The following is a 140,938-nucleotide window of genomic DNA, read 5'->3' as shown; positions in this document are numbered from 1 at the left end:
TATCATGTTTTGTTTGGTCACTGCCATGGAAGGAAAATGCCATGATGTTTGCGCCAGTACCATGTCATTTTCCTGCGATGGTAGTGACCAAAAAAACTAAATAGTTTAAAAAAATGTACCATTGTAGCACAATTAAAAAAATATCATGGTACATTTTTTTAAGCGTTTCCCCAGTGTCAATGCTCATCAACTTATCATTTTTGGGAATGCTCATTGTACTCTACGTAGTGTTGTGGTGCGTAATTCATATATCACCTGTCCCACTCGGAGTGTATGAAACCTGTCTTTCTGTCTGTATTCTTCTTTTTTTCTTCTCCTGAATTTCTCAAAATTGTGTTTGGTGGTGGACAGTGATAAACAACTTCCGTGGCTCTCTTTTCTCAAAAGAGACCCCGGACCTAGCAGTATCTTTTGGAACAGCAATAAATCTCATCCCAGGCTTCTTGGCCTACACATTAATCTCCACCGTGGCCCACTTTCCCTGGATAACACTCCTTTAGAATGGTGTCGCAAGCGTTTCATTACATGATTAATCAGAGCACACAGTCTTATCTGACGGAAGCTCTCTCGGGGAAGGGAGAGGACTGGAGAGACACATTCCTTGAGTCAGGCACTAATGGAACTCAGTACTTGGGTCAATCCACCCGTTAAGTACGTTTTGAGAAGTGTAACTTTGTTAAGAAAATATATATACAGTACCAGTCAAAAGTTTGGACACACCTACTCATTCCAGGGTTTTTCGTTATTTTTTTATCTTTTCTACATTGTATAATAATAGTGAAGACATCAAAACTATTAAATAACACATATGGAATCATGTTGTAACCAAAAGAGTGTTAAACAAATCAAAATAGATTTTATATTTGACATTCTTCAAAGTAGCCACCCTTTGCCTTGATGGCACTCTTGGCATTCTCTCAACCAGCTTCATGATGTAGTCACCTGTAATGCATTTCAATTAACAGGTGTGCCTTGTTAAAAAGTTAATTTGTGGAATTTCGTTCCTTCTTAATGCGTTTGTGCTAATCAGTTGTGTTGTGACAAGGCAGGGGTGGTATACAGAAGATAGCCCTATTTGGTAAAAGACCAAATCCATATTATGACAAGAACAGCTAAAATAAGCAGAGAGAAACGACAGCCCATCATTACTTTAAGACATGAAGGTCAGTCAATACGGAGAATGTCAAAAACTTTAAAAGTTTCTTCAAGTTCAGTCGCTAAAACCATCAAGGGCTTTGATGAAAGTGGCACTCATGAGGACTGCCACTGGAAAGGAAGACCCAGAGTAACCTCTGCTGCAGTGGATAAGTTCATTAGAGTTACAAGTCTCAGAAATTGGCATTCAACTGCAGATTGCAGCACAAATAAATGCTTCACAGAGTAACAGCCACATCTCAACATCAACTGTTCAGAGGAGACTGTGTGATTTTTAAAATGTATTTAACCAGGTAGGCTAGTTGTGAACAAGTTCTCATTTACACTGCGATCTGGCTAAGATAAAGCAAAGCAGTTTGACACATACAACAACACAGAGTTACACATGGAATAAACAAACATACAGTCAATAATACAGTAGAAAAAGTCTATATACAGTGTGTGCAAATGAGGTAAGATAAGGGAGGTAAGGCAATAAATAGGCCATGGTGGCGAAGTAATTACAATATAGCAATAAAACACTGGAATGGTAGATGTGCAAAATATGAATGTGCAAGTAGAGATACTGGGGTGCAAAGGAGCAAGATACATAAATAAATACAGTATGGGGATGAGGTTGAATGCGCTACTTACAGATGGGCTATGTTCAGGTGCAGTGATCTGTGAGATGCTCTGACAGCTGGTGCTTAAAGCTAGTGAGGGAGGTAAGAGTCTCCAGCTTTAGTGATTTTGGCAGTTCATTCCAGTCATTGGCATCAGAGAACTGGAAGGAAAGGCGGCCAAAGGAGGAATTGGCTTTGGGGTGACCAGTGAGATATACCTGCTAGAGCGCATGCTATGGGTGGGTGCTGCTATGGTGACCAGTGAGCTGAGATTAGGCGGGGCTTTACCTAGCAAAGACTTGTAGATGACCTGGAGCCAGTGCGTTTGGTGACAAGTGTGAAGCAAGGGCCAGCCAAAGAGAGCTTACAGGTCGCAGTGATGTATATGGAGCTTTGGTGACAAAACGGATGGCACTGTGATAGACTCCATCCAATTTGTTGAGTAGAGTGTTGTAGGCTATTTTGTAAGTGACATCGCTGAGGTCAAGGATCGGTAGGATGGTCAGTTTTACAAGGATATGTTTGGCAGCATGATTGAAGGATGCTTTGTTGCGGAATAGGGAGCCGATTCTAGATTTAATTTTGGATTGGAGATGTTTAATATGAGTCTGTAAGGACAGTTTACAGTCTAACCAGACACCTAGGTATTTGTAGTTGTCCACATATTCTAAGTCAGAACCGTCCAGAGTAGTGATGCTGTATGGGTGGGCAGGTGCGGGCAGCGATCAGTTGAAGAGTTTAGTTTTACTTGCATTTAAGAGCAGTTGGAGGCCACGGAAGGAGAGTTGTATGGCATTGAAGCTCGTCTGGAGGTTAGTTAACAGGTATACAGAATGTCGTCTGCGTAGAGCTGGATCAGAGAATCACCTGTAGCAAGAGCGACATCATTGACGTATACAGAGAAGAGAGACGGCCAGAGAATTGAACCCTGTGGCAGCTCTCCAATCTTTGGGAATCTCAGACGATACGATAGAGAGGTTGAACAGGCTAGTAATAGGGGTTGCAACAATTTCAGCAGATCATTTTAGAAAGAGAAGGTCCAGATTGTCTAGCGCCGGCTGATTTGTAGGGGTCCAGATTTAGCAGCTCTTTCAGAACATCAGCTATCTGGATTTGGGTGAAGGAGAAATGGGAGAGGCTTGGGCGAGTTGCTGTGGGGGGTGCAGGCCTGTTCGCCGGGGTAGGGGCAGCCAGGTGGAAAGCATGGCCAGCCGTAAAAAATTCTTATTGAAAATCTCAATTATAGTGGATTTATCGGTGGTGACAGTTTCCTAGCCTAGCTCTTATTCTCCATGGCTTTTACAGTGTCCCAGAACATTTTTGAGTTTGTGCTACAGGATGCAAATTTCTGCTTGAAAAAGCTAGCCTAAGCTAGCCTTAGCTTTCCTAACTGCCTGTTCCTAACTTCCTGTTCCTAACTTCCCTGAAAGTTGCATATCACGGGGGCTATTCGATACTAATACAGAACGCCACAGGATGTTTTTGTGCTGGTCAAGGGCAGTCAGGTCTGGAGTGAACCAAGGGCTATATAATTTCCTGGTTCTACATTTGAATGGGGCATGCTTATTTAAGATGGTAAGGAAGGCACTTTTAAAGAATAACCAGGCATCCTCTACTGACGGGATGAGGTCAATATCCCTCCAGGATACCCGTGCCAGGTAGATTAGAAAGGCCTGCTCGTTGAAGAGTTTTAGGGAGCATTTGACAGTGATGAGGGGTGGTCGTTTGACCGCAGACCCATTACGGATGCAGGTAATGAGGCAGTGATCACTGAGATCTTGGTTGAAAACAGCAGAGGTGTATTTGGAGGGCAAGTTGGTTAGGATGATATCTATGAGGGTGCCCGTGTTTACGGATTTGGGGTTGTACCTGGTGGGTTCATTGATGATTTGTATGAGATTGAGGGCATCAAGGTTGATTGTAGGATAGCCGGGGTGTTAAGCATGTCCCGGTTTAGGTCACCTAGCAGCACAAGCTCTGAAGATAGATGGGGGCAATCAATTCACATATGGTGTCCAGGGCACAGCTCGGGATAGAGGGTGGTCTATAGCAAGCGGCACCTGTGAGAGACTTGTTTCTGGAAAAGAGGATTTTTAAAAGTAGAAACTCAAATTGTTTGGGTACAGAACTGGACACTAAAGACAGAACTCAGCAGGCTATCTCTACAGTAGATTGCAACACCGCCCTCTTTAACAGTTCTGTCTTGTCGGAAAATGTTATAGTTAGGGATGGAAATTTCAGGGTTTTTGGTTGTCTTCATAAGCCAGGATTCAGACACTGCTAGGACATCTGGGTTGGCAGAGTGTGTGAATAAAACAAACTTAGGGAGGAGGCTTCTAATGTTTACATGCATGAAACCTTTTATGGTTAAAGAAGTCAACAAATGAGAGCACCTGTGGAATAGGAGTCGAGCTAGGCACTGCAGGGCCTGGATTAACCTCTACATCACCAGAGGAACAGAGGAGGAGTAGGATAAGAGTACGGCTAAAGGCTATAAGACCAGAGAGTAAAAGGAGCATGTTTCTGGGCGCGATAGAGTAGATTCAAGGCATAATTTACAGACAAAGGTACAGTATGGTAGGATGTGAATACAGTGGAGGTAGACCTAGGCATTTAGTGATGATGAGAGAGATATTGTCTCTATAAATATCATTTAAACCAGGTGATGTCACCACGTGTGTGGGAGATGGAACTGAAGGGTTGTCTAAGGCATATTGCACAGGGCTAGAGGTTCTACAGTGAAATAAGACAATAATCACTAACCAGAACCGTAATGGACAAGGCATATTGACATTAGGGAGAGGCATGCGTTGCCGTGTGATCATAGGGGTCCAGTGAGTAGTGAGGTTGGCGACACGGCGATTCAGACAGCTAGCGAGCCGGGGCTAGTAAGCAAGCAGAAAGGCCTTAGAGGGGCGTCGCGATGGAGGAAGTCTGTTATAGCGTCCTCGTGCGGAGCCTCCTCGTCAGTTGTGGATTAGTAGGGTTCCGTGTGGTAAAGGGGTCCAGTCCAATTGGCAAAATAGGTATAGTGGCCCAAGAAATTCAGTTCACAGTCCGATATGCTACAGACAGCTAGCAGGCCGCGGTTAGCAGGCTAGCAGATGGGCATTCAAGGGACGTCGCGACAGAGGGCCAGTTGAATAACCCCCTTGGGCAGATTACGTCGGTAGTCCAGTCGTGAAGGATCGGCGGGGGTTCGTACTGGCAGTAAGAGGGGTCCAGGTATAGGTATTGTAGCCCAGGAGTGGCTGATGGACCTCTTCAACTAGCCGGGAGATGGGCCTAGCATGGGATAGCTCCAGGCTAATTGGTGCTTGTTTCGGGACAGATACGTTAGCCAGGAGTAGCCACTCGGATTGCAGCTAGCTAGCTGCGATGATCCAGGTGAAAAGGTTCAGAGCTTGCGGTGGGAATCCGGGGATGTGGAGAGAAAATAGGTCCGGTATGCTCTGGTTTGAATCGCGTTGTGCAAACTGGCAAGAGTTTTCCGAGCTATAGGTTAGCTGATGACCGCTAGTAGCTAGTTAGCTGGCTTGCTTCTGTTGGGGGTTCCGATTTATAAGTAAAGAAAAATGCTTTAGAAAAAAGCAGATCCACACCACATTGGGTGAGGCGGGTTGCAAGTTGAGGTTTAGAAAAATATTTTAAAAAGATTTGCGAAGAAAAATATATAAAAGATATTTACATGGGACACGACAAAGAAGTCTGACTGCTACGCCATCTTGGGTTCTATAAATCAAATCAAATAAAATTTTATTTGTCACATACACATGGTTAGCAGATGTTAATGCGAGTGTAGCGAAATGCTTGTGCTTCTAGTTCCGACAATGCAGTAATAACAAGTAATCTAACTAACAATTCCAAAACTACTGTATTGTACACAGTGTAAGGGGATAAAGAATATGTACATAAGGATATATGAATGAGTGATGGTACAGAGCAGCATAGGCAAGATACAGTAGATGGTATCGAGTACAGTATGTACAAATGAGATGAGTATGTAAACAAAGTGGCATAGTTTAAAGTGGCTAGTGATACATGTATTACATAAGGATACAGTCGATGATATAGAGTACAGTATATACGTATGCATATGAGATGAATAATGTAGGGTAAGTAACATTATATAAGGTAGCATTGTTTAAAGTGGCTAGTGATATATTTACATCATTTCCCATCAATTCCCATTATTAAAGTGGCTGGAGTTGAGTCAGTGTCAGTGTGTTGGCAGCAGCCACTCAGTGTTAGTGGTGGCTGTTTAACAGTCTGATGGCCTTGAGATAGAAGCTGTTTTTCAGTCTCTCGGTCCCAGCTTTGATGCACCTGTACTGACCTCGCCTTCTGGATGATAGCGGGGTGAACAGGCAGTGGCTCGGGTGGTTGATGTCCTTGATGATCTTTATGGCCTTCCTGTGACATCGGGTGGTGTAGGTGTCCTGGAGGGCAGGTAGTTTGCCCCCGGTGATGCGTTGTGCAGACCTCACTTCCCTCTGGAGAGCCTTACGGTTGAGGGCGGTGCAGTTGCCATACCAGGCGGTGATACAGCCCGCCAGGATGCTCTCGATTGTGCATCTGTAGAAGTTTGTGAGTGCTTTTGGTGACAAGCCGAATTTCTTCAGCCTCCTGAGGTTGAAGAGGCGCTGCTGCGCCTTCTTCACGATGCTGTCTGTGTGAGTGGACCAATTCAGTTTGTCTGTGATGTGTATGCCGAGGAACTTAAAACTTGCTACCCTCTCCACTACTGTTCCATCGATGTGGATAGAGGGGTGTTCCCTCTGCTGTTTCCTGAAGTCCACAATCATCTCCTTAGTTTTGTTGACGTTGAGTGTGAGGTTATTTTCCTGACACCACACTCCGAGGGCCCTCACCTCCTCCCTGTAGGCCGTCTCGTCGTTGTTGGTAATCAAGCCTACCACTGTTGTGTCGTCCGCAAACTTGATGATTGAGTTGGAGGCGTGCGTGGCCACGCAGTCGTGGGTGAACAGGGAGTACAGGAGAGGGCTCAGAACGCACCCTTGTGGGGCCCCAGTGTTGAGGATCAGCGGGGAGGAGATGTTGTTGCCTACCCTCACCACCTGGGGGCGGCCCGTCAGGAAGTCCAGTACCCAGTTGCACAGGGCGGGGTCGAGACCCAGGGTCTCGAGCTTGATGACGAGCTTGGAGGGTACTATGGTGTTGAATGCCGAGCTGTAGTCGATGAACAGCATTCTCACATAGGTATTCCTCTTGTCCAGATGGGTTAGGGCAGTGTGCAGTGTGGTTGAGATTGCATCGTCTGTGGACCTATTTGGGCGGTAAGCAAATTGGAGTGGGTCTAGGGTGTCAGGTAGGGTGGAGGTGATATGGTCCTTGACTAGTCTCTCAAAGCACTTCATGATGACGGATGTGAGTGCTACGGGGCGGTAGTCGTTTAGCTCAGTTACCTTAGCTTTCTTGGGAACAGGAACAATGGTGGCCCTCTTGAAGCATGTGGGAACAGCAGACTGGTATAGGGACTGATTGAATATGTCCGTAAACACACCGGCCAGCTGGTCTGCGCATGCTCTGAGGGCGCGGCTGGGGATGTTGTCTGGGCCTGCAGCCTTGCGAGGGTTAACACGTTTAAATGTCTTACTCACCTCGGCTGCAGTGAAGGAGAGACAGTTGTAAGGCCGGCGCCGACAGAGATGGCCGCCTCGCTTCGCGTTCCTAGGAAACTATGCAGTTTTTTGTTTTTTTACGTGTTATTTCTTACATTAGTACCCCAGGTCATCTTAGGTTTCATTACATACAGTCGAGAAGAACTACTGAATATAAGATCAGCGTCAACTCACCATCAGTACGACCAAGAATATGTTTTTCGCGACGCGGATCCTGTGTTCTGCCTTACAAACAGGACAACGGAGTGGATCCTATGCAGCGACCCAAAAAAACGACTCCGAAAGAGAGGGAAACGAGGCGGTCTTCTGGTCAGACTCCGGAGACGGGCACACCGTGCACCACTCCCTAGCATTCTTCTTGCCAATGTCCAGTCTCTTGACAACAAGGTTGATGAAATCCGAGCAAGGGTAGCATTCCAGAGGGACATCAGAGACTGTAACGTCCTTTGCTTCACTGAAACATGGCTCACTGGAGAGACTCTATCCGAAGCGGTGCAGCCAACGGGTTTCTCCACGCATCGCGCTGACAGAAACAAACATCTTTCTGGTAAGAAGAGGGGCGGGGGCGTATGCCTCATGGCCAACGTGACATGGTGTGATGAAAGAAACATACAGGAACTCAAATCCTTCTGTTCACCTGATTTAGAATTCCTCACAATCAAATGTAGACCGCATTATCTACCAAGAGAATTCTCTTCGATTATAATCACAGCCGTATATATCCCCCCCCAAGCAGACACATCGATGGCTCTGAACGAACTTTATTTAACTCTCTGCAAACTGGAAACGATTTATCCGGAGGCTGCATTCATTGTAGTTGGGGATTTTAACAAGGCTAATCTGAAAACAAGACTCCCTAAATTTTATCAGCATATCGATTGCGCAACCAGGGGTGGAAAGACCTTGGATCATTGTTACTCTAACTTCCGCGACGCATATAAGGCCCTGCCCCGCCCCCCTTTCGGAAAAGCTGACCACGACTCCATTTTGTTGATCCCTGCCTACAGACAGAAACTAAAACAAGAGGCTCCCACGCTGAGGTCTGTCCAACGCTGGTCTGACCAAGCTGACTCCACACTCCAAGACTGCTTCCATCACGTGGACTGGGAGATGTTTCGTATTGCGTCAGATAACAACATTGACGAATACGCTGATTCGGTGTGCGAGTTCATTAGAACGTGTGTTGAAGATGTCGTTCCCATAGCAACGATTAAAACATTCCCTAACCAGAAACCGTGGATTGATGGCAGCATTCGTGTGAAACTGAAAGCGCGAACCACTGCTTTTAATCAGGGCAAGGTGTCTGGTAACATGACCGAATACAAACAGTGCAGCTATTCCCTCCGCAAGGCTATCAAACAAGCTAAGCGCCAGTACAGAGACAAAGTAGAATCTCAATTCAACGGCTCAGACACAAGAGGCATGTGGCAGGGTCTACAGTCAATCACGGACTACAGGAAGAAATCCAGCCCAGTCACGGACCAGGATGTCTTGCTCCCAGGCAGACTAAATAACTTTTTTGCCCGCTTTGAGGACAATACAGTGCCACTATACAAGACACTTCAAGAAATCTGGCCTTCAGGGTCGAATTGCTAAAAAGAAACCACTACTACCAATAATAAGAAGAGACTTGCTTGGGCCAAGAAACTTAAGCAATGGACATTAGACCGGTGGAAATCTGTCCAAATGAGTCCAAATTTGAGATTTTTGGTTCCAACCGCCGTGTCTTTGTGAGTCGCAGAGTAGGTGAACGGATGATCTCTGCATGTGTGGTTCCCACCATGAAGCATGGAGGATGAGGTTTGATGGTGTGGGGGTGATTTGCTGGTGACACGGTCAGTGATATATTTAGAATTCAAGGTACACTTAACCAGCATGGCTACCACAGCATTCTGCAGCAATACACCATCCCATCTGTTTTGCGCTTAGTGGGACTGTCATTTGTTTTTCAACAGTACAATGACCCAACACATCTCCAGGGTGTGGGAGGGCTATTTGACCAATAAGGAGAATGATGGAGTGCTGCATCAGATGACCTGGCCTCCACAATCACCTGACCTCAACCCAATTAATATGGTTTAGGATGAGTTGGACCACAGAGATGATGGAAAAGCACTCAACAAGTGCTCAGCATATGTGGGAACTCCTTCAAGACTTGGGAAAGCATTCCAGTTGACTACCTCATGAAGCTGGTTGAGAGAATGCCAAGAGTGTGCAAAGCTGTCATCAAGGTAAAGGGTGGCTACTTTGAAGAATCTCAAATATAAAATATATTTTGATTTGTTTAACACTTTTTTGGTTACTACATGATTCCATATGTGTTATTTCATCGTTTTTATGTCTTAAAATAAAGAAAAACCCTTGAATGAGTAGGTGTGTCCAAACCTTTGACTGGTACTGTATACGGTTCTAGTTTTACCTAATTTTAACATTCTGATATGAAAAGCATGTTCAACTTCATAAAAAACATGTTTTTCCCATCTCAAGAGTTAAATAATAAAAATGAAATGACTATAGTAAGAGCCTATGAAGTGCCAAATAAAGTAAGAGGGTTGACCGTAACAGGGTTGATGATTTCATCTTTAAACCAGCCATAAATCCCCTAGGGGGAGCGGAACCTTGCTGTGTGCAACAAGGAGTGGCAATTGAAAGCAAGCTTCACCCCCAAAATGTAATTGCTAATACATTTCTAGCCTGTATATCTATGAATCACAGGGTTTACATGATGTGCTTGTACAATAAATGGTTGGCTTTTACAATGAAACAAATGCAAACAAACCCTTTAAGGCAAGGGTTTGAAGAGTGATGCAGTTCTGCTGGGTTTTGATTTTCTCTTGCATCTCATTCATCAATTAGAGGCACTCAGTATTTGAGATGGAGGAAATACACCTGGACCATGCAGAGTATGGAGGATGAGGGGAGGATGGATGGATAGATATGGATGAGGAGGAAGTAGGAGAGGATTTTACCATAAAGGATCTCCTGCAGTGCTTATTTGGTCGACACCGTGTGCAGTGGTCCAGACAACGTGCTTCTAGGCAAATCACCTCTGTCTTCTGCTGATTTCATTGAAAAGTACCATTACTTTTCTCTGATCACTCCCTCAGTCTGACCCAGGTGTGTGTGTGTGTGTGTGTGTGTGTGTGTGTGTGTGTGTGTGTGTGTGTGTGTGTGCGTCGTGCGTGCGTGTAAACTAATATGTGCTCCCACACACGTACACTATCTCCATTACATTTCTAAGTCACCCACCTATATTTACCCACGATTCCCTGGCATTACCTGATCCTGAAAGAGAACCTTACAGAGTCATGACAGAGAGAGAGAGAGAGAGAGACAGTTGGAGAGGAAGGTGCTGAAAGAGATAAAAGGGTGGTGAAGGATGACATAAATGAAGGTCCTGTTCGGCCTGTCTGTAGCAGCTTAGATCCCCTCTCAAGTTTGGTCTCTTGACCAGTTTGATGAGTTAGAGGTTTTAGGTGACCTGGTTGCGTCCACTTACAATAAGGCCAGCTTATTCTCATTACCACTGCATTACCACTGTGTGTGTGTGTGTGTGTGTGTGTGTGTGCGTGCGTGCGTGCATGTGCCTGACCACCATCCAGAGCATTGATCTCCCAAACACCTTTTCTGAGGTCTGTGCTGCCATCAGGTCACTGAAGAACAACAAAAGTCCTGGTGCCTCTTTTATCAATATTGCGTAGAAACTATTCTAAAATGCTACTTAAAAACTGAATTTATAATGTTCGTAAGCATAGAAAAAGTGTGATTTATCAAACAATCCTACGAGCACCATACGCACACCGGTAGCGGATAACCATTTGTTCTTGGCCTCAGGGCTTGTGCATACCTGAAGTTGATTCATCTGGACAGTCAACAAATGTAGGATCTTGGCTACAGCACGAAAATAATCCTGCAGCAACAGGAAATGTGAAACATTATGTGAGTAATAATGTTTGATACTTTTTTTGTTATGGCAAATTAAGTCTGACCTTTTAAAGTAACATATGGAATTGTTTAAAGATGGTCATAACATGGATCATTTAGCTATTTGATTTTTAATTTTAGGACACCTTTCATGTTAAATATGATTTTGGCCTTTATTACTATAGCCCACAGAAATGCACTGAATAACACATTCATAAATGGCAAAACAATCATCATACAGAATAATGTTTTGAAGTGTCTGTCCTATACCTAGGAGAATATATATATATATATTGACAAATATTTAACTCCTTATTTTTGTTGGCACGAAACTACCTCCAAATTTCCATTCATTTGTATGGGCTACTCTTTAGAAGAGTCCCGTGACATTTTTTGGATTCATAGACCAAAACGGGGAACACCATTGTGTTCATGAGAGTCTCCCTTATTAGTTTGTAGCCCAAACGGTTCAGACGCTACTGACAGAAGTAGGCACATCAGCATTACCGATGTGGGGCTTGTGGGGGTCGTAGAGCAAAACGGAAAACACCATCGTGCTCATGGGAGTCTGATCTTTCCATAGTCGTCATATTTGTAGGCCAAACCGTTCTGGATGTCTCATGGTCTGAGAAACACTGCTATAGCTCAGCCACCTTCCACCGCAGATGCGGAAAGCCGACATAGGCGGAAGCAGCATATTGAGACGCAGCCCATGCAAAAACGGATTTTGATTATTATTTTTTTATTATGTTACTTACATTGACGCACAATAGACTATTAAGGACTTTTAAACCTCAAATACACTACAAATGTGCATTTCCTGCTTTCCAGAAACATTCTCAGCAACAAAAGAGTGATCGAATTAAGATCCTACATCATGGATGTATAATGTCATGGAAAGGTGTTCCTAATGTTTTGTACACTCAGTTTTGTACTATTTTACACTTGCCAAGCAGCTCCCTTATTCCACCACTTGGCACTGTGTACCCATGGCTGTGGCTCTGTGTAAAATTACGCACATTCTCAAGCAAACTTTCATTTTTATAAATCTCACACTGCGTGGAAATGATCCCATGCGTGGTTTACTCACAGATTTGTGGCTACGCATTATTGATAAATGTCGCCCCTCGACCTGACTCCATCCCTGCTGAGATCTTAAAACAGGGGTGCTATCTCTATACCAGAGCAGTTCACCTGTTCATCTCTGAGATATGAAGACAAGAGAGCATCCCCAATCAATGGAGGGTGGCAAACATTGTCACCGTATACAAAACAAGGGGGTACTTATCAATTTGGGGCAACAGCAGGGTCATATCCCTCCTTGTAGTTGTTGGGAAAGTCCTGGCGAAAGTCAAACTCCGCAGACTTATCGACACCATGACTGAAGACCTGCTACCTGAGTCCCGGTGCAGCTTTAGAAAGAAAAGAAGAACGGTGGATATGATCTTCAGTGCACGCCAACTGCAGGAAAAGTGCCGTGAACAGAAACGAGACCTGTTCGTGGCCTGTGTGAACCTCTCCAAAGTCTTCAACACAGTACACAGTGAACTCCTTTGGAAGGTCCTCTTCCAGTATGGCTGCCCTGGGAAATATATAAACATCCTGCATCAGTTCCATGAGTGGATGGTGGCCAGAGTAACAGCTGGCGATCAGGAGTCTGAACCCTTTGCAGTTAGCACTGGTGTGAGGCAAGGGTGTGTGATTGTGCCAGTCCTATTCAATGTTTTCCTCCTGTGTGTCACAACACTCCTGCACAATGACATGGAAACAGAGAGTGGGGTGACCCTGGACTTCAGATTGGGCGGGAACCTCTTCAATATTAGGAGGCTCCAAGCTGCCACAAAACACAAATCTGAACTCGTGCATGAGCTCCAGGACACAGATGATTGTGTTCTTATGGCACATAACCCAGAAGCTCTACAAGTCACCCCCACAGCAGCTGTGAATGCAAACAGCAGAAAAGGGCTGTCTGTTACCATCCCAAAAACAAAGGTCGTACAGTATGTCAGTGGTCATCTGATTCTCCGCCTGATACACCAGCATTCTCCATCTCAGACTCCTCACTTGCCATTGAACCACACTTTAAATATCTTGGAAGCATCCTGTCGGAAGACTGTAACATCAACCAGGATATCCAGAATCGGGTCAAACAGGCCTCGTCCTCCTTTGGACGACTAAGGAAGAGGGTTTTTAACAACAGCAACCTGCACCTCCACACCAAAGTTGCAGTCTACCAGGCAGTGTGTAGACTCCTTTATGTAGGCAGTGTGTAGACTCCTTTATGGATGTGAAACATTGACAGTCTACAGCCGACACTTAAAACAAATGGATTCCTTTCACGTAAAATGCCCCCAACACATTTCAAAAGTGACCTAGCAGGACCATGTTCCGCACTCAAAGATCCTACAGAGAACCAACTGCAGGAGCATTGTGGCGTCCATCACACACCATTAGCTTAGATGGCTCGGCCATTCCATCTGGGTGCCAGAGCATCGCCTGCCACGAAAAATGCTGTACGGACAGCAACAACTGGGCAGTTGCTCTGCAGGTGGGCAGAAAGAACCAACTGAAGTCATCACTATAGAAGTGTGGGAAAAATCCTGCCTCCTTCGAGACAGTTTCTGCTGTTGGCTGAAGAAAAAAGGACTGAACATAGCCTGGCAAAACGACAGAGAAGATATATGACCATGCCTGCACCGGCCTCAACGGGATAGGCCTCTGTGTGCTCTGTCTGTGGCAGACAGTGTGCATCCTGCATTGGATTATACAGTCATCAGCAAACCCACAAGCAGTAGTGGTAGTCATCATCGGATACGATGGACTACCTTAAGCTGTGTGTGTGTGTGTGTGTGTGTGTGTGTGTGTGTGTGTGTGTGTGTGTGTGTGTGTGTGTGTGTGTGTGTGTGTGTGTGTGTGTGTGTGTGTGTGTGTGTGTGTGTGTGTGTGTGTGTTCGTATTTAGTCTCACTGTTTAGGAATGAGTATTACCATATCACTGATTGGGTCACCACAACAAAGGAACATTTTAATATTAACTATCTGCTATACCTCACTCTTTCATTCTCTCATACCAACCACCAGCACTACAAAATTTGAGGCAGTGCCATTGGTAGTGTATACAGTAGAAGCAGAGAATAGGAGAGAGTGGAAGACGGGAAAAGGGAGGGAGAGAGCAAGTGGAGAGGAGAAAGGAGAAGAGGAGAGAAAAGAGGAGGGGAAAGGGGAGATAAGGGTGGTGGGACTATGTTGTGTTTCGGGGTATGAAGCAGACAAGCCATATTAGGATCACTGTTAAGTCAAGCTTTACAGTGGAAATCTAACCGCAAATCAGCCACAAATAGTTCTGAAAACTAGCAAGAAAATGTGGTTGGCCGCACATCAAAGATGGACAAAAATATTGGATTAGTGTATATAATATACAGTAGAGCATGATTTGAAAGCAGATTTGCACATGAAACAGAAACAGAAAAGGCTATTGAGGACCATTTGGATAATATTGGGTAATGTTGAACTTCCCCTGATGGAGGATAGAAGATTACTCTCATAACGGAAACCTGACCCTCATAATCCTAAAGTCCAAAAGAGAACTGCTACCAACTCTCTGTCTGTGTGTGTGTGTGTGTGTGTGTGTGTGTGTGTGTGTGTGTGTGTGTGTGTGTGTGTGTGTGTGTGTGCATGCGTGTGCATGCGTGTGCATGCGTTTGTGTGTGTGTGTGTGTGTGTATATGTGTGCATGTGCATGAGAGAGAGAGAGAGAGAGAGAGAGAGAGAGAGAGCAGACCAATTCCTGGCAGTAACATTAGCCTGAACATTCTCAACGACGCTAGCAATGTACGGCGTCTGTGTTCGATGTCACTTCTGGCACTTCTGCTCTCTATTCATTCTCCGGCTTATAGGTCACAGTGACATCATGAACTCTCCATTATCATTCAACATCTTTAGTCATTGAGGTTCATAAAGAGTATCAACTATAAACTGACTGATGTTGTGTCATGGTAATTGATTGCATTGTGTTGTGTCGTGTTATGTCGCTATGGCAGGACTGATAATGATGTATCAGAACAGACAATACTGTGTACAATTTTTTTTCACTGGTGAGCAATCAAGCCAGGCCAAAGATGATGCCTTCCTTCCTCCCATGCCTTCGTCAAAACATAAAAACAAGACTCTCTCTCTCTTTCTCTCTCTTTCTCCCTAACACTTCTTGAATTTCTAACAATATTTCTCTTTGACTCAGTCCTCTGATCTCACTTTACAGTTCTCCAAGGTAAGAGATCAAATCAAAATGACTACAACAATCTTTGATCAGAACATTTGGCAGTGTCATTTTTTACTTTTCCCTCAGAGCCCCCCTGAGCTCCTCACATGGCACTGACAGTACAACACTTCACTCAAATACATCTATACCAGAGGGTGTTGTGGTCTTAGCTGTGTTTACATCTATTTGAGATGACCTACAATGTTAGCTACATTGGGCTAATGGGTTGGGCTAACAACTATGCTAATCAGCCAGCTAACAAGGGAAATTACTGGTGGAGAGATGGAAATGTACTGAAGGCTACGACTAAGCTAATTACAATGTGTAATTGTAATGTTGTTTTAGCTCTCTGTGTTGTTCTAACGGGTACCCTAATTGTTTTAAGTTTAGTTCATTAATTCGACCCCTTTAAAACAAGCACACATAAAACTAGAAAAAGACACATTCGCATGAGAAAAATCATTGAGGAAAACACACAATAAAGTTGTGGTCCTCTTGTGACAAGATGTCAAGGCAAGATCGGCAACACGGTTGTACACAGTATGGCAGTGAGATATAAAAAAAACATAAAAACATCTATTTCATTCCTGCAGTTACATCGTAAGGGACATTCAAATGAGCACAGAAAACATTGACCTTTTTTTTTTAAAGCTGCCCGGGAGTTGTTTTTTTCATCAGAGACAGCTGTGTACATGTACATTATATATATAAAAGTATGTTGACAGCCTTTCAAATTAGTGGATTTGGCTATTTCAGCCACACACTTTGCTGAAAGGTGTATAAAATCAAGCACACAGCCATACAATCTCCATAGACATACACTACCGTTCAAAAGCTTGGGGTCACTTAGAAATGTCCTTGTTTTTGAAAGAAAAGCAATTTTTTTGCCCATTAAAATAACATAAAATTGATCAGAAATACAATGTAGATTTTTTATGGAATATTGTAACGATGTGCGCTGAGAGTCGAGAAGCAAGTTCAGGGAGTGAGTGTTTTAATAAATAAATTAAACATTAAACGAAAACAAGAAACACGAACAACGCACATACAGGAAACTGAATCAATAATGCCTGGGGAAGGAACCAAAGGGAGTGACATATAGGGAAGGTAATCGGGGAGGTGATGGAGTCCAGGTGAGTCTGATGACACGCAGGTGCGCGTAACGATGGTGACAGGTGTGCACCATAACGAGCAGCCTGGTGACCTGGAGGCCGGAGAGGGAGCACTCGTGACAGTACCCCCTCCCAGACGCGCGGCATTAGCTGCAGGACTCCGACCAAAATGATGATCCCGGGGATCAGGAGCGGACCGGTCACCTCTGCTGAGGCGCGGGAAACCTGGCAATCCGGTTGAGATGAAGGAGCATGGCAACCTAGAGCGCCGGAGAGAGACCATACGTGACAGTACCCCCTCCCTGGCACGTTCGGGTCCAGCCGTAGGACGCCAACCAAAGGGATGATCCGAGGGATCAGGAGCGGACCGGCCACCCCTGCTGATGCGTGGGAACCTGTTGCCGGCTGAGGCATGAGAGCCTAACGAGCCGGCGGAAGCAGGGGAGCCTGGCGATCCAGCGAAGGCATGAAACCCCAACAAGCTGGCTGAGGCATGAGAGCCTGTAGCAGATCCCAGACCCGACGTCATTCCCACTGACACAAAAAATAAACTGTGAGAGGGCCTCCCGGGTGGCGCAGTGTACTGCAGCGCCATCTGTGCCACCAGAGACTCTGGGTTCGTGCCCAGGCTCTGTCGTAACCGGCCGTGACCGGGAGGTCTGTGGGGCGATGCACAATTGAACTAGCGTCGTCCGGGTTAGGGAGGGTTTGGCCGGTAGGGATATCCTTGTCTCATCGCGCACCAGCGACTCCTGTGGCGGGCTGGGCGCAGTGCACGATAACCAAGGTTGCCAGGTGCACGGTGTTTCCTCTGACACATTGATGCGGCGCTGTGTTAAGAAGCAGTGCGGCTCGGTTGGGTTGTGTATCGGAGGACGCATGACTTTCAACCTTCGTCTCTCCCGAACCCGTACGGGAGTTGTAGCGATGAGACAAGATAGTAGCTACTAACAATTGGATACCACGAAATTGGGGAGAAAAAGGGGTAAAAAAAAACAAACTGTGAGGCGTAATTCTGTAATGATGTGCGCTGAGAGTCGGGAAGCAAGTACAGGGAGAGAATGTTTTAATAAATCAATTAAACATAATACAAAAACAAGAAACCCGAACAATGCAAAGACAGGAAACTGAAACGCCTGGGGAAGGAATCAAAGGGAGTGACTTAATCAGGGAAGGTAATCAGGGAGGTGATGGAGTCCAGGTAAGTCTAATGACGCGCAGGTGCGCGTAACGATGGTGACAGGTGTGCACCATAACGAGCAGCCTGGTGACCTAGAGGCCGGAGAGGGAGCACATGTAACAAATATCTACATAGGTGTACAGAGGCCCATTATCAGCAACCATCACTCCTGTGTTCCAATGGCACATTGTGTTAGCTAATCCAAGTTTATCATTTTAAAGGCTACTTGATCATTAGAAAACCCTTTTGCAATTATGTTAGCACAGCTGAAAACTGTTGTCCTGATTAAAGAAGCAATAAAACTGGCCTTCTTTAGATTAGTTGAGTATCTGGAGCATCAGGGTTTGTGGGTTCAATTACAGGCTCAAAATTGTCAGAAACAAATCTCATCAGTCTATTCCTGTTCTGAGAAATGAAGGCTATTCCATGTGAGATATTGCCAAGAAACGGAAGATGTCATACAATGCTGTGTACTACTCCCTTGACAGAACAGTGAAAACTTGCTCTAACCAGAATAGAAAGAGGAGTGGGAGGCCCCAGTGCACAACTGAGCAAGAGAAACAGACACCTCACAAGTCCTCAACTGGCAGCTTCATTAAATAGTACCTGCAAAACACTAGTCTCAACATCAACATTGAAGAGGCAACTCTGGAGTGCTCCCTCTTCGGCCTCTAGTTCACCAGGCTGCTCGTTATGGTGCACACCTGTCACCATCATTACGTGCACCTGCGCGTCGTCAGACTCACCTGGACTCAATCACCTCCCTGGTTACCTTCCCTGATTACCTCCCCCAATTCTCCTTCACCCAAAATCCAGATAGCTGATGTTCTGAAAGAGCTGCAAAATCTTGACCCCTACAAATCAGCCGGGCTAGACAATCTGGACCCTCTCTTTCTAAAATTATCTGCCGAAATTGTTGCAACCCCTATTACTAGCCTGTTCAACCTCTCTTTCGTATCGTCTGAGATTCCCATAGATTGGAAAGCTGCTGCGGTCATCCCCCTCTTCAAAGGGGGAGACAGTCTAGACCCAAATTTCTACAGACCTACAGTATATATATTCTACCCTGCCTTTCTAAGGTCTTCGAAAGCCAAGATAATAAACAGATTACTAACCATTTCAAATCTCACGCACCTTCTCCGCTATGCAATCTGGATTCAGAGCTGGTCATGGGTGCACCTCAGTCACGCTCAAGGTCCTAAACAATATCATAACCGCCATTGATAAGAGACATTACTGTGCAGCCGTATTCATCGACCTGACTAAGGCTTTCAACTCTGTCAATCACCACATTCTTATTGGCAGACTCAACAGCCTTAGTTTCTCAAATGATTGCCTCGCCTGGTTCACCAACTATTTCTCCGATAGAGTTCAGTATGTCAAATCGGAGGGCCTGTTGTCCGGACATCTGGCAGTCTCTATGGGGGTACCACAGGGTTCAATTCTCGGGCCGACTCTCTTCTCTGTATACATCAATGATGTCGCTCTCGCTGCTGGTGATTCTTTGATCCACCTCTATGCAGTCGACACCATTCTGTATACCTAATGGCCCTTCTTTGGACACTGTGTTAACTAACCTCCAGATGAGCTTCAATGCCATACAACTCTCCTTCCGTGGCCTCCAACTGCTCTTAAATGCAAGTAAAACTAAATGCAGGCTCTTTAACTGATCGCTGCCCGCACCTGCCCGCCCGTCCAGCATCACTACTCTGGACGGTTCTGACTTAGAATATGTGGACAACTACAACAAATACCTAGGTGTCTTGTTAGACTGTAAACTCTCCTTCCAGACTCACATTAAACATGTCCAATCCAAAATAAAATCTAGAATCGGCTTCCTATTTTGCAACAAAGCATCCTTCACTCATGCTGCCAAACATACCCTCGTAAAACTGACCATCCTACCGATCCTTGACTTCGGCGATGTCATTTACAAAATAGCCTCCAACACTCTACTCGGCAAATTTGATGCAGTCTATCACAGTGTCATTTGTTTTGTCACCAAAGCCCCATATACTACCCACCACTGCGACCTGTATGCTCTTGTTGGCTGGCCCTTGCTTCATACTCGCCACCAAACGCACGGGCTCCAGGTCATCTACAAGTCTTTGCTAGGTTAAGCCCCGCCTTATCTCAGCTCACTGGTCACCATAGCAGCACCCACCCGTAGCACGCGCTCCAGTAGGAATATCTCACTGGTCACCCCCAAAGCCAATTCCTACTTTGGCCACCTCTCCTTCCAGTTCTCTGCTGCCAATGACTGGAACGAACTGCAAAAATCTCTGAAGCTGGAGACTTATACCTCCCTCACTAGCTTTAAGCACCAGCTGTCAGAGCAGCTCTCAGATCACCCCACCTGTACATAGCTCATCTGTAAATAGCTCATCCAATCGACCTCCTCCCCATACTGTATTTATTTATTTATCTTGCTCCTTTGCACCCCAGTATCTCTACTTGTACATTCATCTTCTGCACATCGTACCATTCCAGTGTTTTATTGCTATATTGTAATTACTTCACTACCATGGCCTATTTATTGCCTTTACCTCTCTTATCCTACCTCATTTGCACATGCTGTATATAGATTTTTGATTGTATGTTTGTTTATTCCATGTGTAACTCTGTGTTGTTGTATGAGTCAAACTGCTTTGCTTTATCTTGGCCAGGTCGCAGTTGCAAATTAGGACTTGTTCTCAACTAGCCTACCTGGTTAAATAAAGGTGAAATAAAAAATAAAAATGTATGCCACTCCCTTTGGTTCCTTCCCCAGGCATTATTGATTCAGTTTCCTGTCTGTTCGTTGTTTGTGTTTCTTGTTTTTGTATTATTTTTTATTTATTTATTAAAACACTCACTCCCTGATCTTGCTTCTCGACTCTCAGCACACGTCATTACAATATTCCATATAACATCTGCCGTTTCCAGCTACAATAGTCATTTACAACATTAACTATGTCTACACTGTATTTCTGATCAATTTGATCTTATTTTAATGGACTAAAAATGTGTTTCTTTCAAAAACAAGGACATTTTTAAGTGACCCCAAGCTTTTGAACAGTAGTGTACATTGTGGCTGCATTGAAGCAAGTCTCCGAAGAAACGTTCTAACATCTAGTGGAAAGCCTTCCCAAAAGAGTGGAGGCTGTTATAGCAGCAAAGGTGGGACCAACTCCATATTAATGCCCATGATTTTGGAATGAGATGTTCGACGAGCAGGTGTCCACTAACTTTTGGTCATGTAGTGTACCTTTAGCATTACTCCTGAACCTGTATAAGCACACATTAGCAACACCTGATCTGATGTTGTGGTTGTGTACATCCCTAACCTGGGGAAAGTAATCAGTCAGATATTTAGGTGCAATCTTGTAAACCAGACCCAGTCTAATCTGGGACACCCTAGCCTCAGCAGGCAGCCAGTTGAGTTCCTGCTTTTGTGAGTATGTGGACACATCTTCAATACTACTCTGATAAGCTTATTCTGGGATATCTGGAGCATCCCATTCAGAAGCTTAGATAAACCCTCAAACTATGAAGTAATAGCGTAGTCAATATGGCATTGAATGACGGCAGTGGCTAGTACTCTCATGGAGTCCTTATCAAGCAAATCAAAGTTTATTTGTCACGTGTGCCGAATGCAACAGGTGTAGTAGACCTTACAGTGAAATGCTTACTTACAGGCTCTAACAGTGCCAAAACAATTTATTAGGTGAACAATAGGTAAGTAAAGAAATAAAAACAACAGTAAAAATACGGTGACAAATAACAGTAGAGAGGCTATATACAGTAGAGAGGCTATATACAGTAGTGGGGCTATATACAGTAGTGGGGCTATATACAGTAGCGGGGCTATATACAGTAGCGGGGCTACATACAGTAGCGGGGCTACATACAGTAGCGAGGCTATATACAGTAGCGGGGCTATATACAGTAGCGGGGCTATATACAGTAGAGAGGCTATATACAGTAGAGAGGCTATATACAGTAGCGGGGCTATATACAGTAGCGGGGCTATATACAGTAGCGGGGCTATATACAGTAGAGAGGCTATATACAGTAGCGAGGCTATATACAGTAGCGAGGCTATATACAGTAGCGGGGCTATATACAGTAGCGGGGCTATATACAGTAGCGGGGCTATATACAGTAGCGGGGCTATATACAGTAGCGAGGCTATATACAGTAGCGAGGCTATATACAGTAGCGGGGCTATATACAGTAGCGGGGCTATATACAGTAGCGGGGCTATATACAGTAGAGAGGCTATATACAGTAGAGAGGCTATATACAGTAGCGGGGCTATATACAGTAGCGGGGCTATATACAGTAGCGGGGCTACATACAGTAGCGAGGCTATATACAGTAGCGGGGCTATATACAGTAGCGAGGCTATATACAGTAGCGGGGCTATATACAGTAGCGAGGCTATATACCGTAGCGAGGCTATATACAGTAGCGAGGGGGGGTGGGGGGGGTGGGTACGTTGAGATTAAAACATTCCCAACAAGTTCTCTTTAATAACCTGACCACTTCAATATGAGCTATGCAGAAATGGCTACAACATTTCCTGGTTGCTAAAATTCTAATAGTTCAGTTAATATGAAAAAAAGCAGGTACAGTATAGAGAATCATTGTACCATCTAAACTGCTGTGATATATATTTCCAATAACAAAAAATATATATTTTTCAGCTGTTTGCAGCTTGTGTACAAAACAGAAAGAAACAGAAGATGCAAAAACCGAATTTAAGAATGAGAAGCATAGAATTAATGCACATAGAACAGATATACTGCTTCTTCGACTTGCTTTCAATGAGAATGAAAATTCTATAACTCACAGTTCTATGTGAATTTTGGTTAGATCCCCCAAAAAGTTACATATTGCAGCTTTAATACATTTATTAACCCTGACTTTGCTTTACTGAGCATAGTTAGGGGTAAACCTGCGTGTGAGTGAAGGTGTTGGGTCAAGTTATGTGGGAAAGTGTTTCTGTGTGTGTGTGTGTGTGTGTGTGTGTGTGTGTGTGTGTGTGTGTGTGTGTGTGTGTGTGTGTGTGTGTGTGTGTATTTATCATGTGCAAATAAATAGTATTGATGCTGAGGGAGAAGCATACATGAGAAAGTGGGAAGAAATATATCTGGTGACTATCCTCTAAGCATGTGAAGTAAGTATTTGTGAGATAAAGACATTGGAGTGAGTGTTTAACAGTATGCAAGGCTCAGTATATGTGGCACAGAGGTAATGCATTAGCATCCCTCAGCCCTTCATGGTTCTCACATACAGTACCTACAGAGGTTACGTCAACTAAACATACAGTAATAATCCCCCAAAGCCTCACAAACAGAAATAATACACCTGTAGCACAACAGTTATTGGACATAAACAAAATAACCTGAAATAGAAGAACCTGAAACAGAACATAAAAGCAGATTACATCACAAGGAACTACCACAGGCCATATAGAGTGTCATTGGGTTCTATGATTCTTTGGTTACCTTCTAATTCCACATGCATTAAGTGTGACCTTGTCGCATTACGCTACATGTTGATCATGTATTGCCTATGCATTAGGATAATATACTCTAACACTGAGGGGATTAGCTGTAATCTGCTTACTGTGCCATATTTAGGAATTGAATGTTCATGGATGGATAGCTATAGCCAAATCCATTCAAGAAATATAGCACCCATCCGTCAGACCTGAGCTGTGTATTAAGCTGCGTTAGAGGGCGCACTGCTATGTCAGAGAACCTGCTGCGTCAGGACACTCGCCTCGCCAGGGGGCTTGCTACGTTACAGAGCTCATGCTCAGAATTTGCGAAGGGAAAGCTGATAATTGAGACGTGAATGTATTTGGAGGTTGTGTCCCAATACTCTTACTAAGGCAGCCTTTCCTTATATCCTTCATCTACAGTACATATATAACGAAAGAAGGTCATTTGAAACTATTGAAAGTATTGTTCAACCTGAAATATGAAGTGGTAGATTCCTCCTCGTTTGTCTAAAATGTCCTGTTGCTGTTTGCCAACATGCTGAAGTTTGTCTGGTTGGCTTGAGCCCAAGGTCAGACATAATACACACACACACACAAACACACACACACACACACACACACACACACACACACACACACGCACACACACACACACACACACACACACACACACACACACACACACACACGCAGTATAGACTAGACTAAATTAAATATTTGTCATATTGAGATGAGTGTGTACATCAGAGAGAGGAGATAAAACATTTACTCACACAGACATATTCTAGTAACTTCTGTTGGAATGTGACATTTGTATAGCACGTGTGATATAATATTGAGTATTGAGATATCAATATCAAATGTCTTAAATCTGCAATATATGAGATAAAGAGAGAGAGAGAAGGACAGAGGACTCGGGGAATCGAGTTTATTGTTCATAATTACTACACCTCTCTCTCTCTCTCTCTCTCTCTCTCTCTCTCTTTAACTGAAATAGGATACCCCTACCCTCCTAAAGGTGGTACATGTACTCGTTGACACTAGATCACTGGCCCCTCTTTTTATACTTCATTCTCTTCTACTCCCCCTCTAATTCCCTCTTTCCTATATTCTACACTCCTAGAAAAAAAGGTTCCAAAAGGGTTATTTATGGAACCCAAAAGTGTTCTACCAGGAACCAAAAAGGGTTCTCCTATGAGGACATCCAAATAACCCTTTCGGGTTCTAGATAGCACTTTATTTTCTCTCCCTTTGCACCCTTTCCTACTCTACCCCTCTCACACTACCTCCCTCTCCTCCCCTTTCTCCTGTAAGGGTGTCTTATTTTAGCAACATGTGTCTCTGTGAGCTAAGAGCTGTTGGCTTCCTCAGGACCCTTCCAGCCCACATAGCCTGAGGCATCGTGCATGTATGTGTAACACGGTCCATCTCTACCACAGTGAGTCACAACAACACAACGTTTTATTAAAACTACCAACATCTCGCTAAACATACGATCCCAACTGATCAGTCTGTGCAGAGAGAAGAAGTGAAGATTAGCTGGAGGGCAGAGTGGATTGTGCTTTACAGGTTATTGTTAATATACGGCTCGAAGGACCATGATAAAGAGTGCTCCCCAATTAAAGAGGTTTCTTCTATACATGTGGGGAAGCTGTGCTGTACAGAGGCGATGCATGGCAAAAAAAAAGTGAAGGTACCAAGATATCTGCAGGTTGCTATTACTGAAACAGGTGTTGTTTGGGTGCTACTGTCCAAATGGACCATAATCAAGGAATTATGTGTCCGTTGTTCTGGTTGACTTGTGCCTGCAGCTGTTTTCTGTGCTCCCTATGAAATGGACAGAGAGCGATTTTATCTCTGCGAACTCTGAAACTCTTCAACGTCAGGCACAGCCAGAAGAGGTCTGGCCAGCCCTCTGAGCCTGGTTCCTCTCTAGTTTCTTCCTTGGTTCCTGTTTTCTAGGGAGTTTTTCCTAGTCATTGTGCATCTGCATTGCTTATTCTTTGGGGTTTTAGGCTGGGTATCTGTATAACACTTTGTGACAACTGCTGATGTAAAAGGGCTTATAAATACATTGATTGATTGAAACCCTTGCCTGAAAAACCTTCACATAGCCATACCCTACACTCCCCATGCTGCTGCTCAGGTATCAGTATATTAAAGAGAATAGGGAGTGCCAACCAATTCCTGGCAGCAACATTAGCCTGAACTTCCTCAACGACGCTAGCAATGCACGGTGTCTCTGTACGATGGCTGCACTGCTCTGTGTGTGTGTGTGTGTGTGTGTGTGTGTGTGTGTGTGTGTGTGTGTGTGTGTGTGTGTGTGTGTGTGTGTGTGTGTGTGTGTGTGTGTGTGTGTGTCTGAATACCACAGAGTTCTCAGAGGAACACCATGCAGTGGACACCAGTAGAAGTAAGACTGAGCATAAAAGGCCAAGGTGAGTATGAAGGACAGGGGAGAGACATGGAAAATATCCCCTGCTCACACTGATACACCGATACACACATAGCATCGGCCAGGAAAACGAATGAATCAGCACGATAGAGTCACCTTTTTTCTGTCCTCTGTCTATCCGTCTCTGTGCCCTTAGCTGTCCCTCTCTTTCGCTCTCTCTTTTCTCTCCTGCTCCCTCTGTCTCTTTTCCATCTCCCTCTGTCCCCCTTCCCTTCCTATTCGTCTCTCCCTCCCTTTCTCCATCACTCTAGCATTATCCATTGTTGTACTCTGAGTGTATCACTCTCTCTCTATCCTCCAGTCTAACCCTTAGTATTCATTGCTCTCTCTCTCTCTCTCTCTCTCTCTCTCTCTCTCTCTCTCTCTCTCTCTCTCTCCTGGCTTGGTGTAATTGCTAAAGTCATTGTAAATACCTAAACCCTCTCCCCCAAAATGTCTCCAGTATTACACCATCCTGCCTAGTTGGCAGGACAAATGGCAGTTTACAAATGAGGGCAGAGAGTAGAGAGAAGCCAAATATAACTCAGAATGTTGGCAGGAAAGAGCTAGGGGAAAGAGAAAGTGTCTCTGCTCTGCTTGCGTGGTAGTTCTGGAACTGTCCTCCCCCATCTCTTCTTTATAATTCTCACTCCATTTTAATGTTTGTTATCCCGTTTCCTTGCATTAACCTTGATGAAACTGAATGAGGGATCTGATGTGTGGGACACAGTATAACATGCCGTATACACAGGATACACATGCTAGGTTAGCCAAGGGAAGTACCATCTGACACACACACACGCATACACACACACACACAGAGAGAGAGAGAGAGAGAGAGAGAGACACACACACAGAGACATACCTAAAGTCACCCGCTCCAGTAATTAGGGCTAGTGTAATTGGGGCCTGCTGTAAAGTGGCAGGACTGAGTTGCTAAGGAAGATAGATGGTGTGTTTACTGTGGGCTTATGGCAGTCAACAATATAGCCTTTAATGACATGTGTTTATCTATGTTTCCCAACTGCTAAGGAAAAATGTGGAACTGTAAAACTCTAGCCAAGGAGATGACATCATAATCTTTGGATCATCATCATAATTCCCACCTGTATCCATATCCCCATTACAATTATTTGTCATTATCGTTATCGTGATCAGTGAGTTAAGAATAAGTATCGAGGCATGATACATTAATAAGAATGGTATGGTAGTAAGATAGATAGTGGTGATACACATAGCAGTGCAGAAAAGTTTAACCAGACACATAAACAGACATTATAACACCGCATTTGCAGAGCAAGCAGTAAGTTACCATAATGGAGCTCCCACTAAACAAACTCCCCTAGTACAACAAGCAAACCACCATTAGAGAGAGAGAGAGAGAGAGCGAGAAAGAGACAGAAGGAAAGACAGAGAGACAGTGAAAGAGAGAGAAATAGAAACAGATAGAGAGAGAGAGCAAGTGAGCGAGAGAGACAGAGAGAGAGGCATTGCCTGATTGCTGTGAAGTCTTGTAACCAATAAGGTTGTCATATTTTCTACATGTTTAGAATACTAAACCTCATGTTATCAACCTAAACATCTCCAGACAGTGTGTGCTTGCATGGGAGGTGGAAACAGGCATTGTACAGGATTTCCAGACAGGGTGAAGTATGGTGGGTGACGCTGCTACGCAGCACTACTCACCCGGGCCACCACAGTTACCATGTAGGCTTTGCAATAGACAAAAAGCTCATCAACTAAGTGACCTCCCAATAGAAATCAACAAACGTTTTATGACTCTACACCTGAAACGCCTAAACATCAACATGCAAACCATTGTCAGCACCTATGCACCAACACTATGCTCTGAGGAAGACACCAAAGATAATTACTACAGCCAACTCAATCACATCCTTCAGAACACACCAAAAACTGACAAGCTGATCCCCCTTGGTGATTTCAACGCAAGAGTTGGGAGAGACCAACAAATGTAGAATGGCGTAATTGGGGAAGAGGGAATTGGACAAATGCCAGAATGGCCGGACGATCTTTTATTGGGGTGGGATGGTCAAAATGGAAAAAAAAGGTATATAAAAAAATCTCTCTCTATATATATATACATATATATATATATATATATATATATATCCATATTGTAACGTAACAAAATCTGGAAAAAGTCAAGAGGTCTGAATACTTTCCGAAGGCACTGAATGTATATATCTATATATATACACATATACACAGTGCCTTCGGAAAGTATTCAGACCTCTTGACTTTTTCCACATTTTGTTACGTTACAATATGGATTGAATAGTTGTTTTCCCTCATCAATCTTCACACAATACCCCATAATGACAAAGGAAAAATATGTTTTGCTAATTTATATAAAAATATGACATTTACTTAACTATTCAGACACTTTACTCAGTACTTTGTTGAAGCACCTTTGGCAGCAATTACAACAATGAGTCTTCTTGGGTATGACAGTGTTGTGGCAGTGTGGTTGGCAGTGTGGTGCCAGGACGACAACCTCTCTCTCAATGTGAGCAAGACAAAGGAGCTAATCATGGACTATAGGAAAAGGAGGGCCGAACAGGCCCCATTAACATCGACGGGACTGAAGTGGAGCGGCTTGAGAGATTCAAGTTCCTTGGAGTCCACATAAACAACAAACTATCATGGTTCAAACACACCAAGACAGTTGTGAACAGGGCATGACAATACATTTTCACCCTCAGGAGACTGAAAAAATTTGGCATGGGTCCGTAGATCCTCAAAAAGTTCTACAGCTGCACCATCGAGAGCATCCTGACCGGTTTATTCACCGCCTGGTATAGCAACTGCTCGGCATCTGACAAGGCACTACAGAGGGTAGTGGGTATGGCCCAGTACACCACTGGGGTCAAACTTTCTGACATCCAGGACTTACGTATAGACTAGGCTGTGTAAGAGGGAGGCCCAAAAAATTGTCCAGTCACCCAAGTCATAGACTGTTATCTCTGCTACCTGCTACGGCATGGCAAGCGATACTGGAGCTCCAAGTCTAGGACCAAAAGGCTCCTTAACAGCTTTTACCCCCCACCAGCCATAAGACTGCTGAACAACTAATCAAATGGCCACCTGGACAATCTACATAAACCCCCCCCACCCCCCCCCCCCCCACCCCTTTGTTTTTACAATGCTGCTACTTACTGTATATTATCTATGCATAGTCACTTTACAAATTCCCTTGATTACCCTGTACCCCTGCACATTGACTCGGTACCGGTATCCTCTGTATATAGCCTCATTATCGTTACATTTCTTGTGTGTTACTTTTTGATAGATTTTTTATTTTTTACATTAGTTTATTAACTTTATGTTTACTTTATGTTTTATTAACTCTATTTCTTGAACTGCGATGTTGTTTAATGGCTTGTAAGTAAGCATTTCACAGTAAGGTCTACACCTGTGGTATTCAGCGCATGTGACAAATACAATTAGATTTGTATTTGACGCTAAAAGCTTGGTACACCTGCATTTTTGGAGTTTCTCCCAATCTTCTCCGCAGATCCTCTCAAGCTCTATCAGGTTTGATGGGGAGCGTTGCTGCACAGCTATTTTCAGATCTCTCCAGGGATATTCGATCGTGTTCAAGTCTGGGCTCTGGCAGGACTACTCAAGGACATTCATTGACTTGTCCCGAAGCCACTCCTGCATTGTCTTGGCTGTGTGCTTAGGGTCATTGTCCTGTTGGAATGTGAAACTTCGCCCCAGTCTAAGGTCCTGAGCATTCTGGAGCAGGTTTTCATCAAGGATATTTCTGTACTTTGCTCTGTTAATCTTTTTCTCGATCCTAACTGGTGTCCCAGTCCCTGCCCATGAAATACATCCCCACAGCATGATGCTGCCACCACCATGCTTCACCATAGAGATGGTGCCAGGTTTCCTCCAGATGTGACTTTTGGCATTCAGGCCAAAGAGGTCAATCTTGGTTTCATCAGACCAGAGAATCTTGTTTCTCATGGTCTGAGAGTCTTTAGGTGCCTTTTGGCAAACTCAAGGTGGGCTAGCATGTGTCTTTTACTAAGGAGTGGCATCTGTCTGGCCACTCTACCATAAAGGCCTAATTGGTGGTGCTGCAGAGATGGTTATCCTTCTGGAAGGTTCTCCCATCTCCACAGAGGAACTCTAAAGCTCTACGGACATTTCCTTTGACCTCATGGCTTGGTTTTGCTCTGACATGCATTGTCAACTGTGGGACCTTATGTAGACAGGCGTGTGCCTTTCCAAATCATGTCCAATTAATTACATTTACCAGTTTGAATTAGGATGCACCTGAGCTCAATTTCGAGTGTCATAGCAAAGGGTCTGAATACTTATATAAATAAGGTATTTCTGTTTCTTATTTATAAGGTATAATAAGGTATTTCTGTTTCTGTTTCATTTGCAAAAATGTCTAAAAACCTGTTTTCACTTTGTCATTATGGGATATTGTGTGTAGATTGCTGAAGATTTGTATTTATTTATTCCATTTTAGAATCATATATTGAGCATTTGGCTGAGCCGACGTGGCACAAATTCACTTTCAAAGTCAAGCGCACATCATCAAACAGAGTGAGAGCCACTTGGACTCAATTCAATTCTAGGGGCCTTTATTGGCTTTTTAAAAATTGTACCGTTATTTTACCAGGTAAGTTGACTGAGAACACGTTCTCATTTACAACAACGACCCGGGGAAATATGACAGGGGAGAAGAGGGGGATGAATGAGCCAATTGTAAGCTGGGGATGATTAGGTGACCATGATGGTATGAAGGACAGCTTGGGAATTTTGCCAGGACACTGGGGTTAACACCCCTACTTTTACGATAAGTGCCACGGGATCTTTAATGACCTCAGAGAGTCAGGACACCCGTTTAACGTCCCATCCGAAAGACTGCACCCTACACAGGACAGTGTCCCCAATCACTGCCCTGGGGCATTGGGGTCTTTTTTAGACCAGAGGAAAGAGTGCCTCCTACTGGCCCTACTGCCATGGGAAACATGTTAACATTGCCATAGCAAGTGAAATAGATCATATACAAAAGTTAAATAAACAATAAAAATGAACATTAAACATTACACTCACATAAGTTCCAAAAGAATAAGGACATTACAAATGTCATGTTATGTATATATCTGTCACTCAGTCAAAACTGAAACGTGGAAAGGTGGTGTGAAATTCTTTTGAGAGATCAAAAAAAGGGCTATTTAAAGGTGTGAAATTAACCAACTTTTTTGCTAAAAGTTCTGGTTCTGCTGGTCCGAGTGTTGTGGCTGTGTATGTGAGAAATTACGGATCAGCTGCCGTGGTGCAGTCGAGGTAGGTAGAAAACAGAGAAATACATACTCACACACACTGACAAAGATCATGTAGACTACAGCTGCCAGTTAGGCCTAATATTCTAGCAGTATATTGTATGAAATATAGTAGGTGAAATAGGGAAGGGGGATTCGGGGGAACATTTAGACACTAGGCTACTTGCAATATAGTAGGTGAAATAGGGAAGGGGGATTCGGGGGAACATTTAGACACTAGGCTACTTGCAATATAGTAGGTGAAATAGGGAAGGGGGATTCGGGGGAACATTTAGACACTAGGCTACTTGCAATATAGCCTAACAAGTCGTTAGATTGGCTTTTATAACACATGCTGTAGGCATTTTACTCAACACAAGTCATCATGTATTACAGTAAAGGTCAATTCGGGTTCTGTGTATTTGAATTGTTTTATCAATGTGAATTCGCTTCCGAGTCTCAGTCTTTTCAGCCCAGAGTGGGTTTATGACTCGTATTCTGTGTCGTATTACATTGCATAGCCACCACTGCTTATTTCATTTGTTGAGAGGCCTGTCACTATTTGGCAGATAGATACACTGGGAATCAATCTACAGAAACTAGTCCCGGCATCGTTCTTTTATAAACACATAAGGATGCATATGAATTCAATAGAAGACATTGGCTGTATTGTACAGCAAAAACATTTAGGAACTGGCAGCCTCTTTCTCTCCTTATCTCACTCTGTTTTTTTCTATTGAATTATATGTAGCCTGATATTTAAACACTTAAACGCTAAGTGGGTAGGGAGGAACACTTGACATGCACTAATTCAAAATATGTAGATAGGCTGTTATAAGGTATTATATAAACCATTTAAAAGGCGTTTAGAAATTGTGTGTTCACCATTTACTAATAATTTCTCCCACATGAATGGGCCATTTACTAATCACTAGTAAAGTATTTTTGCAGTCCCTGACCTGAAGTGAGTGCAATCTATACTTTCAATACCTTCAAACTGAACTCTGGACCTCGATGCCAGTTTCACTGCATTTTTGCCTTGCACCTCTCTAATCAGCGACTGGTATAGACCTGGGACACCAGGTGTGTGCAATTCAATATCAGGTGGAAAAGAAAACCAGCAGGCTCCAGACCTTGTAGGGTAAGAGCTGAATACCCCTGCCCTAGAAGGTATGTTGCTGTGCCCATCTCATGCAGCTGGTCCCGGTCTTCTGGTCCCGGTGGTGCTAGGTGTTTGAATCAGGATGCACCTGAGCTCAATTTCGAGTGTCATAGCAAAGGGTCTGAATACTTATATAAATAAGGTATTTCTGTTTCTTATTTATAAGGTATAATAAGGTATTTCTGTTTCTGTTTCATTTGCAAAAATGTCTAAAAACCTGTTTTCACTTTGTCATTATGGGATATTGTGTGTAGATTGCTGAAGATTTGTATTTATTTATTCCATTTTAGAATCATATATTGAGCATTTGGCTGAGCCGACGTGGCACAAATTCACTTTCAAAGTCAAGCGCACATCATCAAACAGAGTGAGAGCCACTTGGACTCAATTCAATTCTAGGGGCCTTTATTGGCTTTTTAAAAATTGTACCGTTATTTTACCAGGTAAGTTGACTGAGAACACGTTCTCATTTACAACAACGACCCGGGGAAATATGACAGGGGAGAAGAGGGGGATGAATGAGCCAATTGTAAGCTGGGGATGATTAGGTGACCATGATGGTATGAAGGACAGCTTGGGAATTTTGCCAGGACACTGGGGTTAACACCCCTACTTTTACGATAAGTGCCACGGGATCTTTAATGACCTCAGAGAGTCAGGACACCCGTTTAACGTCCCATCCGAAAGACTGCACCCTACACAGGACAGTGTCCCCAATCACTGCCCTGGGGCATTGGGGTCTTTTTTAGACCAGAGGAAAGAGTGCCTCCTACTGGCCCTACTGCCATGGGAAACATGTTAACATTGCCATAGCAAGTGAAATAGATCATATACAAAAGTTAAATAAACAATAAAAATGAACATTAAACATTACACTCACATAAGTTCCAAAAGAATAAGGACATTACAAATGTCATGTTATGTATATATCTGTCACTCAGTCAAAACTGAAACGTGGAAAGGTGGTGTGAAATTCTTTTGAGAGATCAAAAAAAGGGCTATTTAAAGGTGTGAAATTAACCAACTTTTTTGCTAAAAGTTCTGGTTCTGCTGGTCCGAGTGTTGTGGCTGTGTATGTGAGAAATTACGGATCAGCTGCCGTGGTGCAGTCGAGGTAGGTAGAAAACAGAGAAATACATACTCACACACACTGACAAAGATCATGTAGACTACAGCTGCCAGTTAGGCCTAATATTCTAGCAGTATATTGTATGAAATATAGTAGGTGAAATAGGGAAGGGGGATTCGGGGGAACATTTAGACACTAGGCTACTTGCAATATAGTAGGTGAAATAGGGAAGGGGGATTCGGGGGAACATTTAGACACTAGGCTACTTGCAATATAGTAGGTGAAATAGGGAAGGGGGATTCGGGGGAACATTTAGACACTAGGCTACTTGCAATATAGCCTAACAAGTCGTTAGATTGGCTTTTATATCACATGCTGTAGGCATTTTACTCAACACAAGTCATCATGTATTACAGTAAAGGTCAATTCGGGTTCTGTGTATTTGAATTGTTTTATCAATGTGAATTCGCTTCCGAGTCTCAGTCTTTTCAGCCCAGAGTGGGTTTATGACTCGTATTCTGTGTCGTATTACATTGCATAGCCACCACTGCTTATTTCATTTGTTGAGAGGCCTGTCACTATTTGGCAGATAGATACACTGGGAATCAATCTACAGAAACTAGTCCCGGCATCGTTCTTTTATAAACACATAAGGATGCATATGAATTCAATAGAAGACATTGGCTGTATTGTACAGCAAAAACATTTAGGAACTGGCAGCCTCTTTCTCTCCTTATCTCACTCTGTTTTTTTCTATTGAATTATATGTAGCCTGATATTTAAACACTTAAACGCTAAGTGGGTAGGGAGGAACACTTGACATGCACTAATTCAAAATATGTAGATAGGCTGTTATAAGGTATTATATAAACCATTTAAAAGGCGTTTAGAAATTGTGTGTTCACCATTTACTTATAATTTCTCCCACATGAATGGGCCATTTACTAATCACTAGTAAAGTATTTTTGCAGTCCCTGACCTGAAGTGAGTGCAATCTATACTTTCAATACCTTCAAACTGAACTCTGGACCTCGATGCCAGTTTCACTGCATTTTTGCCTTGCACCTCTCTAATCAGCGACTGGTATAGACCTGGGACACCAGGTGTGTGCAATTCAATATCAGGTGGAAAAGAAAACCAGCAGGCTCCAGACCTTGTAGGGTAAGAGCTGAATACCCCTGCCCTAGAAGGTATGTTGCTGTGCCCATCTCATGCAGCTGGTCCCGGTCTTCTGGTCCCGGTGGTGCTAGGCTTACCAGCACAGACAGCTCAGCACAGACATCAGTCAAGTGTAGTGGGCGTAGGGAGAAAACAGAGTGAGAGAGAGACTGACACATGTACTGGCAGTTTATTGATATTTTGGCTCTACATTATACACTAAGTGAACAAAACATTAGGAACACCTGCTCTTTCCATGACATAAACTGACCAGGTGAATCCAGGTGAAAGCTATGATCCATTATTGATGTCCCCTGTTAAATCCACTTCAATATAGATGAAGGGGAGGAGACAGGTTAAAGATAGATTTTTAAGCCTTGAGACAATTGAGACATGGATTATGTATGTGTGCCATTCAGCCAACTTTGGAGTCAAGCATTGGAGTCAACACCAGCTTGCATCCCTATGGAATGATTTTAACAGCTTTTAGATTCCATGCCCCGACAAATTGAGGCTGTATGTATATATGTACTTAAGTACTTATCCAAAATAAGTAGTTGGGCTTTCATAAGGTATTATGAGCCAATGGTCATCTATTAAGCATTTATTCAGTAATCTTTCCTCTTTATCTAATAAATGTGTTTATTCATTCACAACTAGGATGTTGCTGGGCCCAGCACATGCAGTGTGGTCCCCGGGCCTTCTGGTACCAGTGCTGTGGGACAGGGTGCTAGGCTTAGCAGAGACAGCTCAGAGGTGAGTGCATGTACTGTAGATAGGAAGAAAACAGAGGGACACAGATGCACTGCAAGTTCCTTAATAGGTTGGCTCTATATGTAATTGCAAATAACACTTACTGTAGGAGTGCCAGATGCGCTCGGTAATGTGAGCCTGTGTGGCTCAAATGCCAGGGCTGAAGTTTTGTCCCAGCCCGCCCCTGTGTGTGTGTGTGTGTGTGTGTGTGTGTGTGTGTGTGAGACCATGTGTTTACCTGTGACTGCAAGCAGACCGTTACTGAAGGAAACCCGGGTATCAGATAATCTACCATCCATCATATCTGCCCTCCATCTCACACTCGATCTGTCACATTCCTACACCAAATATTACCATAATAAACTTTCACAACAATATTTCCATTCTTAACATTTCCACTCCAATCACTCAAAGTCCCATATTTCCAACCATTATTCCCATTTACAACATTCTCAAATTCATAGTCCCATGTCCCATACTTCCAAACATGTTATTTGCTCAAGTGATAAGTCTGCAGGGGCTTTTTTCTCTCTCCTAACAATAGCCGCTTTTCAGTAATTCAAAGGAGTGAAGGAGTGAGCAGTTTGCGAGTAGTTACATAAATATCAAAGTGAGAGATGCAGCATTCCTGGAGAAAAACGTTAACGTTTCTCCAAGCTTCTGACCCCTGGTTGACTGTATGAGACTGTATGTTGCAACATGTTACATAGAGGTTTTTAGGAAAAATAAGGACTGGAAGACACATACACTAGTATGTCCAGCATAGCTTCAGAGGGTCCCATGAGTATCTACTGTATGTGTAGAAAAGGCTGTCCTGCTCCCCTCCTCTCTACCTAACTTTCCCTCACAGTCCCTTTAGTGCCCCCACAGTCCCGTTAGGGAGATATCTCACCATCTCAGCTGTCCATCAAAACCCTTTGGTTTCAGCCAATCAGCGTGCCTAAATGCTCATCTGGACTCTAACCCCTCCCACCCCAGGTCAGAGTGTTTTTAGTTGTCGAGTGAACAAGATGCTGGCGATTAAAGGCACCCGCAAACTATGTTCGATTTTCTCCTAGCAGATCTCAGCTAGGCGAAGCGACCGTCTGTTCTCTCATACTCCCTAAAGACCTTTGCTTGAAAAAACAATATTACTAAATCAAGTTCTTACTGAGGAGATTTTAGTTGCACAATTTTGCAGTATTTCTCAAGTTTAAAAAAATAGATAGACATTTCCACTTCACAATAACAGCACTTACAGTTGACCGGGGCAGCTCTAGCAGGGCAGACATTTTACGAACTGACTTGTTGGAAAGGTGGCATCCTATGACAGTGCCATGATGAATGTCACTGAGCTCTTCAGTAAGGCCATTCTACTGCCCATGTTTGTCTATGGAGATTGAATGGCTGTGTGTTCGATTGGGGTGAAATAGCCAAATTCACTATTTGAAATGGTGTCCAACATACTTTTGTTTATATAGTGTATTCGCAAACTTTATCAACTGGGAAGCATACAGTAAGCTTAAGCTTAAATTGACTGTGTTAACACTGAAGATTGTGCATGCATCTAAGAAAGTGAGTTGTGGGGCCTACTGTTGTGGGTTTTATGCTGCTAAATGATGCTTAGTTACTAATAGCAGACCTACTTATAGCTAATTTTCTACACGTGTAACTGTATTGTAATAGTATTATGTCATCTTGCAGCTAAGGTTTGTGTATATTTTAGATGGTGCATATTGTTTATATTGCCTTAGTGCCGGTATCACCTTGATTGCACAAGTGTTTTTGACTTTAGATGCATCATAAACTTAGATAGCTAACGTAAACTCACCCCATTCCGTACAAATGTGCGCAACCGCAACATTCAAACGAGGCTACAAAGAAAACTAATGGGACTGTAGCGACTGTGTTGCCTTCAGAATCAGGGGTGTGAACTACGTTTCTATTCAAGCGTTGATCGACATGGTAATGGCTCTATAGTATTGGAGAACAGTTGAAAAATCTGACCATCCAGTTACATCTTGACGTGTCATGTCGTCACGTACAGCACGCATAAAGAAACTATTTATGTCTTACAATCTCTCTCCACCAGGTGTAGCACTTCTATCATCCTTTAAAAACAAGAAATGGACAGTGACGGGGGTAAGGGGGGATACCTAGTCATTTTTTTCGTCATCATTGCATGCGATCATCATTCTCAAAGCCGCTGTTAACTTCTAAGATCACTTTAGCACCGCCCTAAAAACCTGAATCAATTCGACACAAACCTTCAAATAGGTATGTAATGACACATTATATAAACTCTTTATAGTGTTTTATTTACATTTTAGAGGCGATAAGGTGATAAGTTGGACAGATAGAGTGAAAAAAAGCAATTTTCCCACACAACATCTCTCCTTCTCACTATCACGCATTAATTTCACTTCCCCACCCGCCATGTTTAAAAAGACCCGACGAGGCTCATTGCCTGCTTAAATTATGCAGAACCGTCAGCGTTTAGGTCATGTAATTGATTATGTTGGAAAGGGGAGAAATTGTGCTTTAGAATGGTATTGACATTACAGTTGATCTGGAAGCATTACGTTTTTGGGGCACTAAAATAAGGGCAATTGTACAGACCAAGGCGATGTACGAGTTTACGTGAGTTTACGTTAGCTAAGATTGAGAGGGGACCACCGGATTTTAACTGCTAGCTATTTTTGACAAACTTTGCTAGCTAATGAAAACATTGCCATCTGTCTACAACCTATGAATAGCAACATTTGTTTAGCATTTGTCTTTTTTGCCCAGCTCTCAGACTTTGTGTGTCTGCCTGCCTGCCAGCCTGTCTGTCTATGAGTTCCAAGAAATGTGGCTAGAGGAGTTGTGGTGGCCACTGGAGGGCAACTTTACTGGAGCACATGTAGGAGCTCGGTGTCATTAAATTAATCTGTAACAGCTGATACAAGTACGCATCCCATATAAGGTACTACTACAGTACTAATTCATATTTCATTAATGTACATGGTCGACTTTGACCCAAGAGAACAATCCAGACTAAGAATTTGCAAAAGGTAAGATCATAATGAATACTATTATATGGACAGCGTTGTCCGGATCCTAGATCAGCACTCCTACTCTGATGGTGAATTCTCTCTCTCCCTCATCCTTCCTATAATTTCAGATTGAACCCCTGGTCTATGATTAGTAGATGTGGGTGAGTGGACATAGAGATCTGGGACTAGACTAGAATATCTTCTCAACTATTGGCAAGGATTTATTTGACATCCAATCACCATGAGAGATGCTTTATCCTGCATTTATCACTTCTATTGCAGGAGAGGTGAGCGTGTATCATATCCCCCTGCTGACCCCTTGGTGCAGTCTGCTGACCATCGCTGAGGCCAGGAAGAAGTCCGCTAGCCGAAGTAGAAGCCAAGTTCATCACCATGCAACGCTCTATTGACCGAGGTAGGCTATGCTTTGAGTAGCAACTGACAGACAGTCAGGCAGGCAGGCAGAGGCACACACACTCACATTTGACTTGACCTTATATTTACTGCACTTTGCTCACAGATACCCCCCTCTCCCTTTCCCTCCCGTTCATCTCCCCTGACTCCACCCTAGGTGCCATGTCATCTTCCATCTACTTCATAGTGGCCTCAGTTGGACTCCACCGCATAACATCTTGGTCTAGCCAGATTAATCAAGAGCTTCAATCCGGGCCGGCTTTGGTTTCCAGGTGGATCACAGTTACAATCCCCATTGCTTCCACCCACCTCAATTATCTACTAGGGGCTTCACATTCTTCTTGCGGCGCTGATATTACTTTCTAAATTAAATGTTATCATGGTCGGATGACTTACAATCGTACATGATTATATTCCCTTAAGGCACAGTACCAGAGACTGTTGCCTTATTAGAAATGTACAGAAGTTTTTTTTTTTTAATAAACTATTTTCTATATTAGTTTTGGGCTAATCTAATCCTGACCTGACAGCATGATATTTAGTTTTACAACCCTCAAGAGACTCTGAGAAGAGAGTGGTGGGCATCTGACCAACGCCATTGCTGTGTGTGGTTAACTCCAGCAGCTCCTCTAGGTGCTCCAGCACACCTCCTCCTGTCTTTTAGATCTTGCTGAAACGGTCCACTATCAGCCAGGCTCTCCATGGAAAAGAAGGGCTGTTGTGGCACCAAAATGGGTAGCACCTCCTTTGTCCAAAAAGTTTAATTAAACTCTGAAAATCTTAGTGCATTAAACTGACAACTATATACAAGATCAAAGTAGTGCTACAAATAACATAAGGTAGAACAAAAACACAAGAAATATACATTGACAATAAGAAGAACACAAGAAGCTAAGTAAGCTATTTACATGGTCAGTTCCAATGGCCAGGGATATTGGAGTGAACTTTTTTTGGCAGAAATGCCTTCTGGAACATGTAAACTTTCATGTACCTTAATATCAAATGTGTATGCCTTTATGTAAATACAAATAAAATGGTCAAATTACGAGCCTAGTTGGTTTAGCCACGGAAAAAGAAAGAGCAACCTTCCCGCTAGCCATTATTGGCTGAGATGATGGATGAGCTGGACATACTGAGAGATGAGTTTAGATTGGTCTGCCATGTAGCACACTTCTGTCTATAACATGGGCTGGTCAGTATTTGTAGGTAATCATTTCTAATGCAGCTTTTTTGAAAGATATCACTTAGTACAGTGGTTCCCAAACTTTTTATAGTTCCGTACCCCTTCAAACTTTTAACCTCCAGCTGCGTACCCCCTCTAGCACCAGGGTCGGCTCACTCTCAAATGTTGTTTTTTGCCATCATTGTAAGCCTGCCACACACACACTAAACAATACATTTATTAAACATAAGAATGAGTAAGTTTTTGTCACAACCCAGCTCGTGGGAAGTGACAAAGAGCTCTTAGAGGACCAGGGCACAAATAATAATATAAAAATAATCAATCATTTTGCTCTTTATTTAGCCAGCTTACATACAAAACTTTATTTGTTGATCGAAAATTGTGAATAACTCACCACAGGTTAATGAGAAGGGTGTGCTTGAAAGAATGCACATAACTATGCAATGTTGGGTTGTATTGGAGAGAGTCTCAGTCTTAAATCATATTCCATACACAGTCTGTGCCTGTATATAGTTTTCACGCTTGTGAGGGCGAGAATCCACTCTCACATAGGTATGTGGTTGCAAAGGGCATCAGAGTCCTAACAGCGCAATTTGCTACATCAGGATACTCTAAGCGCAGCCCAATCCAGAAATCTGGCACTGGCTTTTGATTAAATACAATTTTCACAGAACCGCTTGTTCCAATTTCAATGAGGCTCTTGTTCATATATCGGTAAGTGAACTGGAGGCAGGGTATGAAAGGGATATCAAATCCAGTTGTTTGTGTCATCCTTTTCGGGAAAGTACCTGCGTAATTGCGCACCCAACTCGCTCAGGTGCTTCACTATGTCACATTTGACATTGTCCGTAAGCTTGAGTTCATTTGCACACAAAAAATCATACAATGATGGAAAGACCTGTGTATTGTCCTTGTTAATGCAGACAGAGAAGAGCTCCAACTTCTTAATCTCAGCCTCAATTTTGTCCCGCACATTGAATATAGTTGCGGAGAGTCACTGTATTCCTAGATTCAGATCATTCTGTCAAGAAAAAAATCACCCAGATAGGCCAGTCTTGTGAGAAACCCGTCATCATTCAAGCTGTCAGACAAGTGAAAATTATGGCCAATAAAGAAAACTTTAAGCTTGTCTCTCAATTCAAAAAACCGTGTCAATACTTTGACCCTTGATAACCAGCACACTTCTGTATGTTGTAAAAGCGTTACATGGTCGCTGCCCATTTCATTGTATAGTGCAGAAAATACACGAGAGTTCAGGGGCCTTGCTTTAACGTTTTATGGCTGCATGGGCAGTATTGAGTAGCTTGGATGAAAAGGTGCCCATTGTAAACGGCCAGCTCCTCAGTCTCAGTTGCTAATATATGCATATTATTAGTAGTATTGGATAGAAAACACTCTAAATTTCCCAAAACAGTCAAAATATTGTCTGTGAGTATAACAGAACTGATTTTGCAGGCGAAACCCTGAGGAAAATCAAAACAGGAAGTGGCTTCTATTTTGAAAACTCCATGTTCCATAGCCTCCCTTTGCTGGATTTAAAGGGATATGAACCAGATTCCTTTTTCTATCGCTTCCTCAAGGTGTCAACAGTCTTCAGACATAGTCTCAGGCTTTTATTTTGAAAAATGGCCTTAGTTATCTTTGTTTTCTTTATTATTTTGGTTAGGTCAGGGTGTGACATGGGACAAAACAGACAAAACACATAAATCCCCCAAAATGAATCCTGGAAAAGAAGGTTACAAGGTAAGGGGACATACAGAGAGAACGAGAGAGAGTGAGAATAAGGAGAATCCTCGCTGGGGAAAAGCTTGGACCTTTGAATTAGAAGTTAAGAGAGAGCCAGAAATCTTGCTTGTTTGTAGGTGACCAAATGCTTATTTTCCACCATAATTTGCAAATAAATTCATAAAAAATCCTACAATGTGATTTTCTGGATTTTATTTCTTATTTTGTCTGTCATAGTTGAAGTGTACCTATGATGAAAATTACAGGCCTCTCTCATCTTTTTAAGTGGGAGAACTTGCACAATTGGTGGCTGACTAAATACTTTTTTGTCCTATTGTATGTTACTGGCTGAAAAGGGTGGGGAGTGTATGAGGTTTCATCCCAGAATGACACAGCTCCAGACGGATCAGTGACCAAGGCCCTGACAGAGATCTCTGGGGGAGATAATGCTCTAACAAATTGGTTTGATAATGTGTTTGGGAAATTAATAAACGTCATGATCACTGTGTTTTGGGCAACCTTCACCTGTGTGACCGTGTTAGTTTTGTGTGGATGATTCCGGTGTGAAAGGTTCTCATTTCCAGGACTGGAGAAATCGATGAGACAACAGATGGTGAGATACGGGCCGATTCCGAGCTCTGACCAGTGGAATGATGAATACATGATTCTAGACCTAGCATATGGATCCGGATCCTTCACATACGAGAAGCCTATGTTAAATGAGACCATATTTAATGTTTAGGTTCTCTTATGTTTTGATGTTTAGACTGTTTCTTTGATGAAGATTATTACGAAAATCCTGATAAGAAGTGTTATGATTCTGATGTAGGCCTGGAACAGTCAATGTAATACATATGTTGGTCTTTGTTAGGTTGTATTTGGATAACAAGAGATAGTTTTAATAAAAATAGATGTGTGCTCTTTAATATTTTAATAAAAATAGATGTGTGTTTTTTAACACTCTAATAAAAATAGAGGTGTGATTGGATGTATAATATTTAGTCATAGGTTGGATATGTTATGGGATTTTTATGAATAATGACTAAATTATGTATACATTTAGCTTAGAATTATAACTAAACAGAATACTACTCTGTTACTGTATGAATGTATGAATCGTATTATAATCAGAATATAAAATCAAATCAAATCAAATGTATTTATATAGCCCTTCGTACATCAGCTGATATCTCAAAGTGCTGTACAGAAACCCAGCCTAAAACCCCAAACAGCAAGCAATGCAGGTGTAGAAGCACGGTGACTAGGAAAAACTCCCTAGAAAGGTCGGAACCTAGGAAGAAACCTAGAGAGGAACCAGGCTATGAGGGGTGGCCAGTCCTCTTCTGGCTGTGCCGGATGGAGATTATCACAGAACATGGCCAAGATGTTCAAATGTTTATAGATGACCAGCAGGGTGAAATAATAATAATCACAGTGATTGTAGAGGGTGCAAAAGGTCAGCACCTCAGGAGTAAATGTAAGTTGGCTTTTCATTGCCCGATTATTCAGAGTATCTCTACCTCTCCTGCTGTCTCTAGAGAGTTGAAAACAGCAGGTCTGGGACAGGTAGCACGTCAGGTGAACAGGTCAGGGTTCCATAGCCGCAGGCAGAACAGTTGAAACTGGAGTAGCAGCACGGCCAGGTGGACTGGGGACAGCAAGGAGTCATCGTGACAGGTAGTCCTGAGGCATGGTCCCAGGCCTCAGGTCCTCTGCGAGAGAAAGAAAGAAAGACAGAAGGAGAGAGAATTCGAGAGAGAGAGAATTCAAGAGAGCATACTTAAATTCAAACAGGACACCGGATAAGACAGGAGAAATACTACAGATATAACAGACTGACCCTAGCTATTGCAGCATAAATGCTGGAGGCTGAGACAGGAGGGGTAGGGAGACACATTACGACGATACCCCCGGACAGGGCCAAACAGGCAGGATATAACCCCACCCACTTTGCCAAAGTACAGCCCCCACACCACTAGAGGGACATCTTAAACCACCAACTTACCATCCTGAAACAAGGCCGAGTATAGCCCACAAAGATCTCCCCCACGGCACAAACCCGAGGGGGGGGCGCCAACCCGGACAGGAAGATCACGTCAGTGACTCAACCCACCCAAGTGACGCACCCCTCCTAGGGACAGCATGGAAGAGCACCAGTAAGCCAGTGACTCAGCCCCTGTAATAGGGTTTGAGGCAGAGAATCCCAGTGGAGAGAGGGGAACCGGCCAGGCAGAGACAGCAAGGGTGATTTGTTGCTCCAGTGCCTTTCCGTTCACCTTCACACTCCTGGACCAGACTACACTCAATCATAGGACCTACTGAAGAGATGAGTCTTCAGTAAAGACTCTACGGTCGAGACCGAGTCTGCTTCTCTCACAGGAATAGGCAGACCATTCCATAAAAATTGAGCTCTATAGGAGAAAGCCCTGCCTCCAGCTGTTCGCAGTAAGGAGGCCTGCGTCTTGTGACCGCAGCGTACTTATGTTCCTCATACTTATGGCTAGGATGCAGGGATTGAGCTCGGGCCGAGTTATCTGGCCCAAGTGTATTACTTGGGGCTTGGGCCGATTGTGGCTACTCTCTGGCAGATGATTACACGGACTGCTTTATATAATTAATATTTATTTATGTATTTATTTTTCCATATTTTGTCATTGTTTCTGTGATAAAAAAGCTCATTAAAATTCTTTTTTTTTTATTTAAGAGTCCTGTTTAAGTAGTATTTTAGTATTTTAGTATTTTGATACTTTGTGCAAGGCAATTGACAAGCATTAAAAACTTTGGATGGGTCCTCCCGAGTGGCGCAGCGGACTAAGTCACTGCATCGCAGTACAAACTGCGTTGCTACAGATGCTGTTTCGATACCTGTGCTGGCCACGACCTGGAGACCCGTGAGGCTATGCACAATTGGCCCAGCATTTTCCGGGTTACGGGAGGGTTTGGCCGGCCGGGATATTCTTGTCCCATCGTGCTGTAGTGACTCCTGTGATGGGCCAGGTGCATTTACACTGACACAGTCACGAGGTGTATGGTGTTTCCTCCGACACATTGTTGCGGCTGGCTTCTGGGTTAAGTGTGCATTGTGTCAAGAAGCCATGTGGCTTGGCGGCTTGCGTTTGCAGGACGCATGGCTCTCGACCATCGCCTCTCCTGAGGCTGTATGGGAGTGTCCCAGCGATGGGATATGACAACTGGATAAAAATGGGATATGACAAAAGGGGTTAGGAAAAAAATACAATTATTTAAAAATATTGTGGATGGTTATAATTTGCATCTATAAAATGTATAATAGTAATATTTAAAATGACTAAACCGGGTAATATTATACATTTATTTAAAATTGCATCGGGCCGCTTCTGGGGGGATTCTGGTAAGATGCCGGCAAAGTCGGCTGAATTCCTGTTGACGGAAATGGCCTGATGTACTTGGGCCGATTCTGAGCAGTCATTCATTTTGAGTCCGACACCCGATTCTGGGCCGATTCAATCATTTCTAGACCCCCGGAAGAGGGCTGCTTCTGGGCCGATTTCTCATTGCCAGCTGGGCTAGCCCTTTTTTTTACATTGTATTCATTGTATTCAAAGTAAAAAACACCATATAAAATTTTGCTACATAAGACCAAATCAATCCGGTCGGTCACATTTCTCAACAGAGTAAATCACATGTTGTGGAATGACATGGAATTAAAATCACTGGCAACATGAAAAGGGACAGTAAGGAGTGACTCTTGTATACAACTGTCACGATAGCAGCTGAAAAGGTAAAAGGGTCAGCATTTGACCATCGGGTATTCCAAAATGGTCGAGTGAGCACACCATTTGTGGCAAACCCCTTCTCCTCTCCATTTCCCTGACTCCACAGTCCTGTCTGCTCAGTGAAAGGAGAATCCATGTAGTTGGATAGCCATGGGGGTTATCTTGTCCAAAAGCCAAGTTTCAGAAAAGCAGCAAATATTGCAGTTACGAGAGTCCTGTTGGTAGCAGAGTCCTGTTGGTAGCAGAGTCCTGTTGGTAGCAGAGTCCTGTTGGTAGCAGAGTCCTGTTGGTAGCAAAGTCCTGTTGGTAGCAGAGTCCTGTTGGTAGCAGAGTCCTGTTGGTAGCAGAGTCCTGTTGGTAGCAAAGTCCTGTTGGTAGCAGAGTCCTGTTGGTAGCAGATCCGCCATTGGAAGTCATCCATCTTATTTTCTATTGGCTAATAGAATGGAGGGAAGAGGTGTCCGGTTTTCCCTTCACCTTAATCTCTTGACTCTGTAACGCCGGCAATTCCTCTTGGATACATCGAAAATTGGGTCGGAATTACTGAAGCCAGAATTGAGGTAAGTAACAGCCGATCTGATGTTCAAAAGTTCTTGTCAGTTATAAGAAATGATAGTGGATACACTTCGTGAAAATTAAGTCAAAATAAATTACAAAAAAAAATCACAAAATAGCTAAGTTGGTTCGGAGCTATCAAAGCAGCGTCCATACAATCCTGCGTCATCTTTTCACTTTCATTCAGAATATGCAATATATTAAAGTACTAAATCAGATCCTCCTCATCCCCACTTTAGGTACGCTGTTATACAGTTTTGCTCAGTTCTGGCATTCTCCCTACATGTCATCTGCCACTACTTTATCATGCACTTTTTATATTATGGGTCTCCTAATTTATGAGCTTGTACAGTATCTCCCTTCTAGAAACCAGAAACCTTCCTTTTATTTATTGAACCTTTATTTAACTAGGCAAGTCAGTTAAGAACAAATTCTTATTTACAATGACAGCCTAGGAACAGTGGGTTAACTGCCTTGTTCAGGGGCAGAACAACAGATTTTTACCTTGTCAGCTCGGGGATTCAATCTAGCAACCTTTCGGTTAGTGGCCCAACGCTCTAACCACTAGGCTACCTGCTGCCCCAATCACAACTGGCGCCCCAATCACAATCCGTCATATCACAACCAACGCGAAACTCCAACTACTATTGGAATTTTGAAATTGGACACCATCACCTCCGGACTCATAATGTTGTATTATTCAGTATGGAGATATTCTACTGTAATGGGGTCTCCCCTTGGATTCTAGTTTGTTTATCCACTCTAACAAACTGTTTAATTGTGGGAACATTTGAACCACCTTTCCACCTTTGATAGGAGCATCTAACTTACAGTGCTTTCAGAAAGTATTCACACCCCTTGACTTTTTCCACATTTTGTTGTGTTTCAGCCTAAATTTCAAATGGATTCAATTGAGATTGTTTGTCACTAGCCTACCCACAATACCCCATAATATCAATGTGGAATTATGTTTATCGAAATGTTAACAAACAAAAAAATACTCTCTCACTCTCTCCGGGATATGTTTGTACATACTGTATGTTGATATATGTATCCCTTATTGGTGTAATCCTATGGGATTCATCCCTGTGAATATATTCCTATTGCATGTGCAACTTATTAATACAGTCATGTGTATATTTTCCTTTGCTTTAGAACCACAAGTCGTTCAGAGTACGACAACAGTTCAACTGCTATTCCAAAATCCATTGTAAATAACCAGTGTGTATGACTGTGTACCTAATGTGTGGAGGTGATGAAGAAAAGCAATGAAAACCCTGAAAGGAGAAGCTTCCTCCTTGTTCTTATCGGACATCCTGTAGAGTCATAACCCAAGTCAGCGTCAGCAGAAATGTACTAGCGAGTGAGGGCATTCACTGCCGACTTCTCAGAAGGCTGAGAAAATGGCAGCCAACTGTTGTTTTTTTTGCTATGTGCACTTGTTCCTCTTTCGCTTATCGCCCCCACCCCGCTATAATTCTTTATCTCTCTCCCTCTCATGCTCTCTCTCTCTCTTATCCCCTCTCTCGCTAATTCTTTATCTCTTTCTCTCTCTCAATGACCTAATGTACCCTCTGGGCAGCAAAGAGAGCTCTGAGCTTCAAGGAAACTCTGATTGAGTTGATTGAGTTAACTCTGACACTTAACTCAATCGATACACACTACAGAATATGGTACCAGAGTGTGGTGGACTGGTGGAGACTGGAGATGTCTCCAAGCACAGGTCCAGAACCAGTTTTATGATTTCACCAGTTGCATTTATGATCTAATTCGGGTTTATAAAGCTGATCCTAAAGCAGATCTTAGCTGAAGAAAAGTTTAGAAGCAGAACCCTTACATGATAGGGAGCTTTCATAATTTGGTGTGAGAAAATAAGATGCAGTATAATGACAGACAGTTGTAAACAATGGTGTCGAGAAGGAATGGTAAGACTTGGATCATCTGGGTCTGTGGTGTGGTGGTAAATACTGAGTGGGGTCGTGATCTGATCCCCAACACTGGGTCAGGCTGTCATGGCCCCCTGCTGGTCAAAGGCTCTTTCAAGACACAGACGCATAATAACACGCTTGCTTGATCAAAGGCTCTGTCTTACAAGAGCTTTCTGATTTCTGTCTTTAAATTGATGGAAATTAAACAATAAGAAGCCTTATCATTATTCTTATCATTAGTAAAGGTTTAAAAAATCTGTCGTCAGGGTACCTCCAAATGGGGAAAAACACTCAAAGACAAACTAAATTAACTTCAGATGGGCCACCTGCAAGCTAATGGTAATTAATTTGAAATTTGAAAACACAATATGATGATTGTCGAAGCTCGTTCCATGATTCAAGTAGCATGAATCATAGTCTCATTCCATGACTCTTCTGTTGCCTCCAAGCCATCGCAGCTGTAACTGTAACTGTGACTGGCTGTTAACCTTCTGGCTCGCTATACAGCTGCGTGCCTGTACTATTAGCCTGCCAAGCTACAGTGGCAAAATGTTTAAAAGCCATGGGAGATACAGCACTTTGATCGCTGTGGTACATGTTGGCATAGTAGACATATTACTCATATATACAGTATGTGGAAGTCTTCACATATCCTTGTCCATGTGATCAGTTGTCTTATCTGTGGCTAACTGTCTCTGTTACAGAGCAAAGAGGACGTTAACGTCAATGTTTGGAAAAGTGTCTCTTTTGACACAAAGCGTCCACTGTGTTTGTTACACGCTTCACTGAGAGCATAGCTGTTCACATACTGGCTCCAAGGTTGAGAACACAAGTCTAGAGAGAGTCCCACTAGAGAGAGTCCAACCCTGGTGCAGGTGTGCTCCACAATGCAGGAGGACTTAAGTTTGGCAGTAGGTCCCAATATGCAGGTGGGCCCCATGGTGCAGTTGCCAATATTAAAGTGGGCCCAATTGTACAGGTGGGTTCCACAGTGCAGGAGGGCATACATCTAGGTCCCAGTGTGCAGGAAGGCCACAGCATGCAGCAGCATCAGAGGGACTCTGCTCTGATTGTGCCAATATAACAGGTGTCTCTGCACCCTGATCTGTGTTTGGTCAACTGTGTAACCAACTGATTATGGAAGTCAAGGAACAATTTCTCTCTCTCTCTCTCTCTCTCTCTCTCTCTGTCTCTCTCTCTCTCTCTCTCTCTCTCTCTCTCTCTCTCTCTCTCTCTCTCTCAATGACTTGATGCCTTTTATTACACCCCCCAAACCCCCCCTCTCCCTCGGTCTCTCTCTCCCTCGGTCTCTCTCTCTCCCTCTGTCTCTCTCTCTCTCTCTCTTTGTCTCCCTCTCTCTCCGTCTCCACCTTGGTCTTTCTCTCCCTTGGTCTCTCTCTCCCTCGGTCTCGCTCTCCCTCTTGTCTTTTTCTCCCTTTGTCTCTCCCTCTCCCCCTCTCTCTCTCCCGCTGTCTCTCCCTCTCCCTCTCCCCCTCTCTCTCTCACTCTCTCCCTCTGTCTCTCTCTCTCTCTCTCTCTCCCTCTCTCTCTCTCCCTCTGTCTCTCCCTCTCCCCCCTCTCTCTCCCTCTCTCCCCCTGTCTCTCTCTCTCTCAAAAATGAAACTTTCTCTTTCCAAGTCTCTCTTCAACTCCCTTTTTCTTTCTCTTCTGCTCTCTTACTCTCTATCATACAATACTTGTGTATATGAGGGACAGTAGGTGAAACGTAATCAGTGTTAGTGTGCCACGCTTACAGCAGGTATTCCATTAACAGCCAAAGTCACTCTGCAGCATTCCAATGGTATTTCATTAACAGATGATTGTTCCCCAGGGTTAATGTTTAGAGGCATTACGTCTGCAGTGATAAAAAGCCGCAGCCCAGAAGACTGAATGTTATCCCTACAGCCACTGTTTGATCTTTTCCTCCTGGAACAACCAGGGAGGAGGGGTTGGACCAAAGACAAGACACACACAGATCACTTAACCACTCCAGTCTACCTGAGGCAAAGTCAAAAAGCTTACGTAAGGAGACTCGCTCACCTTGGTGCTGACAGAAGTAGGTCGTCAGAGAGAGGAAGGAGATGGGATAGGGTACAAGACGTAACAGCTTTTGATTGTGAGAATTTACTAAGCATTCTCTTTCCACATTGAAGTTATAACAGGAACTATAATAGGAACAGGTGTCGGAAGATTGATAGTAGTTATCATTAATGTTATCATGAATGTGGTAATAAAGAATGGATAAAAAGCTATAAATAATTTCTGTTCAACACAAACACCCCACACATGCACCAATAGGGTTAAACCACTTGGTGATAATTATAACGCTAACCATAATGCAAAGTTACTGTTTGTAGTTAGCATGCTAGCTAGCTTGACTGATACATCCAAAATAATAGTGTTTGCAACAATAACAACAGTTTCATATTTTAAACAACAATCCAAACAACATGTAGGCCTGTTAGAAGAACACTACATTTATTATGAAATTTACAGGCAAATCATTACAGAATTCTAGTCTCTCAGCCTGTATCATTGCTAACATTAGCAATGGTAGCTAGCTAAGTAGCTACACCTGCTGCATCTGAAATAAAGTGTTTTCAACAATAACAGATAAATACAGCCTCAGCGACTGTCCAAGCAACCCTCCAGTGACACTGGAGGGCTGTTGGAAACAATAAAAAGTATTCAATACTAAGTAATTCAATACTATGACACAGATAGAACAGACAGATATTTCACTGGACATATAAATGTGAAGTGTCCGCTTGGTGTTTCCACTCACTACCAAATATACAGTCTGCTATGAACAGAGTGGACTAAGTTTTGTAGACTTTACCCTTTGCAAACGTTTTTTTTTAAATTGCGCTGTGTAGGAGTGCAAAGGCGAATTGAGTTATTGCACACGCGCACCTCACAGAGTAGGCATTTCCTAACGTAAATATGCAGACGCATGCTAGAACGTGCCAATAGGATCTCATTAGTGCGTGCTTGGAATTGCTCATATCCTTACTTGTTCTGCCCACTATGACTAATTTGTTCCCATTGGAAACAACAGACAGTGGTCTATCTTGATTTAGTTATAAATCTTTGACTAAGATAGAGACTATTTGGAAAGGGCACAATTGCTGTCGAAGCTGCAAATTTGGTTGGTGATGGTGGAAGTGGATTTGCCTAATTAAATTATACACTGAGTGTTGGAAGATGAACCTTCATCCCAGTCTGAGGTCCTGAGTGCTCTGGAGCAGGTTTCCATCAAGGATCTCTCTGCTCCATTCATCTTTGCCTCGATCCTGACGAGTCTCCCTGTCTTTGCCGCTGAAAAACATCCCCACACCACCATGCTTCACCGTAGGGATGGTGCCAGGTTTCCTACAGACGTGAGGCTTGGCTTTCAGCCCAAAGAGTTCAATCTTGGTCCATCAGACCAGAGAATCTTGTTTCTCATAGTCTGAGAGTCTTTAGGTGCCTTTTGGCAAACTCCAAGCGGGCTGTTTAATTTTTTGGTACCCTTCCCCAGATCTGTGCCTCGACACAATCCTGTCTCGGAGCTCTATGGACAATTCTTTCGACCTCATGGCTTGGTTTTTGCTCTGACATGCACTGTCAACTGTGGGACCTTATATAGACAGGTGTGTGCATTTCCAAATCATGTCCAATGATTTGAATGAACCACAGGTGGACACCAATCAAGTTGTAGAAACATTTTAAGGATGATCAATGGAAACAGGATGCACCTGAGCTCAAGTTCGAGTCTCATAGCAAAGAGTCTGAATACTTATGTAAATAAGGTATTCTGTTTTTGATTTTTAATAAGTCTGCAAACATTTTTATTTCACCAATTTTAGAATAAGGCTGCAATGTAATAACATTTGGAAAAAGTCAAGGGGTCTGATTACTTTCTGAAGGCACTCTATACCAGTGGTGGTCGGTACCATTTGAGATTAGGGAGGACGATTTATATTTTAATGAGCATGGCCTTATTTCTATTACAGCATAGCATGGATGACAGTCTATCATTCATATTCCATTAAATCAGCTCAATATAATATTATTAGGTTTAGGCTACTACATTTGCCCTATACTCATCATGAGTTTTCTACAACCTAGCCTACAAATTAAATGATGCAGGTGCACAGGTCGAGAGACAAATTGGAATAATCAAGGTGACAGACATTGACACATTCCATACTCCCTTGCACACTCGTACCTGTATCAAGCGGATCTAGGGTTTAATCATTAGTCCAAACAGTTGAGAAACTTTACATTTTGCAACTAAAATTAGAGTTTCTATTGGACAAATTCAGGTAGGTCCATCCCCATTTCATTCCGTTTAAGAAATGTTTTGCCACATAATTGGAGGAATGAATAGACCCTTTATTCCCTGCACACACAGTTCACTTTCATAGCAGCCATACAAACAGCATCATCAAATCAAATCAAATGTATTTATATAGCCCTTCTTACATCAGCTGATTTCTCAAAGTGCTGTAGAGAAACACAGCCTAAAATCCCAAACAGCAAGCAATGCAGGTGTAGAAACACGGTGGCTAGGAAAAACTCCCCAGAAAGGCCAGAACAGAGGAAGAAACCTAGAGAGGAACCAGGCTATGAGAGCTGGCCAGTCCTCTTCTGGCTGTGCCGGGAGGAGATTATAACAGAACATGGCCAAGATGTGATCATAGATGACCAGCAGGGTCAAATAATAATAATCCCAGTGGTTGTCGAGGGTGCAACAGGTCAGCACCTCAGGAGTAAATGTCAGTTGGCTTTTCATAGCCGATCATTGAGAGTACTTCTACCGCTCCTGCTGTCTCTAGAGAGTTGAAAACAGCAGGTCAGGGACAGGTAGCACGTCCGGTGAACAGGTCAGGGTTCCATAGGCGTAAGTCTGTGCTCTGTTAGTGTTTCTTGTTATGTTACGTTTATTTTATTAAAACACTCCCTGAACTTGCTTCCCGACTCTCAGTGCACAGTTACAACTATGTTTAAAAAGAGCTTTAATTTCTAAACGGTTCAGCCGCTATGGATGTAAATACCCTGAAGTTAAAGCTGACACTCTGCACTTTAAGCTATAGTCATTGTTGGATTTCATAACCAAATGTTGGGAGTATAGTGCTGAAAGAGGAAAAAATGCTTCACTGTCCCAATAATTACGGAGGGCACTGTATATAATGAAGGTCACTGCAAACTAAATACACAAATGAAAAAGTATGAAAATGTATGCACTCACTAGTGTAAGTTGCTCTGGATAGAGCATCTGCTAAATTACAATTTTTATTTTATTTTGTATTATTCAACAAAAAGGACTGGTCTCCAAATGCAGAAAAAACTAGGCACGACAACATGGGACATTGACATTGGCCCTTCTTGCTGTTCCCACACTTGAGTCTTGGTCCAGATTGTGGGAGCCTGAGTTTTGTGCTGATGCCCAGAGACTGGAGTTTGAATACAGTCAGAGAGAGAAAGAAAACAAAGCGAGAGAGCCAAGTAAACCAGTTAAATGAGAATACAGTACCAGTAAAGTACAGTTAGAGTGGGCCCACGCGCACACCCGTGCACACATACACACAGACACACACGCGCATGCGCACACACACACACACACACACACACACACACACACACACACACACACACACACACAGAGGCAGGTAAATTTGTTTGCACTGTAAGATGCCATCCTGGAGTTGTGGGCCTACAATTTACTGTGTTCACAGAGGGACTGAGAGGCACAGACCGAAGGAGATAAATACAGAAAGAGGGAGAGAGAATGTAAGGGTGTGGTAAAGAGCAGAGCTCAGTTATCATGCCCTCTCTGCGTGTGTGTATCCTTTGCACATAAGTGTGTGTGTGTGTGTGTGTGTGTGTGTGTGTGTGTGTGTGTGTGTTTGTGTGTGCGAGTGTGTGTGCGAGTGTGTGTGTACGTGTGTGTGTGTGCGTGTGTACGTGTGTATGAGTGTGTGTCAGTGGTTTCTGGCTGGCTTGTCTGACTTTGACCCACACAGTAGGCAGCTGACAGCCTGGCACGTCGCCACACACACACTTAACGCCACAGCAACGTGCAGCTCGCCTCATACACGGCCTTGGCAACGTAATGTCGTGGAGATGGCTGTGGCTGTTCCGCTGAATCAACAGCAGCCACTGCCGGATAAACTGGAAACTCATTCATAAAAATCACACAGCAGTGGAATATGGCATTAACTTTGCCTACACATACATCCATATATGGCAATATATGCCTACACATAGTCATAAATAGACATACAAGTCACATAAAGATTAACAGAGATATTACACATACAGCAAATATTTTAAAAGTTAGAATCTGGGAATCTAGTTGACATTATTTTAAAATGGTCCATTCTGACAATTTTTTATTTCTCTGTCTCAGTCTCTCTCGGTGTGTCTCTCTGTACGTGTGTCTCTCTATATGTGTGTCTATGTCTCTCCCTGTGTGTCTCTCTCTGTGTCTCTCTCTCTGTCTCTCTCCCTGTGTCTCGCTCTCTCTGTCTATCTCTGTCTCTCTCGCTGTCTCTCTCTCGGTCTCTCTGTCTCTCTCTTTCACTCACTCACTCACTCACTCACTCACTCACTCACTCACTCACTCACTCACTCACACAAAGTGCTCCCTTTTTTTGACACATAGGCTATATTATTCACAGTATTTATAGGAATGTAAACATATCAGCAAAGACAGACACACAGTTTTACAAGCACGCACAGCTTGGCAATACTCTTTTGGGGATTGTACAGTACAGGAGGGGGATCACGCTCCGCTCCCTTTGAAAAGCAGGATGACCCACATCCCCTCTCCTCTATCCACACCCCTCCATATCCCCCAGCCCCCCTGATGTAGCCACGTGCCACCTCCATGTCAGGTCTCTCTTGGTGACTGAGGCGAGAGGCAGAAAGCATGACTGGGAGCGTGACTCTGGGGTAGGTGGGGGGAAGGACCAGATTTTGGGGGGGGAGTAGCAACTGCAGCTCTGCAGCTGTGGGCCTACGTGAGCATCGGCAGGAACACATTATTTTCCCCTCTCCCTGCCTCATTCCCTTGCTCTCACATCTCTCTTCTTCTCTCTCATCTCTCTCTCCCCCTCCCCCTCCCTCACCCACTTGCCTCCTTGTCATACACACCCTTTCTTTCGTTACCCCTCTCTCTTGCTCCCTCTCTCACACTCCCTTGCTTCTCTCTCTGTCTCTTCTCGTTCCCAAAGGGCGGAGACCTTGACAATGAGAGATGTGTCACATTCGTCCAGCTGGCGGATATCTGAGACGAGTGAAAGGAGAAAAAAGGAAGGCAAAGATCCTTTTCCCCCAAATACACACAGACACCAAATGTGGCCTGAGACGACCTGCCACACCATGTGTCCTTGTGTTTGTGCATTTGCATTAGCACATACAAAATTCTTATTCACACGTACCAATACATCTTATCCTTAATCTACCCAGTATAATCTGTAATGTACTCAGACAAAATAAGCCATATAGCATGCAACAACACATACTGTGTATTCTACATATCCATAGCATAAATACAGGCCCTCTGTCTTTCATTGCGATTAAGAGTAATCAAGTACGCTTATGTGTGTGCATGCGTGCGAATATCAGGAGAACCCCTTCTTCCTTCCGGACAGACAAATCGCTCCCTGAGTTCACTTGTGTCACACAACACACACACTGATGCGTCTACCATCCAATCATGTGACCAGACCAAGGGCTGGAATCTGATCTGGGTTCACACACTCCTTTCAACCCAAGGTTAGACACAATACAATTCACAAAGCACGGGAGGAGGAGGAGGAAGAGGAGGAGGAGAAAGGGAGGTATTGTCTGTCATTGTATTATGACGCCTGTGCATGACACCATCTACAGCTTATGTGTGATTGCTTTTTTGTGTCTGACACTCCAGCAATTCCAATGCTGCTCAGCTGCATTCAAAAACGGTCTCAAGAGCAGTGCACTGTGGTCTACTGCTACCTCTACTGGTTAAATATAGATCCACATCAAACGTCAATAGAGCTTCCCAGATAGTGGTTTGGAAGCCGAGACCAACTGGTGAATGTGTGATGTGTGTGTTTTATTTTAAGACCAGCACAGACTAAACAAACAACAATCCTCAGGTTCAAGGTCAGAGCACAGCCTCTTTCAAAGCACAACTTACCCTCCACAACAGCATACTGTCTGTATTAACTGAGTGTACCAAACCTTAGCAACACCTTCCTAATATTGAGTTGCGCCCCCCCTCCCTCCGCAATACACACGGAAAACTGTTAAAACCTGTTGTAACTAGGGGGCACTATTTTCATTTTTGGAAAAATAACGTTCCCAAAGTAAACGGGCTATTTTGTCAGGACAAGATGCTAGAATATGCATATAATTGACAGCTTGGGATAGAAAACACTCTAAAGTTTCCAAAACTGTAAAAATATTGTCTGTGAGTATAACAGAACTGATATTGCAGGCGAAAGCCTGAGAAAAATCCAATCAGGAAGTGACTCATGTTTTGAAAGCTCTGCGTTCCGATGCGTCCCTATTGAGCAGTGAATGGGCTATCAACCAGATTCCTTTTTCTACGTATTCCCCAAGGTGTCTACAGCATTTTGACTTAGTTTCACGCCTTTATGTTGAAGAATGAGCGTAAGCGACTACATTGCGTAAGTGTCTGGCTATTTTTCCTCCCGGTCTTACGGAAAATACAGCTGTCCCGGTGGATATATTATCGAATAGATATTTGAAAAACACCTTGAGGATTGATTATAAACAACGTTTGCCATGTTTCTGTCGATATTATGGAGCTAATTTGGAATATTTTTCGCCGTTGTCGTGTGACCGCAATTTCCGGTCGAATTCTCAGCCAAACCTGAAGAACTAACTGAGTTATTTAGGCTACAAAAATAATATTTTGGGAAAAAAGGAACATTTGCTATCTAACTGGGAGTCTCGTGAGTGAAAACATCCGAAGCTCATCAAAGGTAAACGATTTAATTTGATTCCTTTTCTGATTTTCGTGACCAGGTTGCCTGCTGCTACCTAGGCATAATGCTATGCTAGGCTATCGATAAACTTACACAAATGCTTTTCTTGCTTTGGCTGTAAAGCCTAATTTCAAAATCTGAGATGACAGGGTGATTAACAAAAGACTAATTTCATGAAAATTAATATTTTTTGTCCGTTGCGTTATGCTAATTACTGTAGTTGATGACAATGCTCCCGGATCCGGGATGGGTAGTTACAAGAAGTTTAAAGTGTGAAAAACCCAGCAGTGTTGTAGGCACTTAAATCTTTTGTCTTGCACATTCATCCTATGGATGAGGCTTAAAAATCCTTCTTTAACGTGTCTCCACCCCTTCATCTACACTGATTGAAGTGGATTTGACAAGTGACATCAATAAGGGATCATAGCTTTCACCTGGTCAGTCTATGTCATGGAAAGAGCAGGTGTTCTTTATGTTTTGTATACTCAGCGTATTAGGCCCATTGTCGTGCCATTCATCTGCCGCCATCACCTCATGTTTCAGCATGATAATGCACAGCCCCATGTCGCAAGGATCTGCACCCATAATAAGAAAACAATGTCAAATAGTTTTAATTGAATAATTCAAGCAAATGCATTTAATTTACTACATATAATGAACTCGTAAATAAATGTTTTGATATGCCTATATCAAACCTAAAACTGTTTTGATGAGACCATATTCATTTGATATAGAATTAATGAATAAAATATTATTCATTTTCTTTAAATTCATTTCATTTCAGTTTTTTTTGTTGCCACTTCACTTCTTCAAGCTTTAGAGGATGTTTACTACAGTGTTCTGTTGTTCCAGTAGTTGTTTCATCATGGCCAACATCTCTGTGTGGCATGTCTGTGCTTCCAATTCCCTTTTTCCAGCTGCCAACTGGCGTGTATCAACCTCCACCCAGTAATCTTTAAGCCAAGCTGGCTCCTCTGCAGGTTTCCTTTTCTTCAAATGTGGTGGCTTCACAGATTGGGTTGTTTGTCCCACATCCTCTGACTGGCATGCATTGTCCTCCGGCTCGGTGGACCCTGCTGGTGTCAGGTCAGGTTGAGCGGTGGGCTTTGGGGCAATTGGTAGACCTAACATGGGCTGAAACCCACTGAGGTTGCTGGCTATTGACACAGGGTTGATGTTGGGCTATCTATGAAGGAGCGTGTCTAGTGCATTAAAATATGGGCATGTTGCCATTCTTCAGCACAATTGTTTTACTATTTGTTATTATTGGGGGCCTATGACCTGTTGGCCTTTCTTATGCATTTCTAGTGCTATGAGCTCCCAGGCAGCTTTTTTTCTCCATTTTTTAAGAATACAAATTTGATCTGTATTGTTCGTAAAGCGCAATAAGGAGATAGACCACTGTCTGGTCCCAGGTGAACCCTGCTGTCCCTGAGTCAATGGCTCCATGACTAACTGCTGAGGTTTCCTCACTGGCTCCCTGAATCCCTGACACCCTTGATCCATCACTGGTTGGCTCCTGCAGTGATCCTGACTCTACAAAATAAAAATAAATACAAAAATATAAGGTTACTATCATAGTAAAGTGCTATTATATGGTGCAGTTCTCTATTGGCCCATCTGATTAATTAATAGGTTGATGATAACAAACCCTAGATCAATTAGAGGATGGAGAAACTTGAACAAGAAACATCTGGCTAGTTAATGTTAAACTAAGCTTGCTAACGTTAGCTAAGTTAGCTAGCTAATGTAGCTAACGTTAGCTTACCTAGTAAGTGAACGTAATAAATTACATACACATGAACACATAATGTATATACACTATATATCTCAATTACCTCCTGGGTTTGTTTTGCCATTACATTTGGCAATATGTTGAATTATTACTTTAAATGTATCAATATAGCCACATCTATCACATCTTGCCGTTACGGACACTGCCATTTTGAAATTTGATATAACTCTCGCAGAGGCTCAGATCAACCCTACTCCTTGGCCAGAGCGTCCAGTGTGCGCACTGAACAATCCGAGAGACAAACAGACAATCTGGCAATGCTCTGAATTTAGGAACGCCCAGAGCACACTCTCTGGCACTCTAGAATGAATTTAATAATGCATCCCAAAATCTCATTCTAGTTCTGTGGGAGGTTGGTCTGTGACATCATCCACTGTTGTCAGAGCTGTTACTAACAACAACAGATTTAACTAATTTTGGCCAAGGGATCCATGGAATAAGTTAAGAGGGTGTAATACAATGTCATACCATTAATCTACAATGTATGTTCTTAACCCTGGGCAACATGGGCCTGGGAGGCTCACAGGGATATTGGTAACCACAGTACCCCACCAATTTTCAACTCAATACTTCTTCTATTTTTCCCAAAATTATTTGTTTAAACATAAATGCACTGTCATTAAAGCTTTTAAACTGAAAAGTTTTCTCTCTGACCTATGATAAAATGTGTACAATTGCAGAAAATGAGCTTGAAAACTGTAACATTTTCTCACCGATGCCAAGAAATGGGCCCATTAAAATGTTTCTTCCCAGGGCCCTGAGACTTGGTTCGTATGACCATGCACTGCCGAAGTCATAGTATAGTTCCTTTTGTTCTGATTTTGAGGGGGTCACTGATGATTTGTTATTACAAAAGTGGCCTTAGCAGACAGAGGGCGCCAGAACACAATGACAAACACTACCACAACCAGGAGTGAGACAGATAAATAGAGAGACAGAGAAAAAAATACTTAAAACAAACTTTATTTCCTTTTAACAGACTAGAAAGTTAAAACATCTCCCCATAATCATACCCTCACTCTTCTCCCAGTTCACCTTAGCTGATGCCGCCCCCTCAAACAACACTAAAGCCCTGCTAACCTCTTCTACATCTCCCTCCCCTCTAACAAACACTGTTACATCATCAGCATAAGCTGACAATGAAACCGACTCCCCACCTACTACCCCTGGAACTGACAACCCCTGCAGCCTCTCCCTCAGCCTACAACCCCTGCAGCCTCTCCCTCAGCCTACACAGCAGTGGTTCTATGACTAAACAGTAAAGCTGACCTGAGAGTGGACACCCCTGCCTAATCCCTCTCCTAAGTGGGACTGGCTGGCTCAGCCCACCCCACACTTTTACCAGAAGCCCCACAATACAACAACTTGATCCATGATCTAAACCCACTTCCCAGGCCAAACATTTCCATGGTCCTAAACAGACAGGCATGACACACTCTATCAAAAGCTTTTTCTTGATGTATCGAAATTATTCCCAGGTCCTGATCATACATCCTAATGATGTCTCTCAAAAGAAACAAGTTGTCCATTATTGTCCGCCCAGGCACACAGTATGCCTGGTCCCTATGAACTACTAACAACGTTTCAGTCGATTTGCCAAACACTTGGACAGTATTTTGTAATCCAAGCAGAGCAACAACACCGGCCTCTGGTTCTTCAATAGAGTTAGGTCCCCCTTCTTCGGCAGTAGTGACCACACTGCCCGCTGGCAGCTGACTGGTAGTACAGAGCTCTCAAATGACTCCCAAAAGATCTCTAAGAGGTCCCTCCCCAATATACCCCAGAAACATTTATAAAACTCAGCTGTCAGTCCATCGATCCCCGGCACACGGCCTGGGGAGAGCTGCTGCACAGCCGCTGTTAGTTCCTGAAACTAAAGATTCCCCTCCAGCCCAGCACTCTGCTCAGGCCCAAGCTTAGGCAACCCCCTATAGAATCCCCTGAGCACACTGTGGATCAGTATTGCTGTCACTGTTGTCTGCGTGGAAGTCCATAGTCATCTTCCTCATTCTCGCTGGATCTGACATCAGAGACCCTGAAGGACACCGCAAATGGAACATCTGCTTCTGCTGCGCCGACGTCCTCTCCAAGTTGAAGAAGAATGCACTTGGAGCATCCCTTTCCGTAAGGGTAGCCATCCATTCTCTAATAAGCGCACCCTTTACCTGATCATGTTAAACCCCAGCTGCGTCCGCTTAGCCCTCAACTCCCTCTCTGACCCTAAAACCTGCTGCCCAATAAGTCTATCCTCAATGCCTCTAATATCCTGCTCCAACCTCTGAATAGTAGACCTTATCCTTGCTGTCCCATGGGAAGAGTGCTGCTGGCAAAACATCCTTACTTGTGTTTTCCCCATCTCCCGCCATTGTCTTAAGTTCTCAAACTCAGCATTCTTCCCTTTCCAACTCTCCCAAAATACACCAAACCCCTCACAAAATGAGTCATCATGCAATCATTTAGCACTAAAGTGCCAGTAAGACCTCGGACGAGGTACAACTGCCAAGCTATACTCAACTGTTACCGTATGATTGTCTGAAAAACCTTTCTGTTTTGATAGGGTTATTTTTCCTAAAAACCTTTAGGTCTACCTGTAACGGCTTTCTTCTGTGGACGAAGGATCGGACCAAAGCGTAGCGTGGTTAGTGTTCAACATGTTTAATAAAGACAATAAATGCGAACACTACAAAATACAAAACAACAAATGTGAAAAACCGAAACAGTCATATCTGGTGCATAGACACAAAGACAGAAGACAACCACCCACAAATTACCTACAGAATATGGCTGCCTAAATATGGTTCCCAATCAGAGACAACGATAGACAACTACTTCTAATTGAGAACCAATCTAGGCAACCATAGACATACAAACTACCTAGAAAGGGCACAGCCCTATAAACATACAAAACCCCTAGACAAGACAAAACACATACATCACCCATGTCACACCATGACCTAACCAAAATAACAAGGAAAACAAAGAACACTAAGGTCAGGGTGTGACAGTAACCCCCCCCCCCCCCCCCTAAAGGTGCGGACTCCAAGACGCACACCTAAACCCATAGGGGAGGGTCTGGGTGGGCGTCTGTCCACGGTGGCGGCTCTGGCGCGGGACGTGGACCCCACTCCACCATTGTCTTAGTCCGTTTTTGTGGCCTCCTAGGAACGGCGACCATCGCAGCCAACCCTGACCTGGGAACCCTAATAAATGGGCCCACGGGACTGAGGGACACCTCTGGACTAAACAAACTCCTCCGGACTGAGGGGCAGCTCCGGACTGAGGGGTAGCTCAGGACTGAGGGGTAGCTCAGGACTGAGGGGTAGCTCAGGACTGAGGGGTAGCTCGGGACTGAGGGGTAGCTCGGGACTGAGAGGTAGCTCAGGCTGAGAGGTAGCTCGGGACTGAGAGATAGCTCAGGCTGGTTGACGGCTCTGGCGGCTCCTGGCTAACTGGCGGCTCTGGCGGCTCCTGGCTGACTGGCGGCTCCTGGCTGACTGGCGGCTCTGGCAGCTCCTGGCAGACTTGCGGCTCTGGCGGCTCCTGGCAGACTGGTGGCTCCTTGCAGACTGGCGGCTCCTTGCAGACTGGCGGCTCTGGCGGCTCCTTGCAGATTGGCGGCTTTGGCGGCTCCTTGCAGACTGGCGGCTCTGGCGGATCCTTGCAGACTGGGGGCTCTGGCGGATCCTTGCAGACTGGCGGCTCTGGCGGCTCTGGACAGGCGGGAGACTCTAGCGGCTCTGGACAGGCGGGAGACTATAGCGGCTCTGGACAGGCGGGAGACTCTAGCGGCTCTGGACAGGCGGGAGACTCTAGCGGCTCTGGACAGGCGGGAGACTAGCGGCTCTGGACAGGCGGGAGACTCTAGCAGCTCTGGACAGGCGGGAGACTCTAGCAGCTCTGGACAGGCGGGAGACTCTAGCAGCTCTGGACAGGCGGGAGACTCTGGCAGCGCTGGAGAGGAGGAAGGCTCTGGCAGCGCTGGAGAGGAGGAAGGCTCTGGCAGCGCTGGACAGGCGGGAGACCCTGTAGGCAGAGACGGAGAGACAGCCTGGTGTGGGGGGCTGGTGCGTGGAGGTGGCACTGGATAGACCGGACCGTGCAGGCGCACTGGAGCTCTTGAGCACCGAGCCTGCCCAACCTTACCTGGTTGAATGCTCCCCGTAGCCCGACCAGTGCGGCGATGTGTGTTGGCACTGGGATGTGTTGGCGAACCGGGGACACCATGCGTAAGGCTGGTGCCATGTACGCCGGCCCAAGGAGACACACTGGAGACCAGCTGCGTAGAGACGGCTTCATGGCACCTGGCTCGATGCCCACTCTAGCCCGGCCGATACGAGAAGCTGGAATGTACCGCACCGGGCTATCCACCCGCACCGGGGACACCGTGCGCTCCACAGCATAACACGGTGCCTGCCCGGCCTCTCTCGCTCTCCGGTAAGCACAGGAAGTTGGCGCAGGTCTCCTACCTGCCTTCGCCACACTCCCTGTGTGCCCCCTCAAGTACATTTTTGGGGCTGCCTCTCGGGCACTCTGCCGTGCTGATTCCATTCGCCGGTATCCCTCCTCACACTGCTCCAGAGAATCCCAGGCGGGCTCCGACACTCTCCCTAGGTCGACCGCCCACCTGTCTATCTCCTCCCAAGTAGTGACACAGTCTAGATCTTGCTCCCATGTCCAGAAATCCTGACATCGCTGCTGTTGCCCATTACCACGCCGCTTGGTCCTTTTGTGGTGGGTGGTTCTGTAACGGTTTTCTTCTGTGGACGAAGGATTGGACCAAAGCGCAGCGTGGTTAGTGTTCAACATGTTTAATAAAGACAATAAACATGAACACTACAAAATACAAAACAACAAATGTGAAAAACCGAAACAGTCCTATCTGGTGCATAGACACAAAGACAGAAGACAACCACCCACAAAGTACCCACAGAATATGGCTGCCTAAATATGGTTCCCAATCAGAGACAACGATAGACAGCTGCCTCTAATTGAGAATCAATCTAGGCAACCATAGACATACAAACTACCTAGAAAGGGAACAGCCCTATAAACATACAAAACCCCTAGACAAGACAAAACACATACATCACCCATGTCACACCCTGACCTAACCGAAACAACAAGGAAAACAAGAACACTAAGGTCAGGGTACCTATAGAAAAATACAAAAAAACAAGTCTGCTTCCCTGCTCAGCCTGACAAGAGTGGCCTGATGGGTGCTTAGCATCCCCAGTGGCTCTGGAAGCATGGAGAGGGTATTTTCCGCTGCTGGCCTACTCTCCAGGCACCATCACATGAGTCTGAAGCCACAAACTCTGGTCAAACTTGTGTTTCTAAACGTGATTTCAAAGGCACTGTAGGCTGAGACTAATAATGTGTTTTTTGTTACATCATTTTATTTTATTCTAAGTAAGTCACAGCCTATATGCACAATTTATAGACTATAATGCTGAGGTCTTAATGCTCCTGCCAGCCTAGTGTGTCGCAAATACTTCACAATCAATTTCCTTGTAGGCTATAGCCTTGTAATAATTAAAATAATAGGCTAATAATATATCCAAAATAATACATTTTGTTCCTTCTTAGGCTACCTGTCTGAATCCTGACCTATTTAGGCTGTTTATATGCTGTTTAGTACGACATGTAGTCTATTTGAAATTATGCGCTTCTTACAGTCACATTTTCATGTTGTTTTTTAAAATACTTTTCATTCAAATCATATGGTTTGGTTTCAATACTTCAAAAGGGGGGTAGGTGCGGGGAGCGCCAGTGGGTCCTGGTCAGACGTGACTGTGATGCTGGGGTCAGTGCTGTGGATGGGGACGCCGGCTGCATGGCTGCTAGAAGCTGCTCTGGGAACAGTGGCTGTGGTGAGTTTTGGACCAAAAAGGGGCAGTGAGGGTGACGGTCATTCTCATCTGCCCTGAGCTGTTAAGGGAGCCACGGCTGCAGGGATGTGACCGGGGACCGCGAATTTAGAACCTCTGTAGTAGTAGGGGCGGTGCTAAGCTTGCAGGGTCTAGCACAAGGAACTGTCATACTGGGACCAGCAGAATTAATAAATGTAACCCTTGTTGCAGTGGTGTCCTTCATACTGGGTGCACCAAAGAGTCCGTTCCATACAAATGAGGGGTGAGGTCCTCACAGGGGCCAGCCTGATGGGAGGAATCGCATGGAAACTGTAACCGTGGCAGCTGCACTTTAAGCAGGGGCACTGGGAGCAGCAGTGCTAGGAACAGCTGCACTGGTGAGACTGGGGACATTGGGAGTACTGGTGGCAGCAGTACTAGGAAAAACTATATGTGGACTGGGAGACTGAGACAGTGGCTTACAGCAGCAGACTTTGTTATTTCTGTTGATGCTATATGTGTGTGTGTGTGTGTGCGCACCCATTTGTACTTTTCTGAGACTTTACAGAGTGCACTAACATTATTTGCTGACCATGGCCAGTTCATGACCTAGAAATCATAATAAACATGAAGGATAACTCAAGGTGTGTATCCTTTGTCTATGATTATGATTATGGTCATTATGAGGATGCAGGATTCATAACTTACTTCCCTAACTAAACCCACAATAAGTATTAGAACTACCACCGCCTCCCTTCCTTCTTCTCTCCATTCCTTACCTCTCTGCTCCATCCTCCATTCCTCCCCCAAGACACAATAACAATCCAGTAATTAGTTTGGTTTCAACTGCGTTAGCAACATCAGGGAGAGAGAGGGGAGGGCAGAGAGAACGAGAGGGAGAGTGAGAGAGATTGGTCTGTTTGCTGGATAGAAAACAGTTTAAAGAATCCTTCTGATTCAAAACGGATTAAAAGCAATGACCATTTTTTGCCAGCCTTGATCTAAAACCAGTCGTGAGTACTTAAGGAATCTGTTGGATATTTACCTCAATCTTGACTAATTAGAACATTTTAGGTGATGACAGTTGTCACAACTATTTGAGTTTATTAAACAAACCTGTTGTCAAGTCTTTAAATACCACATTTGCACTAAGATTGTAATTGTTTTAGATAATATTGAATATATTGCGTTTTATCTATTTCAAATGGATATGTCTAATGCTTTTAGATGACTTTGGCCTACTTTAGAATGAATGAATAATGATAATGTGTATTTTACATATTTCAAAGTATTAGCATTATTTTGTTTTCATACTGTTGAGTTGGATATGATGTGTCAGCGTTATGCGTAATTGGATAACTATCGGTTGTTATCCATCCAAGGCAAAGTGAATCAAGACAAGAAACAAGTTATGTCTTTTTGAGATGACCGAGTATCTGTGTTTATAAAAGGAAAACCAATATGAATGTATTGCATGCTGCTCTACACTGTGAGATTGCGAGGTTTGCCATGGAAACGGTGGACAGTGGCGCAGAGATAGTGACTGTGTGATCTGGTAGGCGAGGGAGAAATCTTCAAGCATCGCGAATGTTATTATTTTACAGAGCTGACATAATGGTGAATCGGAAAACATAGACATATTTTTTCACAACGGTAAGGGGAGGTTATGTCAAACTTGGTGGTGTTAGTCAGACCAAGTCTTCACACGATATGGTGGACGTCGTTAAAATGAGGGTCTGATGCGATTCACGGGAGACACTTTTAGTTAGCCTACTGTGGTTAGGCTATGTCATCATGTCATTAATTCCCCTGAAAAGCAATGACAGGGTTTTCCTTTCGTGACATCTCACTGAATCTCTGAAGCTAAACACTCCCTGTCTGCTTGCGCACTCAAGGATCTAGTGCGTTTTGGAGAAAAATAGGATTACGGATTACCTTCACTGAGACTGGAACTCTTACTCTGGATCCAATATGTCTCTAAACCGGGTTTACACGGACACGGAGCAGTCTGCAGAGGATACTGGAGAATGTTCGGCCACAGTCTCATCGGACAACGGGCACGGGGCAGGTCGTACGCACGAGGTGACCGTGCGCAACACCGGCTGCTGCGTGTGCCTGCCGCGCATCATGCGCCTCACCTTTGCGCCCGAGTCCCTCGAGCGGCTCTACCAGGTCTACTTCCGAAGACAGCGACAGGAGACTCTTCTCGTGCTGGTGGTGTTTGCGGCGCTTTTCAACTGCTATGTCATTGTCATGTGCGCAGTGGTGTACACGACAGACAAACGTGCAATGATCGTGGTCGCGGCAGTTGGACTTGCTGCGGATATTGTACTCTACACGCTTTGCCGACTGCGCAAGCTCCCCGCGACGCCTGTTGTGCGCGGTGCGATACCATACATACTCTGGTTGATGATAGCCGTGCACGTGCTGTGCTACCTGGGGCTGAACTACCAGCTTTTCCCCCAAGCCAGTGACACAGCGGGCTGGCAGGTTTTCTTCAGCTTCTCCTGCTTCCTGACGCTGCCCCTGACCCTGGTCCCTCTCCTGCTACTCACAGCTCTGTCCTGTGGGATCCATACCCTGGTGCTGGGGGTCACCATCGCCCAAAGGCACCAGGACAGCCTGCAGGGAACCATACTGCTCAGACAGGTAAAGGAGAGGTGGATGTGGGTACAGATTGGGATGGGGTGGGTGGAACGAAGGTGGGCAAAAAGGGAAGGGGTGCTGGTAGGTGAGTTCTCAGCAAAATCAGGGTGTACATTTAACTCGGAAAGTATTACATTTACACTATTTTCAGTGAACATATGAATCCCACTGAACTGGTGTTAAAATAACACGTTTGAAAGTGTTAAAGATGTAACTATATTGCAGTGTTCCACATTCAACTCTTAAAGTTTTCAAATGAACTTGATTGTGGTGTTTTCATAACTCTACTGTAGAGTAATATGCAACACCTACAGTGTAAAACATAACACTTGATTTAGAGTCAAATTGACTTACTTTGCTTAGTGCTGTCGCTGTTACGATTTTTCAGTGTACAAAATTAACACCTGTAGTGTTAGAGTAAATCACTTTGGGGTGTTGTTTTAACACTATATGGTGTATAGCCTAATTTCATATTTTCCAGGGCATCTTTTCAAGGGAATTGTAGAGTTATCACCCATGACTGTAATTGTTAGTGACAGAGACATTGTTATTTAATTTTTTATTTTTTTCAAAGGTCTGTGGCTTTCACCAAGTGAGTACATAGGCAAATGCCATCATTATGCCATTCATGACAATACAATACTTATATGATTAAGACTTACTTTGAGGGCCTAGTTTCATCCTAACACAGTGGTGTTTGGCAACTCCTGGTTTTCAGGCCACACCAGGCCTGCAAGTCACATTATGCTGTCTTGCAAAGTGATGTGTTATACCAATTGGAATACAGCCAGCGTTAGGATATCCAACAGTTGGAATTTTTATTCACCCTCAACCTGCATTCAGAATGACTGTCAGGGTTGGGTGAAGTTAGTAAGAAGACTACCTAAACCATTTAAACTGGAACAATCATTTCAGTAACGGTGCAATAAATATAGCAAACTGTTTGGATTAGTTTAGAAAAATGTATGTAATTTGTCTTTGTGTAGCATGTGATTAATCAATCAAAAACACAGATATTAATAATATTTTTTTTTAAATAACACTGGGGGTTAATTTACTCCACTGAGTGTTCATTTCACTCTTACAGCAGGACCCTGAACAGCTTCAACCCCCAAGCCATAAGACTCATAAGTAGTTAAATACCCTGTCTAACTGCATTGACCCTTTCTGCACTAACTCTTTTGACTCATCACATACGCTGCTGTTATTATTTATTATCTATCCTGTTGCCTAGTCACTTTATCCCTGCTTATGTGTACAAACAGTATGCACCGCAATTACCTCGTACCCCTGCACATCAACTCGTTAATCATTGTGTATTTATTCCTTGTGTTATTATTGATATATTTTTCGAATATTATGTCTTCATCTGCATTGTTGGGAAGGGCCCATAAGTAAGCTTTTCACTGTTAGTCTACAACTGTTGTCTCCAAAGCATGTGAAACATACACTTACATTTAATTTGACTTAACTCCTGAATCAACACTAGAAATGTTACACTGAAAAATCAACATTGGACAATTTGCTCTGTGGGAAAGAGGACAGGCGCAACACTGGCTGGTGAGATAGGGCATGATACAGGTGAGAGGACCTGAAACATCACACACACTCCAAACTCAGGTAATCACCATTAAGTTGCCTTTGTGTGTCAGGTTATGCAAGCCAGCTGTGCAGGGATCTGTGGGACACCCTTCGAGCTGAGTGTAATTTTGGAAAATGTTGTTGAACCTGCTCACTGTACTCAGTGAGAGTTGTCACTTAGGAACGCAACGCTCCCTCTGCATCCCTCACAACCTCAGTCAGTCAGGACTTTGTTTTCAGCCACGTTATGTTCATCCCTTCCCCCAGCTCCTGGCTAACTGGGTGTTGTACCTGTGTGCGGTCACTGTGGGCGTGATATCATACTACATGGCCGACAGGAAGTACCGAACGGCCTTCCTGGAGGCGCGCCAGTCCCTGGAGGTCAAACTCACCCTGGAGGAGCAGAGCACCCAGCAGGTAGATGTGTGTGCGCGGGCGTCTGCATCCATGCGTTTGTGTGTATGTGTGTGCCCTGATGCCTGAGTGACCTGTTACCGGCTGTCTCCTGTAGCTGTTAGCAGTGTGCTGTCACCTCTAGCTGTTAGCAGTGTGCTGTCACCTCTAGCTGTTAGCAGTGTGCTGTCACCTCTAGCTGTTAGCAGTGTGCTGGATAACCCAGGACTGCTCTAATTGCAGTGTGTTGTCTCTGGCTCTGGTCTAATGGGCTGATTAGACAGACTGTTGTTATCTTTACAGTAGAAGCATTGTTAAGGAGGTCACATACGTACTGAGGTATGCAGAGGTGTGGGACCAGGGCTAATGTCTCTTTCCATCACTTCCCTCTTTCTTTCTTCTCTTGCCTTTTCCTCTCTCCCTTTACTGCTTTCCATTCTCTCTCTGTCATCTCCCCCTTCTCTCTCCTCTGTCTCCTGTCCCCTCACACAATCCTCTCTGTCATTACTGTCAAATTAACTGAGTCGACCCTAATTCACTGCAGCTGATGAGCCAATTATTATTGTGTCCCTTCCATCCTCTGTTATGCTTTTCCCTGACTGCTACTATTTGTAGAGCAAACAGTATGGGCCCTGGGGAGAGAGAGCGAGACAGAGGGAGAGAGAGAAATAAGTTAGAAAGACAGAATTCCCAGAGTGGCAAAGAGGCAGTGGAGGCTTCTGGGAGACGGGTGCAGCCAGCCAATCAGAACACATCTGACTGCTTCACATTGCCATGACGACGCGGCCCTGAGAGGATGCTCACAGAAATTATACTCCTGTCTCAAACATGCAGTACGCGCGCACACACACACACACACACACACACACACACACACACACACACACACACACACACACAAACACACAGACACAAACACAAACACGTTCTGTCTCTGTCTTTGTGTGTGCAGGAGGAGTTGTTGCTGTCCATCCTGCCCAAACACATAGCAGAAGAGATGCTGGAGGGCATGAAGAAACAGGCTAACCAGAACGAAGTGCAGCAGTTCAACACCATGTACATGTACCGTCATGAGAACGTCAGGTTCGACAATGTTAATATAACGTAATGCGAACGTGAAGATGTGCTATCATTCAGAAATACTCATGACAATCATCTGTACTTTAACACATGGAAATTGAGTGAACCTATTAAGCAATTTAGTTTTCTCTGCCTTCCCCTTTCTCTCCCCCTCTTCTCTCTCTCTCCCTCCCTCTCTTTTACAGTATCCTGTTTGCTGATATAGTGGGTTTTACACAGCTCTCCTCAGCGTGTAGTGCACAAGAGCTGGTCAAGCTGCTCAACGAACTGTTCGCCCGCTTTGACAAGCTAGCTGCTGTGAGTTTCTCTCTATACCAGGAATTGTCAACTAGATTCAGCCACGGTCCGATTGTTTTCTTGAGTGGATGGTCGGGGAGCCGGAGCATAATTACAAATCATTTTAAATTGCAAATTGACCGTAAAATGCCCAAACAGATATAATATTTGACTAAACCATAATAATTTAAAATTATTACGTTTGTATACGATCACGTGTCTTCTATATAGGGAATAATTGGGAATATATTTCCAAAATGAAAATCACTTGGAGTGGATTTCCTGGTGTTTGTACAGTCTTTTCTGTCCAACAATTAAAATACTATTTAAATAATTGCTCATAAAACTTGGGGAGCCAAATAAAAACACCCACGGACCAAATTCGGCCCGCCGGCCGCCAGTTGGAGAACCCTGCTCTATACCTTGCTTTGTCTCATGGTCGTGTTTCTCTGCCTCCTTGTGTTGTTCTCTCCTTATCTCTCACAACAATACGTTATATTAGGTGACTTTCACATTCATCTGACTCACCTATCTCTTCCATAAGGATACTTCTGCTGTCTTTAAAATACACTGTTTATTTCTCTCGCAAGCACACACAACTCATAACATACTGACATTCATATCATTCCTGTCATTGTGTCTCTACTCTCCTCTCTCTCTATATCCACCCTCCCTCCCTCCATACAGCAACACCACCAGTTGCGTATCAAGATCCTGGGAGACTGTTACTACTGTATCTGTGGCCTGCCTGATTACCGTGATGACCACGCAGCCTGTTCCATCATGATGGGCCTGGCCATGGTGGAGGCCATCTCGTAAGTGAGGGGAAGGAGGAGAGGAAGGAAAAGGAGGAGGAAGGGGGGAAGAAGGGTGGGATAGGTGGGAGAGGAGGGTGGAAGAGTGAGCATGAGGGATGTGCAATTTAGAAAAGGATAGCATTTAGAAAAACTGAATTGAATGAACCCCTTTTCTGTCCAAACTCAGGTATGTGCGTGAGAAGACTAAGACAGAGGTTGACATGCGTGTGGGGGTGCACACAGGCACTGTGCTGGGAGGGGTGCTGGGACAGAGGAGGTGGCAGTTTGATGTCTGGTCCACTGATGTCACTGTGGCCAACAAGATGGAGTCAGGAGGGATACCTGGGTAAGAAATGTACAGCAAGACCACTGGCCCAGGGAGAGGTCACTAGTAATGTCTCTGAGTGTCACTTTCATTGCCAAGAGGGTACATAGACAGTGTGTGTCTATGGGTGTGCGTGTTCTCCAGGCGTGTCCACATCTCCCAGAGCACCATGGAGTGTCTGCATGGAGAGTTTGACCTGGAGCCAGGAAACGGAGGGGAGAGGTGTGAGTACCTGCTGGAGAAAGGCATAGATACCTACCTGGTGGTGTTCTCCAAGGAAACCACCCAGGTCAACGGACTCAACAGGGTAGTAAGTTATGACCTCTCTGTCTGGCCTGGTTCTATAAATGTAATGTTTTATATTCCTCGCTCTTTCTGGCCTGGTTCTGTACATTAAATGTTTTATATTGCTCTCTCTCTGTCTCTCCCCACTCGTCATTTTTCAGAATAGAATCTCTCCACAGTTGATTAACACCACAGAGACCAATGGGAGCGTCGGTTCTGTCCAGGGCACGCTCACAGAGCGCAAACAGGAAGCAAAAACACAGGTACACCTAACCCCTAACTTCCATATTTTCTTTTAAGATTTTGACTAGATTTGACTAATTGTATGAATTTCACTACGAGCCTATCCATGACCTCTGACCTGTGTTTCCTAGGTGACGAGCCCTCAGCGTCAAATAAAAAAGAAAGTAGATGCCAGGGAGAGTGAACAGGAGCTGAACAGACTACTGCACCTGGAGCTGCTGGAGAGAGAGAACGAAGAGACGTAAGAGAGGAGGAGAAGGGGAAAGGGAGGACAGGCTGGGGGGACAAAGCAAAGAAGAAGGAAAAGTATATACTCATCCATCTCTAACTCTTTTGATCTCTCTCTCTCTTTCAATCAGTGCGAAGGAGCGTCGGACCAACCCTGTGTCCCTGCAATTTGTGGATGGGGAGTTGGAGGGGCGTTACTCTGCAGAGAAGGAAAGACAGAGTGGTGTAGCTTTCTGCTGCAGCTGCCTGGTCCTCTTTTTCTCTGCAGGCATGGAGGTCCTCATAGACCCAATGTGAGTTCACACGTTATATTCAACACAAAATATTAAATATACTGTACTACAACATAAACATAAACGTCCCTTTTTCAGGACCCTGTCTTTAAAACATAATTTGTAAAAATCCAAATATCTTCACAGATCTTCATTGTAAAGGGTTTAAACACTGTTTCACAAAATTGCAGTACTGCGTAAAGTTCTGTATCCAATTTTCAAGGGAAATAGATTAAAAGGGAAACGAGTAGCTCTCGTCGTCGATAAACTATATACTTATAACCAGTTGTTCAGAGACACAAAGACTAGTCCATGGTTATTTAAAAAATTACAAAGTTCTTATAGACAAAGAAAATAATTTAACACAATTCTAGCCCGGTTATGGATTGTAACAATGAAATAGAAAATCTATATTGTTTTATTGATCTTAAAATATAACTAATTGGAACACTCAATCACTAATTCAACAAGATGAAGATAAAAACTCAGTAAACAGAAGGCACAGTATGTGTGGATGGTGTGGTGTGTTTATTTATTTTATGTTTTTTGTCATATTTGGGAAAGGGTGTTGTTGAGTGACCTTGTACCTAGCCGGTGGGGCTTCCGGTGGGCTGCCCCCACCCAGGCAGTGGCAGTGATGGCAACACTTGCTGCAGTAACCCATGGGGAGGGGGTCACACTCGGACATTCCGAGAGGGGGAATATTATTGTGGCCCTAGTGGCACAAAATCATAAGTCTGACTGCATGGAGATGCTTGGGAATATGGTCAATACGGGGGACCGTGTTGTGGGTGGGAAAAGGTGTACATTTAACCTCCATCATCTAGGACGTGACAATGGTTAATAAATTCTCTCCATTTCAGCCCATTTTTTTGCACAGTCTTGCAGGCCTTCTCATACAGCTGCAACTGTATATGCATTTGTAAATCAAGACCTTTCTTGAGTTGGGCTCTGGGATGGTGCAACTGTTGAGAATGTGAGCCTGTGGTTGAGTGTGTGGGTGTATGTGCGTAACCCACAACTGTTGCAAAGGAGTAAAATATGTTAGGGACAATATAGGATGATTCACAATAATTGTTTGCTAATATAATAATTACTTGTAATTTTGGTAATGGCGAGACTGGTGAGAGGTAAAACCCTTTGCATAAACTGCCTACATTACTACAAATATTAATAGCTAATTATGGAAAATAAGAAACAGGATTTTAAATATATATATATTTGTTTTGATGGCCAAATATAATTCAAATCGAAGTGAGGGCGATGGAAATGCATTTGGCGGTTGATCTACTTCTGTTCTGTAAATGGCACTGTGTGCTCTTTTCGAAGGAAGGATCCCAGTCTTTTCAGGGCTATGGGATTCGGGGGTGGTCTGTCAGGCATTGGGATGACAACCCAACTCTGGATGAGGGCTTTTAGCGGGTGGAATAGTGGGGACCAATTGGAGGTTTACTTAGTAGCAATGCAAATATCATGGTACAGCTATATAGACACTTAATCATCGTGTTACTTTTTAATGGTACGTAAACAAACATATATTTTGATAAATAGAATTGAAAGGTGTGTCTCAAAGTGGTGAAATAAGTATAGCCAGTTAGAATTATAATGGCCTAGCAGATAATAAGAAAAGACGATCAGTATTTACCTGGCTAAAAGAGAAGGAATATAAGGACTGGGGGGGGCGAAATATATTTCTACATGAGCAAAGAAATTCTAAAGGGGTGATAGTTTTAATTAATAGTAATTTTGATCAAAATTTGCAAATTGTCCAAACAGATCAAGGTAGATGGATTATTTTAAATATGTTATCGGACAAATAACAGATATGGCTTATTAACCTATACGGTCCAAATAATGATGATCCAAGCTTCTTTGAAAATATATATAAGAATTTATCAACTCTACAAGCAACCCTGACTCTATTATTATGGTGGGAGATTTTAATACGGTCTTAAATACCTCTATGGACCGGAAAGGAAATCACACTACAAACTATCACCCTCAGGCACTTAAGGAAATCACACTACAAACTATCACCCTCAGACACTTAAGGAAATCACACTACAAACTATCACCCTCAGGCATTTAAGGAAATCACACTACAAACTATCACCCTCAGGCACTTAAGGAAATCACACTACAAACTATCACCCTCAGGCACTTAAGGAAATCACACTACAAACTATCACCCTCAGGCACTTAAGGAAATCACACTACAAACTATCACCCTCAGGCACTTAAGGAATACATGGATATATTGGAACTAGTGAATATATGGAGACTTAAATACCCTGACATGGTGAGATATACATGGCGGAGGCTTAATCAAGCTAGTCGCCTTGACTACTTTCTTATGCCATTCTCTCTGACACCAAAAGTTTAAAAAGTGTTGATAGTGGACAGAATGTGGTCGGATCATCACATAATTGGCATATATATTACTCCTACAGAATTTCCACGTGGGCGAGGATATTGGAAATGTAATCAAAGCCTACTTGATGATAAATTGTTTAGAACTAGGACAGAAGAATTTATAACTGACTTTTTCAGACATAACATAGGTACAGCAGATCCCCTTATTGTATGGGACACTTTTAAATGTGTCTTTAGAGGCCATGCAATTCAGTACTCACCTATAAAACAAAAGCAATTTAGATCAAAAGAGTCCATATTAACAAAGGAAATTGAAGGACTAACAGTACAGTTAGATAGCAATAAAACTGTACCATAGAGGCACAGAATAAGTTAGAAAAATCCAGATCCAGTGTAATGTATTATAAAAAATAAAGCGAACTGGATGGAATATGGGGGAAAATGCACCAAATTCTTTTTCAATCTTCAATATAGAAATGCTACCAAAATTGTTTTATTGAAACCTGTTACAAATGATGGAGTCACGCATGATTCACCAAATTAAAGTACTTTAAGAAAAAAAAAATGTTTCAGTCTCCTCCATCTCCACTAACTGAAACTAATTGTATGGATTTTTTTCCTAATAATAATAATAATGTAAAATTAACATCTGTACAGAAAGACTAATGCGAAGGCCAAATTACAGAGGAGGAACTTTTTGATGTAACTGGGGCCTTTTAAGGCTGGGAAAACTCCATGGCTGGATGGCATACCAGTGGAAGTATACCAAACTTTTTTTGATATACTCAGAGGACCATTATTAGCATGTTTTAACTACTCCTATATAAATGGTAGATTATCAGACACACAACAAGAAGGTCTGATATCATTATTACTGAAACAGGACCCAAGTGGTGTATATATAAAGATCCAGTCCATTTAAAAAAATTGGAGACCTCTTACACTTCAGTGTTGTGATGCAAAAATCCTAGTAAAATGCTTGGCGCATAGAATTAAAAAAGTATTGTCAGATATTATTCATCCTAATCAGACAGTTTTTTTTACATGGACGATACATTGGAGATAATATAAGACAAGTACTGGAAACAATAGAACACTATGAAATATCGGGGACACCAGGCCTTGGTTTCATAGCTGATTTTGAAAAGGCTTTTGATAAAGTACGACTGGAGTTTATATATAAATGCCTAGAATATTTCAATTTTGGGGAATCTCTTATAAAATGGGTTAAAGTTATGTATAGTAACCCTAGGTGTAAAATAGTAAATAAAGGCTACATCTCAGAAAGTTTAAAACTATCTAGAGGAGTAAAACAGGGTTGTCCACTATCGGCATATCTATTTTTTATTGCCATTGAAATGTTAGCTGTTAAAATTAGATCAAACAATAATATTAAGGGATTAGAAATCTGTGGCTTAAAAACTAAGGTGTCATTGTACGCTGATGATTCATGTTCTTTTAAAACCACAATTAGAATCTCTCCACGGCCTCAGAGGATCTAGATACTTTTGCTATCCTCTCTGGATTAAAACAAAATTATGATACGTATTGGATCACAAAAAAATGCCAATTTTACATTACCATGTAGTTTACCAATGAAATGGTCTGACGGAGATGTGGACATACCAGGTATACAAATCCCAAAAGAAAGAAATGATCTCACTCCAATAAATCTTTATAGAAGTTAGCAAAAATAGATAAGATATTGCTACCATGGAAAGGAAAATACCTGTCTATTTGTGGAAAATTCACCCTGATTAACTCTTTACTCATAACACAGTTTACCGATTAGCTTATGGTTTTGCCTACACCTAGTGACCTGCTTTTTAAATTATATGAACAAAAAATATTCCATTTTATTTGGAACGGCAAGCCAGACAAAACTAAAATGGTCTATTATATAACGAATATGAATTCGGGGGCAGAAATGATTAAACATTAAAGCATTAGACCTCTCACTAAAGGCATTAGTCATAGAAAAGTTATACTTAAAACCAAACTGGTTCTCTAGTAAATTGGTAGGAATGTCTCATCCTATGTTAAATAATTGCCTTTTCCCCTTTATTCAGATTACACCTGCACACTTTCTGTTGTTTGAAAAGGAAATAATCTACAAAATATTGTTCTTTTTTAAATAAGCCTTAAAAAGTTGGTTTCAATTTCAGTTTAATCCACCAGAAAAGACAGAACAAATAATAAAACAAATATTGTGGTTAAACTCAAATATACTAATTGATTAAAAATTGATTGATTTTTCGAAGAAATGTTTAAAAAAGGTATAATTTTAGTGAATGATACAATAATTAGGACTGGTGGAGTTATGTCACCCATGCAGCTAACACAGACATATGGAAATGTCCTGTATAAAAAGAGCATAACTGGGTAAAGAAAAGTGTGATAAATAAAAACATATACCAATTTAATTTAAGGACCAAAAAACTGACATCTGTGCCATATAAATTGCAAAATAGTTGGGAAGAGATTTTCAATGTACCCATTCCATGGCACATGGTTTATGAATTGATACGCAAAACAGGCCGGATTCAAAACGTCAAATTTTTCCATTTAAATTACTATACAAAAATCTTGCAACCAATAGTATGTTATATATATATATGGGGGATACAATCTTCCCAGCTCTGCAGATTTTGCTGTGATGAGGCAGAGTCATTAGATCATTTATTTTGATATTGTCCATATGTAGCTCGTTTTTGGTCACAGGTACAGGAATGGCTGAAGAATTGCAACATTTGCCTAAAACTAACGCTGCAGATAGCAGTACTGGGTGATTTGAAAAGCCATAGTCAATCAATCAATAATATAATAATTATTTTAGCAAAAATGTTTATTTTTAATTTACAGTCTGTTGTAGAAGCTATGAGAATAGAAAGGTTCAGTACTTTTGTGAAGCATCACAGCACAGTTGAAAAATATATGGCAAATAGAAATCCAAAATGGATGATGTTGAGAGATAGATGGGAGGGGTTGAATGGAGCTGAAGGGTGGGACTAATAACAAGATAAACAATGTAAAACATATGGGGTCTGTAAAATGTATATAGGTTCAGAACTTTTTGTGAAATAGCACAGTTACAAATAGAAATCAAACTGGATGGACATAGAAATAGAGGAAGGACTAAAAACAAACAAAAAATAACTATTGTAAAATAGACTGTGTCTGTAAAATGTATATAAGATGTATAAATTGAAGGTAAAAGCCAAAGTGTTTATTAGTTTACGCCAATTGGGGGAAGGGTGGTAGGGTTTGAGGGGAATAATAAAGGTATATTCTTTAAAAAGTATGTATATCTATATAGGTATGTGTATGTATATATGTATATATATATGCATACGTGTATGTATGTGGATATATATATTTACCCAAAAATATATGGCGGATTGAAAATGATGCAGACAATTACATTGATGGAAGCAACAATCTTTCCGCAATATTAAGCTGATCCACCCCTTAAAGAAATCATAAAATAAATAAAAAAACACTGTTTCCTATGAATGTTCAATGAACCATAAACAATTAATGAACATGCACCTGTGTAACGGTTGTTAAGACACTAACAGCTTACAGACGGTAGGCAATTAAGGTCACAGTTATGAAAACTTAGGACTCTAAAGAGGCATTTCTACTGTCACTGCAAAACATCAAAAGAAAGATGCCCAGGGTTCCTGCTCATCTGCGTGAATGTGCCTTCATGGAGGCATGAGGACTGCAGATGTGGCCTGGGCAATAAATTGCAATGTCTGTACTGTGAGACGCCTTAGACAACACTACAGGGAGACAGGATGGAGAGATGATCGTCATCGCAGTGGCAGACCACGTGCAACAACACCTGCACAGGATCGGTACATCTGAACATCACACCTGCGGGACAGTTACAAGATGGCAACAACAACTCCCTGAATTACACCAGGAACGCACAATCCCTCCATCAATGCTCAGACTGTCCGCAATAAGGCTTGTAGGCCTGTTGTAAGGCAGGTCCTCACCAGACATCACTGGAAACAACGTTGTCCATGGGCACTAGCCCACCATTGCTGGACCACACAGGACTGGCAAAAGTGCTCTTCACTGACGAGTCGCGGATTTGTCTCACCAGGGATGATGGTCCGATTCGCGTTGATCTTCGAAGGAATGAGCATTACACCGAGGCCTGTACTCTGGGCGGGATAAATTTGGAGGTGGAGGGTCCGTCATGGTCTGGGGCGGTGTGTCACAGCATCATCGGACTGAGCTTGTTGTCATTGCAGGCAATCTCAACGCTGTGCGTTACAGGGAAGACATCCTCCTCCCTCATGTGGTACCCTTCCTGCAGGCTCATCCTGACATGACCCTCCAGCATGACAATGCCACCAGCCATACTGCCTGTTCTATGTGTGATTTCCTGCAAGACAGGAATGTTATTGTTCTGCCGTGGCCAGCGAAGAGTCCGAATCTCAATCCCATTGAGCACGTCTGGGACCTGTTGTATCGGAGGGTGAGGGCTAGGGCCATTCCCCCCAGAAATGACCATGAACTTGCAGGTGCCTTGGTGGAAGAGTGGGGTAACATCTCACAGCAAGAACTGGCAAATCTGGTGCAGTCCATGAAGAGGAGATGCACTGCATTACCTAATGCAGCTGGTGGCCACACCAGATACTGTTACTTTTGATTTTGACCCCTCCTTTGTTCAGGGACACATTATTCCATTTCTGTTAGTCACATGTCTGTGGAACTTGTTCAGTTCATGTCTCAGATGTTGAATCTTGTTATGTTCATACAAATATTTACACGTTCATTTTGCTGAAAATAAATGCACTTGTCAGTGAGAGGACGTTTTTTTGCTGAGTTTAGTATGTGTGCCTCTGTCTGACAGGCTGGTAGTGAACTATGTGACCCTGGCGATTGGAGAGGGGTTGCTGCTCATTCTCACTATCTGCTCCATGGCTGCCGTCTTCCCTCGTGTGAGTCTCCTCCTCCTCTGATGATAATGATGGAGGTGTTGATGATAATGGCAGTGATGATGGTGATTTTAATCATGTTTGTCTGTGTCTTTGTAAAAGATGTTCTCGAAGAGGCTCGTGTCGTTCTCGATGTGGATCGATCGAACCCGTTGGGCACGGAACACCTGGGCCATGGCAGCCATCTTTGTTTTAACCATGGCTGAGATTGCCGATATGGTGAGCCAATTTTTTCAGCTTGTGTGTGTTCTTACCTTGTTGCTATCATACTCTTCAGTGCCTTCTAAACAGTTTGTGTCTGAGTACCTATCCGGTTGTGACGAGATGGAGTACAGCTAAGACCGGAAGTGATTTTTTTGTAACAGGTTAGGAGAGCATTTTAGCTAACCCTAAACATTTTCCTAACCTTAACCTGCTATGTTAATTGTCCTAACCTGCTGCGTAAGTTCTCCTAACCTGCTGCAAAAAATGACTTTCAGTCGTAGCTGTATACCACCAGAGAGGAAGAGGCGAAGCGACAGGTTTCCCTCTCACCAAAATCTGTCCAAAGTAAGCCCAATGCGTTTCTATGGGCTTATTTTGGACTTAAGCTTGTCGCCTGTCTTCCCGCCTTTTGAACAACAACTCCCATTGTTAGGGCGGAGACATGAGCATTTCATCATTATAAACAGGTTTCTGATACCACGTAGTCAAAACCGACCCATCCCCATAGGGGTCCATTACAGAGAGTTAGCTGTCTCTCACTGCCTGCACGCTCATTTGGAAGGCCCAACAGGGACAGCCTGTTCCACACTTTACTGCTTTTTCTGTTAGGCAGGAACAGGACTCCCAAATGTCAAGAGAGGAATTATCAGTGGCGCAGAGATGTCTAGTGGAGTGTGGAGCATAGAGAATGTGCGGCCACTGCAATGTTGCCCAAATTATGCTTGAGTTAAAATATTGCTTTAGTTTGTTTTTGTTTAAATGTTACACTGACGTTTTTTGTAACATTACATGTTAACATAGCATTAGGGGAGTTATAGTGCATGCCACTACTGGAGTATTGCCTTAGTTTATGGATTGAACATTTCTCACCCTAACCCCTCTTGACATTGTAGCTGAGCTGTGTCCAGCCTCCCTTCCTGTTCCTCAACACCAGTGCTGGCCTCAGCAGGGAGTCGCTAGGTGACGGAGGTTGTGCAGAAAACCCTAAACACTACAGCTATATGGCGGTGCTGTCGCTTGTGGCGACCACCATGCTGGTGCAGGTGAGCCACCTGGTCAAGCTGGGGCTCATGCTGCTGGTCATTGTGGCAACGGGCGCCGTCAACATCTACAGCTGGAGGGATATCTACGACCTGTATGACTTCATACGATTCACCAGCTACAGGTGAGGAACTATGATCCCTCAAGTGGTGCTGAAAACATGTACTTACATGGTAGTTATATTGGCAGGTAAAGTAGAAAGCTGTGGATACTCAATGTGTTCTCTCTCCCTCTCGCATCCTCAGGATGTCTATAGTCCCTTCCAAGTACCTTATGACAGTGATGATCATGATCATGATGATCTGCTTCTACTACTTTGCCAGACATGTGGGTTACCTCCTCCTGAACATCCTCACAATCACACCTCCTATTCACATTGAGTCAGACGTCCATGAGCATCAGCCTCGAACTCGTCAATCATACAAACTGAGAAAGACTGTTGTTACTGATCCCCCTGACAGCACTAGTCTGTATGAGCTTGCTTGAAACACTCCCTCTCTTTCACTCCACCCTCCTCTTTTTCACCAGGTGGAGAGGCAGTCGCGGAAGCTTTTCCTGTGGAAGATTGAGGTGCATGACCAGAAGGAGAGGGTGTTTGAGATGAGGCGCTGGAATGAAGCGCTGGTCACCAACATGCTGCCTGAACATGTAGCCAAACACTTCCTGGGTTCTAAGAAGAGAGACGAGGTGAGAGAGGGAAGAGGGAGTAGACGGAGAGAGAGGGAAGAGGGAGTAGACGGAGAGAGAGGGAAGAGGGAGTAGACGGAGAGAGAGGGAAGAGGGAGTAGACGGAGAGAGAGGGAAGAGGGAGTAGACGGAGAGAGAGGGAAGAGGGAGTAGACGGAGAGAGAGGGAAGAGGGAGTAGACGGAGAGAGAGGGAAGAGGGAGTAGACGGAGAGAGAGGGAAGAGGGAGTAGACGGAGAGAGAGGGAAGAGGGAGTAGACGGAGAGAGAGGGAAGAGGGAGTAGACGGAGAGAGAGGGAAGAGGGAGTAGACGGAGAGAGAGGGAAGAGGGAGTAGACGGAGAGAGAGGGAAGAGGGAGTAGACGGAGAGAGAGGGAAGAGGGAGTAGACGGAGAGAGAGGGAAGAGGGAGTAGACGGAGAGAGAGGGAAGAGGGAGTAGACGGAGAGAGAGGGAAGAGGGAGTAGACGGAGAGAGAGGGAAGAGGGAGTAGACGGAGAGAGAGGGAAGAGGGAGTAGACGGAGAGAGAGGGAAGAGGGAGTAGACGGAGAGAGAGGGAAGAGGGAGTAGACGGAGAGAGAGGGAAGAGGGAGTAGACGGAGAGAGAGGGAAGAGGGAGTAGACGGAGAGAGAGGGAAGAGGGAGTAGACGGAGAGAGAGGGAAGAGGGAGTAGACGGAGAGAGAGGGAAGAGGGAGTAGACGGAGAGAGAGGGAAGAGGGAGTAGACGGAGAGAGAGGGAAGAGGGAGTAGACGGAGAGAGAGGGAAGAGGGAGTAGACGGAGAGAGAGGGAAGAGGGAGTAGACGGAGAGAGAGGGAAGAGGGAGTAGACGGAGAGAGAGGGAAGAGGGAGTAGACGGAGAGAGAGGGAAGAGGGAGTAGACGGAGAGAGAGGGAAGAGGGAGTAGACGGAGAGAGAGGGAAGAGGGAGTAGACGGAGAGAGAGGGACAATTAAAATACAAACAAAAAGGGAGAGACTCAAAGAAAGGGCATTCAAAAAATACAGGAAATTGTAAAAGGATGTATGATGAGCTTGAGTGTTTTTCTTACCCATCAATTTTGTTTTTCCTCTGTAGGAGCTGTACAGCCAGTCATACGATGAGATAGGAGTGATGTTTGCCTCCATCCCCAACTTCTCAGACTTCTACACAGAGGAGGGCATCAACAATGGGGGCATAGAGTGTCTGAGGATCCTCAATGAGATTATCTCTGACTTTGACAGTGTGAGTGATCTCTCGCTCTCTCTCTGTGTGTGTGTGTGTGTTTTAGTACAGTGACGGGATAATTCATTTCCTTGCTCCCCTGCCAGCTGTTGGACAGGAATGAGTTCCGCTTCATCACTAAGATTAAGACTATAGGAAGCACCTACATGGCTGCGTCTGGAGTCACACCCGAGAGCAACACCAACGGATACTGCAACCGCCCGGTAACCACAGCAACTGACAACACAGAATACATCATCAAGCTCAATGTATATCAGCATGACTAATGGCGTTGATGATAATGATGAAGGCTCTATTTCTCCCCTTCAGATAGAGGAACAGTCATTGTTAGAACGTTGGCAGCACTTAGCTGACCTGGCAGACTTTGCTCTGGCCATGAAGGTCACTCTCACCAAACTCAACGACCAGTCCTTCAACAACTTTATGCTACGCATCGGTAAGTGTGTGCGTGTGCCTGCGAGCGTGCGTGTGTGTGTGTGTTTGAGTGACATGTCTCTTCCTCTTAGGTCTGAATAAGGGCTCGGTTTTGGCTGGAGTGATTGGTGCTCGTAAACCTCATTATGACATCTGGGGCAACACAGTCAACGTAGCCAGCAGAATGGAGTCTACAGGGGTGATGGGCAACATCCAGGTAACACACATTTCCTCACCTGTCTACTACCCTCCTCTCTTTTCCCCTTATTTTCCCACCTCAGTCTTTTCCCATCTTCTCCTCTCTTTAATCTTGATAAACAGTTTTCCTTCTACGTCCTATAATGTCCCATTTTTATCCGTCATTACCCTATGATGTGCTTCCCCCAGGTGGTGGAGGACTGTTATGACATCCTAAAGGAGTACGGATTCCGCTTCGTCAGGAGAGGCCCCATCTTTGTCAAGGGGAAGGGGGAGCTACTAACCTTCTTCATGAAAGGGAAAGACAAAACTAGTAGCAACGGCACTGGTCCCACCACTACTACTACCCTTCCTCACCAAGTAGTGGACCATTCCTGATCCTGACCCACACCTGCTGAAACAACAGACAGTAGAGATTACACACGGATTCATCATTCTTATGTAACATGCTATGACAGATCAAACTTAATTAAAAATCATAGACAAGTGTACAGTTGATGCATAGGCAAGCATACTGTTTCGACAGGCTAAGAAAACAAAAACACACTCAATTCTGTACTAGCCGCTTCTGGATTCTATGGTAACTGATAGTTCAAGTGAAAAATATAAAATCATACCTTTTGTTGGGTGGGTACATGTACAAAATATGAGCTTTTGTGTATATATTTAGATATAGGCAACTACTTCATAGAACAACATATCACTACACCCTAAGTCCATATTGACATCAACTAAACTCACTAGTGTGACAGTTTGCCTTCAGTATGATTATCCTCTATGTTATTTTATTGTTTTTAAACAGTCAAGCTCGGGTTTTGTAAGATAATGCCGCCTGAAAGATTTTGTATTTATAATGTGTTGATAAAAAATGTTTTCATTAACTTTTGACGAGGTTTGTACGGCGATTTTTTTTTTACATGTAATGTCTTGGTGGGGCAAACAAAAAATTGTGGGCTGCTTGCCAGCTAAGCCACAACACAAAACAATACATGATTTGCACTATAACGGTGACAAATGTGACAATCAGTGCCCACAAACTGTTAAGGCCTACATAAAGCTGTCCCAACAGCAGAGTCCCAACACCTTACCACTGCTACACCTGGCTATCAGCGGAGCCTTGTCTGGCAGCAAAACAGTTCATTCAGCCTCATATACTGCCTTTTAAAAAAACATAGCTGATATGGCTGACTTGCTTAAACAAATGTGGTTTATACTGACAATTGAGTTGTACAAACTATGGCACAAGGGGATGACAAGGGGATAAGAGGCAATCCGTAATTTCGATTAAGACATTAATGAGCGAGCGACGGCAGAAATAGTCAACATAACTATTTTTTCAGCACTTTCGAAATGTACAGCGACAGAATTCAGAACATGGGTCGTTCTTACAGTGTACTCCCTGTACAGCAAATCAGAACCGTGGGATAAATAAAAGGGGCATATAAACAGACAATGAAAGCTCTTACAATATTAGATGATTACATTGTTCTAAACCAGGTTATAGGTTACATGTGCACCACCAAATTAGAACAGTAGGAGAACTGAAGAGGTGAAAATAGCACAAATGATTAGGGTGAGGCACATTGAACACTGTTTGGGTCGTTGCGTGTCAAAAAAGATACACGTCATATAACACTATTTGACGTGTTAAATAAGCTTTTCATTTGACACGTCAAAAATTCTATTATAGAATGTTGTGTGTGCTGAATTTTCACGTGCAAGCCCACGCCACCACGTCTATCAGTAGCACTATCAAATCTGTACAAAAAAGGTCTGCAAACAAGCACACACCGGGCCACGAACAATGTGTTTACAATACCTCGTTGGTGAAAATAGACCAAATGATTAGAGTACGGCACATGGGCTACTAACGGCTTACTACACAACATACACTTAGTATTACTTTGTTAGCTACAGTATACATATCTCCCTTGCATATTACATCCTTATGCAGCAGCATACAATACATTTTTGGACTCACCTTGTGAAGGTGGCAGAGCGGTTCTTCGTGGGCAAATTTTGTCATCAAAGTGGCATTTACTGGATTTATGGTGAGAACTCTGAAAAAAAACACACAGCCACTCCACCGATAAGTCCACTATAATTGAGAATTTTAATAAGCATTTCTCTACGGCTGGCCATGCTTTCCACATGGCTACCCCTACCCCGGTCAACTGCCCGGCATCCTCCACAGCAACCCGCCAAAGCCCCCACCATTTCTCATTTACCCAAATCCAGATAGCTGATGTTCTGAAAGAGCTGCAAAATCTGGACCCCTACAAATCAGCCGGGCTAGAGAATCTGGACCCTCTCTTTCAAAAATTATCTGCCAAAATTGTTGCAACCCCTATTACTAGCCTGTTCAACCTCTCTTTCGTATCGTCTGAGATTCCCAAATATTGGAAAGCTGCCGCGGTCATCCCCCTCCTCAAAGGGGGTGACACTCTAGACCCAAACTGCTACAGACCTATATCTATCCTACCCTGTCTTTCTAAGGTCTTCGAAAGCCAAGTTAACAAACAGATTACTGACCATTTCGAATCCCACCGTACCTTCTCCGCTATGCAATCTGGTTTCAGAGCTGCCACGCTCAAGGTTCTAAACGACATCATAACCGCAATCGATAAGAGACATTACTGTGCAGCCGTATTCATCGACCTGGCCAAGGCTTTCGACTCTGTCAATCACAACATTCTTATTGGCAGACTCGACAGCCTTGGTTTATCAAATGATTGCCTCTCCTGGTTTACCAACTACTTCTCTGATAGAGTTCAGTGTGTCAAATCGGAGGGCCTGTTGTCTGGACCTCTGACAGTCTCTATGGGTGTGCCACAGGGTTCAATTCTCGGGCCGACTCTCTTTTCTGTATACATCAATGATGTTGCTCTTGCTGCTGGTGATTCACTGATCCACCTCTACACAGACGACACCATTCTGTATACTTGGACGGCTCTGACTTAGAATACGTGGACAACTACAAATACCTGGGTGTCTGGTTAGACTGTAAACTCTCCTTCCAGACTCACATTAAGCATCTCCAATCCAAAATGTAATCTAGAATCGGCTTCCTATATCGCAACAAAGCATCCTTCACTCATGCTGCCAACATGACCATCCTACCGATCCTCGACTTCGGTGATGTCATCTGTAAAATAGCCTCCAACACTCTACTCAACAAACTGGATGCAGTCTATCACAGTGCCATCCGCTTTGTCACCAAAGCCCCATACACTACCCACCATTGCAACCTGTACGCTCTCGTTGGTTGGCCCTCGCTTCATACTCGTCGCCAAACCCACTGGCTACAGGTTATCTACAAGTCTCTGCTAGGTAAAGCCCCGTCTTATCTCAGCTCACTGGTCACCATAGCAGCACCTACTCGTAGCACGCGCTCTAGCAGGTATATCTCACTGGTCACCCCAAAGCCAATTTCTCCCTTGGTTGTCTTTCTTTCCAGTTCTCTGCTGCCCATGACTGGAGCGAATTGCAAAAATCTCTGAAGCTGGAGACTCACATCTCCCTCACTAGCTTTAAGCACCAGCTGTCAGAGCAGTTTACAGATCACTGCACCTGTACATAGCCTATCTGCAAACATCCCATCTATCTACCTACCTCATCCCCATACTGGTATTTATTTATTTTGCTCCTTTGCACCCCAGTATCTCTACCTGCACATTCATCTTCTGCCGATCTACCATTCCAGTGTTTAATTGCTATATTGTAATTACTTCGCCACCATGGCCTATTTATTTCCTTAACTTACCTCATTTGCACTCACTGTATATAGACTTTTTGTTATTATTATATTATTGTATTATAACTCTATGGCAGGAATTAAAGGGCTGAAATTTTGGATGTCTACCCTTACTAAGCACTTAAACTTGGTGATGACGTACTGTCCCCATGAGTGACAGAACACTGAGCCAATCATGGCGCAATGCTCCTATTTTCTGCTGGCTCGCCCCACCACCACAGAAAGCACTGAGCTGAAACACCTGCATTTTGGAGATGCCTCAAGAAAACAAAAAACAGACCATGTGTGTATGCAGCTTTATTAACTGTATTATACTTTTTTTTTTTTTTTTACATTGTTTGCAAACTGATATGTGACACGTATTAATGCCAACTAGGCAAGCCCCCCAAAAATACATATTGAAATATACACTACTGCTAAAAATGGCCTGTAATCGAACCCACAAACTAGTCTAAAGAAGGCCAGTTGTATTGCTTCTTTAATCAGGACAACAGTTTTCAGCTGTGCTAACATAATTGCAAAAGGGTTTTTTAATTATCAATTAGCCTTTTAAAATTATATACTTGGATTATCTAACACAATGTGCCATTGGAACACAGGCATGATGGTTGCTGATAATGGGCCTCTGTACGCCTATGTAGATATTCCATTAAAACCAGACGTTTCCATCTACAATAGTAATTTACAACATTAACAATGTCTACACTGTATTTCTGATCAATTTTATGTTATTTTAATGGACAAAAAAATGTGCTTTTCTTTCAAAAACAAGGACATTTCTAAGTAACGCCAAACTTTTGAACGGTAGTGTGTATATATATATATATATATATATATATATATATATATATATATATATATATATATATATAAATTGCAAAACAAATGTGGTGCTCAAAACAGCCCTGAATGATGGGTTGCCATTGTCTGTGTATTTCAACCTACTACCGTACAGTATTTCTGCAATCCTCAGCACAGTGAAATGACAGTGAATTGCAGTATTATTTCTGGCCTCTGGGGGTCATTGTTGCACCATGTATGCAGTTTGCATCCCATACAAAACGAACTGAAAATCTGGCAGACTGCATATTTTCTCCTTGAAGCATTATGCCTCACAGGAAGGGACTATGAGACAGTATGAGGATGTGACTATGACTATATGACTGTTTTTCACCCCATTGTAAAGCTCTCAAACATTCAGTTCAGATTCAACTTTAAGAGGAAGACATGTAACAGATCCACAGATCCACTGAGAAGACTAAAAACGGATGTATGTCGTATTACTTCGCAATGCTTTCAGAAAACTATAGTAATTGTTGGTTTTCAGAATATCACATATTTGCAATTGTTTTGGTTTTGGAAGCACTGCAACACGCCGTGAGGCTGTAGGATGTTACCAATAATTTATTGGTGGGATGGCGTGTCGTGTATCGTTAAACCAATAGCCTACGCCAGAAACATGAATTAATTTGATTATCTGTCTTCGTTGTTTAAATTCAGATTTTGTTTGAACGAGCCGTACACCGATCGATCATCCTGGCTGTTTCCTCAGAATATAAACCATACTGACCCCTCTAATAAAAACACAAACAATGAGTAGAACATCACGAATTAATTATATGTATCTGAAGAAATTTCTGTATGCCATTTTCTCATAATGTATTTATTGTTATCATAAAAACAATCAATATGCGAAATTGGTTCTCATGCGCCACCTATTGGTTATATAATTATACCCGGAAGCAGGGTAATATATTAATTTCCGGTAATGTTAGCGTGTCTGGACCAATGATGTGTGTCTGGACTCCATTAGGGGGTTGCAGCTGTTTTGAGAGAAACAACAACAAAAACGGAGCGACTGAGGGGACTAGTTACCACAGAGTCAGTGCGTTCTCAGCCGGTTACTAGGGCTGAATCTTGGGAGCTAAGACCTCCTTTCCCACCCGGGGCTTCGCCGGCTTCTAATCACGGCCGCTCTCGGTGAGGAAACTCTGGCCTCCGCTTCCTTCTCCTCCGGCTCGGACACCGACGGAGCGTCGCCGCCCCCGCGGAAGAAACACCGAGCCTCGGCGGCGGAGGGAGCAGGAGAGCCCGTGGCTTCAACAGTTGCGACAGGCCTTTCTGGAGTTGTTTTGGGATTTACTACTACTTCTCCGCATCACCAAGCCACCTCTGCTATTCACTTTAACATAACCCCTGTCAACAATCTTAGCGGCAATAACATGCAATCAAACGGGGAAGGACAAGGACAGGATTCGGAGCTTTCCTGCCTGAACAGCGCACAAAACGGGGAGTCATCCTCGGCTGTGGGAACGCACTCCAATGGGGTTCTAACCAGCACAAACAATGGGAATAGTGTTGGAGCCGGACTGGGGTCTGGGACCTGTGTCGCCTCCACATCCTCGGGGTCGGAGGTTGGCTCCATGAAAAAGAAGAAACGACTTTCGCAGTCTGAGGAAGATGTCATTCGATTAATAGGACAACATCTCGACGGGTTAGGGCTAAAGTAAGTTTACACGATGTGTCATTCGAACGAAACGTTCCTGAAGTATACAAGCACATTAAATATTTGTACGTGTTTTGAGCGAAACTGCATGGGGGCAGTTTAACTGAATTCTGCGGTTGACGGACAAACATGGGGGAGGGGGTAGTTAGCTAGCAGGCTAACGTTAGTTGAAGGAGAAGGGGTCCATCTTGCACAATACAGAGTGGTAGCTAGATAGCGCAACTAAATGTTACCTAGCCTTCGTTATGGGGGTTATTATCACGTTTATACAGAATAAAAACACAATTTGTTTGGCTACATTTACCTCGAACCAACTTTCTTCAGTGAGTAGCTAGGCTAGCTAGTTAGTTGAACTATGCGTGTTGTGGGTTGTATTGACGTTATCTAGCGATATATTTTTTTACACGGATTGAAATCGCATTACATCACCTTGTAATCCAGCGAAACATCCATAATGACTTGTGTGTCTACAAACGTATAACCAACCATATGAGGTATTTAACCATAGCCTGTCACGAAGGCCGATTCAATTTGGCCTGTTTTATTTATACTGTGGCACCACGTAAAGTAGTTTTCTGCAACGAAATATCTGCATTTAGAGGATTGCGCAAAAGTGCGTAGGGAGAACAACAATAGAGCGGCGATTCGTTTTTCGTTGTATGTTATCCCTTATTTGTCCCTTTCGATGCTTTGGTTTTATTATTACATTGACATTTGGTGTTTACAAAGGGAACGTCGGTATAAGTTTTGCTTGATAAATTGTTGTAAAGTAGAAAACCGGACGGGTCATTTTGTATCCACTCAGTGGTTCTTATGAGTGGCGGTCGTCTTCAACGACAACAACCATTATCTATCTACAGCCCCCTTATCATACCACTGCACTGTTGCGTTTCTTTCGAACTACTTATGTGATCAGGCGTTGTCATATTTATTTGTCTGCAAATAAGTCTGTATCACTCATGTCAACAATGTCAATAGTGCAAATAAGGACATCGCACTTTACGTCAGTGATATTTACCTCGTTTTATCATTATTGGTGGCTGGTGAAGTAGTCAGAACGGCTTCCCCACTGGGGTATGGTTTCATGGCGGCGCTTGAATTCGCGTCTAACCAGCAGTTTTAGATTAGAAACGTTGGTTGAAACTAATAATAGATGGCGCAAGCTGAACCCATCAGGACTCGGCAGGAAAACGATATTTTGAGCCCTCCATGGCTAAATCGGCCCCTGTCACCATAATGAACTCTTAATGCAGTGTTCGATAGACCTAGGCTGCTACTGCTCGCCATTGTCTGCTATGGAACTGACGACCCAACGTTTCAAATGTGGAACGGCAAGTGAGAACCATGTCGGACTCAGCAGGGTGAAGCTGAAAACACTGCTGCGCCACTCTTCTTTGATACCTGAGGATGATGTCATCATGCCTTGGCGTCAGTACACCCCCTCCACTCCATTTTAGCACAGACACCTTTTCAGCACACTTATAGCACTCACAGTTGTCTGGTCTAGAATGATAACAAATGCCACTTCTCTTATTGGTGGATATGGTTTAGATGTTATGTTTGTTTTTCTCCCTCATTCTTTCCTTTGTCTGTCTGGTATAACATATCAGGTCCATTGTCTGTCTTGTTGGCCAACATTAGGCAAACGTTTGCTATAAACAAACATTTAGGCAATCAGTGTTTAATCCACCTCTGTGATCAATCGGATTTTGGGCTGACATTTCAGTTCCTTTACATTCTGTCTGTTCTTGTCTGTCTTGTTGTTCTAATGTTAACTTTGCAGGAAACATTGAGGTAATGTTTCCCCCCCTCTCTTCTCCGCAGTCAAACAGTGGACCTGCTGATGCAGGAGTCGGGCTGCAGACTGGAACATACCTCAGCCACGAAGTTCCGCAACCACGTCATGGAGGGGGAGTGGGACAAGGTGGGTCCCTGGTTACCATAGTTACACCTGCACCTATAATGCTATGCTTAAGTTTAGAGACAGTACCGATAACATGGTTCTGTTACTAAGTGTAAGTATCTATCACATGTACAACACCAATGTTAGTCTACATATGGAGTAGATGAACAGTGTTATTAATAAACATAGGTGCCAATCAATAAAAGATTGGAACTCTGTGAAACAAACATATATGTACGTTCCTAGTAAGGGGTCTTTAGGAATGTGTTATTTGATTATAAAACTAGCTCCTTTGGCTGAACTTTCTCTTCTACATTGACACAATGCTCTCATTCCAAGAGCCTTCTGTTTGTAAACATGTACATCATATTTAATTTTTTATCCCATAAATATACAGGTATAAAATGGCTCCACACTCCGTGAAAATGACAGTTTTTGACTTCCTACACTGAGAAAGTGTTGTTACTGGTGGTGCCTTGTAGTGGTAAACTGTTTTGATTTGCTGTTTTTGTGGAGAGGAAGTGCTGAGCCAACTATTTGTCTCCCCCTGCCCCTCTTTGTTTTGGTCCAGGCTGAGAATGATCTCAACGAGCTGAGAGCACTGATGCATTCTCCGAACGCTATTGTGGTAAGCCCAAACCTGACCTCATAGACATTCAGCCATGCAGTGAAAGGGTATACACAGGTTCTAGAACGGTTCTGTCCCAAACCTGACTGTTCTAGATTAGAAAGACGGTGGCAGGTAGCCTAGCGGTTAAGAGCGTTAGGCTAGTAACTGCAAAAGGTCACTGGTTAGAATCCTCAAGCCGACTAGGTGCCTGCAAGCCACTTAACACTAATTGCTCCTGTATGTTGCTCTAGGTAGGAACGTCTGCTAAATAATTTAAATATATAGTCCCCCTTTTTGAGGAATATCCTTTCTGGCTGTGGAATTTCAAGTGTTTCCTGGAATGCCTTGGAGGGACTGACTGGAATGTTTATAACAGATATCCTCATACATGGGGGTATAATATCCTGCATTTAGTAATTTGGTTGTCAGATGGTAAGTGTAGGGAATGTTTCTCAATTACATTTTGCCACCACTAGTATTATTTGACTAGAACAACAAATATCCATGCATATTCTGATGGAGCCCTGAAATAGAGTTCATATACAGGACCAGTCAAAAGTTTGGACACCTACTCATTCAAGCGTTTTTCTTTATTTATACTATCTTCTACGTTGTAGAATATTAGTGAATACATCAACTATGAAGTAACACACATGGAATCATGTAGTAACCCAAAAAGTGTTAAACAAATAAAAATGTACTTTATATTTGAGATTCTTCAAAGGAGCCACCTTGGTGACAACTTTGCACTCTTGGCATTCTGTTAACCAGCTTCATGAGGTAGTCTCCTAGAATTCATTTCAGTTAACAGGTGTGCCTTGTTAAAGTGAATTTGTGGAATTTCTTTCCTTAATGCGTGTGAGCCAATCAGTTGTGTTGTGACAGTGTAGGGGTGGTATACAGAAGATAGCCCTATTTGGTACAAGACCAAGCCCTATTTGGTACAAGACCAAGCCCTATTTGGTACAAGACCAAGCCCTATTATGGCAAGAACAGCTCAAATTAGCAAAGAGAAACAACAGGCCATCATTACTTTAGGACATGAAGAAGGTCAGTCAATGCGGAACATTTCAAGACCTTTGAAAGTTTTTTCAAGTGCAATCGCAAAAACCATCAAGCACTGTGATTAAACTGACTCTCATGAGGACCGCCACAAGAAAGGAAGCCCCAGTTACCTCTGCTGCAGAGGATAAGTTCATTAGAGTTAACTGTACCTCAGATTACAGCCCAAATAAATGCTTCACAGAGTTCAAGTAACAGACACATCTCAACATCAACTGTTCAGAGGAGACTGCATGAATCAGGCCTTCATGGTTGAATTGCTGCAATGAAACCACTACTAAAGGACACCAATAAGGAGGAGAGACTTGCTTGGGCCAAGAAATCCAAGCAATGGACATTAGACCGTTGGAAATCTGTCCTTTTGTCTGAGTCCAACTTTGAAATTAACTCCTTCAAGACTGTTGGTGAAGCTGGTTAAGATAATGCCAAGCGTTCAAAGGCTGGCTACTTTGAAGAATATACAAAAGTTTTATTTGTTTAACACTTGGTTTCTGCATGATTCCATACGTTTTTTTTCATAGTTTTGATGTCTTCGCTATTATTCTAAAGTGTAGCAAATAGTAAAAATAAAGAACAACCCTTGAATGAGTTGGTGTGTCAACTTTTGACTGGTACTGTATATCATTCAGCGCTTCTGTGATTTGTAAATTATCGGAGTTTCCTCTTCCATGGGTACAGCACGTTCATATGTCAACTAAAGAACACTGAGGACTGCAGCTAGACTAAATTATACTTATCAGACCTAGCTAGCTCATTAGGACACAGGATAGGCTAGATATCAAAATGGCCTCCTATGGCTTAGCTTAGTCTTGCACCTGTGGAGTTTCATATCACACTTACTAGCTAGGCTTGTTATTGTGAATACAATCAATTTTAACTGTAATATGTAGGCTATCCTATTTTCTGAATGTTTAAAAACAAATAGCTAGTTTTTGCCCTGCATTATACCAAGACTGCATGCAATATATACACACACAAAAGTATGTGGACACCCCTTCAAATGAGTGGATTTGGCTATTAGTCATTAGTTCATTAGTTAATGTGACGACTGTTGTTCATCGAATGATTAAAGTTTCTAATTGCGTGATTAACTGAATCAAGCAATTATTAACTCATTAACCTGGGGCACCATGGGAAAACAACTAGTTTTTTTATTGGATTTCTATTTCCCAAATTAACTCAAAGAATATCAGAATATCGATTTTACAACAGCCGCTAATTAACCAGTTACCTCTACCAATCACGTTCTGAACGTCGTATAGCCCGTGAATCTGCACGGACCCGGGTCTCACCAATGAGTTCGTATCACACAAATCTTAGTTTAATATTTATTTACTAAAAAGCTGAAATGATGATAAAATATACACATAGACAAAACACTTAATAGGCTATTGATTAGAACTTAGTATAACGGGCCAACACACTATGGCGCGTGTTACCCAAAATGGTAATCTCTGGAAGAGGTCTTCTGAGGATAGACAGCTCTGCAGCTCAGAGCTCACAGCATAGGAATGAAACCCTTTAGATACATGATTCGATGGGAGATGGAGGCTAGGTGGTTCGACTTGAATTCACCCACTTAGACACAGCTACTCATCCATAGCTTGGGTAGAAAATGATTTATTTGTCTTCAAACTTGCGTTGCGTTCTGGGTTCGTTGACTTTTTAGACCTTTGCTGCAGCTTGGGTCACGTAGTCTCCTGTGAAGTCTTTACTCACAGGTTTTATACCCTTGGGTCCGAAGTGGACGTAACCGCCTTTAGGGCAATTCTCCGGGCGTACCAAGTTAATGAGGCATGGTCTAGATTTGATTCAAATCCAATTTTAGACAACTAACTAAACATTTCATCTTCCCCAAAACATTCTCTTCGATTTTGATATTTTCCATACAACTTACAATGTATAAACATCAAACATATACTAGAAAAACCCTTCACATTACAATGTTTTCGTAATAATGTCGTCTATTAACCTTTTAATAACAAAACAAAAATGACATACATTTTCATATTCCATCTATTGTCATGACCACCATTGTGACTGACGGAAACCATTGTTCCAAAGTCCCTTTATTTCATGTTTAATGTTCTGAGGCTGGTTCTCCATAGTAACAGGACAAAGGAATTTGTCTGTGGCCTGAGATTTACCAGGGGTGTGAGGGGACATAAAACCCCCACATCTTCAGACCCCTAGATCTCTCCTCTGTTGGGGTTGAGAGATAATCTGTAGGGTTGTGGTCTCCTGTAACCTGACCTGATCAGGACAGTCATGACACAGCCATGGACAAACGTCAGTAGAACGGCCTTACTGAAGAGCTCAGTGAATTGTAGTGTGGCACTGTCATAGGATGCCACCTTTCCATAAAGTCAGTTTGTCAAATTTCTGCCCTGCTAAAGCTGCCCCGGTCAACTGTAAGTGCTGTTATTTTGCAGTGACAATGTGTAGGAGCAACAACAGCTCATCCACGAAGGGGTAGGCCACACTCAAAGAACTCGACGGCTGAAGCGCGTAGCAAGTAAAAATCGTCTCTCCTCGGTTGCAACACACACTACAGAGTTCCAGACTGCCTCTGGAAGCAACCTCAACTGTTTGTCGGGAGCTTCAGGATATGGGTTACCATGGCTGAGCAGCCTCGCACAAGTCTAAGATCACCATGCACAATGCCAAGCGTTGGCTGGACTGGTGTAAAGCTTGCCGCCATTGGACCCTGGAGCAGTGGAAACGCGTTCTCTGGAGTGATGAACGCTACCAGCTCCAATGCCTAATGCCAACTGTAAAGTTTGGTGAATGAGGAATAATAACCCTGGGGCTGTTTTTCATGGTTCGGCTAGACCCCTTAGTTTCAGTGAAGGGAAAACTTAATGTTACAGCATACAATGACATTCTAAATGATTATGCCTTTCCTGTTTCTGCATGACAATAACCCTGTGCACTGAGCGAGGTCCATACAGAAATGGTTTGCAGTGATTGGTGTGGAATAACTAGACTGGCCTGCACAGAGCCCTGCCCTCAACCCCGTCGAACACCTTTGGGATGAATTAGAACGCTGACTGTGAGCCAGGCCTAATCACCCAACACCAACTCCATGCTAATGTCCATGATTTTGGAATGAGATGTTTGACGAGCATGTGTCCACATACTTTTGGTCATGTAGTGTATGTCAACCTGGAATGGCTGCTCTTATGATTATGGTTGGCACTTGACGATGGTAATTTATATACCAGAGTCATAGATATAATTTAATATATATATATATATATATATATATATATATAGTTACCTCGTTTCTTGGGCTGTGATAGACACCGCAGGCCCATGATAAGACAGACTCCCTTTTAGTAATACCAGAAGTATCACAACTGACCAAAATACCCAGACTGGTTAACACTCTTGTTTGTTGTTACAAGTATTAACTTGAACAAGGAAGTGGCCAGTTACAACTGGCACAGTGAGGTCTCTGGGGTTAAGCCAACGCCCACCATGTGCCCCCAAGTCCAACCATAGGCGCCTGTTTACTCTCACCATGGCAATGCTGCCTGTCACACAAACGATGTTGGTATGAGTGCCTGCCTCCTTTGGAGCACAGGATTAGTCGTCGGGGGGTTGTTTTGAATCTATCAACACCCTTCCTCCCACTCATTTTCTCATACTTCCTCAACCCTCTCCATCTCCACCTTTCTCTTCTCCATCTATCTCTACCCCTTTCCTTCCCTCCCTCTCTCTATAGCGTATGAAGTTCCTGCTCCTGCAGCAGAAGTATCTGGAGTACCTGGAGGACGGGAAGGTTCTCGAGGCGTTGCAGGTGCTCAGGGGAGAGCTCACACCGCTCAAGTATAACACAGACCGCATCCATGTTCTCAGCGGGTACGTCATCACATAACAGTGCCCCCCACACACACACACACACACACACGTGCGCAGTCAGTATGCCGTTGTAGTCCCTTCTGATCACATCAATCAACTATCGCAAACAGGATTCACATACTCATTTCATCTATCACTTGATTGACTTTTGTTGACTACTTGACTTATGTTAATCATCAACTTTTACGCTGTCAAGTACAACGTGGACAGCATCCAAATAATCAGCATGAAAATCAAACAAAAATGCCACCTGCTGCATACAGATACTCAGTAGGTATATCAGTCTGTCCATTAGGCAGTTATTGAAGACATGGATTATAAGGACAAACTAACAACCAACTTTGCATCAGTGGTTGATCATTCGTCACATTGTCCTAGTTCAATCTGTGTCTTTGGAGTAATAACCAGGTTATACAGTGTGACTACAGTAAATACAGGTTAGTGATACTGTTATTACGGGTTATGCATAACAGTGATGTATCCAGAGGTGTGTGTTGTAGTCTGATTCACATTGTGTCGTGTAGGTATCTGATGTGTAGCCATGCAGAGGACCTGCGCGCCAAGACTGAGTGGGAGGGCAAAGGCACAAATTCCCGCTGCCGACTACTGGACAAGCTACAGAGTGAGAACACTGACATTTTAAATACTTTATTTGAATCCACAAATCACATTACATAGTAAAATATTTGAATCCACAAATCACATTACGTAATAAAATATTCAAATATTTCAAAGGTCGTTGATGCAAAAACAAAAAACAAAAAAGCACCTTTTCCTCCACACAGTTAGGCTGCCCATAACAGCTGGAACAGAGCAGACTACCTAGCCAGTTGTTTTGCTCTACTCTTAGGTAGGCCGGTAATCTGAAGGCCATGTACCATAAGCCTACGTACAGAACCAGTCAAAAGTTTGGACACCTATTCATTCAAGGGTTTTTCTTTATTTTTACTATTTTCTACATTGTAGAGCAATCGGGAAAGGGGATACCTTGTTTGTTGTACAACTGAATGCCTTCAACTGAAATGTGTCTTCCGCATTTAACCCAACCCCTCTGCCTTAATCGATATCCGCGTCTTCGGCGCCCTGGGAACAGTGGGTTAACTGCCTTGCTTGTTTTTTTTAACCTTGTCAGCTCGGGGATTCAAGAAGACATCAAAACTATGAAATTACACACATGGAATCATGTAGTAACCAAAAAAGTGTTAAACAAATCTAAACATATATTTTAGATTCTTCAAAGTAGACACCCTTTTCTTTTGATGACAGCTTTGCACACTCTTGGCAGTCTCTCAACCAGCTTCACCTGGAATGCTTTTCTAACAGTCTTGAAGGAGTTCCCAAATATTCTGAGCACTTGTTGGCTGCTTTTCCTTTACTCCCATCTCATCCCAAACTATCTCAATTGGGTTGAGGTCAGGGGATTGTGGAGGCCAGGTCATCTGATGCAGCAATCATCACTCTCCTTCTTGGTCAATTAGCCCTAACATGTTGGGTCATTGTCCTGATGGAAAAGCAAATGATACACCATCCCATCTGGTTTGAGCTTAGTTGGACTATCGCTGCAGAATGCTGTGGTAGCCATGCTGGTTAAGTGTGCCTTGAATTCTAAATAAATCAGACGGTGTCACCAGCAAGGCACCATCACACCACCTCCTTCATGCTTCACGGTGGGAACCACACTTTCGGAGATCATCCGTTCACCTACTCTGCTTCTCAAAAAGACATGGCAGTTGGACTCAGACCAAAGGACAGATTTCCACTGGTCTAATGTCCACGGCTCGTGTTTCTTGGCCCAAACAAGTATCTTATTATTATTATTATTATTATTATTGGTGTCCTTTTAGTAGTGGTTTCTTTGCATCAATTCGACGCTGAGGGCCTGATTCATGCAGTCTCCTCTGAACAGTTGATGCTGAGATGCGTCTGTGACTTGAACTCGGAAGCATTTATTTGGGCTGCAATTTCTGAGGCTGTTAACTCTAATGAACTTATCCTCTGCAGCAGAGGTAACTCTGCATCTTCCTTTCCTGTGGCGGTTCTCATGACAGCCAGTTTCAGCTTGATGGTTTTTGCGACTACACTTGAAGAAACTTTTAAAGTTCTTGAAATTTTCCACATTGACTGACCTTCATGTCCTAAAGTAATGCAGCATTGTCATTTCTCTTAGTTTATTTGAGCTGCTCTTGCCATAATATGGACTTGGTCTTTTACCAAATAGGGCTACCTTCTATGTACCACCCCTACCTTGTCACAACACAACCGATTGGCTCAAATGCGTTAAGAAGGAAATAATTTCCACAAATGAACTTTTATTTATTTCACCTTTATTTAACCAGGTAGGCAAGTTGAGAACAAGTTCTCGTTTACAATTGCGACCTGGCCAAGATAAAGCAAAGCAGTTCGGCACATACAACGACACAGAGTTACACCTGGAGTAAAACAAACATACAGTCAATAATACAGTATAAACAAGTCTATATAACAAGGCACAACTGTTAATGGAAATGCATTCCAGATGACTACCTCATGAAGCTGGTTGAGAGAATGCCAAGTGTGCAAAGCTGTCATCAAGGCAAAGGGAGGCTACTGAAAATATATTTTGATTTGTTTAACACTTTTTGCTTACTACATGATTCTATATGTGTTATTTCGTAGTTTTGATGTCTTCACTATTGTTCTACAATGTAGAAAATAGTAAAAATATAGAAAAACCCTTGAATGAGTAGGTGTCCAAACTTTTGACATGTATTGTACGTGGCCCAAACTGCCAAATATAATCGCCACCAACTTGCATTTGTATCGCAGGCTTTCCAAGCGTGACATTAGTGGCTGGTATTGAAGGAACTTTTAACAAAAGGCCTGCTCCATGTAACAATGGAATGAGCAGCCCACTTCCAAAATCAGCACTTCCTTCTGGTCTCCTCCCACAACAACAATATGACTGACTTATTCGGCATACAAGAAAACACATTTTCATCAAACCAGGCTCTTCTGACGAGCACGGTTTGAACAGTGCTTTGAGAAAATATTCACACTTTGATTTACAAGGTGGGATTCAAATGTATCTTTTTTTTTGTCAACTATCTACACAAAATAATCAGTGAAAGCGGAAGAAATTCTAACATTTGTTAATAAAAATGTAAAATATTGAAAAAGAGAACACATCTTGGTTTTCAACCCCCCCGAGTCAATACATGTTAGAATCACCTTGGCACCAATTCTTTCTGGGTAAGTCTCTCTAAGAGTTTTCCCATCCTGGATTGTGTAAAAGTTGCCCATTTTTAATGATCTGTCAAATTGGTTGTTGAACATTGCTAGTCAACCATTTTCAAGTGTTGCCATAGAAATTCAAGTAGATTGAAGTCAAATTTGTAACTTGCCCACTTTGGAACATTCACTGGCTTCTTGGTAAGCAACTCCAGTGTAGTTTTGGCCTTGTGTTTTTAGGTTTTTGATCTGCTGTAAGGTGAATTCATCTCCCAGTGTCTGGTGGAAAGCAGACTGAAGCAGGTTTTCCTCTAGGATTTGCCTGTACTTAGCTCCATGCTGTTTTATTATTTTACCCTGAAACTCTCCAGTCCTTAACAATTAACGTGTTTTATTGGATTTGCCCCAAACATAACACTTTGTATTCAGGACAAAAGTGAATTGCTGTGCCGCATTTGTTGCAGCTTTACTTTAGTGCCTTGTTGCAAACAATGTATGTTTTGCAATATTTGTATTCAGTATAGGCTTAGTTTTTTTCACTCTGTCAATTAGGTTAGTATTGTGGCGTAACTAGAATGTTGTTGATCCATCAGTTTTCTTCAAGCATATACATTAAACTCTTAACTGTTTCAAAGTCACCATTGACTTCATGGCAAAATCCCTGAGCGGTTTCCGAAGTATGCCTGTGTCTTTGTAGTGACTAGGTGTATTGATACACCATCCAAAGTGTAATTAATAACTTTACCATGGTCAAAGGGATATTCAATGTCTGCTATGTGTGGGTTACAGAGATTGAGGTAGTCATTCAAAAATCATGTTAAACACATTGCACACAGAGTGGCTATCTTATACACACACTCTCACATGGCTTCGCAGGGGTCTAGGGATGTACTTCAGACTGGACTATAGTTTAACTCCTGCCTCTGGTCCTTTTCTCCAACCCTCTCCAGCATACTTGCCCCCGTCGGTGATGCTGCCGCCACGCCGGCTGCAGACCCTGCTGAGACAGGCTGTGGAGCTGCAGAGGGACCGCTGCCTCTACCATAATACCAAACTGGACAGCAGCTTGGACTCTGTCACCTTGCTCCTGGACCACGTCTGCAGCCGGTCAGCAACACACTCAGGGTGACAGTTTCTGCCAAACACAGATGAAATGTGCAAAAAGAACTTAGCCTGACAACCCTTTTCTTTCTGCGGTTTTTACAGTACACATCGGTAAAGATGGTGGCAATAATCTATGCAGATATAAAGAAAAGCATGTGTTTTAATATAGGGTCTTTGTGTATTATAGAGTTTTCCTGACCCCTTGACCTGACTTGGGGGAACTCAGGGCCCACATGGTCAGGAAGAGCTCAGAACCTATGTATAACCATTGCATGTAATGCAATTACGAGCTGCAATTTTCTGAACTCGTTTTGTACGCCAGTGTCCTGTGTGTTTGGAATGGTACGTTTTTTTTCAGTCACTTTTGCGCACTAACAGGAGTTTAGTGGACATAAAATATCACCCTCAATCGTTTACCAACTCCCTCTCACCTGTAGTGCCTCTATCCTCCACTGTCCTCTTCATTCTATACCTTTCTTTCTCCACTATCCTCTTGTATTTTCTTCTCATCCTCCCCATTTTCTCTCGCCTTTTTATTTAAACCTTGGACCTTGGATGACCTCTCTCTCCTGGTTGACCATACCCACAGGAAGCAGTTTCCGTGCTACACACAGCAGATCCTCACAGAGCATTGTAACGAGGTGTGGTTCTGTAAATTCTCCAACGACGGCACCAAGCTGGCCACCGGCTCCAAAGACACTACCGTCATCATCTGGCAGGTGGACCCTGTGAGTACCACGCTGAGCCCATTTCCCCCACACCACCTGCTGTGTACATTCCCACTATATGCCATATAGGATGAGTCATCTCCTGCATTAATGGCAAAGATGGCCACTGCAGGTGTAGGCAACTAGATTCAGCCACAGGATGATTTTTGTTGGAGTGAACATAATTATAATTTGCACACTGCAAATTGACCGCAACTAAGCCTCTTGCAGACCCCTGATCCACTGTCTTCCCATTCGTGCTTTACGCTAACCCAGAGCCTGGTCTGTGTGGTGTCTAGGAGAGCCACCAGTTGAAGCTGCTGCGGACCCTAGAGGGCCATGCCTACGGTGTGTCCTACCTAGCCTGGAGCCCTGATGACACCTACCTGATCGCCTGCGGGCCTGATGACTGCTCTGAACTCTGGCTCTGGAATGTCCCGGTATGGCAATCCCCACACTTATACACACATACATACACACTGGGACATCCCTATATGGACAATCCCTGCGTGCCCACACACACTGGAACAGCCAGGTATTGCAACCCACACACACCGCCCGGCAACGCTGTCTGTTATTGCTGGTATGAAATTGGTGCAGGCATACACTGCAACCGTCCAGGACGAGGATTGATTAGAGTTAATTAGATAAATAGAACCGTCAATTCATGTAACTTATTGGCCAGATAGTTCCTGATTTTATTGGGACTGATAAAAACAGCCGTGCAGTGGACCTCCAGGCTGGGAACTCTTCAGTGTCTGTGTACTCACTGAGTGGTTTTTGTCCCCTGCTGGGCAGACGGGAGAGTTGCGGACCAAGATGAGCCAGTCCCACGAGGACAGTCTGACCAGTGTGGCTTGGAACCCTGATGGGAAACGGTTCGTCACCGGGGGACAGAGGGGACAATTCTACCAGTGTGTAAGTATTGGTGTGTGTGAGATCTATCCACCAGATGTACCAGTTGGTTCTTCCAGTTTGTCCTGCCAGCGTGTGAGTAGTGGGGAGAGTACAGGGTGATCTGTGAGGAGGATACAGGACAGTGGGGAGAGACTAATACAGCATTGAATATGGACAGGCTACTTTTAGATGTTCAGCTTGACACCTTTATTGATTAGCTGACTAGACAGGAACCTGCTGACCTCCAAAAAGATTGTCGGGATCTAATGCGTCTGTGTTTCTATTTGTGCAATTGCCAAAATGTGTGTCTGATTTTCTAGGGGCATGGGCGATACCGTTATGGACTGGCCTGTGTGTGATTTGATTGATTCCCAGAATCTGGACTATATCCATTTGGACCTATGTATTGATTGTGTTATGGTAGGACCTGGACGGTAACCTGTTGGACTCATGGGAGGGCGTGCGTGTGCAGTGCCTCTGGTGTGTGGGGGACGGCAGGACAGTGCTAGCGTCTGACACACACCAGCGGATCCGGGGTTACAACTTTGAAGACCTAACGGACAGAAACATGTGAGGGCTGTATTAATGAAAATATGTAAAGGGCACGTTGACAGACGTATTAATAATAAATGCATGATTTATATATTAACAAATGATACATGAGTTACTCAGTGTTTCCTGCTGTTTATTGTTTTATCATTTGTTTTATTAATACAAATTAAGCAATACTGGAGCACTTAATGCGCTCTGAATTACTAATCTTACATATAGAATTGTCTATGCAGATATTGAACAGAACACAGACTAGTAATTGATCATCTTTGTTGTGAATTTCTCTTACAGAGTTCAGGAGGACCATCCTATCATGTCTTTCACTGTTTCCAAGAACGGAAGATTAGCTTTGCTAAATGTAGCAACTCAGGTGAGTGGGGATATGGTGCCATACTTGAACACTGAAGTGTGTGTGTGGAGGCATTGGACTAGTGTCTGGGTGGGAGATTAAGGAGTTTGTGGCAATACTAATGGTTGTCTTTAGTGTCTAACTGCTCCCATTACCCCCCCACCCTACAGGGAGTGCATCTTTGGGACCTGCAGGACCGGGTGTTGGTTCGGAAGTACCAGGGTGTGACCCAGGGCTTCTACACCATCCACTCCTGCTTCGGAGGACACAATGAAGACTTCATCGCCAGTGGCAGCGAAGGTACACCCACAGACCCAACAGCAACCATTTTAGGCATCAACTACTCCTTATGCTCAGGATTGGGGAAATTACTGATATTGAGCCCTAGAACAATCATGTTCACCTCTGTGTCCCTCACTATGGTTTCATTCCAATTATCTCTCAAACACATGCAGAGACTTTGCCTTGCAGCATATAATAGGGAGATTGACCTTGCCACTTTTTTAAAATATTAATACCATTATTCTTCCTCTCCTCTCTCTTACGTCCTCCACCTTTCCTCTCCCTCTCTTACCCTTCCTCCCCTCCTCACTTTACCCCCTCAGACCATAAGGTGTATATCTGGCACCGCCGCAGTGAGCTGCCCATCGCTGAGCTGACAGGGCACACTCGCACAGTCAACTGCGTTAGCTGGAACCCCATCATCCCAGGCCTCATGGCCTCCGCCTCGGACGACGGCACTGTGCGTGTCTGGGGCCCCGCACCCTTCCTCGACACACAGGAGGTGGATGGGCTCAACGGTAACTACCACTAGCATTTTGTTAGCACAGTGGCTGTAAAACAGCAAAAGGTGTTACAAGTAATTAATGTTCCTCATCTTTCCCCAGAGAACTGCAGCAACATGGACAGTTGATGGTGACTTTGGAATGGAAGACTTTTTTCTCTTTTACCAACCGACAACAAATAAACAGCCAAACCAATCCTAGACCTAACAAAACAGAAATAAAAGTAAATCAGTTGCGTCTCATGACCTGGCAAAACTGTGGAGGTGAGGATGAACACACTCTTAGAAAACCAGGTCTTCATCCAGAACCAGTGACCCGGAAAATCCGATCCACTGGTACTCCCTGTGGCTTCCTCCTCCTCCACCCCTCTCCCAAACAAGGCCACAGCCAAACCAGGGGCTCTGCCCTGAATCTTCCCCTGGAAGCCCACCTCCTGCCTGGCTCACAGGCACGGTGTCCCACACCTGATCTCTCCAGACAGCCATTACAGACCAGCCGCACTAATTGGACCGCGTCTGTCGCTCTATCATATGTCTGTGGGAAGGGGGGGGGGGGGGGGGGGGGATATTGCAACTCTTTCTTCTATTTGTTTTTTATCTTCTCCTTCTGACTAGCTCTTTTCTTTGCACTTGAGTTGTTGGATGAAGGCTGAAAAAATGCACAAAACCAACCAACCGGCAAAGTAAAACGCTATGCTTATTTTGATTTTCTTTTTTTAACGATAGTAAGCATTTAACAGGTGAATCCTAGGTTTAAACTAGGACTAGTGGCTGTAGAGTGCTTCAGTGTGAACAATACGCTCTCAATTAGGAAAAGCTATTTTTATCCCTTGTTTAAAGTCTAACACGAACAAACTCGCTACAAAGTCTCACCCTCTGACTCCCCCATCTCCCCCCTCCCACTTTGGCTGTTAACAGCACAGCACATAGTTCCACAAGATCTACCTGTGGGGAGGGGGGGAAAGGTGAACTGTCAAAGGTGAGGGGTCAGTGGTAGCTGGTCTCATGTGAAGCAACTCTTGTGTTGAGTATCTCTCTAAGAAGGACATACTGTTGGCTGTAGAGGTCTGTACATGCAACTTTTGCGGTACACTGAGGACTGCATCTGTCCTTCCTCTTTGTATGTGCGTGTGCCCTTCTGTGTCAATGTGTGTCTGGGTGTGCTTACGTGTGGTTTGTTTGTTTGAGTGAATGCAGGTGCATGCAGACCTGTGTTTTTAGTCACACCAGCAGAAGATCATGCCCCCCCCCCGTGAAATTTTAAAGAGGCTTTTAAACCCATTCAGAATTAATCCAAAGCCCCATAGCGACATCTATCTGTGGAACAAAGAATACTTTAGAGCCATTTTCGAAAAATCTTTTTTTTTTTAGCTGGGGCTTTTCTTTTTACATTTGACTTTGCTTTTTATATTTCTCCTTACCACCACCTACCATTGGAAAGGCACTGAGGTATCAGAATTAAATCTGTTTTGTGGAGGAACAAAAAAGTGAATGACATGCATTTCAACGAGCTGTAAACTGTGTTGTGAGAAAAGGTTAATTTCATATGAGGAGGAATTAACGATTGTAGTGTTGGAGACAGAGGTTTAATGTTCCGTGTGTAGAATTACGATTTTTTTTTTTGTTTTTTTTAGAGCGTTCTACCCCCTAACACAAACACTCCACAAACTCACATGTATACCCAAAACACAACGCTGCGCTTTGAGGTCTACCCCAAGTCACACCTACAAACACTCAATTTCAATATGATCACCACAAGTCACAAGTCCATGAACCCTACACAGTAGTACAGCATTATTGAAGTTAAAGTTACAGAACCAAACAACCTCCCACATTCAAACGCACACAGGCATATAGCTGCGCTCTTATATACAGCCCATACGGAGCGAGACCGACTTCAACACAACAATCCTTTCCTTCTCTCCAGACCTCCTTATCAGTGGTGAAAGCACCATACAGAGCTTTCTTCCTCCAGATTCGGGGTATGTAATGACTATTTTCTGTGAACTGATATTACATGTTTAAAAATAACTGAATATTTTGTTACTTTCATTTTTTGGTCTTATTTCTTTTTTTTGGTTGACCCCTCCCTGTATTATCATATTAAAATATAACCAGACAACTGGTGTCCTCTTTTTTTAAAAAAATTAAATCCCGCTTATAATTCATTTTGCCTTTTGTCTTTTGGGTAAAATGTTTACCTTATCCACCACTTCTTACATGTAATCAGTAAATATGTGCACTAACACTCATGCCAATATAATATGAGTGTGGTGGGTTATGCTTTGGGAGTGTGTTTAAACTGTCTACCCCTCGCCTTTAAAAAGAGACTCTGTACGGTGATTCAATACTTGCATGTCTGTGGAATAAGACCAGGGGGATCTATTTTTGTGCCACTGTTGGTTGCGGTTGCCATTTCTGCCCTTACCAAAACGCTTGAGACCCAAAAGTGGCGGTGTGTGTGTAATTTCATGGTCTAAGGTTAGTCTGGAATGGTGTTTCTCCCATTCTTGACCCTTCCATCTCCTGGACCACTGAAGTGACTTGAACTCTCCATCCACACCTTATGTCATGTCTGAAAAATTGAGGCAAATCAAAAGTGAAGAACCCAAAAGCTTTCACAAAGTTATAATTCACCTGCTGGTGACATTCTATGTCTGTATGCAACTTGGTGTCTACTCTGTTCTCTTGAGTTCCTAGGAATTTTAATGATTTGATGATGCTAATAACTTTCTCTCTCTGGAGGTGGTAGGGCTTTTTGGGGGAGTAAGGGTTTTTGGTAGCAGATTAAAATGGTTATTGTGGGATGGGGACCTGTTTGCGTTTTTAATGTGTTATTACAAAAGTGATTGTACTGTTTTGTATTGTTGTGTAGGAGAAGTGTTATGTATGCATATTTTCAATAAACTTTCAGGGTTTTGAAAAAGAGCTGTGGCCCGGAATATCAAGGGGCTGGAACATAGTCACTCCCTAAGCACAGATACAGGATCAGTTTACCCTAGCCAATCCTATCCACAGTCCCTTATAATTATGAGGGGGTACAGAGCTAAACTGACCTTCGATCAGTGTGAAGGGACAACACGTCTCATCAGACTTTAGAGGAAAGCTTGAGTTCCCAGACTGAAAAGAGCTCTCCATTTTCCTGTGTTTAACTTTGTATTGTTGATTGAGTCACTTGAAAATTTGATGACATTTGGTGTAATTCAGAGAAGCCACATGGCAGGAAAGAGGCAAAATGTGCATCAGAGGGGATCAAATGCCAAATGTAGGGGTAAACAAGATCTGTTGCCAATAAAATGTGACTATTTTGACTAAACCATCTTGTTTGAAATACATTTCTAATTTGAGATGCATTTGTGGTGAAGCCATTTTATCGGCCTGTTATTATACAGGTCATAGACTAATTGCAGAACCTCCATCTATAGACCCAAATGTCTCAATTCCACTTTACATTAGCTCACCACCGCCCCCATGTGGGAAATTATATGCTTGCAATAACATTTTCCACAGTATTTTTATTTTTTTTACATAACAGCCTACATACAATAACCCAGTCTATGGTTCAAAGCCTAAATACCCAAGTCAATACAATATCCAACAATTATTCCCTTGTTTGACCTTTACCTGCAGTTTGCAACGATAGGGAAAATATGCCAAATGTGCATTTTAACTGAGAATCCTGTACGCTACTGACCACATTCACACATACTCGAAGATGAAATAGTACAATTGCTTAGTTCAATTTTTTTTTAAACTCTGAAACACGTTCAAAACCATGTTTGTTTTGATCTTCCTTCGTAGAGGATGGAGTCCCAACACGCGTGACGTCAGCAGCGGCAGAGTCAGAGAGCTTCCACATTCTAGTCTCCCGGTTCATCATTGCCATATCGCGGAGGATAGAATACCATCCAGGGTTTGCGCAGCCGAACCGAGTCCCTGCATCAGTCATGGCGGCGCCGTTAGCCCACTTCGACGAAGACTGGCAGGATTTCAATGAATTCAAGGCGGCCTCTGGGTCGCCGAACCGACTGGACCAGCTGAACTCGAACATGGCTGATTCGGGACTGGTGGATGATTTCTCAGACCTCGACAGCTTCTCGGGGGATATATGCAGCTTCACATCAATGGAGGACCTTGTCCACGACTTCGATGAGAAGCTGACAGTTTGCTTTCGAAATTACAACACCAAGACTGAAAACATAGCCCCTATTAAACCTATCACAGAAGATAATTTCCTCAAAGACGACGAGTGAGTGTGAATTTTGTAGCTACTACTTTTTTATCAGTTAAGCATTTATAGTTTATCTACAATCTCAAGCTAGTTAGTTAGCATACCATTGCTAATGTGAACCTGCTGCTAGCTAGCCATTTTACAAAAGGGTTGTTAGTGTTAGCTAGTTAGCCAATGTTATTTGGAATGCATGTAAACCTGTAAAGATAATTTAGGAAATAAGGACTTCAAGAGAAGAGCCTTCAAGATAAGCTGAAGTGTTTTGTTGTTTGTTAGCAGGTAACGTTAGTTAAAATACATTAGCTGAGCTGTGTTTTCAAAGTAGCTAGCTAAGTTAGCTAGCAGCTAGCTACCCAATTGAAGTTTGTAAATAACTTGATAGTTAAAGTTTCACATGTCACATGCACAGTGACATTACTTTCTTGCAAACTCAAAACTCAACAATACAATCATTAATAACAATGTAATACTAGAAAAAACACACGAGAAATATGAAGAACGCAAAAAGTAAGTAAGCATACTAACATTATATACATACCCAGTTTCAATACCATATTTACAATGTCAGCGATACTGGCGTGATGGAGTTGGATATGATATAAGGTGACGACTGGTGATAGGATATAAACAGAGTAGCAGCAGCTTCTATGTGAGTGGGTGCGTGTGTGTAGACTAATGTGCATATTATGTGTGAGTGAGTGTGTAGGGCCCTGGTGATTGTGCATAGACACAGTGCAAAATTAAAACGTCGATAAAGATAGAAAGTTAACTCCGATAGTTTGTGTAGCTATTTAGCAGTCTTGTTGATTGGGGATGAAAGCCGTTCAAGCGCCATACCGACTGATATAGATGTCCTGGATTAGAGGTTGACGACAGATTATGATTTTTCAACCAATAACGATTATTGGAGGACCAAAAAAAGCCGATACAGAATAATCGGCTGATTTTATTACTTTTTAAAATATATTTTTTTATATATGTGTATGTATATGTTTACGTGTGTGTGTGTGTGTGTGTGTGTGTGTGTGTGTGTGTGTGTGTGTGTGTGATAATGACAATTACAACAATACTGAATGAATACATTTATTTTAACTTAATATAATACATAAGATCTATTTAGTCTCAAATAAATAATGAAACATGCTCAATTTGGTTTAAATAATGAAAAAACACATTGTTGGAGAAGAAAGTAAAAGTGCAATATGTGCCTTGTAAAAAAGCTAACGTTTAAGTTCCTTGCTCAGAAAATATGAAAGCTGGTGGTTCAGTATTCACAGTTCTTCAATATTCACAGTTAAGAAGTTTTAGGTTGTAGTTAATTATAGGAATTATGACGCGTCAACTATTTATCTCTATACCATTTTTGTATTTCATATACCTTTGACTATTGGATGTTCTAGTAGGCACTTTAGTATTGACAGCCTAATCTCAGGAGTTGATAGGCTTTAAGTCATAAACAATGCTGTGCCTCAAGCATTGCTAAGAGCTGCTGGCAAACGCAGTAAAGTTTAAATGAATGCTTACGAGCCTGCTGCTGCCTACCACCGCTCAGTGAGACTGCTCTATCAAATATGAAATCATAGACTTAATTATAATATAATAAACACAGAAATACGAGCCTTTGGTCATTAATATGGTCAAATCCGGAAACTGTCATTTCAAAAACAAAACATTTATTCTTTCAGTAAAATACTTCTGTATTTTATCGAACTGGTGGCAAACCCTAAGTCTAAATATTGCTGTTACATTGCACAGCCTTCAATGTTGTGTCATAATTACGTAAGATTCTGGCAAATTGTTTGCAACAAGCCAGGTGGCCCAAACTGTTGCATTATACCCTGACTCTGCGTGCAATGAACGCAAGAGAAGTGACACAATTTCCCAAGTTAATATTGCCTGCTAACATTAATTTCTTTTAACTAAATATGCAGGTTTAAAAATATATACTTCTGTGTATTGATTTTAAGAAAGGCATTGATGTTTATGGTTAGGTACATTCGTGCAACGATTGTGCTTTTGTTAAATCATCACCTGTTTGGTGAAGTAGGCTATGATTCGATGATAAATTAACAGGCACCGCATTGATTATATGCAACGCAGGACAAGCTGGTTAACCTAGTAATATCATAAACCATGTGTAGTTAACTAGTGATTATGTGAAGATTGATTGTTTTTTATAAGATAAGTTTAATGCTAGCTAGCAACTTAACTTGGCTCCTTGCTGCACTCGCGTAACAGGTGGTCAGCCTGCCACACAGTTCCTCGTGGAATGCAATGTAATCGGCGTCCAAATATGCCGGTTACCGATTGTTATGAAAACTTGAAATTGGCCCTAATTGGCCGATGAATCGGCCAACCTTTATCCTGGATGGCATGGAGCTCGGCCCCAGTGATCTACTGGGCTGTCCGCGCCTTGCGATCGAGGGCGGTACTATTACCATACCAGGCAGTGATGCAGCCAGTCAAGATGTGGAGCTTTTTGAGGATTTGAGGGCCCATGGCTAACTTTTTCAACCTCCTGAGGGGGAAGAGGCGCTTTCACACCTTCTTCACAACTGTGCGTGTGTGTTTGGACCATTTTAAGGCTTTAGTGATTTGGACACAGAAGAACTTGAAGCTCTCGACAGAGGTACACAGAGGTAAATCTTTGTAATTGTTTTTGAAAGGGCACACTTCAGCTTAGTCTGATTTAATCTGGCAGTAATACACAATTAATGGGTATATACAGCCTGAAACGAATCTCTGAAAAATCGTGTAAATGTACCCAAGAAGGCAGAATTTTGAATAGAATTACATTTAAACTACTGGTTGAGACAAAATATCTCCAGGAAAGTATTGTTTACCCTACTGTTTAGATCGATGGTGTGTTTCAACCTGCTCTCAGAGCATTTCTTATTATTCTGTATGTAAATTTGAGAGACTCCAATTAGTATGTGGATGTCCATCATCCATTTCGTATAATATGTTACGAATGACAATTATTATGTTACGAATTTGCAAAACCTACAATCTGTTACAAATGTGCAAAACTTATATTTTACAAATTACAATTTGTTATTACTAACGTTAGTTAGGTGGCTAAGTGGGTAATGCTAACGTTAGCTAGATGGCTAACGTTAGCTGGGTTAGGGGAAGAGTTAGCTAAAAGGGTTATTAAGTAACCTTCTGTGTTATGTAACCAAACATAACATATACTAATTTAAGTGTCCAGGATTTACATGTACTATGTTACATCTAGCTTATGAGACCAAGCTTGGTTGTTCGCAGCAAGATAAAATTAGTTTTATATTGGATATTCGGTTTTCTCTAGTTAATAGCTATTGAACCAAGCATGCCTTCACAATGAACATTTAATATTCTGAATCCAAATAACATTTTTTTCATTGTCATGGCATGCTTGGTTCAATAGCCTTTGAAGAGAGAGAACTGAACATCCAATATAAAACTAACATTAACATATACAGTGCCTTCAGAAATGACTCATACCCCTTGACCATAGATTACCATTTTGTTACTACAGTCTGAATCCAAAATGGATTAAAAACATGTTTTTCTTCTTACCAATCTACACATAATACCCCATAATAACAAAGTGAAACCATGTTTTTAAAGTTTATTGAAAATGAAATACAGAAATATCTAATTTACATAAGTATTCACACCCCTGAGTCGGTACTTTGTAGAAGCACCTTTGGCAGCAATTACAGCTAAAAGTCTTTCTGGGTAAGTCTCTAAAAAACTTTTCACACCTGGATTGCGCAACATTTACCCATTTATTATTTTCATAATTCTTCAAGCTCTTTCAAATTGGTTGTTGATCATTGCTTGTCAACCATTTTCAAGTGTTGCCATAGATTTTCAAGTAGATTGAAGTCAATGCTGTAAATAGGCCACTTGGTAACATTCACTGTCTTCTTGCTAAGCAACTCCAGTGTAGTTTTGGCCTTGTGTTTTAGGTTATTGGTCTGCTGAAAGGTGAATTCATCTCCCAGTGTCTGGTGGAAAGCAGACTGAACCAGGTTTTCCTCTAGGATTTTTCCTGTACTTAGCTCTATTCCATAAAAAAATGTATCCTGAAAAACTCCCCAGTCCTTAACGATTAAAAGCATACGCACAGCATGATGCAGCCACCACTATGCTTGAAAATATAGAGAGTGGTACTCTGTGTTGTATTGGATTTGCCTCAAACATAACACTTTGTAATAAGGGCAAAGGTAATTGCTTGGCCACATTTTTGTTGCATTACTTTAGTGCCTTGTTGCAAATAGAATGCATGTTTTGGAATATTCTTTTTCTCTACAGACTTCCTTTTCATTCTGTAAATTAGGTTGGTATTGTGGAGTAACTACAATGTTCTTGATCCATCCTCAGTTTTTTGCTATCACAGCCATTAACCAGTTAATTGTAATGAAAAATATAATCTATGTAATCCCCCAAATAATGATTTATTATGAGAGGGCCATAAACAATACCTAGTAATGCTGCATACTCAGGACGGTTAAAATCTCACCTTTCTGGTAAAAAAAATGTTATAAAAGGCTGAGGTGTACTGACTTTTGAGGACACAAGCTGAAGTACACAGTACAAGTATGATACAAATAAGAAAATGACATTTTATATTATGCATTTCCTATTCAACAAAACTGTATCGATAAGGCTTGAAATGACTTATTTGCTTTCTAAATATAGTATATTGAAATTATAAACACGACTAACTATAAGATTCCACCTTCCTTATATCTGTAAAATACATAAATGTGCATTTTTTCTGAAGGTCTCGCTTGATCAAAACGTCTGCCCCCATCGCTGTGAACGTCTCACAGAGCTCTTTATTGTCTTCCTGAACTTGTTAGGAACTCTCCTTTCATCTATATTAATTTTGTCCGTCTATGACAGTGTTTTTTAAAATTTTAAATCGATTAATTATTTTAGATTAATTGCTATGAATTGACCTCAATGTGCTACCGTGATGAAACCACTCTCCTGCTGTGCTACGATGTAACGATGTCAGTGGCTGTGATGTAGGGTTCCGCCAGGAGTTGGGCAGTCGGAAGAGCGAATGAAATGAAGCTGGGATGTCCCTCCTACCAAGTGGTAAACAATACGTTCCTGTGGATATTTTCTCTCACATTTCGGGCAGCTGAAGAACAAACCGCACAAACAACTTAAAAAAAAAAAGCATAGCTTAATCGCTCAACACACACACACACACTCAGAGTCAGAGTCAGATGCACACACAAAGATTGTCAGTTGAAATGGACAGTCTTCTATGTTGCTTCAGTTGCTCTTGAGTCACATCCAAATAATCTTGGGGAAAATGAGCTCAGGATGGTGAGAGGAAGGTGGAGGGGGTAGTTTGGAGAGAAGCCTTAGCAGGGCTGAAAGAGCAGTGCACTGAGGGCAGCGGAGTCCTTTCATGAGTGACTGCCCTTTTTGGAGGACGTGCCTTGCCTACTAACAAGCTCTACTGTAGCTGGCTGATGACCTACCTCCAAGCAGAGACGCACAGCGAGGATGACATGGAGACAGGAAGTAATGTGTGTGTGTTCATATATCGATGTGCTTTAGGGAAAAGTTTCATGATCAACTTTCCTTGGCGTAGGACTACCCATGGAGATAAACAGAGAGCCACTGGCCACATAGAGGCTTTTGTGTGCTTGTTCTTGTTTATGCAGGGCTTGCATGTGTGCGTGCGTGTCTGTTGTTGATGGCCTAAAAATATAGTAATGCCTGAATCACAGGGTGACAGCCGCAGGGCCAAAGCATTTCCTGCCAGCATTGCCCAATTTAGAGAACCTGTCCTTGAACTGTGTGTTGTTGATGATAATGATGCTTTGTTAGTAAGAGAGGGATGGAGAGACTGGAGTTATATGAAAAACACGTGTGTGACAAACTCTCTGATGCAAAACCTTTCTGACACTTGGGTTCACAGTGCCCATCCTCACATCGCTCGCAGCAGTCCTGGTCAGACACACACACTCATCCTCACATTACACATGTTCACTCCTATTGTGTAGTGGGATCTATGTACAAAATGTATTCTGTATTTCCTATAGTATAGCGCAAAGCCCTTTTGAGAGAGAATTGACATAAAAAATACATTTGGCATAAAATGTCTAGGCTATTAAAATGCTAGATTCCTGCTCTCTTATCAGGCAGAGGAGAGCTGCGTCAGGGACAGAGGGGTGTGTGTGGGTGGTGAGGAAAGAGGATGACACACTACTGCCAACTAATGCTGTGTCACTGGGGAAATGTTTCAAGTGCAGTGTAACATTTTCTGTCTTCCTTCTTTTTCTCTCCTTTCTCATCCCCTTTCTCTTCATTCCTCTCACTATTTCTCTTCCACGTTCTTTCTCTCGTTCTCCCCCTCAGGGTGTGGAATGCTCTGACAGATAACTATGGCAACGTGATGCCAGTGGACTGGAAGACATCTCACATTCGCTCCCTGCATCTCCCCACACTCAACCTCTGCAAGCAGGGGGTAAGACACACACACACCCACAGGCAAACACTTACACACATGGTCTGCACCTCCACACTGTACACATTCCCCCGCTCAGCACACCTGTTCATTAGCTCAGCCAAGCTGACTCTCATCTCCCTTTTTGCTCTCTCCCTCCCTATCTCTCTCTTTGTCCCTCTTCTCGCCCTCTTCTCTCTCTCTTCCTCTGATGGACAGAAGCTGGACAACATGCCTCTGGACCTGTCTGATGATGAGGAGCTGAGGGAACAGATGGACATGCACTCCATTATTGTGTCCTGCATCAACGATGAGCCGCTCTTCACTGCCGAACAGGTACACACACACACACACACACACACTTGATAGACAACACACACATACACACTCGCTCTCTTTCTATCACGTCTCAAATTCACCACACTCTACTACTTACAAAGCCACACTCTTAACACAAGCTATGTGTGTGTGTGTTGCAGGTGATCGAGGAGATTGAGGAGATGATGCAGGAGTCTCCAGACCCAGAGGATGATGAGAGCCCGTCCCAGTCAGACCTGTCCATGCTCTCCCAAGATCTCAGCAACCTCAAACATTCCAGCTCCAACACCAGCTATGAGGACCGTGAGTGACTCCTAACTCGCATCAAATCACTAACAGCTCAAGTATAAACAGCTCCCTGCAGCTGTATTACACAACCCCATCCCATACATATATACTGAGTATACCAAACTTTAAGTTCAAAAAGGGATGCTGGCCCATGTTGACTCCAATGCTTCCCACAGTTGTCAAGTTGGCTGTATGTCTTTTGGGTGGTGGGCCGTTCTTGATATACACAGGAAACTGTTGAGCACAAAAAACGCAGCAGTGTTGCAGTTCTTGACACAACCCGGTGTGACTGGCACCTGCTACCATACCCATTCAAAGGCACTTATGTATTTTGTCTTGTCCGTTCACCCTCTGAATGGCACACATACACAATCCATGTCTCAAGGCTTAAACATCCTTCTTTAACGTGTCTCCTCCCCTTCATCTACACTGATTGAAGTGTATTTAGCAGGTGACATCAATAAGGGATCAAATCAAAATCAAATGTATTTATATAGTCCTTCTTACATCAGCTGATATCTCAAAGTGCTGTACCGAAACCCAGCCTAAAACCCCAAATAGCAAGCAATGCAGGTGTAGAAGCACGGTGGCTAGGAAAAACTCCCTAGAAAGGCCAATACCTAGGAAGAAACCTAGAGAGGAGCCAGGCTATGAGGGGTGGCCAGTCCTCTTCTGGCTGTGCCTGGTGGAGATTATAACAGAACATGACCAGGATGTTCAAATGTTCATAAATAACCAGCATGGTCAAATAATAATAATCACAGTAGTTGTCAAGGGTGCAGCAAGTCAGCACCTCAGGAGTAAATGTCAGTTGGCTTTTCATAGCCGATCATTAAGAGTATCTCTACCGCTCCTGCTGTCTCTAGAGAGTTGAAAACAGCTGGTCTGGGACAGGTAGCACGCCCGGTGAACAGGTCAGGGTTCCATAGCCGCAGGCAGAACAGTTGAAACTGGAGCAGCAGCACGGACAGTTGGACTGGGGACAGCAAGGAGTCATCATGCCAGGTAGTCCTGAGGCATGGTCCTAGGGCTCAGGTCCTACGAGAGAAAGAAAGAAGGAGAGAAAGAGAATTAGAGCGAGCATACTTAAATTCTCACAGGACACCGGATAAGACAGGAGAAGTACTCCAGATATAACAAACTGACCCTAGCCCACCGACACACAAACTACTGCAGCATAAATACTGGAGGCTGAGACAGGAGGGGTCAGGAGACACTGTGGCCCCATCCGATGATACCCCCGGACATGACCAAACAGGAAGGATATAGGGATCATAGCTTTCACCTGGATTCACCTAGTCAGTCTGTCAGGGAAAGAGCAAGTGTTCTTAAATGTTTTGTATTTTTAGTGTATATACAACTGGAATTCAGATACAGGGTCACAGTAGCATTGTTACATAATAGACACTACATACAACTGGACAGCAATTACTGCTTACTTGTTATGTAACTTTAAATGCAAAACATATCAAGCTGTAATGCAAACGTTTGGGACTGACCATGTAAGTATGTGTTAGTATGTGATGTGTTATCCTGCCATGTGTTCATGGAATTTGTCAAGCTCTATATAAGTATGTGTTAGTATGTTTATGTTCTAATCCCTACCTCCTCCCAGGCTTGCGTCGTCTTTCAGTCTCAGAGCTGAGCGAGGCCTTGGAGGAGGTGGAGACGGCCATCAGGCGCTACAGTGAGGAGCTGATCCAGGCCCTGGCCCTGAGGGACGAGCTGGACTTTGAGAAGGAGGTGAAGAACAGCTTCATCTCACTGCTCATCGATGTGCAGAATCGGCAGAAGGAGCACCGTGAGCTGCTCCGCAAGAAGAAGAAGATCAGGCCCACAGGCAGCGCTCAGAGGGCAGACAGGACACATGTCCCTGGGACGGTGAGCGAGATGGGCACCGATAGACACAGATTCGTACACATAGTATTGTATGATTTGAAATGCATATAAACACGTTGTGATGCACATACGTGCCTTGATACAGTGGGGTCTGAAATTACTGACACCCTTAATTAAGATGAGCAGTACTGACTGTATAAAATAAACAATGCAAGTACTGAGCTAATACATTTGCTCAGAGAAGTAGATTTTGTTTAACAAGTCATAATTTTTAAACTCAAATGTAGTGGTCAAAATGACCCCCCAAAGACTAAATAAAGTAGTCACAAGTTTAGTATTTGGTTCCATATTTCTATCACACAATGACTACATCAATATTTGAACTTTATTTAACTAAGCAAGTCAGTTAAGAACAAATTCTTATTTTCAATGATGGCCTAGGAACAGTACCTTGTCAGCTCGGGGATTCAATCTTGCAACCTTTCGGTTACTAGTCCAACGCTCTAACCACGAGGCTACCTGCCGCCCCTAAATTAATGGTAAATAAGGTATTGTGTCATTTTGGAGTCAATTGTATTGTAAATAAGAATAGTATATGTTTCTAAACACCTCTACATTAATGTAGATGCTACCATGATTACCCATAATCCTGAATGAATCATTAATGATAATGATATCTTAGCATGTCTATTTACCATTAATTTCTATTGGGCTCAAAATAATCAGAATAAAATAAACCCAAAACAAACTGCAAATGCATCCAACAAGTCTGTAGAGTTACAAGCTTGATGTAGTCGTTGTTTGCTAGGAATATGGAACCAAATACTAAACTTTGGACTACTTTATAAGAATCTTTGGGTGGTCAATCATTTTGACCCCTACGTTTTTCAGGAAAAATATTGACTTGCTAAACAAAATCTTTCTCTGAGCAATTGTATTAGTATAAAATAACATAATTTCCCACATTTTTTGAGCATACAATATAGTTCAGTACTTATTTATTTTAAATGGTCATTAATGCTCATCTTTATCAAGGGTGTCAATCATTTTCTACCCCACTGTTAGTGTATTGTGCACACGCCCATTTATACAGGCACAAACCAGGTTAGATGCATGCACTGGAAACAGAAGAAATGCATGAGAGACATGCCTGGAAGTGCAAAACAACACCCTGCAGTAGTCCTGTACTAACTTCTGCACTCACCCTGCAGACCCTGTTGGGACTCTCTTTCTGTCTCTCCTTCTGCTTTATTCTACAGTCCACTATTAGCCTACTATTTACATAGTGAAAATGTATTTATTTACATCATTACATTGTAATTATTGGGCTTTGTTATATGTCTTTGTAAATACCAGCTGAAAACTGGACAGTAAAATAAACGACCCTGTAGGTCTGAATTCACCTTGCCATTGTTTTTGTCCAATCTGAACTGTTGGACTTCCGTGCGGATAATTTGTCCTTTTCGGATGGCAGGTTGAATCCAGTTCTATACCCCTCTTCTTATTCTCATGCTCTCTAGAGCTCTCATGTCTTTTTGGAGGGTTTCTCATTCTTTCTCTGGTAGTTTTATCTCTCTTGCGTTCTCTCCCTCCTCTCCCTTCCTCTAGCTCTTCACTATGGAAGGGCTGTCCACTGTCATTCAGAACGGCCTCCGTCAAACTTTCGGCATCACAGGAGGGGACAAACAGGTGCCCCTCTCTCTCTAGCTATCCTCATCTTTTTTGACATTTTTCATTACAGTTCTTTTCTCTACAGCTTTTGCCGCTGCTGTGTTTACCACATGTCCTCTTTATTTTACCATCTTTCATTTTCAATTTAACTCAAGCCCTCCTTTCTGCTCTCTCATCCTGTGGCTCATTCTCTCTGTCCATCAAACACAAATTAAGCAGCTCTCCTTCTCAGCTTTCATATCCTTCTCTTTTTATGACTTGTTATTTTCTTCCCTTATCCTTTTCCTGTCTTGTTGACTGAGCATTTAGCCTTGAGATTGGCTGTAACTGGATGCTGAATCATCCAGTAGTGTGCACTCCTTATTTCCTGCAAACAAGCATCCTCCTATTACTAATGCCCAGTTGTCTCCCACCAAGCTAAAACCAACCAATGGCCTTAAACCTCACCTACAGCCACACACCAACCAATCACAACTTACTTTCACTCATTATTGGCTCGGAGTCGACCAATGACTCTCTCACTCTCAAATAATCAGTTTCTTGACTTCCAACAATTCATACAAAGGGTGATGGTAAAGGTTTAGGATTGTGACAGTCATGGAATTTTGGATGACTATAATTGGCCAGCGTAATAATAACCGTTTGAATAGCACATTTTCTCCCCTCCTTTGCGCCTGATCGCATGTGCTGCCATATAAATAGAATGAATAGAACGGGCCTCTGCATTTATGTCAATGATCAATATGTGCTGTCATCTTTTGATTCAACTCAACTGACATTGCTTGAACACTTCATTAACAGGGGAACAACGGCAAATTTAGGGAATTTGTCTAGCTGCCTAAACTTCTCTGAATTAGTGTCCCCTCTGAGGAATACAGAAAATCTACTGACATAAATTACATTCCGTAGGCAAACATACACTGAACAGAGATATACATGTAAAGTGCTGAGATGAAAGATCCCAGCCGCACGCCGTAAAAAAAAAAAGACTTAAGTGACAATGCCCTAGAAGCCGGTGTTTGGAGGATATATTGGTACGTGTGTTAGGTCCGAGACAAGTCGGGGGCAGAAAACTGCCAATATATCCTCCAAACACCGGCTTCGAGGGTGTTATCACTTTTATACATCGGATTACCAACATATTCAAATAACTTGATTAACTTTATTTTGATTAATTTATTTATACTATTTCATCCTTCCACAAGATATAGTCCCGACACAAATCTAGGGTTGCTACCCAAGCCGGCTGGTCGTTCGCTCTATCGGTTCGGTTTCCAGAGACGTGACCCAGTCATTCAGTCTTTCTGTTCTGTATCTATGGACGCGACCCAGTCGGTGCTTGTAAATGTTATCCCTTGCTTGCTAGCTAGCTAGCCAACTACAGGTAACTTACGATCGTGTCAAAAAGTGCAGCCAGAATAACAGCAATGTAGCTGCATTTGTTTAAGCTGTTTTCCAGTGACATTTATTTGGATACATGCGTAACAATGAGCTAATGAGGCGTGATTTCGCCTGGTATGGAGAATGTGCTCTCTCACCAGGAAACTGTTGTTCAGGGGAGCTAGCCAACAACACAGCTAACAGAGTCACTTCAAACTGAAACTGGAAAGACTGCAAACTTGCTGCATTTTTTCAATTTTTTCAGACTGCAAACTTTGACCTTTTTTCAATTTACATTTCTTTGTATATATCCATACAAATTATGCCAGCTGATTCATGATTCCGACTGGCCGAGAAAATCTGCCTGTCTGTCTCGTCCCTGCACGTTCATTACTATATTGAGTAATTGAAACTGAAACAGCGCATCCCAAATGGCTGGAGACAACAAACAATGTACCAGGCCAGCTGTGATTTTACAATCTGAGAGCAATATTTGTTGGACTACCAAGAAAAATATTGGTGAATTATATTATTCATACATTGATATGCATCCATCTATTCTGCCAACATTGCCTTACTCTGTCATAGAATTGTCATAGAGTCAAATCTAACCTCTTTTTAAAACCTCTTTAAGTTGATTTTGTAGCGTAAACTGGGAATTTTATGTTTTATGGATATTATGGTTGTCTGCAAAGTAGTTAAAATGCTGGTTGTTCCAGTTGAAAGTTAAGATTCACCCATGTTGAATGTTATATCGTATTTGTGCATCACTGAGTGACGCTCTATCGAATCCCGGGGTCATTTCATGTTTTTATGTGTATCTGAGCTATTTGTCGTTCAAGCAGGCAGAACTACAGACGAGTTTTGCATCAAAATTCTTAACTTTCTCTTTTATCATGGTGCAGTTTTTCTTTTTCTTTCTGTTCAACATTTTTGTCTTTTTTTTTATCCTCCTCCATCCTTTGCCTTCCCTCTCTCCTGTGTCGTGTTCTCTCTCTCCTCATTCTGTGGTTGTGACGTGTGTTTCTCGCTCTCAGTATCTGACCACAGTTATTCCCTATGAGAAGAACTCTGGCTCCCCCTCTGTGGAAGACCTTCAGATCCTCACCAAGAGTGAGTACTGACATGTTCCTGTTTATTACAACCTTGTATTATTTATTTTACAAAACACACTTTGTCTGTTAACTTTTTAAGTCACTGTAGGCCAACCGATGAAAGCTGTAATGTGAAGACCGAAATGTCCTATTATGACCATGATAGTAACTCATCCCAAATCTTTTTTAATTTTTTGATTTTTTGCTCTTCCCTCCATGCAGTTCTGCATGCCATGCGGGAGGACAGTGAGAAGGTACCCAGCCTCCTAACAGACTACATTCTCAAAGGTACTCCCTCCCTACCAGTTTCAAAACTCTTACTCCCGTTCAAAACACCACACATTACCACACAAGGTGTACATTCTCAAAGATACTCAATTACTTTGAGGAAACATTGCTCCCATTCAAAACAGAGCTTTTGTCTAGATTGACAGTCTCACTATGACCTAGTGCCTGAGAAAGATGCTGCAGGACACAAGGGTCCTGTTAGGACACATGTTATTAGGAGGGTCTACTTCCAATGTGTTCTTTGTTCACTGAAGGCCTGCAGGGTTTTTCGGAGCCTTTCATCTTGACCTTTACCCTCCTTGTTTCTCGCCTCTGCTGCGCTGCTCTGTCGCTAGTTCTAGTATGAGAAAGGTGGAGGTTTGTGAGCCACACACACACAATGACATGCATACAGGAAACGCACACACGCAATGTGTGGAGAGCCCGCTCTCACACACCTCCGAGACAGCCCCCTTCCCTGGCTCTGTGCTGTAGTGTAGTGTACCTGTGCTGATTGTGATTATGGTGTACTTACTTTACTTACCCTCTATCTTACACACACCCTCCTCCTACTCACACACACGCTCTTGCTCACCCTCCCATCCGTTCTTAATTGCTCTCTTCCATGTGGTAGATCATTTTAGGTTGACAGCTGTTTTCTGGGTGTTCTTCTTGTCCCTACAGTGCTGTGTCCCACATAAACCCAGTGGAGGAGCCACCTGTTCTACAACACTCTGAACACACTCAAGGCATAAGCACTTTTTATTTTTTAGGAACTCAACTTACTGTCCCTGACCTCCAGGGGGGCCTCATTGATTTTGTTAGTCACTCTCACTCAGATATCAATAACATGGCATAAGCCATGGTAAAATGTGATGAATTGTAGGAAATTATTCACCCCATGGTAAAATGGGTAGAAATGCAATAATGTCTCTCTGCCCCATGGCAGGACTAGAATTGCATGAATTTTTCGTAGAAAATTGCTAAATGTTCTCTCTGCCCCATGGCAAAATGTGTAGAACTACAGGAAATTATCTTTAAAACATGCATTTTTCTGACTGTCATCAAGAGGGGTCCCATGAAACAAATTTGCCGCTCTTAGAGCCCCCAAAAGGCTGGTTATTGAACATACCAATGGAAGGAGTCACCCACCCCCCTAATAAGGTGGACTCTTCCTGATGGAGTATTTATTTTCTCCACAACAACTTTTCCCGCAACCTTTTGAGATTCACATTTTAATGCCTGTTTTACCTTATAATCTTCTCACCTTTTACGTGTAATCTTAAATGTTTTTTTAATGTTGTAATGCTAATATCTCACATTCGTTTTAATGTCTTCTCTGCATGTTAGCAGTATTACTCTCCATTGTCTAAAGTGGCTTGCTGTTCTCATCTTCTATCCTCCGTTTGCACTGATGTGAAGGAACTGGAGATGGAAAACAAATTCCTCTACATTCACCTGCCTGCCTTTTCACATCATTAAAGGTTAGGGTGAGGAGACAAGGAGAAGAAGTCACTTGATAATTGGGATGCAGCTTTTCTCTGTTAAACTGGCTAATTCCCTCTGTATGTGTGTATATATAGGAGGGGTGGGAAAATAAGGCTTGAACCAGTCTAACTAGGGCGGGATCAGTCCAATGGGAGCTCGCCACTTTATCAGAGAGCTATTGGTTCAGAGCAATTAATGATTGACAGACCATGGGATTAGTTGGGTTCAGAAGCCTTGTTTTCACCATCTCTTAGGTTTTATGTTTCATAAATCCCCTTAAAGGTTGTGCACGTCTTTGCATGCTGCTACATAGGATTAGGGAGCTACATCGGTCAAATATTATAAAGCATTGTTTGTATACTACAATGTGAAATTGCACAGATGGAACTTTTTTTTTTTTAAGTGATAACTTCTCAAAAAAGGGAAAAATAATGACAGAAGTTAGTAAGAAGGTAACAAAGAACAAACTTGTACAGCTTTTTATTTTTCTGTAGTTTTAGAGAGATGAGGGACTTTTTACTGCCAGCAGTGTGTGGCCACTTATTATGACATCACCATTGTTATGTAAACACTAGCCGTCAACCTCTGACCCCTCCTAGGGATGTCACATGACATCACCCTGTATACTTGCCTCATACCTCCTCTATAAAGTACAGTAAGTGAAGGGTTACAGCAATAATATTATAATGTAAAATAATGGTTAAATTGCTGTGAGTTGATCCTGCCATGTTGTGTTTAGAACTAATAACTCTTTGATGTTGTGTAAATGTTGGGGATCTAGTGATGACATGTTATCTTGTCTTGTCTAGTAGACGTAGCAACAGTTGTAGATCACCAAATCGTTGCATGTACTTATGTAGACAATTTAAAGGATGTAGAGAGGTTTCTGTACAAAAGCAGGAGAGATTTTTCAAACATAAATATTTCAAAAACCCATTGTCTACATCCACAACCACTAACCTTCAGCACTGTCTATAATATCACCTCTGTACAATCCTGTCAAATCATCAGCAGTAACTAAGCTCAGTGCACAATAATTACAATAACACACAAGCCCATCAGGTCTGGTCTATCACTACTCTCAGGTACACCCAGAGCATCGGTTCTACAGCAGCCAGCCTGTCCACAGAAGTACAGCATTATGGATCGTGTTAGGAAGAAGAGTGTAGATGTTGTTACGCCATGCTTGGGGATAATGTTGAAGCATTAGCAAGCCCATCATCCTATAGCTTGAGTAGCCATTTAGTAGTTTTTGTCTGTCCTAGGCCTGAGTAGTAATATAGTAACATCAGTGATAAGGTTTCAGACAAGTATAGGCTAGTACCTAGCTAAGTGGACGTTGTAGCATCAGCTTGCGATAGCTCTGTATCAAGGCAGCCTGACACCTATAGACAGCAACTAGATATCCCAGGTGGGTCGCTGTAAGTCAATGGTAGTGCCAGTCCTCACTAGTAGAAGTCTGGTGTAGTTGGCAGGAATCATTGAGTCTTACGGAAGCTCTCTCTTCCCTGTATCATTGTGTATGTTATGAAGAGATGTTGGGTTTTAGTTGAGGGTCTCAGAAGGCATCTTTCTTTAGTAAGGGAAGCCAGTAGACCTCTACGTACTGTACAGAATCATATGTAGCTATCTTTCAACTGTAGCAAGCTTCAGAATCATTCAGAACCCCAAGCATGTGCTGCATGCACTTTATCTACGTTTACTTCAAGTAAATAAAATGAATGATAAGGATTAAGGTCACACTAAAGGGATCCTTAGCATTGAACCACATTGTAATAAGAAAGTTAAGCTGAACTGAAATGTATACTAGCTTGGGTGGGGTTTGGACTCCTTGAAACTAGTCGAGTTGAGAACTAGTATTATTCTGGTTGTCTTGGAGCGGCATGGGGTTGTCACGGAGATCAGAGAAGGTTATCGACTCAGGCTGAAGCCCCACCCCTCGTCGCATGTCTGCTAAAATAGAGGGACCATATCAGCGTATATCCACGCTTTATCTAGAGATTTATATTTATATAGACACAAGCAACAAATAAGGCTGCCTTTGTAAATGCCAGAACTTTTGTATAATAGAATCTACTCTTTTATTTTTAATGCAATATACTTCTTCCCCCATTTTGGGTTTTTATGTTTACTTGTCTTGTTGTCATGAGGTACTAAAGTACATTCATTTATTCAGTAAATGTTTGTTTTGTAACCATATCGACTGTAGTGGTACAAACGTTTTGTGCCAGAATTACATTGGAACTCATTTCAAATAAAATAATGTTTACTTTGGTGTCATACTATTGGTTTGTAAGTGCATCCATGATGATCAATAATTGGTATTAAATCACCTTTTTACTCTACTTAAAGTTACTATCAAAATACATTGGTCCACACTTTTAATAGATGCAATCTGTAAACAGAAAATGTGCAGAAACCTATCAAAAGGCATTCTTACATGCAGAGCAACAGCAAGTCAATGTACAAATATGTTTTATATAAAATTAAAATGGCATACTCTTCTCTTTCTATGTTAGGTCAGTGTAGCTATAAGAACAAATCTGAATATAAATGGATGCCTTAATACTGTTAATTGAAAAAATGAAATGTTATTCTCTCAGTGTAACTAACGGGCAGCTCTTCTCTCCATCAGCCCTCTACCTCCTCGGGAGTCCTATTTCATGGAAGCACTCATGCATCTGTCCCAGAATTATGTCAGTCTGGCTCCCAAGAAAAGTAATTTTCTTAGACAATCTGAAGTGAGTCATTTATCAGTTCGATGTGAAGAAGCAGTAAAAACCAAACTGCACAACGTTGCAGTCATAGAGGAATAGTTCTAAGCAGTGGCGACCTGTCATTCAGGGCAGGTGGGGCAGAGCTTAAAAATATATATGACCATTTTCTTTTTGCCTGTTTTTCATGTTGATTTGGTATTAATTCGTGTCACATCAGTTTGCAAACAGTGTAAAATATATATAGATATATTAATTGAATGAATAAAGCTGCATACAAACATGATCTCTTTCTTGAGTAAGGCAGCTCCAAAATGCAGGTGTTTCAGCCTAGCTCGGTGCAGCAAGCGAAAATACAAGGGTGGGCATTGGTAATCTTCTCTATTTGCGCCGTGATAGGCTCAAGCAGTCATCATGAATCACGTCGACAATCTACTGGCAAATGCTTTTCAATCCTTGGTACTATCTGAAGAGAAATTATAGATAACACGTATCGGTGTTCATCGGCCATAGGACATAAACATTACACAAGTCGGAAATCGCAAGTTCAACGAGTGGTTTGGAAGGAATCGATGGCTAACTGCAAAGCAATCACTATTTTGCTTCCCCTGCCTGCTATTAGGTAGGTGGAGAGGATGTGTGGTCAGAGTCTGGCTTTAAAACATGTCTGAAAGGGTCTCTTTTCTGAGCTTTAAAGGATAAACATTCACACGCAAACCCATGGACCAGAAAAGGTTGAATACATTGGCCATGTTATCAATCTAGCATGACTTCTGCCATGTTCAAAACAACTTGAAACTCGGAAATGGGAAATCTCAGACTTCAGTCAGACGGCCTCTGATCTGGCGGACTCACTAAACACACTTGCGTCATTTGTAAATTATGTCTGAGTGTGCCCCTTATTTGCTTAATATAAGGAATTTAAAATTATATTTTTTACTTTTGATACTTAAGTATATTATAGCAATTAACTTTTATTTTTATACTTAAGTATATTTTAAACCAAATACTTTTACTTAAGTAGTATTTTACTAGTTGACTTTTACTAGAGTCATTTTCTATTCAGGTATCTTTTACTCAAGTATGACAGTTGGGTACTTTTTCCATGACTGACCATCTATTACTAACCCACTGCTGTGACATTTCTATAATTTCCTTCTCATATTGTAGCCTACAATATGTGTCTTCACAAACCTAGGCCTAGGCTATTGATGAATTCAAGACAGGGTCGTTTTTATTGATGTTCAGATTTTCATTTTGTCAGTGTCGAAGTAGCCTGTCCTTTACATAATTTGTGCGGTATGAAAAAAGATTCTAACCCAAGTCTCCGGTCATGGAAAATGATGTAGAATTACATTAAATGCATTTATATAAGGGCAAATTTTTCCACAAATGCGATGATATGATGCAATGCTTTATTCGTTTATGCTGCTCATTCCATGTGTAAGCGAATGCTCCTGCCACTGTCTCTCCAAAGCATCTTTTACGGGTGTATCCACAGCACTAATTTGCGAGTTACAGGCTGACCACACCGCTCACGTCGCGTGTGCAAGCATTGCTAAATAAATTTAGAAATCTATATTATTCAATTATTTCACCCACACTGCTGTGCGCACCAATGAGCGTCTGCGTTGCTAAGGGCTAAAATAGATGTCAGTTCTATTTGTGACGCAGTTCGCTCTGCAAGTCCTGTCTCTCCCATCTCCTCATTGGTTTATAGAAGCAGGTACCCACGTGCCATCTCCTCATTGGTTATACCCACGGGGGTGACTGAAAGACTAAAGAGGTCAGTAGCTGTAATACACCTAATTTATGAAAGCTGCCCATCACAATATAAAGTCAAGAGAATAAAACTCCTGGAAGGAGGAGTGATGACTAGAAACGATTCGGTTGACCATTATGTGTGGATTAATAAGCGGAGTAGAGGATCTTGTGCATTTCAGGTAAAATAAAACTCAATGTTTATATCCCAGGACAAATTAGCTAGCAACAGCAAGCTAGCTAAATAGGACAAATTAGCTAGCAAGTGCAAGCTAGCTAGCTACATTTCCATAAATGTTTAATGCTTTTCGACCTGTCCCCAAATTAATATAATTGGTTCAGAGTTTGGTTTGATATTTTAACCTGCGTGTCGTGATCGCGTTTGGTGTGGGGGGACAAAATACATTTATGCACGATGGCGCACGCGCGCAGCCGGTTTGGGTTCCGTGTTAATAATCTCCTGCTTGTTTAGTAAAGTGTAGCCAGGATCCTCCGCCTTCTGTCTGTTTATCGTACTGGTGCATGTGTGATCAAGTGTGTGTTGCTAGTGTGTGTTTTTCATTTATCTGGCGGAGGTTGTTTTTGAGAGGGATTTTTAGCTGACAACAAGCTTGTAGCATGGCTAATACTAGACAGAAAAACGCCTCAAAGCTCAATGTGGAAGAAGAATACATATCAAGTACTACACTCCATGAACTACTCAAATTCTATAAAGATCTAATAGATCTGCAGGTAAATAACTTTAAGTCCTTCCTGCAACTCTTTATGGATTCTACCAACAAAAGTGTTGATTATCTGTTTAAGGATGTAATGGAATTTAAACAGTTTGGAATGTACGCAGTGGGAGGTGGAGCTATAGGGCGAGAATGTCACCAGCCAGACTGCATTCAAAACCATGTCTGAGGATTTCGCAATTTTCCAAACAACACTTGATTAGCACTCTTTCAAAGGAGACTACCTCAAATCAATCAAGACGCAATAACATTTTAATCGAAAGAATTGAGGACGTAAAGACTGAAACATGGCATAACACAGAATCACAAGAAACTCTTGGCAGATCAACCCAAACTGGGCCCTAAACTCACCGAGATGGAGAGGGCACATAGGAATGGCAATTTCTTCCCCGATAGACGGTCCAGATCTATTGTGGTGAAACTGCTCATATTCTCAGGAGAGCCAAGTGACTGAAGGGAGCCAAAATCTTAATCAAAAGAAAAGGTACTGCTGCCACGACTAGTTGAAGTATGATCAGCTGGTCATTCACCCCCCCCCCCCCCCCTCTCTCTCGTAGGCCTATGGCAAGTGACTCCGCTATAGTCAACTGATTTCTGAATTGACATGCACACACACTCAACACATAAACACATATTTATTCTACTTTGTTCATGTGTTTCAACTAATCTCATGACCAAAAACACACATTGCTCTAAATGTCATAATCCTCTGAAGTCTTTAGTGGTGTTATGTGGATTGTGTCAATGTGCATTCCATAGGAAGTGTACCCCTGTTGATAAAAATAACACAAATGTATGGTTGTATTGGACATGCACCGAATACAACAGGTTACCTTACCGTGAAATTCTTACTTACAAGCCCTTAACCAACAATGCAGTTCAAGAAATAGAGTTACGAAAATATTTACGAAATAAATTAAAGTATAAAATAAAAAGTAACATAGTACAATTACAATACTGAGGCTATATACAGGGGGTACCACCGGTACAGAGTCAATGTGCAGGGGTACAGGTTAGTCGAGGTAATTTGTACATGTAGGTAGGGGTAAAGTGACTATGCATAGATAATGAACAGCGAGTAGCTGAAGTGTAAAAAAAAAAGGGGGGGGGGGGGTCAATGTAAATAGTCCAGGTGGCCATTTGATTAATTGTTCAGCAGTCTTATGGCTTGGGGGTTGAGCCTTTTGGACCTAGTCTTGGCACTACAAAACCACTTGCCGTGCGGTAGCAGAGAGAACAGTCTATGACTTGGGTGACTGGCGTCTTTGACCATTTTTGGGGCCTTCCTCTGACACCACCTAGCATATACAGTTGAAGTCGGAAGTTTACATACACTTAGGTTGGAGTCATTAAAACTCGTTTTTTAACCACTCCACAAATTCCTTGTTAACAAACCATAGTTTTGGCAAGTCGGTTAGGACATCTACTTTGTGCATGACACAAGTAATTTTTCCAACAATTGTTTACAGACAGATTATTTGACTAATAATTTACTGTATCACAATTCCAGTTGTTCAGAAGTTTACATAAACTAAGTTGACCGTGACCTTAACCAGCTTGGAAAATTCCAGAAAATGATGTCATGGCTTTAGAAGCTTTTGATAGGCTAATTGACATCATTTGAGTCAATTGGAGGTGTATCTGTGGATGTATTTCATGGCCAACCTTCAAACTCAGTGCCTCTTTACTTGACATCATGGGAAAATCAAAAGAAATCAGCCAAGACCTCAGAATTTTGGTCCATTCTGGGAGCAATTTCCAAACGCCTGAAGGTACCATGTTCATCTGTACAAACAATAGTACGCAAGTATATACACCATGGGACCACGTAGACATCGTACCGCTCAGGAAGGAGACGCGTTCTGTCTCCTAGAGATGAACGTACTCTGGTGCGAAAAGTGCAAATCAATACCAGAACAACAGCAAAGGACCTTGTGAAGATGCTGTAGGAAACCGGTACAAAAGTATCTATATCCACAGTAAAATGAGTCCTATATCAACATAAGTTGTGGCAAAATGGCTTAATGACAACAAAGTCAAGGTATTGGAGTGGCCATCACAAAGCCCTGACCTCAATCCTATAGACAATTTGTGGGCAGAACTGAAAAAGCTTGTGCAAGCAAGGAGGCCTACAAACCTGACTAAGTTACACCAGCTCTGTCAGGAGGAATGAGACAAAATTCATCCAACTTATTGTGGAAGCTTGTGGAAGGCTACCCAAACCGTTTGACCCAAGTTAAACAATTTAAAGGCAATGCTACCAAATACTAATTGAGTGCATGTAAACTTCTGACCTACTGGGAATGTGATGAAAGAAATAAAAGCTGAAATTAATCATTCTCTCTACTATTATTCTGACATTTCACATTCTTAAAATAAAGTGGTGATCCTAACTGACCTAAAACAGGGAATTTCTACTAGGATTAAATGTCATGAATTATGTATTATGTATTTCCGACTTCAACTGTAGGTCCTGGATGGTAGGAAACAGTCCTGTAGCATAGTGTCCGCGTCATCTGACCACTAACGTATTGAGCAAGTCACTGGTACTTCCTGCTTTAGTTTTTTCTTGTAAGCAGGAATCAGAACGATAGAACTATGGTCAGCTTTGCCAAATGGAGGGCAAAGGAGAGCTCTGTATGCATCTCTGTGTGTGGAGTAAAGTTGGTCTAGAGTTTTTTTTCTTCTGGTTGCACATGTGACATGCTGGTAAAAATTAGGCTACAACAGATTTAAGTTTCCCTGCATTAAAGTTCCCATCCACTAGGAGCCCCGCTTCTGGATGATTATTTTCCTGTTTGCTTATGGCCGTATACAGCTCGTTGAGTGAGATCTTAGTGCCAGCATCGGTTTGTGGTGGTAAATAGATGGCTACGAAAAATATAGATGAAAACTCTCTTGATAGTCTGGTCTACAGTTTATCATGAGGTACTCTACCTCAGGCGAGCAATACCTTGAGACGTCTTTAATATTTAGACATTGCACACCAGCTGTTATTGACAAATAGACACACACCAAAACCCCTCGTCTTACCAGACGTAGCTATTCTATCCTGCCAATGCACGGAAAACTCAGCCAACTGTATATTATCCATGTCATCATTCAGCCACGACTCGGTGAAACATAAGATATTATAGTTGTTAATGTCCTGTTGGTAGGATAGTCTTGAGCGGAGATCATCCAGTTTATTTTCCAGTGAATGCACGTTGGCCAGTAGAACAGATCGTAGAGGCGGGTTACCCACTCGCGACAAATTCTCACAAGGCACCCTGATCTCCGCCCCCGGGATTTCAGTATTTTCTTCATGCGAATGACAGGGATTTGGGCCTGGTCTTGGAGAAGCATTTTTCCTTTGCGTCGGACTCATTAAAGAAAAAATCTTCGTCCAGTTTGAGGTGAGTAATTGCTGTTCTGATATCCAGAAGCTCTATACGGTCAAAAGAGACGGTAGCAGCAACATTATGTACAAAATAAGTTACAGACAATGCAAAAAAAACCACAAAATAGCACAGTTATTTAGTAGCCCGTAAAACAGAAGCCATCCCCTCCAGCACCATTTTCCATTCCGCTCTCTGGATGATGCCGACTGTGTATCTCTCTTAGTTGGCCAGGATATCAACCCTGTCTTTAACCCATTAGATATTAATGATATTGATAATGATATTATAATTCAAAGACAAGCTTATTTCCTGCCTTTAATTTGAACGTTCGCATTCTTCCTAAAAATCATGACCATTTTGTTAATTATCTGTCTTCTTTCAGTCAAAAATGTTCCATTGTTGCCCTTTCAGAAACATGGTTGACTGAAGAGCTTTATGACATGTCTCCTTATAATGCTGTTCACCACTGTAGAACATCCAGAGTGGGAGGAGTGTCCATTTTTGTTCATAAACGTTTTCAATTATTTGTAAGAGAGAACCTCGTACTTACATCTGATAACATTGACGTTGAATCTCTTTTCATAGAAATTCCCTCCTGTTAATTTATTTGGTGGTAAAAAAAAATGTAATTGGATGCATCAATCGGCCACCTGATTCTGACATTGGTAGTTTCATTGATATTCTTGCATCAACCTTGGATTTGATTAATAATGAAGATACAGTGTGTTTTCTATTGGGTGATTACAACATAAACGTATTTAAAATTGAGAACCTATCACGTTTAAGGTAAGACCAAGATGCAGACGGTGTCGAAGTAACAAAAGTTTTTTATTCGAACAGGGGCAGGCAAAAGGACGGGTCAAGGGCAGCAGAGGTCAGTAATCCAGATAGGTGGGGCAAAGGTACAGGGCGGCAGGCAGGGTCAGGGCAGGCAGGAATGGTCAAAACCGGGAAACTAGAAAACAGGAACTATAGCAAAGACAGGAGCAAGGGAAAAAACACTGGGAGACTTGACGAACAAAACTACAAATAGACAAACAGAGAACACAGATATAAATACATGAGAAAATAGGGAAGATGGGCGATACCTGGAGGGGGGTGGAGACAATCACAAATACAGGTGAAACAGATCAGGGTGTGACAGAACTACTGACATTGACTTTTTGAATACTTTATACTCTAGCTATCTGTATCCCCTCATCTATAAGCCCACAGGAGTGACCATTTCATCTGACACCCTTATTGATAATATTATTTTACAAATTCTTTGAATAATGTGTCTAATACTGGTATACTTTATACTGACACTTCTGACCACTTTCCAATTTTCCACTTCTTTTTGGCAGCTGGAAATTAACAGATGGGAAAGATTAGTAGCATTAAATGTAGAATATTTAACAAAAGTAGTTGTGAGCGCTGTAAGATGTTGATTGATGATATTTCATGGGATTTTTTGAAAATCAGGCCGATGTGGAGTTTGCTTACCAGACTTTTCTCATCTTTCAATTCTGCATTTCACCACAGCTTTCCCTTTGTTAAACAACATAAAAGAACAGCAGAAGGGTACTGGAAACCTTGGTTTACAACCGGTAAAAAAAAAATTGTATAAAAAAATGTCTCACAAATCCTTTTCCCCTGAATTCTGCAAATTCCAAAAAGTGTAAGAACAAATTTCAAATCAAATCAAATTGACTCAACTACTTCAGATATCCCCCAAATTGTATTTTACCAACAAATTCCAAGAATCCTTAAATAATATAAAGTCAACTTGGAAAATCATCAATCGACTGTTGAATAAGAAAAAGGCCTTTACAACTATCTCCTCTCAATGTTTTGTTGGAAATAAGACCTATGATCCTGATGTTATTTCATTTTAATTTAATAACTTTTTTGTGAATTTGTATTCCTCTCTGTCAAAGAAAATAGAGTATAGACTGATGGAAACCAGTATGAAAAGAGGGAAAGATGGATGGAAGAAGAGAACAAGAATAAGAGCAGGCTGACTGGCCAGCCTCACCAGTGCTGGTGTCCGTGGTGTGGTGTGGTGAATGCCGGGGGCATAGACACCACCCTATGCCCCTGCCATACACCACATGAGGGCAAGGACTGACCAGCGGTTAGGGATCACACCTGTTGCTCCATCACTATTTCACACCACTGCTTACCCTGGCCAATACATTTTCAAACCTTCCTGAGATGTTGTTTGAACATTTCCTCTCATCTGTGGGGTGTTGCAGAGCTTGTAAGTCCTCTGTTGTCTTGCCCACCTTTCTTCCCTGCAGTGTGGTCCAGTGGTGTGGTCAGTGAAAAAGAGAGAAAGGCAAAATGAAAGCAAAATATAGATGGAACTCCTGAGTGCTGTAAAGGTGTCCTCCTCACCCCAGATCTCTCTTCAACCCCTGCTTCCCCCCAGCAGCGTCATGGCAACAGCCAGGCATCAGCTTACCTGGGGAGGAACAGTGGTGTCCAGTCAGACAAGCTACCATGCCTCTCACATAAACACATCTAACAGTAACTGCCTAGCCCTAGATCTAATTCCACCTCACTGGCTGCCAGTAGTAGACTAGTGGAAGGCCGAAATGGCCATGTCCGAATACCCATATTAGCGTAGGCCAGTTAACATGACCTTTAGTGATCTCCTGAGTGGCGCAGCGGTCTAAGGCACTGAGGCATTGCAGTGCTAGTGGTGTCACTACAGACCCGGGTTCGATCCCAGGCTGTGTTGCAGCCAGCCACAACCGGGAGACCCATGAGGCGCCATACAATTAGCCCCGTGTCGTCCGGGTTTGGGGAGGGTTTGGCCGGCCAGGATGTCCTTGTCCCATCGCACTCTAGCGACTCCTTGTGGCGGGCCGGACGCATGCATGCTGACTTTGTACGGTGTTTCATCCGACACATTGGTGTGGATAGCTTCCGGGTTAAGCGAGCAGTGTGTCAAGAAGCAATGCAGCTTGACAGAGTCGTGTTTCAGAGGACGCATGGTTCTTGTCCTTCGCATCTCCCTTACGGTAATTGCAGCGATGGGACAAGACTGTACCTGGATGTCATGAAAACGGGTAAAAACGTACCTACAAAAATAAATTACCTTTATGAATTATGAAGCCTTTATGTGTTTTTTATTATTACAAAAATTATTTAAAATTTACAAAAAGAGACGTTAGCTGATGAAGATTATCTCATAGAATAAAACGTATAAGATTTTCTAAGCCTGTGTTTACCACAGACCTCGTTTTCTGTGTTTATTCCAAACTCTATTCTTTCCCCATTCCTTCTAAATAGTATGCAAAAAAAATGTAGTTTCATAGTATGTGAAATTTCGAAAATACTACTCTGAATGAGTAATCTAATGCGGGATTGAGTTGACTCCCGCCATTCGTTCATTCTTCTTCTTTGGGATTTGGTTGGCGGATCGCATCCAATTTTTAGATGAATACACCGCCACCTACTGTCAAGGCCTACCTACATTCAACTCTCTTCATTCATCCTGTTCCTCTAAGAAAGTGAAATATAACCCTAGACACCACCACCTTCACTCATTAAAACCCCACTACCCTATTCCACTACTTTGACCTTATCTACTCCTGCAACATGTCAACGGCCTGGGAGGATGGGATACCACCCCTCAACGCACCCTGGAACTCTTCTGAAGTCAAATCTTGTATACCCAAATATTTCTCTGCAGCTACCACCACAACATAAATTCTCTGTGATTTATGTTCCAATTCCTGCATTACAGTTAATAACCATTGCTATGAACGCGCTATCCCTCTGTGCTGGCACAAATCTACTACTCACTGGCATCTTCTAAGGATCCCTCACCCTGACCCATCCTCCTCCACTTTCTTCACTGCCTCAGCATACGACACCCTTTGCACTACTCTGACTTTGGCCTCTTCAACCTGCCTCTCTCACACTGGACCCCTTCCAATCCCCAGCAACATGAGCACCCCTACAGTTGACACACATAACTTTATCCACCAAAACTACACAATCCTGCACACTTCCCACATCTTGGAATCTCCCTCCTACACTGCTGCAACATGACCATGTGGCACCTGAAACCGCACAATGGATTCTGACAACTGATATCCTAACATGACTTTGTCTGGTAGAGACTCAAAACTCAAGAGGACTGACAATGACGCCTCTGTTTCACCACGCTCCCCACCTCTACGTTGCACCAAACGGGCAGGCGTCACAAACACCAGGAATTTTCCATTTCATTTGCTCTACCTCCTCGCTTAACTTTACCCTAGAATTCACTCCTTTCAATGGTGCCCTGTTCCTAAGAGCAAAGCAAGAAACCGATATTGACCCAAGTTGGCTGATACTGAGCGCCTGTTCCCACTGGTCAGAAGAAACACAAACAAATATCACAAGTCCACTACAGATTACCTTCACTGATTCAACTGACCCCAACTCCTTTCTCACCCACCATGAAACCACAAATGGATCAGTCAAAAGGCAAGGGTCCACTTTCTCCAAAAATTCCACTCCACTTCTAATTTATTTATAAAGCCCTTTTTAACATCAGCAGATGTCACAAAGTGCTTATACAGAAACACAGCCTAAAACCCAAACAGCAAGCAATGTAGATGTAGAAGCATGGTGGCTAGGAAAAACTCCCAAGAAAGGCAGGAACCTAAGAAGAGACCTAGAGAGGAACCAGGCTCTGAGGGGTGGCCCTCTTCTGGCTGTGCCGGGTGGAGAATATAAGAGTACATGCCCATTAAGGCCAGATTGTTCTTCAAGATGTTCAAACGTTCACAGATGACCAGAAGAGTCTAATAATAATCACAGTAGTTGTAGAGAGTGCAACAGAACAGTACCTCAGGAGTAAATGTCAGTTGGCTTTTCATAGCTGATAATTCAGAGGTTGAGACAGAGAGAGAGAGAGAGAGGGAGAGTCGAAAACAGCAGGTCCTGGACAAGGTAGCACATCTAGTGAACAGGTCAGGGTTCCATAGCCGCAGGCAGAACAGTTGAAGCTGGAGCAACAGCACAACCAGGTTGCCCGTTGACAGCCCGGAGTCATCAGGCCGGGTAGTCCTGAGACATAGTCATAGGGCTAATGTCCTCCTGCGAAGGAGGGAAAGAGCTTCTTCTTTGTCATGTCTGACACCATTCTTCCTCAACATAGATCTTCCTACTCTGCTCTTCTTCTTCCTCGCTGTCTATAATCACATCTATCCATTCACCACGCTCAAGCTGCGCCTTCATCCGCTGTATTGTTTGCAGAACACACACTAATGCCGTTTTTTCAAAACCCATCTTCTGTTCCTTAGCCCATTTTACAAGTCAGGCTATCCCTGCTTTCTTCCTCTTCCAAATCTATTTGTTCATTTTGGTGCAGTGTGTCAATTTATCTGATTATCAGCTGTTGCCAAACACCTGAGTCAGAAAAGATGAGTGAATTCTACTCATAGAGACTGATAGAGGCCTCTAGAGGCCAAAAGGACGTTTTAGCATGAGCAGTGCCATAAGAGAAATAGTAAGGGCGTCTTTTTGTAGTCACTAATTCCGCCATGGAGCGTTGGACAAAGCCTATGGGGAAAAATAATAGCATTTTTGTAGGGTTGTTGGATAAACCCTGAAACTAATGTCAGTGGTAAGCGTTTGTCATGTAGCAAGAGTCGAGTGAAGACGGAACAGATTCGGTTCAGTCCAGTCAGTCATCCTGATGAACCCTTCCCAGCTAGCTATTTTATGCTCTTGGCTAGAAACTTCAGCGAGAATTTAAGCTTGTCTGCCTAAGTTGGGAGTGTTCAGAATCATTCCATTTTTATCTGACTATTTAGTTTTCTTTAGTAGTTTAGACATTAATGGTGAAAATCACTACAATAAATGTGGTTTAGCACCCTGGCCTGATATTGGCTACACTATCTATCAACTTCCCTCTCCTTACAGCAAGTGGGATCGAAGGACACTGTGCCCATGTTGTTGTGTTGTCGACAGTGTAGTGTAGACTGTATCACGATGACATCCAGATGGTTACTACCAATATTACAAGTTATTTATTGTGTAGAAATAACTGTCCTACTCTAATTAAAATCAAGCTGGATGGAACAAATTGGAGATGGTGACCAATACTAAAAGTTATTTCTCCTTCGCCCATCAAAATAAAAAATGTACAAGTTTTAACTAGTCTCATGCTGCTGCTGTTGCCAGCATAAACTATCTGGGAGGGATGATGACTGAACCAAATCCGTGATCTCAACTCAAAGCTGTGCGACATACGTCATCCATTTGTCCACCAAGCGTGTCTGTATAGCCTCTCCCGATTCCAACGAGTTGTAGTCTCAATGGCACTGCCCATGCTGTCAAAGACACTATAATAGCACAGATATAAAGATGAGTCCTCTATCTATCTCTATGATTCTACTAGATCGAATGCTGAAATTAGTATGCAGTTTACGTATGTAGTATGCTACTATGGGTATACGGACACCGCCACTCTCTTTATGATTTGCAGGAGTTGGAATGTTCTGGTGAAGGTCACTTTCATTTTGAAGGTCACTTTCAAAATGTCTACCCTGTTCTGTATGGATTTCGAGGTGTGATCCAAAATGAGAAATATAGGAGTGGTGGTAAACACACAATAGGCCTTGGCAGGCAGGCATAGCGCAACAGATCCAAGTCAAAGGGACATGAATGCAGTGTTGTGTGTAATGAGTTGTTTTGCCACATGGTGGCGCTGAGTAACAACTCAATATTACCTCATGGCCTGTTACTGTGCAGTACGTGCTCTGAGTCTAGTATTATGTGTGCTATTATGGCATGTGGAACATTGTGAAACACATCGCCTTATAAGCTAAATGAAAAGAAGCCCCCTAATAGTAGTGCACTGTACATCAGCGTGTGCGAGATAAAGCTATCCTATGAATTTATTTTGAGAAAGCAAAGCACTTATGCAGATGCATGTGATGCAAGTCTAAAAACCATTGTTTGCTGTTGGTAAAGGCTGAGACATCACTGTGCAGGTGTTGTTTTGTATTGACTTCCTCCTGGTGGCTCTGGTCATTGCTGGATCATGGTCTGACTAGCGAGAAGAGGCCCTTGTATCCACCCACAGCTCGTCTGATGTATTTAGATGGGAGGGAGCGCCGCTCATCCCTATAATACCCTAATCAGCATTCACACCTCGCCGGGATGATTCGAGACAATGGCTTTTTATTGTGGAAGTGATCTCATTGCAGAGTGGCAGAATCAGCCTTTTACAGCCCATCTCCTCCAGGCCTCATCCATCACTGGGTGTCCAGGAGACAGAGGTGGCGGACACACACTAACTCACTTAGAGAAAGTGACATATAGGGATGTCACTCACACACTAACTCACTTTGGGAAGGTGACATATTGGGATGTCACACGCCATTACTAACTCACTTAGACGCAGCCAATGTAGCTAATTTTTGGGGGGGCTGCCCGACTCCCACGATGCCCCATTTCAGCTTGAATGACTGGTAAGTAAACCGATGGATGTCGGCTACACTCGTTCTTTCATCCATCCGTCCATCCACCTTGAGTATGCTCTGTGCAATTAGTCTCACAGCTGACACTCTGACCTGGGCCGTCCTCTCCTTCTCCCCTTTTCTCTTGTCCCCTCTCCTCTCATCCCCTCTTGTCCTCTTTACTCTCCTCTTGAAAATGGGTTTTCTTAACTTTTCTTATAATGAAGACAGTACTTGACAATTACAATGCACAATTCTGTAGTCACCGTGTCTGAATCCTATTTGTAGATGTAATGAGCGCTCACTGCATTTGTAATAACCAGTAATGATATATTGATATCTAAAGCCATGCAACCGTAGCTAATGCTTCCATTATTGACTCTGAACACAATAGTTGAGCGTGTAATGCAATAGAAAGGTTTGCTCCATCCTTCTGTACTCTGAAAATGAAAGACACAATGGTTCATCATGATTTTAATTCTCCAATTACTTTTTTTCTGTAATGAACGTCTACACTCATCCTTTTGAGTGATGATTTGTAATTAATTTAGTTACATTGTGCTGGATGAAATCATTATATCGTACTGAGAAGGGTTTCACTTGGATTGGATTCGTTTTCCTTTGAAGGAATATAATGCAATAGTGTGACTTGCAACTCAGTCCTAGCATTACATGTAGGTGTCTATCAACAGACCCACATTCCCATAGGGGTTATTTATTCCACCATATAGCAGATATACCCCTCTATACCCATGTTAATGGCAATCATTCAATCTTAGGTTTTGGTACTGAAGCAATTATAAACCAGGTTGATATTTCAATAATTATTTTCTTATTTGTGCCAAGTTTTCCCTGTTAGGTTTGTGCAGTAACATGCAGTCTGTGATTGTCCCTGTCACGTGCC

The 140,938-nt window shown here is 42.8% G+C and overlaps 3 protein-coding genes across 5 annotated transcripts; all 3 read left to right on the top strand.

Annotated features, from left to right (window-relative positions):
• Positions 1-66,412: 66,412 nt before the first annotated feature.
• On the top strand, positions 66,413-84,550 carry LOC139407811 (adenylate cyclase type 3-like). The gene is made up of 20 exons (XM_071151678.1): positions 66,413-67,090; positions 68,936-69,085; positions 70,014-70,144; positions 70,327-70,438; positions 71,105-71,232; positions 71,402-71,560; positions 71,684-71,849; positions 71,986-72,087; positions 72,199-72,308; positions 72,427-72,588; positions 79,811-79,898; positions 79,998-80,114; positions 80,993-81,264; positions 81,386-81,467; positions 81,669-81,827; positions 82,904-83,050; positions 83,137-83,253; positions 83,360-83,486; positions 83,557-83,681; positions 83,852-84,550. Exons 1-20 carry the CDS (start codon positions 66,413-66,415, stop codon positions 84,038-84,040), a joined length of 3,321 nt encoding a protein of 1,106 aa, XP_071007779.1. The 3' UTR covers positions 84,041-84,550.
• A 4,615-nt stretch (positions 84,551-89,165) lies between these two features.
• Positions 89,166-108,277, top strand: LOC139407189 (WD repeat-containing protein 26-like). 2 transcript variants are annotated; one of them, XM_071150741.1, is made up of 14 exons: positions 89,166-89,922; positions 91,747-91,846; positions 92,397-92,453; positions 97,225-97,361; positions 97,886-97,983; positions 101,519-101,675; positions 102,262-102,400; positions 102,679-102,819; positions 103,178-103,297; positions 103,701-103,846; positions 104,120-104,198; positions 104,348-104,477; positions 104,783-104,977; positions 105,065-108,277. In XM_071150741.1, the coding sequence occupies exons 1-14, from the start codon at positions 89,639-89,641 to the stop codon at positions 105,088-105,090; spliced, it is 1,809 nt and encodes a 602-aa protein (XP_071006842.1). In that variant the 5' UTR covers positions 89,166-89,638; the 3' UTR covers positions 105,091-108,277. The 2 variants fall into 2 exon arrangements, with proteins under 2 accessions (XP_071006842.1, XP_071006841.1); XM_071150740.1 differs by having other exon boundaries at positions 89,169-89,922; positions 101,519-101,693.
• A 507-nt stretch (positions 108,278-108,784) lies between these two features.
• Positions 108,785-126,282, top strand: LOC139407188 (fasciculation and elongation protein zeta-2-like). 2 transcript variants are annotated; one of them, XM_071150738.1, is made up of 9 exons: positions 108,812-109,210; positions 115,565-115,673; positions 115,872-115,988; positions 116,132-116,273; positions 117,874-118,139; positions 119,706-119,786; positions 122,186-122,261; positions 122,465-122,530; positions 123,194-126,282. In XM_071150738.1, the coding sequence occupies exons 1-9, from the start codon at positions 108,909-108,911 to the stop codon at positions 123,208-123,210; spliced, it is 1,176 nt and encodes a 391-aa protein (XP_071006839.1). In that variant the 5' UTR covers positions 108,812-108,908; the 3' UTR covers positions 123,211-126,282. The 2 variants fall into 2 exon arrangements, with proteins under 2 accessions (XP_071006840.1, XP_071006839.1); XM_071150739.1 differs by lacking the exon at positions 119,706-119,786 and having other exon boundaries at positions 108,785-109,210.
• The last annotated feature ends 14,656 nt before the right edge of the window (positions 126,283-140,938 follow it).

Source organism: Oncorhynchus clarkii, chromosome 4 (genome assembly GCF_045791955.1).
Source record: "Oncorhynchus clarkii lewisi isolate Uvic-CL-2024 chromosome 4, UVic_Ocla_1.0, whole genome shotgun sequence".
NCBI lineage: Eukaryota > Metazoa > Chordata > Actinopteri > Salmoniformes > Salmonidae > Oncorhynchus > Oncorhynchus clarkii.
Note: the sequence above shows the minus strand (reverse complement) of the source record. Positions and strands in the feature narration are given on the sequence as shown.

Excerpts from the sequence above, each read along its gene's own strand:
- LOC139407188 (XM_071150738.1), top strand. The coding sequence starts at position 108,909 with ATGGCGGCGCCGTTAGCCCACTTCGACGAAGACTGGCAGGATTTCAAT. Across the intron at positions 109,211-115,564 it reads AATTTCCTCAAAGACGACGA|GGTGTGGAATGCTCTGACAG; the intron begins GTGAGTGTGAAT and ends TCTCCCCCTCAG. Across the intron at positions 118,140-119,705 it reads GGACACATGTCCCTGGGACG|CTCTTCACTATGGAAGGGCT; the intron begins GTGAGCGAGATG and ends CCCTTCCTCTAG.
- LOC139407811 (XM_071151678.1), top strand. The coding sequence starts at position 66,413 with ATGTCTCTAAACCGGGTTTACACGGACACGGAGCAGTCTGCAGAGGAT. Across the intron at positions 71,233-71,401 it reads GCCATGGTGGAGGCCATCTC|GTATGTGCGTGAGAAGACTA; the intron begins GTAAGTGAGGGG and ends GTCCAAACTCAG. Across the intron at positions 81,828-82,903 it reads GTTCTAAGAAGAGAGACGAG|GAGCTGTACAGCCAGTCATA; the intron begins GTGAGAGAGGGA and ends TTTCCTCTGTAG.
- LOC139407189 (XM_071150740.1), top strand. The coding sequence starts at position 89,639 with ATGCAATCAAACGGGGAAGGACAAGGACAGGATTCGGAGCTTTCCTGC. Across the intron at positions 91,847-92,396 it reads TGGAGGGGGAGTGGGACAAG|GCTGAGAATGATCTCAACGA; the intron begins GTGGGTCCCTGG and ends GTTTTGGTCCAG. Across the intron at positions 103,847-104,119 it reads GACCTAACGGACAGAAACAT|AGTTCAGGAGGACCATCCTA; the intron begins GTGAGGGCTGTA and ends TTTCTCTTACAG.